This window comes from Oncorhynchus keta, unplaced genomic scaffold (assembly GCF_023373465.1).
Source record: "Oncorhynchus keta strain PuntledgeMale-10-30-2019 unplaced genomic scaffold, Oket_V2 Un_contig_1042_pilon_pilon, whole genome shotgun sequence".
Taxonomy (NCBI): domain Eukaryota; kingdom Metazoa; phylum Chordata; class Actinopteri; order Salmoniformes; family Salmonidae; genus Oncorhynchus; species Oncorhynchus keta.
The window spans coordinates 1-126152 of NW_026277098.1; the positions used below are offsets into that span (position 1 = coordinate 1).

Below are 126152 nucleotides of genomic sequence, written 5' to 3' on the forward strand. Positions count from 1 at the left end.
AAACACTTTTAGGGTGATTTTAACCACTTCCGGTTGGTCCAGGAAGCTTAGAATCAACACAGGTAGACCTCATAGTGGCCTGATGGACTGTTACCGAAGACAGGTTCATATGGTATTCATAACCCATATAGACTTCAGGTTGAATTTAGGGTGCAGGCAATGTATTCATTCCTATGGGAGAGAAGTCAATGCAAACTCTTTGAGTAAACACTTACTTTTAACTATTAAGGGTTAATGCCACACAGTCAAGGTTGAGCCTTGCGCGGATCGGGAGGACCTTGGAATGTACCTGAGGTCGAATTGTGCCCTACTCACTCTAACAGTTCTCTCACTGTCACCCAAAAGCAAATGACATTGAGGCCAGCCTTCATTTTGGGCCTACTTTTCTAATGGTCGCTGCGCTTAGACAGAGCGAGCTACAGTCCAGCGGGATATCTCGTTGAACTCGGCACGGCCTAGGGATTATGGTAATGCCATTGTCTCCTCTCTGTGTCTTTAAGCACCGCACTTTGTCACTCCATCCTTGCTGTGTGTGTGTTTCTGTGTGTGTGTGTGAGAGAGAGCTTTTCTTTGACATCTGTTGGGAGGAATGACTGACTTACAGTTTATGGGGTTGCCTAATCACACATATGAAGTTTTGAAAAGATCTGACCTTTTTAACCCTTGGAAACTGCCACTGTGACACCATTTAAGGCACTTCCGGTTGGCACAGGAAGCTATAAATAAAGTCATATCCTGATTGGTGTATTACTTTACAGAATCCTGAGTTTTAAGTCTTTACGTTAAGAACTGAGTTATTTACAGAGGGTTTAGTGAGTGTGTGTTATTTCAGAAAATCATAGAAAATCACAGAAATCTCGCAGAGCTCCGCAGCACACTTTAAAAAGATTTGTAAGAACACCCGCAACTGGATCTGTAACCGTTGAAAAAAACACCTATCCGTGAACATCACCAATCTGTCATCGTACGATTTCTCTTAAATTACGATAGATAAATGGCTGGTTCTTTTTTTATTGACACCGGAGGCTCCTTGACTTTGACGTGAAGTGGAAAAATAATTTCTCTATTTTCATTTTGGACCTTTAATCCCAGAGAAATGGCCATAACTCAAAAACCGTTGAGGCCTAGACGCCATCTTGTTCGGGGCCAACTGCCCATTATGCCAAACCTACGCTCACCAAGTTTTGGCTTCAAAATATTTTCAGTTTTGGAGATAAGGCCACGTCGTGATTCGTGATGTTTTGTCCAATAGCAATATGATTGCTTATGCCCTCTTGTGGGATTTTCCGGCTGCGAAAAAAAATGACCAAAATTTGATTATTTTATAAAACGGACACCGAATGTCCGAGAAAGTTAGTGTATTGTCATGGTATGAGACAACATAAATAATACAATTTCAGGAAAGTAAAAAGAAATGATATTATCCATGTGTTATCACATTAACATCATCAAAAATCTTTCAGAATGTACCTGTTTTCAGTATAGAATGACATGTATACAGATTATATTACAACTCTTTGTGTTTTGTCTTAATGACTGTTCTTTAGTAAATAGGAAACTCAACAGTGTGTTAGTCCGAGAAACATTTACTAGATAGTTGTTTTATGTTTGTGAAACCTTGAAATGAACACAATGAGAAGTGATTTTGTAACAACAGTTTTGAATGGGTAATTGTATCAAATATATATCATTGTATGTTTTAATTAGCGCTCATATAAACTTTTTTCATCACTGCCTTGTAAACCCATTCTTGTAAGTTGGAGCTACTGTACATGATTGTCTGGGGCTGCTGTACAGATTTGAGCACTTGCCAAGATGTTGACATTTCTGGGTATGTCTCACCTGTAACATAATAATAATAAAGATTGTGATGATAATAATAATATTGTTATATTATTTTTATAATAATACAAATCTGTCAATCAACCATATGTATTTCTTAAAAGCCCTTTTTTGCATCAGCAGTAGTCACAAAGCATTTTAGAGATACCCAGTCTAGAAATCTAAGACCCATCAATGCATATGTCAAAGCACAGTTTTACATTATAAAGGAAACCTTTTATAAACAATGGCAACACTGCCATGGTGATCTGAGCCTTGCTGTTGGAAAATGAAGTTAGTATCCGACTTTCGGTTGTCGCAGATGCACCTCTCCTGACTTTACTTCTTGACTTTGGTCTACAGTCAGTTGCTTTAGCCTTACCACTCAAACGAGCCCTACTGTATGTTTGCCTCTGAAAAATTAAAGACTCAGATCATCAAAAGCATAACATGAGTGTTTATTAATTGGTGTCTGTCTGAAATCAGAATTTGTCTAAGATGTTGCACTTTGTGCAAATGAAACTGTTATCCATCTAATGTTGCTATGCTGAATGAAACACACGGTTTTAAAGAAGGCATGTGTAAAATAATGGTGCCTAACTGCTCATTCTAATCTCAAATGAGCCAAGTGAATTTTGTACAAGCAATAATTTAAACCGATCAATGAAGTGCTAAGACAAAATGTGTTTCCTACTTTAGAGCAGGGGTGTCAAACTCATTCCATGGAGGGCCTAGTGTCTGTAGGTTTTTGTTTTTTCCTTTCATTTAAGACCAAGACAACTACTGTAGGTGAGGGGAGTAATTAGTGGACTTAATTCAGCCATCAAGTACAAGGAAGGAGTGGAAATCCGCAAACACTCGGCCATCCGTGTAATGAGTTTGACACGTGCTTTAGAGTAAGGGCTGTCAAACCTGTCAGGATCTCAATTAGAGAATCAACCAGACCTGAGTAAATTTCTGCATTCCAAATCAACCCCTAGCTCCTACACCTACCACTTAGTCACTTATGGGCATTTGAAATGATCAGATAGGGTAAAGCAATATGTTAATTGCTTCACCTTGCCTTCTGATAGGCTGGATGCAATTGTGGCCATATTGCTTATCCCTATTAAATCCTTGTGTTTAGATCAAGGTGTAGGATTTAGGGGTCAATTTGGAAATAGAAATTGAATGTAGTTCAGTGGCTGACAGCTGTCCTTAATTAGCCAACGACATTAGAAGGGTCTGGGATTCCTTTAAAAGGAGCAACCAAACATCTGGCAAATATAGTAAAGGGATATTCTGGTAGGACGTATGCCTACCATTAGTTCTGAATACTGGTGAGGTTTTGAGGGCAAAATGGCTGTGATGATTGGAATCGCTTTCAGGTATGTTTTTAAGTATTGATTTAGTTTGTTTCCCTTGTCCTTCAGGTGTTACAGGTAGCTATGTTTATAACATACATTCTTTTTCCTGAAGAGTTTCTTGGCTTTGTTGCCTGCTAATTGGAGGGATAACGTGTTCTACATCAGAAGGTGAGTTCATTTCAAATAACAGCTACGCAGTTCCATAACCTTCAAAGGCTGGCATTTTACAGTTTATATTTTTTACCTAGGTGATTGGTCTCCTTCACTGGATTCTAATGCAGCATGGCTCTATGCAGGATCACTTCAGTCTCTAGGATATGGCAATTATAAGTCTCCAAAATCTCAACTGCAAGCGCAACAGAAACATCCGGCCGCCATCCTGCGGAAGGAACTGGCCCCCATGTCCCAGCAACCTCAGCAAGTGTGGCATCCAGCTCACATGCTGCAGCAGAAGCAACCGCCCGCCGTGCCCCAGCAAGTGTGGCATCAAGCTCACATGCTGACGCATAAGCAACCGACCGCCGTGCCCCAGCAAGTGTGGCATCAAGCTCACATGCTGACGCATAAGCCACCGACCGCCGTGCCCCAGCAAGTGTGGCATCCAGCTCAAATGCCCCTGCAGCAGAAGGAACCGACCGCCGAGCCCCAGCAGGTTTGGCATCCCGCTCAAATGCCCCTGCAGCAGAAGCAACCGACCGCCGTGCCCCAGCACGTGTGGCATCCAGCTCAAATGCCCCTGCAGCAGAAGCAACCGACCGCCGTGCCCCAGCAAGTGTGGCATCCTACTCAAATGCAGCAGAAGCAACCGACCCTGCCCCAGCAAGTGTGGAAGCAACCGACCGCCGTGCCCCAGCAAGTGTGGCATCCAGCTCAAATGCCCCTGCAGCAGAAGCAAACCGCCATGCCCCAGCTAGTATGGAATCCATTTCAAATGCTGCAAAAGAAACCGACCGCCGTGCAAGTGTGGCATCCTGCTCAAAGCAAGTGTGCCCCAATCCAGTGTGGCATCTAACCACTGCAGAAGCAACCGACCGCCATGCCCCAGCAAGTGTGGCATCCAGCTCAAATGCTGCAGAAGCAACCGACCGCCGTGCCCAGCAAGTGTGGCATCCAGCTCAAATGCTGCAGAAGCAACCGACCGCCATGCCCCAGCAAGTGTGGCATCCATTTCAAATGCTGCAGAAGCAACCCGACCGCCGTGCCCCAGCAAGTGTGGCATCCTGCTCAAATGCACTGCAGAAGCAACCGACCGCCGTGCCCCAGCAAGTGTGGCATCCTGCTCAAAGCCCCTGCTCAAATGCAACAGCAAGTGTGGAATCCATTTCACACACTGCAGAAGCATGACCCCAGCTAGTGTGGAATCCATTTCACACTGCAGAAGCAACCGACCGCCGTGCCCCAGCAAGTGTGGCATCCTGCTCTAATGCCCCTGCAGCAGAAGCAACCGACCGCCGTGCCCCAGCAAGTGTGGCATCCTACTCAAATGCCCCTGCAGCAGAAGCAACCGACCGCCGTGCCTCAGCAAGTGTGGAATCCATTTCACACACTGCAGAAGCAACCGACCGCCGTGCCTCAGCAAGTGTGGAATCCATTTCACACACTGCAGAAGCAACCGACCGCCGTGCCCCAGCAAGTGTGGCATCCAGCTCAAATGCCCCAGAAGCAACCGACCGCCGTGCCCCAGCAAGTGTGGCATCCTGCTCAAATGCCCTGCAGCAGAAGCAACCGACCGCCGTGCCCCAGCAAGTGTGGCATCCTGCTCAAATGCCCCTGGCAACCGACCGCCGTGCCCCAGCAAGTGTGGCATCCTGCTCAAATGCCCCTGCCCCAAGTGTGGCATCCTGTTCTAATTCCCCTGCAGAAGCAACCGACCGCCATGCCCCAGCAAAAGTGGAATCCATTTCACACACTGCAGAAGCAACCGACCGCCGTGCCCCAGCAAGTGTGGCATCCTACTCTAATGCCCCTGCAGCAGAAGCAACCGACCGCCGTGCCCCAGCAAGTGTGGAATCCATTTCACACACTGCAGAAGCAACCGACCGCCGTGCCCCAGCAAGTGTGGCATCCAGCTCAAATGCCCCAGAAGCAACCGACCGCCGTGCCCCAGCAAGTGTGGCATCCTGCTCTAATGCCCCTGCAGCAGAAGCAACCGACCACCGTGCCCCAGCAAGGGTGGCATCCTGCTCTAATGCCCCTGCAGCAGAAGCAAATGACCGCCGTGCCCCAGCTGGGGTGGCATCCTGCTCAGTTTCCCCAGCAGAAGCAACTAGCCACTATGCCTCTACTGCAGAAGGAACCAACTACCATAACCCAGCAACCTCAGCAGGTGTGGCATCCAGCTCAAATGTCCAAGAATCGAACATCCACTGAACTTCAGCAGCAGAAGCAACCATCCACCACGCCCCAGCAAGCGTGGCATCCAGCTCAAATTCCCCTGCATCAGAAGCAACCGGCCCCTGAACCTCAGCAGAAGGAACTGACCGCCATGCCCCAGCAAATGTGGTATCGAGCTAAAATGCTCCAACAGGAGAATCGTCTGGCCTCCATTGTCCAGCAGCCTCCGCTCGTGTGGCATCCGTCTCAATTTCCCCAGCAGCAGAAGGAACTGGCCGTCGAGCCCCAGCAGCAGAAGGAACTGGCCGAGCCCCAGCAGCAGAAGGAACCCCGAGCCCCAGCAGAAGGAACTGGCCGTCGAGCCCCAGCAGCAGAAGGAACTGGCCGTCGAGCCCCAGCAGCAGAAGGAACTGCCCCAGCAGCAGAAGGAACTCGAGCCCCAGCAGCAGAAGGAACTGGCCGTCGAGCCCCAGCAGCAGAAGGAACTGGCCGTCGAGCCCCAGCAGCAGAAGGAACTGGCCGTCGAGCGCAAATGGCCCAGCAGCAACCCAACGCCATTCCTCAGCAATTTTGGCATGTAGGCCAAATTTCCCAGCAGCAACTGGCCCCAAATTCTCAGCAGAAGCACTACGAAAGCACTGAAGATGGTGCCTCTGGTAGTTCTCAGGCCAGCATTGTTGAACAGTCGGGTGTCATCCCAATCTCTTCCTACAGTTTCAAATCGCACTACAAGAATGGCAGAACTGGAGTCTCCCAAATAAGATACGCTCCTAGGGAAGCAATGCCTGTTGACAGTGGAAATGCTCCCAAGGACGGTTATGTTAGCATTGGTGCACCAAACATATATCCAACACGAGTGAAGGATTCTGCAAGGTAATGGTTCACTTTAACCTGCTCTGAACTTTGCTTTCTGAATTTGAAGGCCTTTGTACCAACCATATATCTATCAACAGGGAAATATAATGGATTCATCCTCTAGAAGCTCTAATGGTGAGTATTGTTTTTGACATTGGTTACTTAACATTCTGTGTTGCTGACACTGTTTGCATTTCTTTCTGCTTTTTAGACCAGGAAGATGCTGGTGTTCTTGCTACTCTAGTGTGATGGAATCAATAAACAATTTGACTTTAAAAAAATGCCTTGTCTCTTTTGAAATGTTTCATGTCCATTGCTTGCTAATTGAGAACAGGTGGTGTGCAGTCCGTAAAAAGACTACTGTTCAGTTAATTCTTTGGTGTTCTCATCTTTTACCTTTGCTACTGATTCAAAATAAAAGCATGGGTCTACATAAGAGCATTTGTGATGGGGTTGAGTTGTCAGACATTCCTCATATGTTCATACTTTAGATGTAGGCATGCATTGTATACATTGAGACTGTCAGACAAATCCCTGATTAAGAGATCTGGGGAAGTGTACTAAAATGTCTGAAGCATTGAAGGGCCCTAAGAACACAGTGGCCTCCATCGTTTATTAAATGTAAGGGAATACCCCCCTGAAATGGACAAAAATGAATGGGAAGTCATTGGCATTGGACAAACCATATACACTGTGTCCAATACCACCGTTGATTTGCGCGAAGTTGATTGCAAATGCTATATGGCAAATGCCAGGTGTAACACTTTGAAAATCCAACAGGTGGCAAACGCGCTCCACTGTGGTTATTCATATTGCAAATGCAACCCAAGTCAACATTCAAAAGCAAAATTTGGATAAAATGATTTTTTGTCAAACTTATCACCCCTTAAAGTGCTTTCTGGACTGTTTTTTGAAATTCTTTCGATTGTTATGTCAATTACACATGAATATACTTTTGTCAAATTAACACTTTCATTTTTTAAACTTTCGCATAAGGCATATGTGTTGTCCATTTGCAATAAGATTTCATAGGAAGTCAAAAGTCACTCTTTTTGGAGCCAAATGCCATAAGAAATTTGACATCAAATTTTTCATCATGTCCATTAGGTGATGTTTTTACACTATAGAATCATATTGCAAGTGCACGTGCATTTGCAATATGTTTCAATGTGCATTTACCATATGAAATTTGACATGCTCAAAAATGCAAAATTGACTGGTCTGATGAACACAGGATGGCCGAGCAGTGATAGTTGTACATTTCCATCACTCGTTGTGTTGATTTCATCTCCGTTAGGTGATGTTTTTTCACTATAGAATCATATTGCAAAGTGCACGTGCATTTGCAATATGTTTCAATGTGCATTTACCATATGAAATTTGACATGCTCAAAAATGCAAAATTGACTGGTCTGATGAACACAGGATGGCCGAGCAGTGATAGTTGTACATTTCCATCACTCGTTGTGTTGATTTCATCATCTCCGTTAGGTGATGTTTTTCACTATAGAATCATATTGTAAGTGCACGTGCATTTGCAATATGTTTCAATGTGCATTTACCATATGAAATTTGACATGCTCAAAAATGCAAAATTGACTGGTCTGATGAACACAGGATGGCCGAGCAGTGATAGTTGTACATTTCCATCACTCGTTGTGTTGATTTCATCATCTCCGTTAGGTGATGTTTTTCACTATAGAATCATATTGTAAGTGCACGTGCATTTGCAATATGTTTCAATGTGCATTTACCATATGAAATTTGACATGCTCAAAAATGCAAAATTGACTGGTCTGATGAACACAGGATGGCCGAGCAGTGATAGTTGTACATTTCCATCACTCGTTGTGTTGATTTCATCATCTCCGTTAGGTGATGTATTTTTTCACTATAGAATCATATTGTAAGTGCACGTGCATTTGCAATATGTTTCAATGTGCATTTACCATATGAAATTTGACATGCTCAAAAATGCAAAATTGACTGGTCTGATGAACACAGGATGGCCGAGCAGTGATAGTTGTACATTTCCATCACTCGTTGTGTTGATTTCATCATGAACATTAGGTGATGTTTTTCACTATAGAATCATATTGTAAGTGCACGTGCATTTGCAATATGTTTCAATGTGCATTTACCATATGAAATTTGACATGCTCAAAAATGCAAAATTGACTGGTCTGATGAACACAGGATGGCCGAGCAGTGATAGTTGTACATTTCCATCACTCGTTGTGTTGATTTCATCATCTCCGTTAGGTGATGTTTTTTCACTATAGAATCATATTGTAAGTGCACGTGCATTTGCAATATGTTTCAATGTGCATTTACCATATGAAATTTGACATGCTCAAAAATGCAAAATTGACTGGTCTGATGAACACAGGATGGCCGAGCAGTGATAGTTGTACATTTCCATCACTCGTTGTGTTGATTTCATCATCTCCGTTAGGTGATGTTTTTTCACTATAGAATCATATTGTAAGTGCACGTGCATTTGCAATATGTTTCAATGTGCATTTACCATATGAAATTTGACATGCTCAAAAATGCAAAATTGACTGGTCTGATGAACACAGGATGGCCGAGCAGTGATAGTTGTACATTTCCATCACTCGTTGTGTTGATTTCATCATGAACATTAGGTGATGTTTTTTCACTATAGAATCATATTGTAAGTGCACGTGCATTTGCAATATGTTTCAATGTGCATTTACCATATGAAATTTGACATGCTCAAAAATGCAAAATTGACTGGTCTGATGAACACAGGATGGCCGAGCAGTGATAGTTGTACATTTCCATCACTCGTTGTGTTGATTTCATCATCTCCGTTAGGTGATGTTTTTTCACTATAGAATCATATTGTAAGTGCACGTGCATTTGCAATATGTTTCAATGTGCATTTACCATATGAAATTTGACATGCTCAAAAATGCAAAATTGACTGGTCTGATGAACACAGGATGGCCGAGCAGTGATAGTTGTACATTTCCATCACTCGTTGTGTTGATTTCATCATGAACATTAGGTGATGTTTTTTCACTATAGAATCATATTGTAAGTGCACGTGCATTTGCAATATGTTTCAATGTGCATTTACCATATGAAATTTGACATGCTCAAAAATGCAAAATTGACTGGTCTGATGAACACAGGATGGCCGAGCAGTGAGAGTTGTACCTTTCCATCACTCGTTGTGTTGATTTCATCATGTCCATTTGTTTATGTTTTCTCACTTTTGCAAAGTCACTGTGCATTTGCAATATGGTTCAATGGGCAGGTACCATCACGAATTTGTCATGCTATAAAAATCCTGCAGGAATGTGAAATTGACTGGCCTGATGAACACAGGATGGCCGGGCAGTGATAGTTGTACATTTCCATCACTCGTTGTGTTGATTTCATCATGTCCATTAGGTGATGTTTTTTCACTATAGAATCATATTGTAAGTGCACGTGCATTTGCAATATGTTTCAATGTGCATTTACCATATGAAATTTGACATGCTCAAAAATGCTAAATTGACTGGTCTGATGAACACAGGATGGCCGAGCAGTGATAGTTGTACATTTCCATCACTCGTTGTGTTGATTTCATCATCTCCGTTAGGTGATGTTTTTTCACTATAGAATCATATTGTGCAAAAGTGGCACGATGCATTTGCATTTCCATCATGTTTCAATGTGTGATGTTTTTTACTATAGAATCATATGAAATTTGACATGCTACCAAAAATGCAAAATTGACTGGTCTGATGAACACAGGATGGCCGAGCAGTGAGAGTTGTACCTTTCCATCACTCGTTGTGTTGATTTCATCATGTCCATTTGTTTATGTTTTCTCACTTTTGCAAAGTCACTGTGCATTTGCAATATGGTTCAATGGGCAGGTACCATCACGAATTTGTCATGCTATAAAAATCCTGCAGGAATGTGAAATTGACTGGCCCGATGAACTCGGGATGGCTGGGCAGTGATTCTGGTTCATCTCAATGGCTCGTTAGGGTTGATTTCAGAATGTCACTTTTGGTGATGGTACCTCACCGTTTAAACATATTGCTAATGTACAAAAGTCAACTAGCAAGTCAGTGTCCACCAGTCAATTAGATGTCATTCTGACACCAAACTGATACAAATTGACACTAAACCCACTTTTTCCAACCTGTTTAGTAGCCAACTATCACACACTTCAGAGCTGGCCCAAAATTCACAACGCCTTTGGTTCAAACCATAAAAAAAACATAAAACATGTAGTTACGTTCTAGCTGCGGGTCCATTTCTTATGTTACATGTAGGCCTAGCTGAGGCGACCCCGAATGCTAAGTTTCGGCTCGATCGGTCATTTGGTGTCCGAGCAAAACCCTAATTGGTGCTGAAAATCCACTTTTTTCCATGACTTGCTACGGGGTCCTTGAATGAGCTATCGGACAGAAACGTTGGGGTCTGTCTATATGGGCCGAGACGGTCGCAATGCACCTAGTCTTGTGTCTCTGAGACATTTCTAAATGTCGCCATTTTCGTAATGGTCAAAATGAATTGAAGTCATTGCAAATGTACGAAGCTGTTTCTCGGTCGAGAACCGTCTAGAGCCACGTAACTCACCACGCACTATCGACCTGAGGTCTAGAACAGGATTCTAAAGTTTCAGAACTCTAGGTCTGACGGTTCTTTTTAGCTCGAACAAAGCTATCTACTGGAGGCACTGTCTGTCTCTACAAACCCCAATACGTCCCTCCTTCCAAGTTGTGTGTCTGTGTGATTTAGTTTTGCTTTGAGATTATATGGGAAAAATGACTGATTTACAGTTCATTGGGGGTTGTCTAATCACACATATGAAGTTTTGGGCAGATCTGACTTTTTTAACCCTTCGAAACAGCCCCTGAGACACCAATTATGGCACTTCCGGTTGGCACAGGAAGCTATAAGTCAACACATATCCTCACTGGGGTATGCTTTTACAGAATCCTGAGTTTTAAGTCTTTATGTTAAGAACTGACTGATTTACACAGGGTTGAATGCACTATCAAACTGCAGGCAGGGTATGGATATACACTTTTAGGGTGATTTTAACCACTTCCGGTTGGTCCAGGAAGCTTAGAATCGACACAGGTAGACCTCATAGTGTCCTGATGGACTGTCATCGAAGACAGGTTCATAAGGCATTCTTAACCCACATAGGCCTCAGGTTGAATTTAGAGGAGCAGGCAATGTATTCCTATGGGGAGAGATGTCATTGTAATCTGTGAGATCAAAAAACCCTGTTTTACTGTTAAGGGTTAATGCCACACGGTCAAGGTTAGGCTTGCGTGGATCGGGAGGACCTTAGGAATGTACCTGAGGTCAAATTGTGCTTCTCACCCTAACGGTTCTCTCTCTGTCACCCAAAAGCAAATGACGTTGTGGGGCAGGCTTCATTTTGGGCCTACTTTTCTAATGGTCGCTGCGCTTAGACCGAGCGAGCTACGGTCAAGCGGGATATGTCGTTGAACTCGGCACGGCCTAGAGATTATGTTTATGCCATTGCCTGCTCTCTGTGTCTTTGAGAACAGCACTTTATCACTCCATCCTTGCTGTGTGTGCGTGTGAGAGCTTTTCTTTGACATCTGCTGGGATAAATGACTGATTTACAGTTTAGGAGGGTTACCTAGTCACACATATGAAGTTTTGGAGAGATGTAACTTTTCTAACCCTTCAAAACACACAGTGTGACCCAATTAAAGGCACTTCCGGTTGGCACAGGAAGCTATAAGTAAACACATGTCTTGATTGACATAGAAACTTACAGAATCCTGAGTTTTAAGTCTTTAAGTTAAGAATTGACTGATCTACGATCTACACAGGGTTGAATGTAGTCATTTTCACCTTTGAAGGTTATGTACATCAAAACACCTTTTGGGTCAATTTAACCACTTCCGGTTGCTCCAGGAAGGTTAGAATCGACACAGGTAGACCTCATAGTGGTCTGATGGACTGTCATAGAAGACGGGTTCATAAGGCATTCATAACCCACATAGGCTTCAGGTTGAATTTAGAGGTGCAGGCTATGTATTCCTATGGGGAGAGAAGTCAATGCAAACTGTTTGAAGTAAACACCTTCTTTTAACTGTTAAGAGTTAATGCCACACGGTCAAGGTTAGGCTTGCACGGATCGGGAGGACCTTAGGAACATACCTGAGGTCGAATTGTGCTTCTCACCCTAACGGTTCTCTCACTGTCACCCAAAAGCAAATGACATTGAGGGCCAGGCTTCATTTTGGTTCTGCTTTTTTCAAGGTCACTGCACTCAGAGCGAGCTACGGTCAAGCGGGGCGTCTCGTTGAACTCGGCACAGTCTGGAGACTATGGTGATGCCATTTTTTGTGTTGATTTCAGAATGCCATTTTGGTGATGGTCCCTCTCCTTTTTAAACATATTGCTAATGTACAAAAGTCAACTAGCAAGTCAGTGTCCATCAGTCAATTAGATGTCATTCTGACACTAAACTGATACCAATTGACACCAAACCCACTTTTTCCAACTCATTTAGAAGCCAACTATCACATATGTCAGGGCAGACCCATAATTCACAGCGCCTTTAGTTTAAAACATAATAAAAACGTAAAACACATAGTTACATTCTAGCTGCGGGTCCAGGTCAGACATTATGTGAAGGCCTATGTGAGGCGATCCCGAATCCCGAGTTTCGGCTCGATAGGTCCTTTGGTGCCCGAGTAAAACCCTAATTGGTGCTGAAAATCCACTTTTTTCCATGCCTTGCTATGGGGTCCTTGAATGAGCTATCGGACAGAAACGTTGGGGTCCGTCTCTATGGGCAGAGCCGGTTTCAATGCACCTAGTCTTGTTTCTCTGAGACTTTTCTAAATGTCGTCATTTTCGTAATGGTCAAAATGATTTGAAGTCATTGCAAATGTATGAGGCTGTTTCTCGGTCCGAGAACCTTCTAGAGCCACCTAACTCACCACGCACTATCGACCTGAGGTCTAGAACAGGTTTCTAAAGTTTCGGAACTCTAGGTCTGACGGTTATTTTTTAGCTCGACCAAAGCTAACTATTGGAGGCACTGTCAGTCTCTACGCACCCCAATACGTCCCTCCTTCCAAGTTGTGTGTCTGTGCGATTTAGTTTTCCTTTGAAATTTTATGGGAAAAATGACTGATTTACAGTTCATGGGGGTTGCCTAATCACATATATGAAGTTTTGGAAATATCTGACTTTTTTAACCCCTCGAAACAGCCCAAGAGACACCAATTATGGCACTTCCGGTTGGCACAGGAAGTTATAAGTCAACACATATCCTCACTGGGGTATGCTTTTACAGAATCCTGAGTTTTAAGTCCTTACGTTAAGAATTGACTGATTTAAACAGGGTTGAATGCACTATGTCTATCAAACTGCAGGCAGGGTATGGATAAACACTTTTAGGGTGATTTTAACCACTTCCGGTTGGTCCAGGAAGCTTAGAATCAACACAGGTAGACCTCATAGTGGCCTGATGGACTGTTACCGAAGACAGGTTCATATGGTATTCATAACCCATATAGACTTCAGGTTGAATTTAGGGGTGCAGGCAATGTATTCATTCCTATGGGGAGAGAAGTCAATGCAAACTCTTTGAAGTAAACACTTACTTTTAACTATTAAGGGTTAATGCCACACAGTCAAGGTTAGGCTTGCGCGGATCGGGAGGACCTTAGGAATGTACCTGAGGTCGAATTGTGCTTCTCACTCTAACAGTTCTCTCACTGTCACCCAAAAGCAAATGACATTGAGGGCCAGCCTTCATTTTGGGCCTACTTTTCTAATGGTCGCTGCGCTTAGACCGAGCGAGCTACGGTCAAGCGGGATATCTCGTTGAACTCGGCACGGCCTAGGGATTATGGTAATGCCATTGTCTCCTCTCTGTGTCTTTAAGCACCGCACTTTGTCACTCCATCCTTGCTGTGTGTGTGTTTCTGTGTGTGTGTGTGAGAGAGAGCTTTTCTTTGACATCTGTTGGGAGGAATGACTGACTTACAGTTTATGGGGGTTGCCTAATCACACATATGAAGTTTTGAAAAGATCTGACCTTTTTAACCCTTGGAAACTGCCACTGTGACACCATTTAAGGCACTTCCGGTTGGCACAGGAAGCTATAAATAAATTCATATCCTGATTGGTGTATTACTTTACAGAATCCTGAGTTTTAAGTCTTTACGTTAAGAACTGAGTTATTTACAGAGGGTTTAGTGAGTGTGTGTTATTTCAGAAAATCATAGAAAATCACAGAAATCTCGCAGAGCTCCGCAGCACACTTTAAAAAGATTTGTAAGAACACCCCGCAACTGGATCTGTAACCGTTGAAAAAAAAACACCTATCCGTGAACATCACCAATCTGTCATCGTACGATTTCTCTTAAATGACGATAGATAAATGGCTGGTTCTTTTTTATTGACACCGGAGGCTCCTTGACTTTGACGTGAAGTGGAAAAATAATTTCTCTATTTTCATTTTGGACCTTTAATCCCAGAGAAATGGCCATAACTCAAAAACCGTTGAGGCCTAGACGCCATCTTGTTCGGGGCCAACTGCCCATTATGCCAAACCTACGCTCACCAAGTTTTGGCTTCAAAATATTTTCAGTTTTGGAGATAAGGCCACGTCGTGATTCGTGATGTTTTGTCCAATAGCAATATGATTGCTTATGCCCTCTTGTGGGATTTTCCGGCACAGCGAAAAAATGACCAAAATTTGATTATTTTATAAAACGGACACCGAATGTCCGAGAAAGTTAGTGTATTGTCATGGTATGAGACAACATAAATAATACAATTTCAGGAAAGTAAAAAAGAAATGATATTATCCTAAAATGAGGTGAATAAAGAATGTGTTATCACATTAACATCATCAAAAATCTTTCAGAATGTACCTGTTTTCAGTATAGAATGACATGTATACAGATTATATTACAACTCTTTGTGTTTTGTCTTAATGACTGTTCTTTAGTAAATAGGAAACTCAACAGTGTGTTAGTCCGAGAAACATTTACTAGATAGTTGTTTTATGTTTGTGAAACCTTGAAATGAACACAATGAGAAGTGATTTTGTAACAACAGTTTTGAATGGGTAATTGTATCAAATATATATCATTGTATGTTTTAATTAGCGCTCATATAAACTTTTTTCATCACTGCCTTGTAAACCCATTCTTGTAAGTTGGAGCTACTGTACATGATTGTCTGGGGCTGCTGTACAGATTTGAGCACTTGCCAAGATGTTGACATTTCTGGGTATGTCTCACCTGTAACATAATAATAATAAAGATTGTGATGATAATAATAATATTGTTATATTATTTTTATAATAATACAAATCTGTCAATCAACCATATGTATTTCTTAAAAGCCCTTTTTTGCATCAGCAGTAGTCACAAAGCATTTTAGAGATACCCAGTCTAGAAATCTAAGACCCATCAATGCATATGTCAAAGCACAGTTTTACATTATAAAGGAAACCTTTTATAAACAATGGCAACACTGCCATGGTGATCTGAGCCTTGCTGTTGGAAAATGAAGTTAGTATCCGACTTTCGGTTGTCGCAGATGCACCTCTCCTGACTTTACTTCTTGACTTTGGTCTACAGTCAGTTGCTTTAGCCTTACCACTCAAACGAGCCCTACTGTATGTTTGCCTCTGAAAAATTAAAGACTCAGATCATCAAAAGCATAACATGAGTGTTTATTAATTGGTGTCTGTCTGAAATCAGAATTTGTCTAAGATGTTGCACTTTGTGCAAATGAAACTGTTATCCATCTAATGTTGCTATGCTGAATGAAACACACGGTTTTAAAGAAGGCATGTGTAAAATAATGGTGCCTAACTGCTCATTCAGCCTCTAATCTCAAATGAGCCAAGTGAATTTTGTACAAGCAATAATTTAAACCGATCAATGAAGTGCTAAGACAAAATGTGTTTCCTACTTTAGAGCAGGGGTGTCAAACTCATTCCATGGAGGGCCTAGTGTCTGTAGGTTTTTTTTTTTCCTTTCATTTAAGACCAAGACAACTACTGTAGGTGAGGGGAGTAATTAGTGGACTTAATTCAGCCATCAAGTACAAGGAAGGAGTGGAAATCCGCAAACACTCGGCCATCCGTGTAATGAGTTTGACACGTGCTTTAGAGTAAGGGCTGTCAAACCTGTCAGGATCTCAATTAGAGAATCAACCAGACCTGAGTAAATTTCTGCATTCCAAATCAACCCCTAGCTCCTACACCTACCACTTAGTCACTTATGGGTATTTGAAATGATCAGATAGGGTAAAGCAATATGTTAATTGCTTCACCTTGCCTTCTGATAGGCTGGATGCAATTGTGGCCATATTGCTTATCCCTATTAAATCCTTGTGTTTAGATCAAGGTGTAGGATTTAGGGGTCAATTTGGAAATAGAAATTGAATGTAGTTCAGTGGCTGACAGCTGTCCTTAATTAGCCAACGACATTAGAAGGGTCTGGGATTCCTTTAAAAGGAGCAACCAAACATCTGGCAAATATAGTAAAAGGGATATTCTGGTAGGACGTATGCCTACCATTAGTTCTGAATACTGGTGAGGTTTTGAGGGCAAAATGGCTGTGATGATTGGAATCGCTTTCAGGTATGTTTTTAAGTATTGATTTAGTTTGTTTCCCTTGTCCTTCAGGTGTTACAGGTAGCTATGTTTATAACATACATTCTTTTTCCTGAAGAGTTTCTTGGCTTTGTTGCCTGCTAATTGGAGGGATAACGTGTTCTACATCAGAAGGTGAGTTCATTTCAAATAACAGCTACGCAGTTCCATAACCTTCAAAGGCTGGCATTTTACAGTTTATATTTTTTACCTAGGTGATTGGTCTCCTTCACTGGATTCTAATGCAGCATGGCTCTATGCAGGATCACTTCAGTCTCTAGGATATGGCAATTATAAGTCTCCAAAATCTCAACTGCAAGCGCAACAGAAACATCCGGCCGCCATCCTGCGGAAGGAACTGGCCCCCATGTCCCAGCAACCTCAGCAAGTGTGGCATCCAGCTCACATGCTGCAGCAGAAGCAACCGCCCGCCGTGCCCCAGCAAGTGTGGCATCAAGCTCACATGCTGACGCATAAGCAACCGACCGCCGTGCCCCAGCAAGTGTGGCATCAAGCTCACATGCTGACGCATAAGCAACCGACCGCCGTGCCCCAGCAAGTGTGGCATCCAGCTCAAATGCCCCTGCAGCAGAAGGAACCGACCACCGAGCCTCAGCAAGTTTGGCATGCTCTAATGCCCCTGCGCAAACAACCACCGTGCCCCAGCAAGTGTGGCATCCAGCTCAAATGCCCCTGCAGCAGAAGAAACCGACCGCCGTGCCCCAGCAAGTTTGGCATCCCGCTCAAATGCCCAGAAGCAATCACTGCCGTGCCCCAGCAAGTGTGGCCTAATCCTGCAGAAGCAACCGACCGCTATGCCCCAGCAAGTGTGGCATCCATCAAATGCTGCAAAAGAAACACACTGCAGCAAAGCTCAAAACCAGAAGCAACCGACCGTGCCCCAGCAAGTGTGGCATCCAGCTCAAATGCACCAGAAGCAACCGACTGCCATGCCCCAGCTAGTGTGGAATCCATTTCACACACTGCAGAAGCAACCGACCGCCGTGCCCCAGCAAGTGTGGCATCCAGCTCAAATGCACCAGAAGCAACCGACTGCCATGCCCCAGCTAGTATGGAATCCATTTCACAAACTGCAGAAGCAACCGACCGCCGTGCCCCAGCAAGTGTGGCATCCTGCTCTAATGCCCCTGCAGCAGAAGCAACCGACCGCCGTGCCCCAGCAAGTGTGGCATCCTACTCAAATGCCCCTGCAGCAGAAGCAACCGACCGCCGTGCCCCAGCAAGTGTGGCATCCATTTCACACACTGCAGAAGCAACCGACCGCCGTGCCCAGCAAGTGTGGAATCCATTTCACACACTGCAGAAGCAACCGACCGCCGTGCCCCAGCAAGTGTGGAATCCATTTCACACACTGCAGAAGCAACCGACCACCGTGCCCCAGCAAGTGTGGCATCCTGCTCTAATACCCCTGCAGCAGAAGCAACCGACCGCCGTGCCCCAGCAAGTGTGGAATCCATTTCACACACTGCAGAAGCAACCGACCACCGTGCCCCAGCAAGTGTGGCATCCTGCTCAAATGCCCCTGCAGCAGAAGCAACTGACCGCCGTGCCCCAGCAAGTGTGGCATCCTGCTCAAATGCCCCTGCAGCAGAAGCAACCGACCGCCGTGCCCCAGCAAGTGTGGCATCCTGCTCTAATGCCCCTGCAGCAGAAGCAACCGACCGCCGTGCCCCAGCAAGTGTGGAATCCATTTCACACACTGCAGAAGCAACCGACCGCCGTGCCCCAGCAAGTGTGGCATCCAGCTCAAATGCCCCAGAAGCAACCGACCGCCGTGCCCCAGCAAGTGTGGCATCCTGCTCTAATGCCCCTGCAGCAGAAGCAACCGACCACCGTGCCCCAGCAACTGTGGCATCCTGCTCTAATGCCCCTGCTGCAGAAGCAACCGACCGCCGTGCCCCAGCAAAAGTGGAATCCATTTCACACACTGCAGAAGCAACCGACCGCCGTGCCCCAGCAAGTGTGGCATCCTACTCTAATGCCCCTGCAGCAGAAGCAACCGACCGCCGTGCCCCAGCAAGTGTGGAATCCATTTCACACACTGCAGAAGCAACCGACCGCCGTGCCCCAGCAAGTGTGGCATCCAGCTCAAATGCCCCAGAAGCAACCGACCGCCGTGCCCCAGCAAGTGTGGCATCCTGCTCTAATGCCCCTGCAGCAGAAGCAACCGACCACCGTGCCCCAGCAAGTGTGGCATCCTGCTCTAATGCCCCTGCAGCAGAAGCAAACGACCGCCGTGCCCCAGCTGGGGTGGCATCCTGCTCAGTTTCCCCAGCAGAAGCAACTAGCCACTATGCCTCTACTGCAGAAGGAACCAACCACCATAACCCAGCAACCTCAGCAGGTGTGGCATCCAGCTCAAATGTCCAAGAATCGAACATCCACTGAACTTCAGCAGCAGAAGCAACCATCCACCACGCCCCAGCAAGCGTGGCATCCAGCTCAAATTCCCCTGCATCAGAAGCAACCGGCCCCTGAACCTCAGCAGAAGGAACTGACCGCCATGCCCCAGCAAATGTGGTATCGAGCTAAAATGCTCCAACAGGAGAATCATCTGGCCTCCATTGTCCAGCAGCCTCCGCTCGTGTGGCATCCGTCTCAATTTCCCCAGCAGCAGAAGGAACTGGCCGTCGAGCCCCAGCAGCAGAAGGAACTGGCCGTCGAGCCCCAGCAGCAGAAGGAACTGGCCGTCGAGCCCCAGCAGCAGAAGGAACCCCAGCCCCAGCAGCAGAAGGAACTGGCCGTCGAGCCCCAGCAGCAGAAGGAACTGGCCGTCGAGCCCCAGCAGCAGAAGGAACTGGCCGTCGAGCCCCAGCAGCAGAAGGAACTGGCCGTCGAGCCCCAGCAGCAGAAGGAACTGGCCGTCGAGCCCCAGCAGCAGAAGGAACTGGCCGTCGAGCCCCAGCAAGTGAGGTATCCAGCGCAAATGGCCCAGCAGCAACCCAACGCCATTCCTCAGCAATTTTGGCATGTAGGCCAAATTTCCCAGCAGCAACTGGCCCCAAATTCTCAGCAGAAGCACTACGAAAGCACTGAAGATGGTGCCTCTGGTAGTTCTCAGGCCAGCATTGTTGAACAGTCGGGTGTCATCCCAATCTCTTCCTACAGTTTCAAATCGCACTACAAGAATGGCAGAACTGGAGTCTCCCAAATAAGATACGCTCCTAGGGAAGCAATGCCTGTTGACAGTGGAAATGCTCCCAAGGATGGTTATGTTAGCATTGGTGCACCAAACATATATCCAACACGAGTGAAGGATTCTGCAAGGTAATGGTTCACTTTAACCTGCTCTGAACTTTGCTTTCTGAATTTGAAGGCCTTTGTACCAACCATATATCTATCAACAGGGAAATATAATGGATTCATCCTCTAGAAGCTCTAATGGTGAGTATTGTTTTTGACATTGGTTACTTAACATTCTGTGTTGCTGACACTGTTTGCATTTCTTTCTGCTTTTTAGACCAGGAAGATGCTGGTGTTCTTGCTACTCTAGTGTGATGGAATCAATAAACAATTTGACTTTAAAAAATGCCTTGTCTCTTTTGAAATGTTTCATGTCCATTGCTTGCTAATTGAGAACAGGTGGTGTGCAGTCCGTAAAAAAGACTACTGTTCAGTTAATTCTTTGGTGTTCTCATCTTTTACCTTTGCTACTGATTCAAAATAAAAGCATGGGTCTACATAAGAGCATTTGTGATGGGGTTGAGTTGTCAGACATTCCTCATATGTTCATACTTTAGATGTAGGCATGCATTGTATACATTGAGACTGTCAGACAAATCCCTGATTAAGAGATCTGGGGAAGTGTACTAAAATGTCTGAAGCATTGAAGGGCCCTAAGAACACAGTGGCCTCCATCGTTTATTAAATGTAAGGGAATACCCCCCTGAAATGGACAAAAATGAATGGGAAGTCATTGGCATTGGACAAACCATATACACTGTGTCCAATACCACCGTTGATTTGCGCGAAGTTGATTGCAAATGCCAGGTGTAACACTTTGAAAATCCAACAGGTGGCAAACGCGCTCCACTGTGGTTTTTCATATTGCAAATGCAACCCAAGTCAACATTCAAAAGCAAAATTTGGATAAAATGATTTTTTTGTTTAACTTATCACCCCTTCAAGTGCTTGCTGGACTGTTTTTTGAAATTCTTTCGATTGTTATGTCAATTACACATGTTTAAGAACTGTGAATATACTTTTGTCAAATTAACACTTTCATTTTTTAAACTTTCGCATAAGGCATATGTGTTGTCCATTTGCAATAGGATTTCATAGGAAGTAAAAAGTCACTCTTTTTGGAGCCAAATGCCATAAGAAATTTGATCATGCATTAGGTGATGTTTTTCTATAGAAAAAATACTGCAGAAATGCAAAATTTACTGGCCTGATGAACACAGGATGGCCATGCAGTGATAGAAAGGAATTACCATCACTCGTGTTTTCATCATGTCCATTTGTTTTTTTCACTATAGAATCTTTTGCAAAGTCACTGTGCATTTGCAATATGGTTCAACGGGCATTTACCATCATGAATTTGTCATGCTATAAAAATCCTGCAGGAGTGTGAAATTGACTGGTCTGATGAACACGGGAGGATGGCCGAGCAGTGATTTCAGGATGTCACCTGTAAACATTTCAAATGGACATCATCCATCTCGTTGTGTTGATTTCATCATGCCTTCTATTCAAACCATAAAAATTAGGTGATGTTTTTCACTATAGAATCATATTGTAAGTGCACGTGATTTGCAATATGTTTCAAGTTTTACCATATCATTTGACATGCTGAAAATGCAAAATTGACTGGTCTTTGAAATCAGGATTTTTTTCCAGTGATATACATTTCCATCACTGAGTATCGGATTTCATCATCGTTAGGTGATGTTTTTTCACTATAGAATCATATTGTAAGTGCACGTGTCTTTGCTGTTTCTGGGCATTTACCATATGAAATTTGACATGCTGATGCAAAAATGCAAAATTGACTGGCTGATGAACACAGGATGTTTCCGAGCAAGATAGCCACGGTACATTTCCATCACTCGTTTGTTGATTTCAGATCTTGGTTAGGTCTGACGGTTTTTTTCACTCGAACATAGAATCATATCTGTAAGTGCACGTGTCCCTCCTTCCAAATCAATTTATTTGTCACATACACATGGTTATATGTTTGCGAATGTGCTTGTGCTTCTAGTTCCCACAATGCAGTTACCATAGAAATTTGACATGCTCAAAAATGCAAAATTGACTGGTCTGATGAACACAGTAAACCTTCATGGCCGAGCAGTGATAGTTGTACATTTACAGAGCCATCAAGTTGTGATTGATTTCATCAGAATATTAGGAGATGTTTTTCACTATAAATCATATTAAAGTGCAGTGCATTTGCAATATGTTTCAATGTGCATTTATATAGAGTATGAAATACGTTGCATGAGCTGAAAAATGCAAAATTGACTTGTCATGAACACAGGATGGTTAAAGTGGCAGTGATAGTTGTCATTTCCATCAATTCATTATTAAAGTTGATTGAGTCATCATCTCCGTTAGCAGATGTTTTTGGTATAGCATATTGTAAGTGCTGATGTGCTTGCAGATATGTTTCAAATGCAGCTTTACCATATGAAACTGACATGCTCAAAAATGCAAAATTGACTGGTCTGATGAACACAGTGATGGGTTGCAGTGATAGTTGTACCATCATATGAATGTGTTGATGGTCATCCTGGAGCACATTAGGTGATGTTTTTCACTCACTACCCTCTAGAATCATATTGTGTGCACGTGCATTTGCATATGATGTGCATTTACCATATGAAATTGTAAACATGCTCAAAAATGCATTACTGGTCTGAAAGGATGCCGAGCAGTGATACAGTTGTATTACATCCCGCCAGGCAGTGCTCTGTTGATTTCATCATGTCCAGTTTGTTTATGTTTTCTCACTTTTGCAATTTCTTGTGCATTTGATGGTTCAAGTACCATCACGAATTTGTCTGCATAAAAATGCAGGAATGTGAAATTGGACAGTTTGGTGATGTGATATGAACACAGGATGTGTCTGTGTGCAGTTTAGTTTTGCTTTACATTTCCATCACTGTTCATGTGGGGATTTCATCATATGTCCATTAGGTGATTTTTCACTTAGAATCATATTGTAAGTGCAGCATTTGATATGTTTCAATGCATTTACCATTGAAATTTGACATGCTCACATAAAAATGCTTTTACAAATTGAGTCTGGTCTGATGAACACAGGATGGCCGAGCAGTGATAGTTGTACATTTCCATCACTCGTTGTGTTGATTTCATCATCTCCGTTAGGTGATGTTTTTTCACTATAGAATCATATTGTAAGTGCACGTAGGCCTCATTTGCAATATGTTTCAATGTGCATTTACCATATGAAACCCTGTTTTTGACATGCTCAAAATGCAAAATTGACTGGTCTGATGAACACAGGATGTACCTGAGCAGTGATAGTTGTACATTTCCATCACTCTCTGTGTTGATTTCAAATCTCCGTTTGGTGATGTTTTTTCACTATAGAATCATATTGTAAGTGCACGTGCGCTTTGCAATATGTTTCAATGTGCATTTACCATATGAAATTTGAGATTCAAATGTTTATGCAAAATTGACTGGTCTGATGAACTGTGTCTTTGGCCGAGCAGTTAGTTGTACATTTCCATCACTGCTGTGTTGATTTCATCATGAACATTAGGTGATTTTTTCACTATAGAATCATAAATGCACGTGCATTTGCAGGATATGTTTAAGTCATTTACCATATGAAATTTGACATGCTCAAAAACCCTGCAAAATTGACTGGTCTGATGAACACAGGATGGTTGAGCAGTGAAGCTATACATTTAAACACATGTCTTGATTGACATGTTGATTTCACAGAATCCTGAGTTTTAAGTCTTTATAGAATCATATTGTAACTGACTGATTTGCATAGGTTTGAATGTAGTGCATTTACCTATGAAGGTTATGACATCAAAAACCTTTTGCATTTAACCACTTCCGGTTGCTCCAGGGTCTAGAATGACACAGGTAGACCTCATAGTGGTCTGATGGACTGTCATAGAAGACGGGTTCATAAGGCATTCATAACCCACATAGGATTTCAGGTTGAATTTAGAGGTGATGTTTTTTCCTATGGGGAATCATATTGTCAAGTGCAAACTGCATTTGCAATAAACACCTGCTTTTACCTGTTAAAGTTAATGCTCAAAATGCAAAATTGACTGGTCTGATGAACACAGGATCGAGCAGGAGGACCTTAGGATCATACCTGAGGATTTCATCATGTCCATTTGTTTATGTTCTTCTCTGTTTTCTCACTTTTGCAAAGTCACTGTGCATTTGCAAATGGTTCATTGGGCAGGTACCATCACGAATTTGTCATGCTTAGGTCAAAATCCTGCAGGAATGTGAAATTGACGGGGCCCGATGAACTCGGGACTGGGTCAGTGATTCTGGTTCATCTCAATGGCTTTTGTGTTGATTTCAGAATGCCATTTTGGTGATGGTCCCTCTCCGTTTAAACATATTGCTAATGTACAAAAGTCAACTAGCAAGTCAGTGTCCATCAGTCAATTAGATGTCATTCTGACACCAAACTGATACAAATTGACACCAAACCCACTTTTTCCAACTCTGTTTAGTAGCCAACTATCACACTTCAGAGCTGGCCCAAAATTCACAACGCCTTTTGTTCAAACATAAAAACATAAAACATGTAGTTACGTTCTAGCTGCGGGTCCATTTCTTATGTTACATGTAGGCCTAGCTGAGGCGATCCCGAATGCTAAGTTTCGGCTCGAAGGTCATTTGGTGTCCGAGCAAAACCCTAATTGGTGCTGAAAATCCACTTTTTTTCCATGACTTGCTACAGGGGTCCTTGAATGAGCTATCGGACAGAAACGTTGGGGTCTGTCTCTATGGGCCGAGACGGTTCAATGCACCTAGTCTTGTGTCTCTGAGACATTTCTAAATGTCGCCATTTTCGTAATGGTCAAAATGATTTGAAGTCATTGCAAATGTATGAGGCTGTTTCTCGGTCCGAGAACCGTCTAGAGCCACGTAACTCACCACGCACTATCGACCTGAGGTCTAGAACAGGTTTCTAAAGTTTCAGAACTCTAGGTCTGACGGTTCTTTTTAGCTCGAACAAAGCTATCTACTGGAGGCACTGTCTGTCTCTACAAACCCCAATACGTCCCTCCTTCCAAGTTGTGTGTCTGTGTGATTTAGTTTTCCTTTGAAATTTTATGGGAAAAATGACTGATTTACAGTTCATGGGGGTTGCCTAATCACACATATGAAGTTTTGGAAAGATCTGACTTTTTTAACCCCTCGAAACAGCCCTGAGACACCAATTATGGCACTTCCGGTTGTCACAGGAAGCTATAAGTCAACACATATCCTCACTGGGCTATGCTTTTACAGAATCCTGAGTTTTAAGTCCTTACGTTAAGAATTGACTGATTTAAACAGGGTTGAATGCACTATGTCTATCAAACTGCAGGCAGGTAATGGAAAAACACTTTTAGGGTGATTTTAACCACTTCCGGTTGGTCCAGGAAGCTTAGAATCAACACAGGTAGACCTCATACTGGCCTGATGGACTGTTACCAAAGACAGGTTCATACGGCATTCATAACCCATATAGACTTCAGGTTGAATTTAGGGGTAAAGGCAATGTATTCCTATGGGGAGAGAAGTCAATGCAAACTCTTTGAAGTAAACACTTACTTTTAACTATTAAGGGTTAATGCCACACGGTCAAGGTTAGGCTTGCGTGGATCGGGAGGACCTTAGGAATGTACCTGAGGTCAAATTGTGCTTCTCACCCTAACGGTTCTCTCTCTGTCACCCAAAAGCAAATGACGTTGTGGGGCAGGCTTCATTTTGGGCCTACTTTTCTAATGGTCGCTGCGCTTAGACCGAGCGAGCTACGGTCAAGCGGGATATGTCGTTGAACTCGGCACGGCCTAGAGATTATGTTTATGCCATTGCCTGCTCTCTGTGTCTTTGAGAACAGCACTTTATCACTCCATCCTTGCTGTGTGTGCGTGTGAGAGCTTTTCTTTGACATCTGCTGGGATAAATGACTGATTTACAGTTTAGGAGGGTTACCTAGTCACACATATGAAGTTTTGGAAAGATGTAACTTTTTAACCCTTCAAAACACACAGTGTGACCCAATTAAAGGCACTTCCGGTTGGCACAGGAAGCTATAAGTAAACACATGTCTTGATTGACATAGAAACTTACAGAATCCTGAGTTTTAAGTCTTTAAGTTAAGAATTGACTGATCTACGATCTACACAGGGTTGAATGTAGTCATTTTCACCTTTGAAGGTTATGTACATCAAAACACCTTTTGGGTCAATTTAACCACTTCCGGTTGCTCCAGGAAGGTTAGAATCGACACAGGTAGACCTCATAGTGGTCTGATGGACTGTCATAGAAGACGGGTTCATAAGGCATTCATAACCCACATAGGCTTCAGGTTGAATTTAGAGGTGCAGGCTATGTATTCCTATGGGGAGAGAAGTCAATGCAAACTGTTTGAAGTAAACACCTTCTTTTAACTGTTAAGAGTTAATGCCACACGGTCAAGGTTAGGCTTGCACGGATCGGGAGGACCTTAGGAACGTACCTGAGGTCGAATTGTGCTTCTCACCCTAACGGTTCTCTCACTGTCACCCAAAAGCAAATGACATTGAGGGCCAGGCTTCATTTTGGTTCTGCTTTTTTCAAGGTCACTGCACTCAGAGCGAGCTACGGTCAAGCGGGGCGTCTCGTTGAACTCGGCACAGTCTGGAGACTATGGTGATGCCATTTTTTGTGTTGATTTCAGAATGCCATTTTGGTGATGGTCCCTCTCCTTTTTAAACATATTGCTAATGTACAAAAGTCAACTAGCAAGTCAGTGTCCATCAGTCAATTAGATGTCATTCTGACACTAAACTGATACCAATTGACACCAAACCCACTTTTTCCAACTCATTTAGAAGCCAACTATCACACATCATTTTGGGCCTACTTTTCTAATGGTCGCTGCGCTTAGACCGAGCGAGCTACGGTCAAGCGGGATATCTCGTTGAACTCGGCAAGGCCTAGGGATTATGGTAATGCCATTGTCTCCTCTCTGTGTCTTTAAGCACCGCACTTTGTCACTCCATCCTTGCTGTGTGTGTGTTTCTGTGTGTGTGTGTGAGAGAGAGCTTTTCTTTGACATCTGTTGGGAGGAATGACTGACTTACAGTTTATGGGGGTTGCCTAATCACACATATGAAGTTTTGAAAAGATCTGACCTTTTTAACCCTTGGAAACTGCCACTGTGACACCATTTAAGGCACTTCCGGTTGGCACAGGAAGCTATAAATAAATTCATATCCTGATTGGTGTATTACTTTACAGAATCCTGAGTTTTAAGTCTTTACGTTAAGAACTGAGTTATTTACAGAGGGTTTAGTGAGTGTGTGTTATTTCAGAAAATCATAGAAAATCACAGAAATCTCGCAGAGCTCCGCAGCACACTTTAAAAAGATTCGTAAGAACACCCCGCAACTGGATCTGTAACCTTTGAAAAAAAAACACCTATCCGTGAACATCACCAATCTGTCATCGTACGATTTCTCTTAAATGACGATAGATAAATGGCTGGTTCTTTTTCTATTGACACCGGAGGCTCCTTGACTTTGACGTGAAGTGGAAAAATAATTTCTCTATTTTCATTTTGGACCTTTAATCCCAGAGAAATGGCCATAACTCAAAAAACGTTGAGGCCTAGACGCCATCTTGTTCGGGGCCAACTGCCCATTATGCCAAACCTACGCTCACCAAGTTTTGGCTTCAAAATATTTTCAGTTTTGGAGATAAGGCCACGTCGTGATTCGTGATGTTTTGTCCAATAGCAATATGATTGCTTATGCCCTCTTGTGGGATTTTCCGGCACAGCGAAAAAATGACCAAAATTTGATTATTTTATAAAACGGACACCGAATGTCCGAGAAAGTTAGTGTATTGTCATGGTATGAGACAACATAAATAATACAATTTCAGGAAAGTAAAAAAGAAATGATATTATCCATTAACATCATCAAAAATCTTTCAGAATGTACCTGTTTTCAGTATAGAATGACATGTATACAGATTATATTACAACTCTTTGTGTTTTGTCTTAATGACTGTTCTTTAGTAAATAGGAAACTCAACAGTGTGTTAGTCCGAGAAACATTTACTAGATAGTTGTTTTATGTTTGTGAAACCTTGAAATGAACACAATGAGAAGTGATTTTGTAACAACAGTTTTGAATGGGTAATTGTATCAAATATATATCATTGTATGTTTTAATTAGCGCTCATATAAACTTTTTCATCACTGCCTTGTAAACCCATTCTTGTAAGTTGGAGCTACTGTACATGATTGTCTGGGGCTGCTGTACAGATTTGAGCACTTGCCAAGATGTTGACATTTCTGGGTATGTCTCACCTGTAACATAATAATAATAAAGATTGTGATGATAATAATAATATTGTTATATTATTTTTATAATAATACAAATCTGTCAATCAACCATATGTATTTCTTAAAAGCCCTTTTTGCATCAGCAGTAGTCACAAAGCATTTTAGAGATACCCAGTCTAGAAATCTAAGACCCATCAATGCATATGTCAAAGCACAGTTTTACATTATAAAGGAAACCTTTTATAAACAATGGCAACACTGCCATGGTGATCTGAGCCTTGCTGTTGGAAAATGAAGTTAGTATCCGACTTTCGGTTGTCGCAGATGCACCTCTCCTGACTTTACTTCTTGACTTTGGTCTACAGTCAGTTGCTTTAGCCTTACCACTCAAACGAGCCCTACTGTATGTTTGCCTCTGAAAAATTAAAGACTCAGATCATCAAAAGCATAACATGAGTGTTTATTAATTGGTGTCTGTCTGAAATCAGAATTTGTCTAAGATGTTGCACTTTGTGCAAATGAAACTGTTATCCATCTAATGTTGCTATGCTGAATGAAACACACGGTTTTAAAGAAGGCATGTGTAAAATAATGGTGCCTAACTGCTCATTCAGCCTCTAATCTCAAATGAGCCAAGTGAATTTTGTACAAGCAATAATTTAAACCGATCAATGAAGTGCTAAGACAAAATGTGTTTCCTACTTTAGAGCAGGGGTGTCAAACTCATTCCATGGAGGGACTAGTGTCTGTAGGTTTTTGTTTTTTCCTTTCATTTAAGACCAAGACAACTACTGTAGGTGAGGGGAGTAATTAGTGGACTTAATTCAGCCATCAAGTACAAGGAAGGAGTGGAAATCCGCAAACACTCGGCCATCCGTGTAATGAGTTTGACACGTGCTTTAGAGTAAGGGCTGTCAAACCTGTCAGGATCTCAATTAGAGAATCAACCAGACCTGAGTAAATTTCTGCATTCCAAATCAACCCCTAGCTCCTACACCTACCACTTAGTCACTTATGGGTATTTGAAATGATCAGATAGGGTAAAGCAATATGTTAATTGCTTCACCTTGCCTTCTGATAGGCTGGATGCAATTGTGGCCATATTGCTTATCCCTATTAAATCCTTGTGTTTAGATCAAGGTGTAGGATTTAGGGGTCAATTTGGAAATAGAAATTGAATGTAGTTCAGTGGCTGACAGCTGTCCTTAATTAGCCAACGACATTAGAAGGGTCTGGGATTCCTTTAAAAGGAGCAACCAAACATCTGGCAAATATAGTAAAGGGATATTCTGGTAGGACGTATGCCTACCATTAGTTCTGAATACTGGTGAGGTTTTGAGGGCAAAATGGCTGTGATGATTGGAATCGCTTTCAGGTATGTTTTTAAGTATTGATTTAGTTTGTTTCCCTTGTCCTTCAGGTGTTACAGGTAGCTATGTTTATAACATACATTCTTTTTCCTGAAGAGTTTCTTGGCTTTGTTGCCTGCTAATTGGAGGGATAACGTGTTCTACATCAGAAGGTGAGTTCATTTCAAATAACAGCTACGCAGTTCCATAACCTTCAAAGGCTGGCATTTTACAGTTTATATTTTTTACCTAGGTGATTGGTCTCCTTCACTGGATTCTAATGCAGCATGGCTCTATGCAGGATCACTTCAGTCTCTAGGATATGGCAATTATAAGTCTCCAAAATCTCAACTGCAAGCGCAACAGAAACATCCGGCCGCCATCCTGCGGAAGGAACTGGCCCCCATGTCCCAGCAACCTCAGCAAGTGTGGCATCCAGCTCACATGCTGCAGCAGAAGCAACCGCCCGCCGTGCCCCAGCAAGTGTGGCATCAAGCTCACATGCTGACGCATAAGCAACCGACCGCCGTGCCCCAGCAAGTGTGGCATCAAGCTCACATGCTGACGCATAAGCAACCGACCGCCGTGCCCCAGCAAGTGTGGCATCCAGCTCAAATGCCCCTGCAGCAGAAGGAACCGACCACCGAGCCTCAGCAAGTTTGGCATCCCGCTCTAATGCCCCTGCCAACAACCACTGTGCCCCAGCAAGTGTGGCATCCTAATCAAATGCTGCAAAAGAAACCGACCGCCGTGCCCCAGCAAGTGTGGCATCCTGCTCAAATGCACCAGAAGCAACCGACTGCCATGCCCCAGCAAGTGTGGAATCCATTTCACACACTGCAGAAGCAACCGACCGCCGTGCCCCAGCAAGTGTGGCATCCAGCTCAAATGCATCAGAAGCAACCGACTGCCATGCCCCAGCTAGTATGGAATCCATTTCACAAACTGCAGAACCTGACCGCCGTGCCCCAGCAAGTGTGGCATCCTGCTCAAATGCCCCTGCAGCAGAAGCAACCGACCGCCGTGCCCCAGCAAGTGTGGCATCCAGCTCAAATGCCCCTGCAGCAGAAGCAACCGACTGCCGTGCCCCAGCAAGTGTGGAATCCATGCTGCAGCAACACTGCCCCAGCAAGTGTGGCAACCGACCGCCGTGCCCCAGCAAGTGTGGCATCCAGCTCAAATGCCCCAGAAGCAACCGACCGCGTGCCCCAGCAAGTGTGGCATCCAGCTCAGAATGCACCACCGTGCCCCAGCAAAGCAACCTGACAGAAGCCATGCCCCAGCAAGTGTGGAATCCATTTCACACACTGCAGAAGCAACCGACCACCGTGCCCCAGCAAGTGTGGCATCCTGCTCAAATGCCCCTGCAGCAGAAGCAACCGACCGCCGTGCCCCAGCAAGTGTGGCATCCTGCTCAAATGCCCCTGCAGCAGAAGCAACCGACCGCCGTGCCCCAGCAAGTGTGGAATCCATTTCACACACTGCAGAAGCAACCGACCGCCGTGCCCCAGCAAGTGTGGCATCCAGCTCAAATGCCCCAGAAGCAACCGACCGCCGTGCCCCAGCAAGTGTGGCATCCTGCTCTAATGCCCCTGCAGCAGAAGCAACCGACCGCCGTGCCCCAGCAAGTGTGGAATCCATTTCACACACTGCAGAAGCAACCGACCGCCGTGCCCCAGCAAGTGTGGCATCCTGCTCAAATGCCCCTGCAGCAGAAGCAACCGACCGCCGTGCCCCAGCAAGTGTGGCATCCTACTCTAATGCCCCTGCAGCAGAAGCAACCGACCGCCGTGCCCCAGCAAGTGTGGAATCCATTTCACACACTGCAGAAGCAACCGACCGCCGTGCCCCAGCAAGTGTGGCATCCAGCTCAAATGCCCCAGAAGCAACCGACCGCCGTGCCCCAGCAAGTGTGGCATCCTGCTCTAATGCCCCTGCAGCAGAAGCAACCGACCACCGTGCCCCAGCAAGTGTGGCATCCTGCTCTAATGCCCCTGCAGCAGAAGCAACCGACCGCCGTGCCCCAGCAAAAGTGGCATCCTGCTCAGTTTCCCCAGCAGAAGCAACTAGCCACTATGCCTCTACTGCAGAAGGAACCAACCACCATAACCCAGCAACCTCAGCAGGTGTGGCATCCAGCTCAAATGTCCAAGAATCGAACATCCACTGACTTCAGCAGCAGAAGCAACCATCCACCACGCCCCAGCAAGCGTGGCATCCAGCTCAAATTCCCCTGCATCAGAAGCAACCGTGCCCCTGAACCTCAGCAGAAGGAACTGACCGCCATGCCCCAGCAAATGTGGTATCGAGCTAAAATGCTCCAACTTCAGGAGAATCATCTGGCCTCCATTGTCCAGCAGCCTCCGCTCGTGTGGCATCCGTCTCAATTTCCCCAGCAGCAGAAGGAACTGGCCGCGAGCCCCAAAGCAGCAGAAGGAACTGGCCGCTCGTGTGGCAGCCCAGCAGCAGAAGGAACTGGCCGTCGAGCCCCAGCAGCAGAAGGAACTGGCCGTCGAGCCCCAGCAGCAGAAGGAACTGGCCGTCGAGCCCCAGCAGCAGAAGGAACTGGCCGTCGAGCCCCAGCAGCAGAAGGAACTGGCCGTCGAGCCCCAGCAGCAGAAGGAACTGGCCGTCGAGCCCCAGCAGCAGAAGGAACTGGCCGTCGAGCCCCAGCAGCAGAAGGAACTGGCCGTCGAGCCCCAGCAGCAGAAGGAACTGGCCGTCGAGCCCCAGCAGCAGAAGGAACTGGCCGTCGAGCCCCAGCAAGTGAGGTATCCAGCGCAAATGGCCCAGCAGCAACCCAACGCCATTCCTCAGCAATTTTGGCATGTAGGCCAAATTTCCCAGCAGCAACTGGCCCCAAATTCTCAGCAGAAGCACTACGAAAGCACTGAAGATGGTGCCTCTGGTAGTTCTCAGGCCAGCATTGTTGAACAGTCGGGTGTCATCCCAATCTCTTCCTACAGTTTCAAATCGCACTACAAGAATGGCAGAACTGGAGTCTCCCAAATAAGATACGCTCCTAGGGAAGCAATGCCTGTTGACAGTGGCAATGCTCCCAAGGACGGTTATGTTAGCATTGGTGCACCAAACATATATCCAACACGAGTTAAGGATTCTGCAAGGTAATGGTTCACTTTAACCTGCTCTGAACTTTGCTTTCTGAATTTGAAGGCCTTTGTACCAACCATATATCTATCAACAGGGAAATATAATGGATTCATCCTCTAGAAGCTCTAATGGTGAGTATTGTTTTTGACATTGGTTACTTAACATTCTGTGTTGCTGACACTGTTTGCATTTCTTTCTGCTTTTTAGACCAGGAAGATGCTGGTGTTGCTACTCTAGTGTGATGGAATCAATAAACAATTTGACTTTAAAAAATGCCTTGTCTCTTTTGAAATGTTTCATGTCCATTGCTTGCTAATTGAGAACAGGTGGTGTGCAGTCCGTAAAAAGACTACTGTTCAGTTAATTCTTTGGTGTTCTCATCTTTTACCTTTGCTACTGATTCAAAATAAAAGCATGGGTCTACATAAGAGCATTTGTGATGGGGGTGAGTTGTCAGACATTCCTCATATGTTCATACTTTAGATGTAGGCATGCATTGTATACATTGAGACTGTCAGACAAATCCCTGATTAAGAGATCTGGGGAAGTGTACTAAAATGTCTGAAGCATTGAAGGGCCCTTAGAACACAGTGGCCTCCATCGTTTATTAAATGTAAGGGAATACCCCCCTGAAATGGACAAAAATGAATGGGAAGTCATTGGCATTGGACAAACCATATACACTGTGTCCAATACCACCGTTGATTTGCGCGAAGTTGATTGCAAATGCCAGGTGTAACACTTTGAAAATCCAACAGGTGGCAAACGCGCTCCACTGTGGTTTTTCATATTGCAAATGCAACCCAAGTCAACATTCAAAAGCAAAATTTGGATAAAATGATTTTTTTGTTTAACTTATCACCCCTTCAAGTGCTTGCTGGACTGTTTTTTGAAATTCTTTCGATTGTTATGTCAATTACACATGTTTAAGAACTGTGAATATACTTTTGTCAAATTAACACTTTCATTTTTTAAACTTTCGCATAAGGCATATGTGTTGTCCATTTGCAATAGGATTTCATAGGAAGTAAAAAGTCACTCTTTTTGGAGCCAAATGCCATAAGAAATTTGACATGCTCAAAAATACTGCAGAAATGCAAAATTTACTGGCCTGATGAACACAGGATGGCCATGCAGTGATAGAAAGGAACTACTATCACTCGTGTTTTCATTATGTCCATTTGTTTGTTTTCTCTCTTTTGCAAAGTCACTGTGCATTTGCAATATGGTTCAACGGGCATTTACCATCACGAATTTGTCATGCTATAAAAATCCTGCAGGAGTGTGAAATTGACTGGCCCGATGAACTCGGGATGGCTGACCAGTGGTTCTGGTTCGTCTCAATCTCTCGTTAGGGTTGATTTCAGGATGTCACCTCGATGTTTAAACACTTTGCAAATGGACAAGATTCACCATCCATCAGTCAATTAGATATCATTCTGACACAACTGACACCAAACCCACTTTTTCCAACTCATTTAGTAGCCAACTATCACATACTACAGAGATGGCCCAAAATTCACAACGCCTTCTATTCAAACCATAAAAATAAAATAAAACACGTTACCCTCTAGCTGCGTGTCCATTTCTGATGTTATGTGTAGGCCTAGCTGAGGCAACCCCGAATCCCAAGTTTTGGCTAGATGGGCCAGATATTTGTTCCATTTTTTTTCCACTTGATGGGGTCCATGTGCATTTACCATAAGACCCTAATTTGCTGAAAATCCATTTTTTCCATGACTTGATACGGGGTCCATGAGTGAGCTATCGGACAGGAACGTTGGGGTCCGTCTATATGGGCCGAGACAGTCGCAATGCACCTAGTCTTGCGACTCTGGGACATTTCTAAATGTCGTCGTTTTCGTGATGCAAAAATGAATTGAAGTCATTGCAAATGTACGAGGCTGTTTCTCGGCCCGAGAACTTCTAGAGCCACGAAACCACCTTTAGCCATTTGGTTCTAAAGTTTTGGGCACTACCTAACTCGGTGTCTTTTTTTAAAAATCCTATTGACTGGTCCCTGAACTCGGGATTTAGAACAGTGTTTCTAAAGTCTCAATGAACGTTAGGGTTGATTTAATGTCACTTTGGTGTGCTTCTTTTTGTTTAAACACTTTGAACAAAGCTAACTATTGCAACTGTCTGTCTCTACGCAGTCAATTAGATATGTCATTCTTCCAAACAAATACAAATTTGTCACATAAACCCACATATGGTTAGCAATGTTTAGTAGCCAAAGGATGCAGTTACAGAGATAGGCCCAAAATTCACAACTATCTAACTCATTCCAAAACTAGATTATACACAATAAAAAAAATATGTAATAACATATATGAATAAGTGATGGTACTAGCTGCAAGGTCAGTAGATGGTATGTTACATTATACATATGAGATGAATGTAAGTTTAAAGTGGCTAGTTGATAAAGGTCAGTTTGTATTGGCAGCAACTCAATGCAGCTGTTTAAAATCCATTTTATCCATGACTTATATGGGGTCCATGAATGATATCGGACATGAAAATGTTGGTTTGATGTTATATAAGGTAGCATTGGTTAAATGCACCTAGTCTTGATATATCTTTATGATCATTCCTGTAAATCCCATTTAAAGTGGATGGAGTTGAGTCGGTGATGTCATTGCAAATCACTACCCTCGAGAGCTGTTTGTGGGCGGAGCAGTTGTGATAGAGTTACGTGGCTGTTTAACAGTCTGATGACCTGAGATAGAACAGGTTTCTAAAGTTTCAGAACTCTAGGTCTGACAGCTTTGATGCATACAAAGCTATCTTTGCAGCCACTGTCTGTGTCTCTACAGGAACAAACGTCCCTCCTTCCAAGCAAATGTGTCAGGTGATTTAGTTTGCTTTTTGAGGATTTTATGGGAAAAATGACTGATTTACAGTTCATTGGGGGTTGTCTTAATCACACATATGAAGTTACCAACAGATCTGACTTTTTTAACCCCAAAACAGCCCCTGAGACACCAATTTGGCACTTGTAAACAGGAAGCTATAATGTACAACAGTCATATCCTCACTGGGCAATGCTTTTACAGAATCCTGAGTTTTAAGTTAGATTATGTTAACTAAACTGATACCATTTGACAGGGTTGAATGCACTATGTTTCAAACTGCAGGCAGGGTATGAGATATACATTTTAGGGTGATTTTAACCACTTCCGGTTGGTCCAGGAAGCATAGAATAAACACAGGTAGACCTCATAGTTACATGATGGCGGGTCCAGGTCAGGTTCATAAGGCATTCTTAACCCACATAGGCCGATCAGGTTGAATTTAGGGGTAGCAGTAAAACCCTAACAATGTATTCCTAATGGGGAGAGATGTCATTGCTGAAAATCCACTTTGTTTTACTGTTAAGGGTTAATGCCACACGGTCAAGGTTAGGCTTCCGTGGATGGGAGGAGCCTTAGGAATGTACCTGAGGTCTTGTTTCTCTGAGACCCTAACGGTTCTCTCTCTGTCAAAATGCAAATGACGTTGTGGTGAGGCTTTTTTGGGCCTACTTTTAGAGGTCCTGCGCTTAGACCACTGCGACCTGAGGTCTAGAACGGGATATGTCTAAAGTTGAACTGGAGGTCTAGAGATTTGTTTATGCCATTATTGCTCTCTGTGTCTTTGAGAACAGCACTTTATCCTCCATCCAAGCTGTGTGTCTGTGTGATTTAGTTTTCTTTGACATTTATGGGAAAAATGACTGATTTACAGTTCATGGGGGTTGCCTAATCACACATATGAAGTTTTGGAAAGATCTGACTTTTTTAACCCTTCAAAACAGCCCAGTGTGACACCAATTATGGCACTTCCGGTTGGCACAGGAAGCTATAAGTAAACACATGTCCTCATTGACATGAAACTTACAGAATCCTGAGTTTTAAGTCTTTAAGTTAAGAATGACTGACTGATTTACACAGGGTTGAATGTAGTCATTTTCAAACTGAAGGTTATGGATAAACACTTTTAGGGTCATTTTAACCACTTCCGGTTGGTCCAGGAAGTTAGAATCGACACAGGTAGACCTCATAGTGGTCTGATGGACTGTCATAGAAGACAGGTTCATAAGGCATTCATAACCCACATAGGCTTCAGGTTGAATTTAGAGGTGCAGGCAATGTATTCCTATGGGGAGAGAAGTCAATGCAAACTGTTTGAAGTAAACACCTTCTTTTAACTGTTAAGGGTTAATGCCACACGGTCAAGGTTAGGCTTGCACGGATCGGGAGGACCTTAGGAACGTACCTGAGGTCGAATTGTGCTTCTCACCCTAACGGTTCTCTCTCACTGTCACCCAAAAGCAAATGACATTGAGGGCCAGGCTTCATTTTGGTTCTGCTTTTTCAAGGTCACTGCACTCAGAGCAGAGCTTCAAGCGGGGCGTCTCGTTGAACTCGGCACAGTCTGGAGACTATGGTGATGCCATTTTTTGTGTTGATTTCAGAATGCCATTTTGGTGATGGTCCCTCTCCTTTTTAAACATATTGCTAATGTACAAAAGTCAACTAGCAAGTCAGTGTCCATCAGTCAATTAGATGTCATTCTGACACTAAACTGATACCAATTGACACCAAACCCAACTTTTTCCAACTCATTTAGAAGTCAATCATTTTGGGCCTACTTTTCTAATGGTCGCTGCGCTTAGACCGAGCGAGCTACGGTCAAGCGGGATATCTCGTTGAACTCGGCAAGGCCTAGGGATTATGGTAATGCCATTGTCTCCTCTCTGTGTCTTTAAGCACCGCACTTTGTCACTCCATCCTTGCTGTGTGTGTGTTTCTGTGTGTGTGTGTGTGAGAGAGAGCTTTTCTTTGACATCTGTTGGGAGGAATGACTGACTTACAGTTTATGGGGGTTGCCTAATCACACATATGAAGTTTTGAAAAGATCTGACCTTTTTAACCCTTGGAAACTGCCACTGTGACACCATTTAAGGCACTTCCGGTTGGCACAGGAAGCTATAAATAAATTCATATCCTGATTGGGGTATTACTTTACAGAATCCTGAGTTTTAAGTCTTTACGTTAAGAACTGAGTTATTTACAGAGGGTTTAGTGAGTGTGTGTTATTTCAGAAAATCATAGAAAATCACAGAAATCTCGCAGAGCTCCGCAGCACACTTTAAAAAGATTTGTAAGAACACCCCGCAACTGGATCTGTAACCGTTGAAAAAAAAACACCTATCCGTGAACATCACCAATCTGTCATCGTACGATTTCTCTTAAATGACGATAGATAAATGGCTGGTTCTTTTTTTATTGACACCGGAGGCTCCTTGACTTTGACGTGAAGTGGAAAAATAATTTCTCTATTTTCATTTTGGACCTTTAATCCCAGAGAAATGGCCATAACTCAAAAACCGTTGAGGCCTAGACGCCATCTTGTTCGGGGCCAACTGCCCATTATGCCAAACCTACGCTCACCAAGTTTTGGCTTCAAAATATTTTCAGTTTTGGAGATAAGGCCACGTCGTGATTCGTGATGTTTTGTCCAATAGCAATATGATTGCTTATGCCCTCTTGTGGGATTTTCCGGCACAGCGAAAAAATGACCAAAATTTGATTATTTTATAAAACGGACACCGAATGTCCGAGAAAGTTAGTGTATTGTCATGGTATGAGACAACATAAATAATACAATTTCAGGAAAGTAAAAAAAAGATATTATCCTAAAATGAATATTATCCATTAACATCATCAAAAATCTTTCAGAATGTACCTGTTTTCAGTATAGAATGACATGTTTACAGATTATATTACAACTCTTTGTGTTTTGTCTTAATGACTGTTCTTTAGTAAATAGGAAACTCAACAGTGTGTTAGTCCGAGAAACATTTACTAGATAGTTGTTTTATGTTTGTGAAACCTTGAAATGAACACAATGAGAAGTGATTTTGTAACAACAGTTTTGAATGGGTAATTGTATCAAATATATATCATTGTATGTTTTAATTAGCGCTCATATAAACTTTTTTCATCACTGCCTTGTAAACCCATTCTTGTAAGTTGGAGCTACTGTACATGATTGTCTGGGGCTGCTGTACAGATTTGAGCACTTGCCAAGATGTTGACATTTCTGGGTATGTCTCACCTGTAACATAATAATAATAAAGATTGTGATGATAATAATAATATTGTTATATTATTTTTATAATAATACAAATCTGTCAATCAACCATATGTATTTCTTAAAAGCCCTTTTTTGCATCAGCAGTAGTCACAAAGCATTTTAGAGATACCCAGTCTAGAAATCTAAGACCCATCAATGCATATGTCAAAGCACAGTTTTACATTATAAAGGAAACCTTTTATAAACAATGGCAACACTGCCATGGTGATCTGAGCCTTGCTGTTGGAAAATGAAGTTAGTATCCGACTTTCGGTTGTCGCAGATGCACCTCTCCTGACTTTACTTCTTGACTTTGGTCTACAGTCAGTTGCTTTAGCCTTACCACTCAAACGAGCCCTACTGTATGTTTGCCTCTGAAAAATTAAAGACTCAGATCATCAAAAGCATAACATGAGTGTTTATTAATTGGTGTCTGTCTGAAATCAGAATTTGTCTAAGATGTTGCACTTTGTGCAAATGAAACTGTTATCCATCTAATGTTGCTATGCTGAATGAAACACACGGTTTTAAAGAAGGCATGTGTAAAATAATGGTGCCTAACTGCTCATTCAGCCTCTAATCTCAAATGAGCCAAGTGAATTTTGTACAAGCAATAATTTAAACCGATCAATGAAGTGCTAAGACAAAATGTGTTTCCTACTTTAGAGCAGGGGTGTCAAACTCATTCCATGGAGGGACTAGTGTCTGTAGGTTTTTGTTTTTTCCTTTCATTTAAGACCAAGACAACTACTGTAGGTGAGGGGAGTAATTAGTGGACTTAATTCAGCCATCAAGTACAAGGAAGGAGTGGAAATCCGCAAACACTCGGCCATCCGTGTAATGAGTTTGACACGTGCTTTAGAGTAAGGGCTGTCAAACCTGTCAGGATCTCAATTAGAGAATCAACCAGACCTGAGTAAATTTCTGCATTCCAAATCAACCCCTAGCTCCTACACCTACCACTTAGTCACTTATGGGCATTTGAAATGATCAGATAGGGTAAAGCAATATGTTAATTGCTTCACCTTGCCTTCTGATAGGCTGGATGCAATTGTGGCCATATTGCTTATCCCTATTAAATCCTTGTGTTTAGATCAAGGTGTAGGATTTAGGGGTCAATTTGGAAATAGAAATTGAATGTAGTTCAGTGGCTGACAGCTGTCCTTAATTAGCCAACGACATTAGAAGGGTCTGGGATTCCTTTAAAAGGAGCAACCAAACATCTGGCAAATATAGTAAAAGGGATATTCTGGTAGGACGTATGCCTACCATTAGTTCTGAATACTGGTGAGGTTTTGAGGGCAAAATGGCTGTGATGATTGGAATCGCTTTCAGGTATGTTTTTAAGTATTGATTTAGTTTGTTTCCCTTGTCCTTCAGGTGTTACAGGTAGCTATGTTTATAACATACATTCTTTTTCCTGAAGAGTTTCTTGGCTTTGTTGCCTGCTAATTGGAGGGATAACGTGTTCTACATCAGAAGGTGAGTTCATTTCAAATAACAGCTACGCAGTTCCATAACCTTCAAAGGCTGGCATTTTACAGTTTATATTTTTTACCTAGGTGATTGGTCTCCTTCACTGGATTCTAATGCAGCATGGCTCTATGCAGGATCACTTCAGTCTCTAGGATATGGCAATTATAAGTCTCCAAAATCTCAACTGCAAGCGCAACAGAAACATCCGGCCGCCATCCTGCGGAAGGAACTGGCCCCCATGTCCCAGCAACCTCAGCAAGTGTGGCATCCAGCTCACATGCTGCAGCAGAAGCAACCGCCCGCCGTGCCCCAGCAAGTGTGGCATCAAGCTCACATGCTGACGCATAAGCAACCGACCGCCGTGCCCCAGCAAGTGTGGCATCAAGCTCACATGCTGACGCATAAGCAACCGACCGCCGTGCCCCAGCAAGTGTGGCATCCAGCTCAAATGCCCCTGCAGCAGAAGGAACCGACCGCCGAGCCTCAGCAAGTTTGGCATCCAGCTCAAATGCCCCTGCTGCAAAAGAAACCACCGCCGTGCCCCAGCAAGTGTGGCATCCTGCTCAAATGCAGAAAATGCGTGCCCCAGCACGTGTGGCATCCAGCTCAAATGCCCCTGCAGCAGAAGCAACCGACCGCCGTGCCCCAGCAAGTGTGGCATCCAGCTCAAATGCTACAGAAGCAAATGACTGCCGTGCCCCAGCAAGTGTGGCATCCTAATCAAATGCTGCAGAAGCAACCGACCGCCATGCCCCAGCAAGTATGGCATCCTAATCAAATGCTGCAAAAGAAACCGACCGCCGTTCCCCAGCAAGTGTGGCATCCAGCTCAAATGCACCAGAAGCAACCGACTGCCATGCCCCAGCAAGTGTGGCATCCAGCTCAAATGCAGCAGAAGCAAATGCCATGCCCCAGCTGGAATCCATTTCACACACTGCAGAAGCAACCGACCGCCGTGCCCCAGCAAGTGTGGCATCCTGCTCAAATGCCCCTGCAGCAGAAGCAACCGACCGCCGTGCCCCAGCAAGTGTGGCATCCTGCTCAAATGCCCCTGCAGCAGAAGCAACCGACCGCCGTGCCCCAGCAAGTGTGGCATCCATTGCCCCTGCAGCAGAAGCAACCGACGTGCCCCAGCAAGTGTGGAATCCATTTCACACACTGCAGAAGCAACCGACCGCCGTGCCCCAGCAAGTGTGGCATCCAGCTCAAATGCCCCAGAAGCAACCGACCGCCGTGCCCCAGCAAGTGTGGCATCCTGCTCTAATACCCCTGCAGCAGAAGCAACCGACCGCCGTGCCCCAGCAAGTGTGGAATCCATTTCACACACTGCAGAAGCAACCGACCGCCGTGCCCCAGCAAGTGTGGCATCCTGCTCAAATACCCCTGCAGCAGAAGCAACCCTGCAGCAGAAGCAACCGACCGCCGTGCCCCAGCAAGTGTGGCATCCTGCTCTAATGCCCCTGCAGCAGAAGCAACCGACCGCCGTGCCCCAGCAAGTGTGGAATCCATTTCACACACTGCAGAAGCAACCGACCGCCGTGCCCCAGCAAGTGTGGCATCCAGCTCAAATGCCCCAGAAGCAACCGACCGCCGTGCCCCAGCAAGTGTGGCATCCTGCTCTAATGCCCCTGCAGCAGAAGCAACCGACCACCGTGCCCCAGCAAGTGTGGCATCCTGCTCTAATGCCCCTGCAGCAGAAGCAACCGACCGCCGTGCCCCAGCTGGTGTGGCATCCTGCTCAGTTTCCCCAGCAGAAGCAACTAGCCACTATGCCTCACTGCAGAAGGAACCAACCACCATAACCCAGCAACCTCAGCAGGTGTGGCATCCAGCTCAAATGTCCAAGAATCGAACATCCACTGAACTTCAGCAGCAGAAGCAACCATCCACCACGCCCCAGCAAGTGTGGCATCCAGCTCAAATGCCCCTGCATCAGAAGCAACCGACCCCTGAACCTCAGCAGAAGGAATCCGCCATGCCCCAGCAAATGTGGTATCGAGCTAAAATGCTCCAAAAGGAGAATCATCTGGCCTCCATTGTCCAGCAGCCTCAGCAGGTGTGGCATCAGCTCAAATTTCCCCAGCAGCAGAAGGAATCCACTGAACTTCAGCAGCAGAAGGAACCATCCACCAGCCCCAGCAGCAGAAGGAACTGCATCAGAAGCGAGCCCCAGCAGCAGAAGGAACTGACCGCCATGCCCCAGCAAATGTGGTATCGAGCTAAAATGCCCAAAAGGAGAATCAGCCTCCATTGAAGGAACTGGCCGTCCAGCAGCAGAAGGAACTTCGAGCCCCAGCAGCAGAAGGAACTGGCCGTCGAGCCCCAGCAGCAGAAGGAACTGGCCGTCGAGCCCCAGCAGCAGAAGGAACTGGCCGTCGAGCCCCAGCAGCAGAAGGAACTGGCCGTCGAGCCCCAGCAGCAGAAGGAACTGGCCGTCGAGCCCCAGCAGCAGAAGGAACTGGCCGTCGAGCCCCAGCAGCAGAAGGAACTGGCCGTCGAGCCCCAGCAGCAGAAGGAACTGGCCGTCGAGCCCCAGCAAGTGAGGTATCCAGCGCAAATGGCCCAGCAGCAACCCAACGCCATTCCTCAGCAATTTTGGCATGTAGGCCAAATTTCCCAGCAGCAACTGGCCCCAAATTCTCAGCAGAAGCACTACGAAAGCACTGAAGATGGTGGCTCTGGTAGTTCTCAGGCCAGCATTGTTGAACAGTCGGGTGTCATCCCAATCTCTTCCTACAGTTTCAAATCGCACTACAAGAATGGCAGAACTGGAGTCTCCCAAATAAGATACGCTCCTAGGGAAGCAATGCCTGTTGACAGTGGAAATGCTCCCAAGGACGGTTATGTTAGCATTGGTGCACCAAACATATATCCAACACGAGTTAAGGATTCTGCAAGGTAATGGTTCACTTTAACCTGCTCTGAACTTTGCTTTCTGAATTTGAAGGCCTTTGTACCAACCATATATCTATCAACAGGGAAATATAATGGATTCATCCTCTAGAAGCTCTAATGGTGAGTATTGTTTTTGACATTGGTTACTTAACATTCTGTGTTGCTGACACTTTGCATTTCTTTCTGCTTTTTAGACCAGGAAGATGCTGGTGTTCTTGCTACTCTAGTGTGATGGAATCAATAAACAATTTGACTTTAAAAAATGCCTTGTCTCTTTTGAAATGTTTCATGTCCATTGCTTGCTAATTGAGAACAGGTGGTGTGCAGTCCGTAAAAAAGACTACTGTTCAGTTAATTCTTTGGTGTTCTCATCTTTTACCTTTGCTACTGATTCAAAATAAAAGCATGGGTCTACATAAGAGCATTTGTGATGGGGGTGAGTTGTCAGACATTCCTCATATGTTCATACTTTAGATGTAGGCATGCATTGTATACATTGAGACTGTCAGACAAATCCCTGATTAAGAGATCTGGGGAAGTGTACTAAAATGTCTGAAGCATTGAAGGGCCCTTAGAACACAGTGGCCTCCATCGTTTATTAAATGTAAGGGAATACCCCCCTGAAATGGACAAAAATGAATGGGAAGTCATTGGCATTGGACAAACCATATACACTGTGTCCAATACCACCGTTGATTTGCGCGAAGTTGATTGCAAATGCCAGGTGTAACACTTTGAAAATCCAACAGGTGGCAAACGCGCTCCACTGTGGTTTTTCATATTGCAAATGCAACCCAAGTCAACATTCAAAAGCAAAATTTGGATAAAATGATTTTTTTGTTTAACTTATCACCCCTTCAAGTGCTTGCTGGACTGTTTTTTGAAATTCTTTCGATTGTTATGTCAATTACACATGTTTAAGAACTGTGAATATACTTTTGTCAAATTAACACTTTCATTTTTAAACTTTCGCATAAGGCATATGTGTTGTCCATTTGCAATAGGATTTCATAGGAAGTAAAAAGTCACTCTTTTTGGAGCCAAATGCCATAAGAAATTTGACATGCTCAAAAATACTGCAGAAATGCAAAATTTACTGGCCTGATGAACACAGGATGGCCATGCAGTGATAGAAAGGAACTACTATCAGTGTTTTCACTCTTTTGCAAAGTCACTGTGCATTTGCAATATGGTTCAACGGGCATTTACCATCACGAATTTGTCATGCTATAAAAATCCTGCAGGAGTGTGAAATTGACTGGCCCGATGAACTCAGGATGGCTGACCAGTGGTTCTGGTTCGTCTCAATCTCTCGTTAGGGTTGATTTCAGGATGTCACCTGATGTTTAAACACTTTGCAAATGGACAAGATTCACCATCCATCAGTCAATTAGATATCATTCTGACACACTGACACCAAAACTTTTTCCAACTCATTTAGTAGCCAACTATCACAATACAGAGATGCCCAAAATTCATAAAAATAAACATCTGATGAACACTACAGAGATTCAAAATTAAATGCCTTCTATTCGAACCATAAAAATAAAATAAAACACGTTACCCTCAAGCTGCGTGTCCATTTCTGATGTTATGTGTAGGCCTAGCTGAGGCAACCCCGAATCCCAAGTTTTGGCTAGATGGGCCATTTGGTGTCCGAGCAAGACCCTAATTGGTGCTGAAAATCCATTTTTTTCCATGACTTGATACGGGGTCCATGAGTGAGCTATCGGACAGGAACGTTGGGGTCCGTCTATATGGGCCGAGACAGTCGCAATGCACCTAGTCTTAAACTCTGGGACATTTCTAAATGTCGTCGTTTTCGTGATGCAAAAATGAATTGAAGTCATTGCAAATTGAGGCTGTTTCTCGGCCCGAGAACCTCTAGAGCCATGGAACTCACCACGCACTATTGACCTGAGGTTTAGAACAGGTTTCTAAAGTTTTGGAACTCTAGGTCTGACGGTTCTTTTTAGCTCGAACAAAGCTAACTATTGCAGATTTCAAACGTCCCTCCTTCCAAATCAAACAAATTTTATTTGTCACATACACATGGTTAGCAGATGTTAATGCGAGTGTAGCGAAATGCTTGTGCTTCTAGTTCCCACAATGCAGTAATAACCAACAAGTAATCTAACTAACAATTCCAAAACTACTGTCTTATAACAGTGTAAGGGGATAAAGAATATGTACATAAAGATCAACAAGTAATCTAACTAACAATTCCAAAACTACTGTCTTATCCATCAGTCAATTGTCATTCTACATAAAGATATATGAATGAGTGATGGTAAACCCAGCATTTTCAAATACAGTAGATGGTAGCCATACAGTACATACATATGAGATGAGATGTAAACAAAGTGGCATTTAAAGTGCCTAGTGATTCTATTCAAACCATGCAGTAAATATAAACATAAAACATTATGAGATGAATAATGTGGGTTTGTCCATTTTATATGTTAGCATTGTTAAAGGGCTAGCTGATATATTTTACATCATTTCCCATCAATTCCCATTATTTGGCTAGAGTTGAGTCAGGTCATTTGGTGTCCGAGCAGCAGCCCTAATGTTAGTGGTGCTGAAAATGGCCTTGAGATAGAAGCTGTTTTCCATGACTTCTACGGGGTCCCAGCTTTGATGCATCTGTACAGGAACGTTGGGCCTTCTGTCTGATATGGGTGAGACAGGCAATGCACCGGGTCTTGTTGTCCTCTGATGATCATTTCTAAATCGGGTGGCATTGTCCTGGAGGGCAAAATGTTTGCCCCGGTGAGTCATTGCAAATCAATTCCCATTATTAAAGTGGCTAGTGTACGAGAGCTGTTTCTGGGCGGAGAAGTTGTGATACAGCCCGCCAGGCTCACCATTGTGCATCTGTTGACCTGAGGTTTAGAACAGGTTTCTAAAGTTTCAGAACCTGAGGTCTGAGCGGTTCTTTTAGCCTCTTCAAAGCTATCTACCAATTCAGTTTGTCTGTGATCTCTACGAGGAACTTAAAACTTCCCTCCTTCCAAATCAAAGTTGTGTGTCTGTGTGATTTAGTTTTGGTTTGAGATTTTATGGGAAAAATGACTGATTTACAGTTCATTGGGGGTTGTCTAATCACACATATGAAGTTTTGGGCAGATCTGACTTTTTTAACTCGAAACAGCCCCTGAGAACCACTGTCTTTATGGCACTTCCGGTTGGCACAGGAAGCATAAGTCAACACATATCCTCACTGGGGTATGCTTTTACAGAATCCTGAGTTTTAAGTCTTTATGTTAAGAACTGACTGATTTACACAGGGTTGAATGCACTATCAAACTGCAGGCAGGTATGGATATACACACTTTTAGGGTGATTTTAACCACTTCCGGTACATCCAGGAAGCTTAGAATTAACACAGGTAGACCTCATAGTGTCCTGATGGACTGTCAATAAGACAGGTTCATAAGGCATTATAAACATAGCATTCAGGTTGAATTTAGTGGAGCAGGCAATGTATTCCTATGGGGAGAGATGTCATTCAAATCTTTGAGATCAAAAACCCTGTTTTACTGTTAAGGGTTAATGCCACACGGTCAAGGTTAGTGCTTGCTGTGGATCGGGAGGACCTTAGATAGAATGTACCTGAGGTCAGCTTTGATGCACCTGTCTCACCTAACGGTTCTCTCTCTGTCACCCAAAAGCAAATGACGTTGTGGGGCAGGCTTCATTTTGGGCCTACTTTTCTATGGTCCTGCGCTTAGACCTAAGCGAGCTACGGTCAAGCGGGATATGTCGTTGAACTGGCAGGCCTAGAGATTATGTTTATGCCATTGCCTGCTCTCTGTGTCTTTGAGAACAGCACTTTATCACTCCATCCTTGCTGTGTGTGCGTGTGAGAGCTTTTCTTTGACATCTGCTGGGATAAATGACTGATTTACAGTTTAGAGGGTTACCTAGTCACACATATGAAGTTTTGGAGAGATGTAACTTTTTTAACCCTTCAAAACACACAGTGTGACCCAATTAAAGGCACTTCCGGTTGGCACAGGAAGCTATAAGTAAACACATGTCTTGATTGACATAGAAACTTACAGAATCCTGAGTTTTAAGTCTTTAAGTTAAGAATTGACTGACTACGATCTACACAGGGTTGAATGTAGTCATTTTCACCTTTGAAGGTTATGTACATCAAAACACTTTTGGGTCAATTTAACCACTTCCGGTTGCTCCAGGAAGGTTAGAATCGACACAGGTAGACCTCATAGAAACAGCCCCTGATGGACTGTCATAGAAGACGGGTTCATAAGGCATTCATAACCCACATAGGCTTCAGGTTGAATTTAGAGGTGCAGGCTATGTATTCCTATGGGGAGAGAAGTCAATGCAAACTGTTTGAAGTAAACACCTTCTTTTAACTGTTAAGAGTTAATGCCACACGGTCAAGGTTAGGCTTGCACGGATCGGGAGGACCTTAGGAATGTACCTGAGGTCGAATTGTGCTTCTCACCCTAACGGTTCTCTCACTGTCACCCAAAAGCAAATGACATTGAGGGCCAGGCTTCATTTTGGTTCTGCTTTTTTCAAGGAGCTACGGTCATTTAGAGGGCAGGTTGAATCGGCACAGTCTGGAGACTATGGTGATGCCATTTTTGTGTTGATTTCAGAATGCCATTTTGGTGATGGTCCCTCTCCTTTTTAAACATATTGCTAATGTACAAAAGTCAACTAGCAAGTCAGTGTCCATCAGTCAATTAGATGTCATTCTGACACTAAACTGATACCAATTGACACCAAACCCACTTTTTCCAACTCATTTACGAAGCCAACTATTCATTTTGGGCCTACTTTTCTAATGGTCGCTGCGCTTAGACCGAGCGAGCTACGGTCAAGCGGGATATCTCGTTGAACTCGGCACGGCCTAGGGATTATGGTAATGCCATTGTCTCCTCTCTGTGTCTTTAAGCACCGCACTTTGTCACTCCATCCTTGCTGTGTGTGTGTTTCTGTGAGAGAGAGCTTTTTTTGACATCTGTTGGGAGGAATGACTGATTTACAGTTTAGGGGGTTGCCTAATCACACATATGAAGTTTTGAAAAGATCTGACCTTTTTAACCCTTGAAACTGCCACTGTGACACCATTTAAGGCACTTCCGGTTGGCACAGGAAGCTATAAATAAATTCATATCCTGATTGGGGTATTACTTTACAGAATCCTGAGTTTTAAGTCTTTACGTTAAGAACTGAGTTATTTACAGAGGGTTTAGTGAGTGTGTGTTATTTCAGAAAATCATAGAAAATCACAGAAATCTCGCAGAGCTCCGCAGCACACTTTAAAAAGATTTGTAAGAACACCCTGCAACTGGATCTGTATCTGTTGAAAAAAAAACACCTATCTTTGAACATCACCAATCTGTCATCGTACGATTTCTCTTAAATGACGATAGATAAATGGCTGGTTCTTTTTTATTGACACCGGAGGCTCCTTGACTTTGACGTGAAGTGGAAAAATTATTTCTCTATTTTCATTTTGGACCTTTAATCCCAGAGAAATGGCCATAACTCAAAAACCGTTGAGGCCTAGACGCCATCTTGTTCGGGGCCAACTGCCCATTATGCCAAACCTACGCTCACCAAGTTTTGGCTTCAAAATATTTTCAGTTTTGGAGATAAGGCCACGTCGTGATTCGTGATGTTTTGTCCAATAGCAATATGATTGCTTATGCCCTCTTGTGGGATTTTCCGGCACAGCGAAAAAATGACCAAAATTTGATTATTTTATAAAACGGACACCGAATGTCCGAGAAAGTTAGTGTATTGTCATGGTATGAGACAACATAAATAATACAATTTCAGGAAAGTAAAAAAGAAATGATATTATCCATTAACATCATCAAAAATCTTTCAGAATGTACCTGTTTTCAGTATAGAATGACATGTATACAGATTATATTACAACTCTTTGTGTTTTGTCTTAATGACTGTTCTTTAGTAAATAGGAAACTCAACAGTGTGTTAGTCCGAGAAACATTTACTAGATAGTTGTTTTATGTTTGTGAAACCTTGAAATGAACACAATGAGAAGTGATTTTGTAACAACAGTTTTGAATGGGTAATTGTATCAAATATATATCATTGTATGTTTTAATTAGCGCTCATATAAACTTTTTCATCACTGCCTTGTAAACCCATTCTTGTAAGTTGGAGCTACTGTACATGATTGTCTGGGGCTGCTGTACAGATTTGAGCACTTGCCAAGATGTTGACATTTCTGGGTATGTCTCACCTGTAACATAATAATAATAAAGATTGTGATGATAATAATAATATTGTTATATTATTTTTATAATAATACAAATCTGTCAATCAACCATATGTATTTCTTAAAAGCCCTTTTTTGCATCAGCAGTAGTCACAAAGCATTTTAGAGATACCCAGTCTAGAAATCTAAGACCCATCAATGCATATGTCAAAGCACAGTTTTACATTATAAAGGAAACCTTTTATAAACAATGGCAACACTGCCATGGTGATCTGAGCCTTGCTGTTGGAAAATGAAGTTAGTATCCGACTTTCGGTTGTCGCAGATGCACCTCTCCTGACTTTACTTCTTGACTTTGGTCTACAGTCAGTTGCTTTAGCCTTACCACTCAAACGAGCCCTACTGTATGTTTGCCTCTGAAAAATTAAAGACTCAGATCATCAAAAGCATAACATGAGTGTTTATTAATTGGTGTCTGTCTGAAATCAGAATTTGTCTAAGATGTTGCACTTTGTGCAAATGAAACTGTTATCCATCTAATGTTGCTATGCTGAATGAAACACACGGTTTTAAAGAAGGCATGTGTAAAATAATGGTGCCTAACTGCTCATTCAGCCTCTAATCTCAAATGAGCCAAGTGAATTTTGTACAAGCAATAATTTAAACCGATCAATGAAGTGCTAAGACAAAATGTGTTTCCTACTTTAGAGCAGGGGTGTCAAACTCATTCCATGGAGGGCCTAGTGTCTGTAGGTTTTTGTTTTTTCCTTTCATTTAAGACCAAGACAACTACTGTTGTGAGGGGAGTAATTAGTGGACTTAATTCAGCCATCAAGTACAAGGAAGGAGTGGAAATCCGCAAACACTCGGCCCTCCGTGTAATGAGTTTGACACGTGCTTTAGAGTAAGGGCTGTCAAACCTGTCAGGATCTCAATTAGAGAATCAACCAGACCTGAGTAAATTTCTGCATTCCAAATCAACCCCTAGCTCCTACACCTACCACTTAGTCACTTATGGGCATTTGAAATGATCAGATAGGGTAAAGCAATATGTTAATTGCTTCACCTTGCCTTCTGATAGGCTGGATGCAATTGTGGCCATATTGCTTATCCCTATTAAATCCTTGTGTTTAGATCAAGGTGTAGGATTTAGGGGTCAATTTGGAAATAGAAATTGAATGTAGTTCAGTGGCTGACAGCTGTCCTTAATTAGCCAACGACATTAGAAGGGTCTGGGATTCCTTTAAAAGGAGCAACCAAACATCTGGCAAATATAGTAAAAGGGATATTCTGGTAGGACGTATGCCTACCATTAGTTCTGAATACTGGTGAGGTTTTGAGGGCAAAATGGCTGTGATGATTGGAATCGCTTTCAGGTATGTTTTTAAGTATTGATTTAGTTTGTTTCCCTTGTCCTTCAGGTGTTACAGGTAGCTATGTTTATAACATACATTCTTTTTCCTGAAGAGTTTCTTGGCTTTGTTGCCTGCTAATTGGAGGGATAACGTGTTCTACATCAGAAGGTGAGTTCATTTCAAATAACAGCTACGCAGTTCCATAACCTTCAAAGGCTGGCATTTTACAGTTTATATTTTTTACCTAGGTGATTGGTCTCCTTCACTGGATTCTAATGCAGCATGGCTCTATGCAGGATCACTTCAGTCTCTAGGATATGGCAATTATAAGTCTCCAAAATCTCAACTGCAAGCGCAACAGAAACATCCGGCCGCCATCCTGCGGAAGGAACTGGCCCCCATGTCCCAGCAACCTCAGCAAGTGTGGCATCCAGCTCACATGCTGCAGCAGAAGCAACCGCCCGCCGTGCCCCAGCAAGTGTGGCATCAAGCTCACATGCTGACGCATAAGCAACCGCCCGCCATGCCCCAGCAAGTGTGGCATCAAGCTCACATGCTGACGCATAAGCAACCGACCGCCGTGCCCCAGCAAGTGTGGCATCAAGCTCAAATGCCCCTGCAGCAGAAGGAACCGACCGCCGTGCCCCAGCAAGTGTGGCATCCAGCTCAAATGCCCCTGCAGCAGAAGGAACCGACCGCCGAGCCCCAGCAGGTTTGGCATCCCGCTCAAATGCCCCTGCAGCAGAAGCAACCGACCGCCGTGCCCCAGCACGTGTGGCATCCAGCTCAAATGCCCCTGCAGCAGAAGCAACCGACCGCCGTGCCCCAGCAAGTGTGGCTTCCAGCTCAAATGCCACAGAAGCAAATGACTGCCGTGCCCCAGCAAGTGTGGCATCTTAATCAAATGCTGCAGAAGCAACCGACCGCCATGCCCCAGCAAGTATGGCATCCTAATCAAATGCTGCAAAAGAAACCAACCGCCGTGCCCCAGCAAGTGTGGCATCCTGCTCAAATGCACCAGAAGCAACCGACTGCCATGCCCCAGCAAGTGTGGCATCCAGCTCAAATGCAACAGAAGCAACCGACTGCCATGCCCCAGCTAGTATGGAATCCATTTCACACACTGCAGAAGCAACCGACCGCCGTGCCCCAGCAAGTGTGGCATCCTGCTCTAATTCCCCTGCAGCAGAAGCAACCAACCGCCGTGCCCCAGCAAGTGTGGCATCCTACTCAAATGCCCCTGCAGCAGAAGCAACCGACCGCCGTGCCTCAGCAAGTGTGGAATCCATTTCACACACTGCAGAAGCAACCGACTGCCGTGCCCCAGCAAGTGTGGCATCCAGCTCAAATGCCCCAGAAGCAACCGACCGCCGTGCCCCAGCAAGTGTGGCATCCTGCTCTAATACTCCTGCAGCAGAAGCAACCGACCGCCGTGCCCCAGCAAGTGTGGCATCCATGCTCTAATACCCCTGCAGCAGAAGCAACCGACCGCCGTGCCCCAGCAAGTGTGGAATCCATTTCACACACTGCAGAAGCAACCGACCACCGTGCCCCAGCAAGTGTGGCATCCTGCTCTAATACCCCTGCAGCAGAAGCAACCGACCGCCGTGCCCCAGCAAGTGTGGAATCCATTTCACACACTGCAGAAGCAACCGACCGCCGTGCCCCAGCAAGTGTGGCATCCTGCTCAAATGCCCCTGCAGCAGAAGCAACCGACCGCCGTGCCCCAGCAAGTGTGGCATCCTGCTCTAATGCCCCTGCAGCAGAAGCAACCGACCGCCGTGCCCCAGCAAGTGTGGCATCCTGCTCTAATGCCCCTGCAGCAGAAGCAAACGACCGCCGTGCCCCAGCTGGGGTGGCATCCTGCTCAGTTTCCCCAGCAGAAGCAACTAGCCACTATGCCTCTACTGCAGAAGGAACCAACCACCATAACCCAGCAACCTCAGCAGGTGTGGCATCCAGCTCAAATGTCCAAGAATCGAACATCCACTGAACTTCAGCAGCAGAAGCAACCATCCACCACGCCCCAGCAAGCGTGGCATCCAGCTCAAATTCCCCTGCATCAGAAGCAACCGGCCCCTGAACCTCAGCAGAAGGAACTGACCGCCATGCCCCAGCAAATGTGGTATCGAGCTAAAATGCTCCAACAGGAGAATCATCTGGCCTCCATTGTCCAGCAGCCTCCGCTCGTGTGGCATCCGTCTCAATTTCCCCAGCAGCAGAAGGAACTGGCCGTCGAGCCCCAGCAGCAGAAGGAACTGGCCGTCGAGCCCCAGCAGCAGAAGGAACTGGCCGTCGAGCCCCAGCAGCAGAAGGAACTGGCCGTCGAGCCCCAGCAGCAGAAGGAACTGGCCGTCGAGCCCCAGCAGCAGAAGGAACTGGCCGTCGAGCCCCAGCAGCAGAAGGAACTGGCCGTCGAGCCCCAGCAAGTGAGGTATCCAGCGCAAATGGCCCAGCAGCAACCCAACGCCATTCCTCAGCAATTTTGGCATGTAGGCCAAATTTCCCAGCAGCAACTGGCCCCAAATTCTCAGCAGAAGCACTACGAAAGCACTGAAGATGGTGCCTCTGGTAGTTCTCAGGCCAGCATTGTTGAACAGTCGGGTGTCATCCCAATCTCTTCCTACAGTTTCAAATCGCACTACAAGAATGGCAGAACTGGAGTCTCCCAAATAAGATACGCTCCTAGGGAAGCAATGCCTGTTGACAGTGGAAATGCTCCCAAGGATGGTTATGTTAGCATTGGTGCACCAAACATATATCCAACACGAGTGAAGGATTCTGCAAGGTAATGGTTCACTTTAACCTGCTCTGAACTTTGCTTTCTGAATTTGAAGGCCTTTGTACCAACCATATATCTATCAACAGGGAAATATAATGGATTCATCCTCTAGAAGCTCTAATGGTGAGTATTGTTTTTGACATTGGTTACTTAACATTCTGTGTTGCTGACACTGTTTGCATTTCTTTCTGCTTTTAGACCAGGAAGATGCTGGTGTTCTTGCTACTCTAGTGTGATGGAATCAATAAACAATTTGACTTTAAAAATGCCTTGTCTCTTTTGAAATGTTTCATGTCCATTGCTTGCTAATTGAGAACAGGTGGTGTGCAGTCCGTAAAAAAGACTACTGTTCAGTTAATTCTTTGGTGTTCTCATCTTTTACCTTTGCTACTGATTCAAAATAAAAGCATGGGTCTACATAAGAGCATTTGTGATGGGGTTGAGTTGTCAGACATTCCTCATATGTTCATACTTTAGATGTAGGCATGCATTGTATACATTGAGACTGTCAGACAAATCCCTGATTAAGAGATCTGGGGAAGTGTACTAAAATGTCTGAAGCATTGAAGGGCCCTAAGAACACAGTGGCCTCCATCGTTTATTAAATGTAAGGGAATACCCCCCTGAAATGGACAAAAATGAATGGGAAGTCATTGGCATTGGACAAACCATATACACTGTGTCCAATACCACCGTTGATTTGCGCGAAGTTGATTGCAAATGCTATATGGCAAATGCCAGGTGTAACACTTTGAAAATCCAACAGGTGGCAAACGCGCTCCACTGTGGTTATTCATATTGCAAATGCAACCCAAGTCAACATTCAAAAGCAAAATTTGGATAAAATGATTTTTTGTCAAACTTATCACCCCTTAAAGTGCTTTCTGGACTGTTTTTTGAAATTCTTTCGATTGTTATGTCAATTACACATGAATATACTTTTGTCAAATTAACACTTTCATTTTTTAAACTTTCGCATAAGGCATATGTGTTGTCCATTTGCAATAAGATTTCATAGGAAGTCAAAAGTCACTCTTTTTGGAGCCAAATGCCATAAGAAATTTGACATGCTCAAAAATACTGCAGAAATGCAAAATTTACTGGCCTGATGAACACAGGATGGAATGCAGTGATTGAAAGGAACTACTATTTTGTGTTTTCATTATGTCCATTTGAAATTTTCATCTCTTTTGCAAAGTCACTGTGCATTTGCAAGGATGGTTCAAGCAGGCATTTATTTCCATCACTGCGTTGTGTTGATTTCATCATAGGTTGTTTTTCACTATAGAATCAAATAAGTGCACGTGCATTTGCAATATGTTTCAATGGCATTTACCATATGAAATTTGACATGCTCAAAAATGCTGACTGGTCTGATGAACACAGGATGGCCGAGCAGTGATAGTTGTACATTTCATCACTCGTTAGGTGTTGATTTCATCATCTCCGTTAGGTGATGTTTAAACACTTTAGAATCATACAAGTTCACCATTTGCAATATGTTTCATGTCAATTAGATATGAAATTTGACACAAAAATGCAAAATTGACTTTTTCACAGGACTCATTTAGTTGCCAACATATCACATCACTACAGAGTGTTGCCCAAATTTCATCATCTCCGTTAGGTCTATTCAAACCATAAAAATAAAATAAAACACGCATTTACCCTCTAGTTTCAATGTCCATTTCATATGAAATTTGACATGCTCAAAAATGCAAAATTGACTGGTCTGATGAACACAGGATGGCCGAGCAGTGATAGTTGTACATTTCCATCACTCGTTGTGTTGATTTCATCAGAACATTAGGTGATGTTTTTTCACTATAGAATCATATTGTAAGTGCACGTGCATTTGCAATATGTTTCAATGTGCATTTACCATATGAAATTTGACATGCTCAAAAATGCAAAATTGACTGGTCTGAAAACACAGGATGTTTTCCAGTGATAGTTTACATTTCCATCACTCGTTGTGTTGATTTCATCATCTCCGTTAGCTGATGTTTTTTCACTATAGAATCATATTGTAAGTGCACGTGCATTTGCAATATGTTTCAATGTGCATTTACCATATGAAATTTGACATGCTCAAAAATGCAAAATTGACTGGTCTTGAACACACTCTGGGAGCAGTGATAGTTGTACATTTCCATCACTCGTTGTTTGATTTCATCATCTCCGTTAGGTGATTTTTCACTATAGAAGTCATATTGCAAGTGCACGTGCATTTGCAATATGTTTCAATGTGCATTTACCATATGAAATTTGACATGCTCAAAAATGCTAAATTGACTGGTCTGATGAACACAGGATTTCGAGCAGTGATAGTTGTACATTTCCATCACTCGTTGTGTTGATTTCATCATCTCCGTTAGGTGATGTTTTTCACTATAGAATCATATTGTAAGTGCACGTGCATTTGCAATATGTTTCATGTGCATTTACCATATGAAATTTACATGTCAAAAATGCAAATTGACTGGTCTGTGAACACAGGATGGCGAGCAGTGATAGTTGTACATTTCCATCATGCGTTGTGTTGATTTCATCATCTCCGTTAGGTGATGTTTTTTCACGTATAGCATATTGTAAGTGCACGTGCATTTGCAATGTTTCAACTGCATTTACCATATGAAATTTGACATGCTCAAAAATGCAAAATTGACTGGTCTGATATACACAGGATTTCCGAGCAGTGATAGTTGTACATTAAAGTGGATGTTGATTTCATCATGAACATTAGGTGATGTTTTTCACTATAGAATCATATTGTAAGTGCACGTGCATTTGCAACATGTTTCAATGTGCATTTACCATATGAAATTTGACATGCTCAAAAATGCAAAATTGACTGGTCTGATGAACACAGGATGGCCGAGCAGTGAGAGTTGTACCTTTCCATCACTCGTTGGATTTCATCATGTCCATTTGTTTATGTTTTCTCACTTTTGCAAAGTCACTGTGCATTTGCAAATGGTTCATTGGGCAGGTACCATCATTTGTCATGCTATAAAAATCCTGCAGGAATGTAAATTGACTGGCCCGAGTTCGGGATGTCTGGGCAGTGATTCTGGTTCATCTCAATGGCTTTTGGGTTGATTTCAGAATGTCACTTTTGGTGATGGTACCTCACCGTTTAAACATATTGCTAATGTACAAAAGTCAACTAGCAAGTCAGTGTCCAGCCCCAGTCAATTAGATGTCATTCTGACACCAAACTGATACAAATTGACACTAAACCCACTTTTTCCAACCTGTTTAGTAGCCAACTATCACACACTTCAGAGCTGGCCCAAAATTCACAACGCCTTTGGTTCAAACCATAAAAAACATAAAACATGTAGTTACGTTCTAGCTGCGGGTCCATTTCTTATGTTACATGTAGGCCTAGCTGAGGCGTCCCGAATGCTAAGTTTCGGCTCGATCGGTCATTTGGTGTCCGAGCAAAACCCTAATTGGTGCTGAAAATCCACTTTTTTCCATGACTTGCTCTGGGGTCCTTGAATGAGCTATCGGACAGAAACGTTGGGGTCTGTCTATATGGGAGAGACGGTTTCAATGCACCTAGTCTTGTGTCTCTGAGACATTTCTAAATGTCGCCATTTTCGTAATGGTCAAAATGAATTGAAGTCATTGCAAATGTATGAGGCTGTTTCTCGGTCCGAGAACCGTCTAGAGCCACGTAACTCACCACGCACTATCGACCTGAGGTCTAGAACAGGATTCTAAAGTTTCAGAACTCTAGGTCTGATTTTTAGCTCGAACAAAGCTATCTATTGAGGCACTGTCTGTCTCTACAAACCCCAATACGTCCCTCCTTCCAAGTTGTGTGTCTGTGTGATTTAGTTTTCCTTTGAAATTTTATGGGAAAAATGACTGATTTACAGTTCATGGGGGTTGCCTAATCACACATATGAAGTTTTGGACAGATCTGACTTTTTAACCCTTCGAAACAGCCCCTGAGACACCAATTAAGGCACTTCCGGTTGGCACAGGAAGCTATAAGTCAACACATATCCTCACTGGGGTATGCTTTACAGAATCCTGAGTTTTAAGTCTTTACGTTAAGAATTGACTGATTTACACAGGGTTGAATGCACTATGTCTATCAAACTGCAGGCAGGGTATGGATAAACACTTTTAGGGTGATTTTAACCACTTCCGGTTGGTCCAGGAAGCTTAGAATCGACACAGGTAGACCTCATAGTGGCCTGATGGACTGTACCAAAGACAGGTTCATAAGGCATTCATAACCCACATAGGCTTCAGGTTGAATTTAGAGGTAAGCAGGCAATGTATTCCTATGGGGAGAGAAGTCATTGCAAATGTTTGAGATCAAAACACCCTGTTTAACTATTAAGGGTTAATGCCACACGGTCAAGGCTAGGCTTGCACAGATCGGGATGACCTTAGGAACGTACCTGAGGTCGAATTGTGCTTCTCACCCTAACGGTTCTCTCACTGTCACCCAAAGGCAAATGACGTTGTGGGGCAGGCTTCATTTTGGGCCTACTTTTCTAATGGTCGCTGCGCTTAGACCGAGCGAGCTACGGTCAAGCGGGATATCTCGTTGAACTCGGCACGGCCTAGGGATTATGGTAATGCCATTGCCTCCTCTCTGTGTCTTTAAGCACCGCACTTTGTCACTCCATCCTTGCTGTGTGTGTGTCTGTGAGAGCTTTTTTTTTTACATCTGTTGGGAGAAATGACTGATTTACAGTTCAGGAGGGTTACCTAGTCACATATGAAGTTTTAAAAAGATGTGACTTTTTTAACCCCTCAAAACAGACAGTGTGACCCAATTAAAGGCACTTCCGGTTGGCACAGGAAGCTATAGGTAAACACATGTCTTGACTGAGGTAGCCTCTTACAGAATCCTGAGTTTTAAGTCTTTAAGTTAATTGACTGATCTACACAGGTTTGAATGCAGTCATTTTCACATTTGCAGGTTATGTACATCAAAATATCTTTTGGGTGAATTTAACCACTTCTGGTTGCTCCAGGAAGCTTAGAATCGACACAGGTAGACCTCATAGTAGCCTGATGGATTGGCATTGAAGACAGGTTCATAAGGCATTATTAACCCACATAGGCTCCAGGTTGAATTTAGGGGAGCAGGCAATGTATTCCTATGGGGAGAGATGTCATTGTAATCTGTGAGATCATAAAACCCTGTTTTACCGTTAAGGGTTAATGCCACACGGTCGAGGTTAGGCTTGCACAGATCGGGAGGACCTTAGGAACAATCCTGTGGTCAGACCTAGAGTTCCGAAACTTTAGAAACCTGTTCTAAACCTCAGGTCAATAGTGCGTGGTGAGTTCCGTGGCTCTAGAAGGTTCTCGGGCCGAGAAACAGCCTCGTACATTTGCAATGACTTCAATTCATTTTTGCATCACGAAAACGACGACATTTAGAAATGTCCCAGAGTCGCAAGACTAGGTGCATTGCGACTGTCTCGGCCCATATAGACGGACCCCAACGTTCCTGTCCGATAGCTCACTCATGGACCCCGTATCAAGTCATGGAAAAAAATGGATTTTCAGCACCAATTAGGGTCTTGCTCGGACACCAAATGGCCCATCTAGCCAAAACTTGGGATTCGGGGTTGCCTCAGCTAGGCCTACACATAACATCAGAAATGGACACGCAGCTAGAGGGTAACGTGTTTTATTTTATTTTTATGGTTTGAATAGAAGGCATTGTGAATTTTGGGCCATCTCTGTAGTATGTGATAGTTGGCTACTAAATGAGTTGGAAAAAGTGGGTTTGGTGTCAGTTGTGTCAGAATGATATCTAATTGACTGATGGATGGTGAATCTTGTCCATTTGCAAAGTGTTTAAACATTGAGGTACGATCACCAAAGTGACATCCTGAAATCAACCCTAACGAGCGATTGAGACGAACCAGAACCACTGGTCAGCCATCCCGAGTTCATCGGGCCAGTCAATTTCACACTCCTGCAGGATTTTTATAGCATGACAAATTCGTGATGGTAAATGCCCATTGAACCATATTGCAAATGACAGTGACTTTGCAAAAGAGAGAAAACAAACAAATGGACATAATGAAAACACGAGTGATAGTAGTTCCTTTCTATCACTGCATGGCCATCCTGTGTTCATCAGGCCAGTAAATCTTGCATTTCTGCAGTATTTGAGCATGTCAAATTTCTTATGGCATTTGGCTCCAAAAAGAGTGACTTTTGACTTCCTATGAAATCCTATTGCAAATGGACAACACATATGCCTTATTCGAAAGTTTAAAAAATGAGTGTTAATTTGACAAAAGTATATTCACAGTTCTTAAACATGTGTAATTGACATAACAATCGAAATAATTTCAAAAAAGTCCAGAAAGCACTTTAAGGGGTGATAAGTTTGACAAAAAAATCATTTTATCAAAATTTTGCTTTTGAATGTTGACTTGGGCTGCATTTGCAATATGAAAAACCACAGTGGAGCGCGTTTGCCACCTGTTGGATTTTCAAAGTGTTACACCTGGCATTTGCCATATGGCATTTGCAATCAACTTCGCGCAAATCAACGGTGGTATTGGACACAGTGTATATGGTTTGTCCAATGCCAATGACATCCCATTCATTTTTGTCCATTTCAGGGGGGTATTCCCTTACATTTAATAAACGATGGAGGCCACTGTGTTCTAAGGGCCCTTCAATGCTTCAGACATTTTAGTACACTTCCCCAGATCTCTTAATCAGGGATTTGTCTGACAGTCTCAATGTATACAATGCATGCCTACATCTAAAGTATGAACATGAGGAATGTCGGACAACTCACCCCATCACAAATGCTCTTATGTAGGTAGACCCATGCTTATTTTGAATCAGTAGCAAAGGTAAAAGATGAGAACACCAAAGAATTAACTGAACAGTAGTCTTTTTTACTACGGACTGCACACCACCCGTTCTCAATTAGCAAGCAATGGACATGAAACATTTCAAAAGAGACAAGGCATTTTTTAAAGTCAAATTGTTTATTGATTCCATCACACTAGAGTAGCAAGAACACCTGCAACTTCCTGGTCTAAAAAGCAGAAAGAAATGCAAACAGTGTCAGCAACACAGAATGTTATGTAACCAATGTCAAAAACAATACTCACCATTAGAGCTTCTAGAGGATGAATCCATTATATTTCCCTGTTGATAGATATATGGTTGGTACAAAGGCCTTCAAATTCAGAAAGCAAAGTTCAGAGCAGGTTAAAGTGAACCATTACCTTGCAGAATCCTTCACTCGTGTTGGATATATGTTTGGTGCACCAATGCTAACATAACCGTCCTTGGGAGCATTTCCACTGTCAACAGGCATTGCTTCCCTAGGAGCGCATCTTATTTGGGAGACTCCAGTTCTGCCATTCTTGTAGTGCGATTTGAAACTGTAGGAAGAGATTGGGATGACACCCGACTGTTCAACAATGCTGGCCTGAGAACTACCAGAGGCACCATCTTCAGTGCTTTCGTAGTGCTTCTGCTGAGAATTTGGGGCGAGTTGCTGCTGGGAAATTTGGCCTACATGCCAAAATTGCTGAGGAATGGCGTTGGGTTGCTGCTGGGCCATTTGCGCTGGATACCTCACTTGCTGGGGCTCGACGGCCAGTTCCTGCTGCTGGGGCTCGACGGCCAGTTCCTTCTGCTGCTGGGGCTCGACGGCCAGTTCCTTCTGCTGCTGGGGCTCGACGGCCAGTTCCTTCTGCTGCTGGGGCTCGACGGCCAGTTCCTTCTGCTGCTGGGGCTCGACGGCCAGTTCCTTCTGCTGCTGGGGCTCGACGGCCAGTTCCTTCTGCTGTTGGGGAAATTGAGACGGATGCCACGCTTGCTGGGGCGTGGTGGATGGTTGCTTCTGCTGCTGAAGTTCAGTGGATGTTCGATTCTTGGACATTTGAGCTGGATGCCACACCTGCTGAGGTTGCTGGGTTATGGTGGTTGGTTCCTTCTGCAGTAGAGGCATAGTGGCTAGTTGCTTCTGCTGGGGAAACTGAGCAGGATGCCACCCCAGCTGGGGCACGGCGGTCGTTTGCTTCTGCTGCAGGGGCATAAGAGCAGGATGCCACACTCGCTGGGGCACGGCGGTCGGTTGCTTCTGATGCAGGGGCATTTGAGCAGGATGCCACACTTGCTGGGGCACGGCGGTCGGTTGCTTCTGCTGCAGGGACATTTGAGCAGGATGCCACACTTGCTGGGGCACGGCGGTCGGTTGCTTCTGCTGCAGGGGCATTTGAGCAGGATGCCACACTTGCTGGGGCACGGCGGTCGGTTGCTTCTGCTGCAGGGGCATTAGAGTAGGATGCCACACTTGCTGGGGCACGGCGGTCGGTTGCTTCTGCAGTGTGTGAAATGGATTCCACTTTTGCTGGGGCACGGCGGTCGGTTGCTTCTGCTGCAGGGGCATTTGAGCAGGATGCCTCACTTGCTGGGGCACGGCGGTCGGTTGCTTCTGCTGCAGGGGCATTTGAGCAGGATGCCACACTTGCTGGGGCACGGCGGTCGGTTGCTTCTGCTGCAGGGGTTTGTGCAAATGGCCACACTTGCTGGGGCACGGCGGTTGGTTGCTTCTGCTGCAGGGCATTTGAGCAGGATGCCACACTTGCTGAGGCACGGCGGTCGGTTGCTTCTGCAGTGTGTGAAATGGATTCCACACTTGCTGGGGCACGGCGGTCGGTTGCTTCTGCTGCAGGGGCATTTGAGTAGGATGCCACACTTGCTGGGGCACGGCGGTCGGTTGCTTCTGGGGCATTTGAGCTGGATGCCACACTTGCTGGGGCATTCTGCAGTGTGTGAAATGGATTCCACACTTGCTGAGGCACGGCGGTCGGTTGCTTCTGCAGTGTGTGAAATGGATTCCACACTTGCTGAGGCACGGCGGTCGGTTGCTTCTGCAGTGTGTGAAATGGATTCCACACTTGCTGAGGCATTGCAGTCGGTTGCTTCTGTTGCAGGGGCATTTGAGTAGGAGGCCACACTTGCTGGGGCACGGCGGTTGGTTGCTTCTGCTGCAGGGGCATTTGAGTAGGATGCCACACTTGCTGGGGCACGGCGGTCGGTTGCTTCTGCAGTGTGTGAAATTGATTCCACACTTGCTGGGGCATGGCAGTCGGTTGCTTCTGGTGCATTTGAGCAGGATGCCACACTTGCTGGGGCACGGCGGTCGGTTTCTTTTGCAGCATTTGACTAGGATGCCACACTTGCTGGGGCACAGTGGTTGTTGGCAGGGGCATTAGAGCGGGATGCCAAACTTGCTGGGGCTCAGTGGTCGGTTCCTTCTGCTGCAGGGGCATTTGAGCTGGATGCCACACTTGCTGGGGCACGGCGGTCGGTTGCTTATGCGTCAGCATGTGAGCTTGATGCCACACTTGCTGGGGCACGGCGGTCGGTTGCTTATGCGTCAGCATGTGAGCTTGATGCCACACTTGCTGGGGCACGGCGGTCGGTTGCTTATGCGTCAGCATGTGAGCTTGATGCCACACTTGCTGGGGCACGGCAGTCGGTTGCTTATGCGTCAGCATGTGAGCTTGATGCCACACTTGCTGAGGTTGCTGGGACATGGGGGCCAGTTCCTTCCGCAGGATGGCGGACGGATGTTTCTGTTGCGCTTGCAGTTGAGATTTTGGAGACTTATAATTGCCATACCCTAGAGACTGAAGTGATCCTGCATAGAGCCATGCTGCTTTAGAATCCAGTGAAGGAGACCAGTCACCTAGGTAAAAAATATAAACTGTAAAATGCCAGCCTTGAAGGTTATGGAACTGCGTAGCTGTTATTTGAAATGAACTCACCTTCTGATGTAGAACACGTTATCCCTCCAATTAGCAGGCAACAAAGCCAAGAAACTCTTCAGGAAAAAGAATTTATGTTATAAACATAGCTACCTGTAACACCTGAAGGACAAGGGAAACAAACTAAATCAATACTTAAAAACATACCTGAAAGCGATTCCAATCATCACAGCCATTTTGCCCTCAAAACCTCACCAGTATTCAGAACTAATGGTAGGCATACGTCCTACCAGAATATCCCTTTACTATATTTGCCAGATGTTTGGTTGCTCCTTTTAAAGGAATCCCAGACCCTTCTAATGTCGTTGGCTAATTAAGGACAGCTGTCAGCCACTGAACTACATTCAATTTCTATTTCCAAATTGACCCCTAAATCCTACACCTTGATCTAAACACAAGGATTTAATAGAGATAAGCAATATGGCCACAATTGCATCCAGCCTATCAGAAGGCAAGGTGAAGCAATTAACATATTGCTTTGCCCTATCTGATCATTTCAAATGCCCATAAGTGACTAAGTGGTAGGTGTAGGAGCTAGGGGTTGATTTGGAATGCAGAAATTTACTCAGGTCTGGTTGATTCTCTAATTGAGATCCTGACAGGTTTGACAGCCCTTACTCTAAAGCACGTGTCAAACTCATTACACGGAAGGCCGAGTGTTTGCGGATTTTCACTCCTTCCTTGTACTTGATGGCTGAATTAAGTCCACTAATTACTCCCCTCACCTACAGTAGTTGTCTTGGTCTTAAATGAAAGGAAAAAACAAAAACCTACAGACACTAGGCCCTCCATGGAATGAGTTTGACACCCCTGCTCTAAAGTAGGAAACACATTTTGTTTTGGCACTTCATTGATCGGTTTAAATTATTGCTTGTACAAAATTCACTTGGTTCATTTGAAGATTAGAGGCTGAATGAGCAGTTAGGCACCATTATTTTACACATGCCTTCTTTAAAACCGTGTGTTTCATTCAGCATAGCAACATTAAATGGATTACAGTTTCATTTGCACAAAGTGCCAACATCTTAGGCAAATTCTGATTTCAGACAGACACCAATTAAACACTCACGTTATGCTTTTGATGATCTGAGTCTTTAATTTTTCAGAGGCAAACATACAGTAGGGCTCGTTTGAGTGGTAAGGCTAAAGCAACTGACTGTAGACCAAAGTCAAGAAGTAAAGTCAGGAGAGGTGCATCTGCGACAACCGAAAGTCTGATACTAACTTCATTTTCCAACAGCAAGGCTCAGATCACCATGGCAGTGTTGCCATTGTTTATAAAAGGTTTCCTTTATAATGTAAAAACAAAAACATGTCTCTAACACCCACTCACAGACTGAAATCATTTGTGTGTACATTATAAAATCAATAAATGAGAGCCTCAATCACATCATTCATTTATGCACTGTAGGCTACACGTGAATTTTAGCAAGTTGGTTCCTGTTTCAGTCATGTTTTTGGTGACATTTGCATGGGTCAAACAAAAACCCTAATGATTGGTTGACAATAGAGCCGCCCACAATGCAGGTGGTGGATGCAGGAGGAAGTTGGTGAAGAGCAACTGCAGAAACTTGGAGTCAAATCTTCATGACCTTTGATCACATGATTTTTGTCAAGTTCATGCAGTCGACATATAGACCCACTTCAGAAATGTTTTAGCCTAGGATGCAACACACTTTGAAAAGAGGTGACCAACAATTGTCACCGACTTGACAACGGTGATCCCTTAGAAGGTGCCCACTATCTCCATAAAATGTCTCCCTCATGTGGATGAAATAAAACACAAGACAACAACCCATCACATCATCCTCTCATCGTCTACCCTCTTTTGTGGACACTTTTTTCCAATGTTGTCTCAACTTTAATTGCAGTACACATCCACAAACACAGACACTCAAATGCAGCTGTTTAGATACTGTAGCTATGTATATATCTCCAGCCCTTTCAAACTTAACATCTGCCAAATAGTGGTTTCCCTATTCCGTCTGATGTTTCCGCTTGGCACTCCATCCCTACTAATTATCCTTGATTCCAAGTCTTAGCCTTGAAAATTCCCATCCACTTTTTAAGGAATTTATTTGGATCAACCGTTCAACTTGTCTTTCTCTTTGGAGTGTGTTGTTTTCTTCTCCTGTTTCTTTCAGCACAGCAGGCAGACAATCTGTTCTTTTTTCTGGTCTATTATATTCGCCCCACGTGATCCAATCCTTCTTTACTTTATTGTACGGCCCTTAATGTCTAGAAATCTGCACTAACTCCCTGCTTCCACTGCTGTACGCTTGCCAACAGTGACTGGCTCTTTCATGTACAGTTGATGTCGGAAGTTTACGTACACTTAGTCATTAAAACTTGTTTTTCAACCACCACAAATTTAGGACATCTACTTTGTGCCATAAGTCATTTTTCCAACAATTGTTTACAGACAGATTATTTCACTTATAATTCATTGTATCACAATTCCAGTGGGTCAGAAGTTTACATACACTAAGTTGACTGTGCCTTTAAACAGCTTGGAAAGTTCCAGAAAATGATGTCATGGCATTAGAAGCTTCTGATGGGCTAATTGACATAATTTGATTCAATTGATTCAATTGAAGGTGTACCGGTGGATGTATTTCAAGGCCTACCTTCAAACTCAGTGCCTCTTTGCTTTACATCATGGGAAAATCAAAAGAAATCAGCCAAGACCTCCAGAAGTCTAGTTCATCCTTGGGAGCAATTTCCAAACACCTGAAGGTACCGCGTTCATCTGTACAAACAATTGTACGCAAGTATAAACACCATGGGACGACACAGCCGTCATACCGCTCAGGGAGGAGATGCGTTCTGTCTCCTAGAGATGAACGTACTTTGGTGCGAAAAGTGCAAATAAATCCCAGAACAACAGCAAGGTTGTGAAGAAGCTGGAGGAAACAGGTACCAAAGTATCTATATCCACAGTAAAAACGAGTCCTATATCAACATAACCTGAAAGGCCGCTCAGCAAGGAATAAGCCACTGCTCCAAAACCGCCATAAAAAAGCCAGACTACGGTTTGCAACTGCACATGGTGACAAAGATCGTACTTTTTGGAGAAATGTCCTCTGGTCTGATGAAACAAAAATAGAACTGTTTGGCCATAATGTCCATCGTCATGTTTAGAGGAAAAAGAGGGAGGCTTGCAAGCCGGAGAACACCATCCCAACCATGAAGCATGGGGGTGGCAGCATCATGTTGTGGGGGTGCTTTTCTGCAGGAGGGACTGGTGCACAACACAAAATAGATGGCATCATGAAGACGGAAGATTATGTGGATATATTGAAGCAACATCTCAAGACATCAGTCAGGAAGTTAAAGCTTTGTCGCAAATGGGTCTTCCAAATGGACAATGACCCCAAGCATACTTCCAAAGTTGTGGCAAAATGGCTTGAGGACAACAAAGTCAAGGTATTGGAGTGGCCATCACAAAGCCCTGACCTCAATCCTATAGAACATTTGTGGGCAGAACTGAAAAAGCACGTGCGAGCAAGGAGGCCTACAAACCTGACTCAGTTACACCAGCTCTGTCAGAAGGAATGGGCCAAAATTCACCCAACTTATTGTGGGAAGCTTGTGGAAGGCTACCTGAAACATTTGACCCAAGTTAAACAATTTAAATGCAATGCTACCAAATACTAATTGAGTGTATGTAAACTTCTGACCCACTGGGAATCAGATGAAAGAAATAAAAGCTGAAATAAATCATTTTCTCTACTATTATTCTGACATTTCACATTCTTAAAATAAAGTGGTGATCCTAACTGATCTAAAACAGGGATTTTTTACTAGGATTAAATGTCAGGAATTGTGGAAAACTGATTTTAAATGTATTTGGCTAAGGTGTATGTAAACTTCCGACTTCAACTGTATGTAACGTAATCAGATCTGGGTTCAAATACTACAGTGGGAAGTAAAAGTATGTGAACCCTTTGGAATTACCTGGATTTCTGCATAAATTAGTCATAAAATGTTATCTGATCTTCATCTTAGTCACAACAATAAACAAACAGGGTGTGCTTAATTAAACTAATAACACACAAATTATGTATTTGAACACAGGTCTGCACTTAAATGTAGCATTTGCATGAAAATACACAAATGTATTGTAATATTTTGCATCGTATTGTTTCTTGGTGATTGGATTTGGAATCTACAACGGTTATTTTTTCAGAAGACAGATTTCAATTATTCTTTCTCTGTTAGACCCTCCATGCCCTGCCAGTCTTCTGAGGTCAGTTTGTTGTGATTGTAACCATCAGATCAGCGACAACGCTGACAAACTAGGCTAAAATCTCAGTGGTGAGTAGCCACTGAGCTGTGGTCAACTCACAGATGGCAGGCTTTCCCTCACATAAAGACACACTGCACACGCCAGATCGCACACACACAGCCTACACAAGATTCAGGCAGAAAACAATACTGACTCCAAAACAGACACAATAACACAAAGCTAATTATTTACATTCATTTATTTGTTTATTTTACAACTCAGTTTTAGGAACACGTTCTCCTGCCTGCTTCACCTCCTAAAATGATAGAAAAAGTTTTTGAGAAGCAGTATACATACATTAAATGGAGGCCACTCAGTATAATTTATTGCTGCTTTCTACATATTATCAAAGCCACTGAAACGTATACTGCACCATAGATGTGGGTTCAAATAGTATTTGTTTTCTTTCAAATACGTTTTTACCTGCTCTTAATTGAGCTTGCCTGGCACAATGGAACCAATAGAATAGTCCAAGAAGTGCAAACCCTGTCCATCTGGCACTCCAGGTAGGCTCAATCAACCCTCAAAGGCATTTGAAAGAGAACCAATACTATTTTGTTATTTGTTTTGACCTCTGACCTTGAGATTGCCGAGTATGAGTGACTGGCAGAACTTCCGCACACGTTCGGTGGAAATCTCTCCCTCGGGCATGAGCCACTTCATATCTGAGTCGCGGTCGTAAATGCCCACGCGGGGAAGGTCACGTGACGTCAGGCCAAAGTAGCCCAGAGATTTCTCATTGGACTTCACCCCGTGTACCAGCACAAACAGGAACTGTGACAAAAAAAAATTATGGTAATATTCAGTAGAGCACACTGTAGCAAATACGTTTGGAAACAGAAACTAAAACTAAAATTTTATTGGACGAGACCAATGTCAAAAGTAGTGCACTATATATAATATACAGTACATTGAGATTCTGGGACTCAAAACATCTGACTCCATTGATCCAATTTGCAAATTAAATTCAAGATTCAATTAAATAGTTGAATCAAAAGAACCAATTCCAAATAGGGGATTAGGGACATTATCTCAAGATTTGAATCAAATGGCCAATATAACAGAGGTTTTGTTAAGTTGCTCTTTTCAGGTCCAGTTGCTGCTTGCCTGCTCTCACCTTCCCAACAAATTCTGGGGCCAGAGCTCCTAGTCGGTCCTTGAGCACTTCATAGTCACTACTCCCCCTGTTGATGAAGAGCAGGAGGTGCCCCTTCACCTCAGACTGGAACAGACCCACTGCTGTCTGAGAGGAGAGGAGAGTGAGAGAGCTATAAGAAATAGATATCAAAATAGGGATGTGCCAGTACATTAACTGTCTGTAGGTATAGTCTGGTTATATGACTGAACATGAAAGGCTAACAATACAAAGATGTGCTGGCAAGATGTAATCATAACAAGGCTGGTATAACTGTTAATAGGTGCTGTTGTATAGAGTAGTGTGTAAGGTGTAGATGAACAGTGCTGTGGTCAGTGACTACCACTTGGTTGTACTCGGTGATGTAGCGAAGCTCGTTCATGGTGATAAAGCGAGCAAGGCCGTCCGCCTCCACTTTCTTGGTCTCAGAGAGCTGAAGGTTGTCTTGGTGGTTATCTGCCTGAACACACACGCACATAAATCAACATTTTCAGTTGATATTTTCTTGTAAATTTGTTGTCAAAGTAGTTGTAATGAGAGTCAAGCAGGTGATTTCTGATGGACAAAGTGAAAGGTGTGTTGTAGTGGTTTACTTTTCTGAAGATGGAGATCGTGTCAGACATGATGCCGAGTTTGACCCATGCCTCCTTATCGCTGCACAGAGCCACAGGGATATGCTTCACAGTCTTAGCTGCCTCCACAAACTCTTTGTAGCCAAAAGTCTCATCTGAGGGAGTCTGAGAAAGAGAGGGAAAGAGATTGCGAGAGAGAAGGGGGGGCAGCGAGAGGGGGCAGGCAGAGAGGGAGAGAGAATGTTAGAGTCTGATAACACTCACTACAGTGATATACTATAGAAGTCTGTTTTTGAGATTCAAATTGCCAATTAGCCAATTGAAATAATGTGTTGGTCCCCATCTCTCTCTCTCTCTCTCTCTCTCTCTCTCTCTCTCTCTCTCTCTCTCTCTCTCTCTCTCTCTCTCTCTCTCTCTCTCTCTCTCTCTCTCTCTCTCTCTCTCTCTCTCTCTCTCTCTCTCTCTCTCTCTCTCTCTCTCTCTCTCTCTCTCTCTCTCTCTCTCTCTCTCTCTCTCTCTTCTTTCTCTCTCTCTCTCTCTCTCTCTACCCTTCACCCACGCTTTGTTTACACTTGTTTACAGCGACCTCCTCTGTGCCAATTCCTCAGATGCGTCCTCATTTCCTTGTCCTGTGGCCTGCCATCGTCCCCCGCACACTGAGTTTAGCCAAAGGGCTCGGGCCGCCGCTTGACGCTCTTGGACGGCCGCCTACTATCCTCAAGGCAACGCAAGCTAGTCACTTCCTGTGCCAAGTGTGTGGCCAGCCACAGGCTAACAGCAGCTGGGACTGTAGCTACGAACAGTCAACAGGAATGTATGGGTTTTTTTTCTCGTCTCAAATCTGAGTTATGGTTTAATTTGACCTCTGTTATATCTGGCTGGCCGCGTCTGGCCGCACGTTAGTGGTGTAGCATCTAGCCAACGATGATAAAAATCTGCTGTGGTTTTGTACCATCGTGATGTGTCAACCTTACTCAGGCCTACAGTAGGTTACTGTACACGTTACATTTCCCTCCCTCCCCTCCCATCCCATCCTGCCCTTCCCACACTTGTTTCCTGTCTGACCTCAAAGAACCCGATGACGACCACCTCGGAGGCTTCGATGAAGGCCTCGGCTGCAGTGACATCATTCAGGGATGGGAGGGCGCTGTCTGCAGGGAGAGGGAGAGAGGTGGGGGGGGGCTTGATGGAATTTGTTGGACAAGCCCTAACCCAACTACCTACAATAGTTCCATCTCTTTAGAAACACGAAGAGGAAAAATTGATCAATCTGTGGAATGGCTCTCAGAAAGCTAGTCATAGGCTCAATCCCAATGTCAATTTCAGCATACATTTAGAATGAAGCAATGTATTGGGCATATATATTCTAAGGGGTATACTGGTGTGCATATTAGAACATAGAGGTCAAAAAGATGGAAGAGAACATCACACCATTCAGGAAGGAAACAGGAAATAAAGACTAAAAAGATAGACGTCTAAGAAATCTAAAAACATGTACGTGACCAAAGGCAAAGAGATTCTCACCTTCAGCTATGACTGAGGCGGCCAGGAGGGAGAGAATCAGAGAGAGCAGCGGTGCCATAACTTTATCGGCAGGCTGTAGACAACGAAGGGCCTCAGAGAAGTTTGTCGGTTTTTGATTCTATGCAGGGCGGTTGAGTTTTAGGCTGGAGTCTGTGTCCGTCTGTCCATGTGTGTCGTGTCCCTCCTTCTGTCCCTCTGTACCTCAGGGTCTGCCACATGGCCGTTTCCTCGTGCTGCTGATTGGTGCCTGTATGAGAACCTGACAGGTGTTATTGATAGGTTAAGTTCAGCGAGTGTTGGACTACGTGTCACCGTGTCAGTTCATGAGTGTGGCTGGGTGGGTGGGGGGGCATACACACGCGTATGACTAAGAATGTACCTGAGGATACACATGCAACATGTTTTTTTTTTTTATCCCAAGCAGTGAAATCTGTCACATATTTTCAGCCTATACAGACACCTCACTCAACAAGGATGTATATCTCCAGTATAATCCAGATTGTACGGTACATAAATATCTGTAGTATCTAAATGGTCTAGTCAACTTGAAGTGGGCATATATTTTCTTTATCCCTTTTTCCCCTGCTCATTCTGTAATGTCCTGCTGTTCACCTAAAAAAAGACAGCATTATTTTTCTGACAGAGCAATGCCACTTTATAGGAATTTGATTTGTATGCATGCGTGCATGCCGTTGGATGTGGGCCTCCCTCCTGTGGTGACTTGGCCACATTGCACTCTGAATCAGCAGGGTGTGTATACCTACCGGTGGCACTAGTCTGGCTATATTGGTGGCACGTAACAGGCAGCTGTTTGGTCTGACTGACCCTAGAGAATTAGCCAACCAGCTATTTTAGTGTCCAACGGACACGCAACAAACCAAACCTTTATGTAACATGTTTATCTTTGGAAGATGTATTAATGAAGCAGGAGAAGTATTTTAGATTGTTGAATATGTAGTGTGATAAAAATAAAAAAATAAAACGTTTCAATTAAAAGCAATTTGAGGATTCCAGGAGGAAATGTGTGCTGAAAATTAGAGTATTTGTTTAAGGTGTATATATTTTCTATATTATAGAGTCTGAGTACACAAACTACCCAAAGTACAGTACACTACGTGCCATTTAAAATGAACCAATGAGCGGCTTAAAGGATACTCCGTTCAAAAATGATCTTTGGTATTTTTTACATTAATCCACTGTTGAACTAACTTGCAAAACACATCCTCATGATGATGTGGCAAGTTACAATTATCTTTTTGAAAGTCCTATGTCTTGAATACTTGATCACTGACATTCAAAGCCTTTTGGGACTAATGAAAAAAAGACCAACATTTCGTTTTTGCAGAGATTATTCCATTAAAATGAAAGCAGTTCCCTCATTTGAAAAAGAAATTGCCCTCTAATACCAGCGTCATCTGTGTCACAGTCCTGCTAGATGTTTCATAAACAGCTTGTAACCAGCTTAAGACTTGTCATAGCGAGGGCAATTTGCCAGGTGTGGACTGTCCTCAATCTAAAGGGAATTCTCCTTGGTTAGCGCAACCCACGGTCCCTGGGACATCCCTACCCCTTACCGTAACCTTCCTTAACCATAACCATAACCATTTTTTATGTCAACTTCAGTGGGGTAGGGATATACCGAAGATATAGATATGATTTTATGATCTTTTTTACTTGTTTATAATATTGTAAAACAATTAAACATGTACTCTAAAAAACAACAAATATATCAATATGTAGAGTACCAGTCAAAAGTTTAGATACACCCACTCATTCAAGGGCTTTTTTTTTTTTACTATTTTGTACATTGTAGAATAATAGCGAAGGCATCAAAACTATGAAATAACACTTATGGAATCATGTAGTAACCAACAAAAAAAAAAGTGTTAAACAAAACAAACTCAACATCAAGTCTCTATGGTAAGGTATCATTGTTGTTCCTGAAAATAGAAATGGGAGTTCATTTCATATTATCCACGACTGTAGCGTGTGTTGCTTGCCACATTCCAAGTGCTTCATGTCCCTCTTACATACTGTAACTTCCTGTATCTACACTCCAGTATAGTAAACATGTAGGTATAATCTGTTGGTTGTGCAATACCTTGCAATGTCAACTGAATGATGAAGGTTGATGACATCAAGTATCGTGATATGTGTCATTGTTGGCTTAGCTCTCTTTGACAATGTTAACTTGGAAATGTATAGCAAAAGATCCCTCAACATGGTCTAGTTACATTTCATATCGGGTTTCAAGCAGGCCCTTTTTTTTTTCATCCTCTCTCCAATCAATATAGGAGAAAGTTACGTACACAGATCCCATGTGGGGCTCCCGATTGGCACAGCGGTCTAAGGTACTGCATCTCACTGCTAGAGGCATCACTATAGACCCTGGTTCGATTCCAGGCTGTATCACAACCGGCTGTGATTAGGAGTCCCATAGGGCGGTGTACAGTTGGCCCACCGTCGTTAGGGTTTGGCCGGGGTAGGCCGTCATTGTAAATAAGAATTTGTTCTTAACTGACTTGCCTAGTTAAATTAAAAAGTAAATACATGTGAATCTACTGTATGTTGGCCTGTACGTGTATATTATTAACAGAGTATTAGTGACAGCGCCATATTAAGCCAATAAGGCTTCTTCTTAAGACCTAAACTCACGAGAGCCTCAAAACGTATGTTGTGTCACAGCATCACTCATGTCCTCAGACGGTCTCCACTCTCTTTGGCATATATATCCCTGTATGATCTCAAATGTATGTACAGCATCTATATCTATCTATGTATCCATAGCTGCACAATCTCATATGTATGCACAGTATCTATATGTATCTATGTTTACAATTGGCTCATTCATCCCCCTCCTCTCCCCTGTAACTATTCCCGAGGCCGTTGCTGTAAATGAGAACGTGTTCTCAGTCAACTTACCTGGTAAAATAACGGATACATTCAAATTGAAAAAAAATCTATGTATCCATAGCTGCATGATATCCTTCCCCCAACTGTGTTGACCTCGAACTTCAATTCATCAGCGTTTTGTTCAGAGTTAACACACTCATTGTTCAATGTTTCTGAGAAACTCTATTCCACTTGGCTGATCTCCTCCTCTCTTATTCCCACTTTTTCACTCCTCCCTTTGCCTCTGATGTTATTTCACAGTCTAGTGAATCAAAATGTTTCCTTCCACTACAGTCCCAGAGTAATCTCTAGATTATGGAAACAAATGATTTGTTAAAGAGACTAAGTACATGTAAGGCCTTTGCTGTAAACTGGCCCGGGTGTTTTAAAACATGCTATAAAATCTTAACACTGAAATACTGCCAGAAACATTTGGAATGAGAGGAGGAAAACGAGAGAGTTGGAGTGGAGGAAAGACAGAGACAAATGAAAGTTCAATTTCGTGCATCTTCTGATTTTCTTGTCTGAGAGAGAAAGATGAGAAAAGTGAAAGCTGATTCATGGTAACTGAGTTTGAATTTATAAACACCTGTAATCTGAGAAAGAGATGATGACTGGACAGATAGATGGGTGGGTGACGAAAGAGGCACACGTGAGAGCATTAATATGGCCTTATCACTGATACTCTGAGAGAGTTAATAATACACACAGGCTCGGGTGTTCAGTCCCAAGATAGGTTAAGAATCTCAACAGGCAGAGATGAATCCAGAAGGTGATGATGGGTAAACACACCTGACAACAGCCAGGTATAACATGAGAGGATGGTAATGGGGAAACACACCTGACAACAGCCAGGTATAACATGAGATGATGGTGATGGGTAAACACACCTGACAACAGCCAGGTATAACATGAGATGATGATGATGGGTAAACACACCTGACAACAGCCAGGTATAACATGAGATGATGATGATGATGGGTAAACACACCTGACAACAGCCAGGTATAACATGAGATGATGGTGATGGCACATCCGCGTATTTATATTTTTTAAGCTCTCTACTTGTCAGTTCCAAACAGGACATTATTTGTATTGTTACCTTAACATGGAAGATAGAATTCAAAGCAAGCAGTGCATTGGAATGACATTCAGATGAACTGGAATGGCATTCACGCTCATGGGATGGGTGGCCAAAAATAACTAACTTAAAGCCACACCCCCAATAAGCCACGAATATGACCACATTGAGGCATATATCACTGTGCTTCTATGGCAGTAAGCACCATGCCACTGCAAACAAGACAGTTCATAATCCAGTGCCTTTATCACAGTCGACACACCTATACTTTAGCTTTCATTTACTTTAAGAATGCAACATTTTCATCTCTCCCTCATGGCAAAATGTGTAGAATAATTTATTAGCCCTATGTGTGAAGTACAAGCAGCATAATACCATGCGTCCCACTGCTGACTTGCCTCTGAAGCTCAGCAGGGTCAGTCCAGGGCCCGATTTCCCGATAGCATTGGAACTTAGGCTTACCTACCTCTTTTTTTCCTGCAATGGCCGAAGATGTAACATACGTTTCCCAAAACACCACATAGAGAGAGCGTTCATAATACCTTTTAATCAATACGAATACTTGAACAAAAAAAACAACAAAACGACAAACGAACAGTTCTGCAAGGTGCAATACACAAAACAGAAAACAACTACCCACAACCCATAGTGGGAAAATAGGCTGCCTAAGTATGATTCTCAATCAGAGACAACGATTGACAGCTGCCTCTGATTGGGAACCATACCAGGCCAAACACCTAGAAATATAACACACAGAACAAAACATAGAATGTCCACCCCAACTCACGCCCTCACCAAACTAAAATAGAGCCATAAAAAATAAACTAAGGTCAGGACGTGACAGTCAGTCCCTAGATGGGAGACCAGATGCCGATGGAAGTGGTGTTGGAGGGCCAGTAGGGGACCTCTTCCCTCTGGTCTTAGGAGATTCCAATGCCCCAGGGCTGTGAAGGGGACATTGTCCTGAGTAGACTGCAGTCTTTCGGATGGGACATTAAATGGGTGTCCTGACTGTCTGTTGTCATTAAAAAATACCATGGCACTTATCGTAAGAGTAGGGGTGTTAACCCTGGTGCGGTACCCTGGCCAAATTCCCAACCTGGCACCTTTCAATCATGACCACCTAATCATCCCCCTGTTTCCTAATTGGCATATATCACTCCTCACCTCTCCACCATGATAGGTGATGTGTGTTGAGCGTTCTGGCACAAAATAGTTGCCGTACACATTGGTGGTGGAAGAGGTGAGTTTCCCCCCTTGCTATGTACAGCGCTTTGAGGAGTGAGCATCTACTGTCGGTGGATCCAAGGCGCTATATAAACGCAATCAATCATTATTATTATTACTGTTATTATTACAAGTTACAATGAGTATACAATACAACAAAAACAATGTTCCTTGGATCTTATCCATTGATGATGTAAATTCAATTGTGATGAAGGTTAATTTTACACTCAGTAACTTGTATAAATAGCTTTTTAAACTCAACTTACTGTCATTACTGCGGTTCCCTGGTGTTGTCTCTGAAGTCATCACAGTTTGTTTGAGGTAAAAGCTGATCTGTAGATTACAAAGCCTCACTGTCTTCTGAGTTATTAACCGGCGAAGACAAATGTACATCCCAAATGCTACCCTATTCCCTACATAGTACATTACTTACTTTCAGACCACCGGGTTCTATTCAAAAGGAAGGCACTACGTAGGGAATAGGGTGTCGTTTGGGACTCAAGCAGAGCCTACCAGAAGAAAGACAAGGGAAAGGGGGATATCAAATGGAGGCAGCCAATCTTGGCTCAGGATTACTGGTCACGATGGCAACACCCATCCGTAGCACATGCTCCAGCAGGTGTATCTCACTGATCATCCCTAAAGCCAACACCTCATTTGGCCGCCTTTCTTTACAGTACTCTGCTGCCTGTGACTGGAACGAATTGCAAAAATCGCTGAAGTTGGAGACTTTTATCTCCCTCACCAACTTCAAACATCTGCTATCTGAGCAGCTAACCGATCGCTGCAGCTGTACATAATCTATTGGTAAATAGCCCACCCATTTTCACCTACCTCATCCCCATACTGTTTTTATTTATTTACTTTTCTGCTCTTCTGCATACCAATATCTCTACCTGTACATGACCATCTGATCATTTATCACTCCAGTGTTAATCTGCAAAATTGTAATTATTCGCCTACCTCCTCATGCCTTTTGCACACAATGTATATAGACTCACCCTTTTTTTCTACTGTGTTATTGACTTGTTAATTGTTTACTCCAGGTGTAACTCTGTGTTGTCTGTTCACACTGCTATGCTTTATCTTGGCCAGGTCACAGTTGCAAATGAGAACTTGTTCTCAACTAGCCTACCTGGTTAAATAAAGGTGAAATAAAAAAAATAAAAAATAATAAATTACGAAGGAGGGAGGAGCAGGGAATAAAGCCACGTTAGGGCAAGAGTTAAATCTGTCTAAATGTTCTCCCTCCCTTCTGTACTGAACACCATTGGTGTTGGCAGACTCACTCCACGCCCATGTGGTACAGATGTTTACCTTTACAGAGTTGACCTTGTATCTTTATTGACCTTTTATTTCAGTATTTGCACTGTCTCTATGCACACTCTCAGGGCCCTACACACTCTCCCTACACACTCGCACACACTGTCACTCGCACGCACGCACACACGCACACACACACACACACACACACACACACACACACACACACACACACACACACACGCTCACTCCATTATTTGCTCACTCACACATAATATGCACATACATTTATACTGACTCTACATACCCACTCACATACAAGCTGCTGCTACTCTGTTGATCTCATATCCTGTTGCCTCGTCACCTTACCCATATACATATCTACCTCCATCACTCCAGTATCCCTGCATATGTAAATATGGTATTGGAATTGAGTTCTAAATATTTGCTGTATATACAGTACCAGTTAAAAGTTTGGACACACCTACTCATTCAAGGGTTTTTCTTTATTTGTACTATTTTCTACATTGTAGAATAATAGTGACGACATCAAAACTATGAAATAGCAAATATGGAATGATGTAGTAACCAAACAAGTGTTATATATATATATTTTATATTTGAGTTTCTTCAAAGTAGCCACCTTTGCCTTGATGGCAGCTTTGCACACTCTTGGCATTCTCTCAACTAGCTTCATGAGGTAGTCACATGGAATACATTTAAATTAACAGGTGTGCCTTGTTAAAAGTTCATATGTGGAATTTATTTCCTTCTTAATGCGTTTGAGACAATCAGTTGTGTTGTGATAAGGTAGGGGTGGTATAGAGAAGATAGCCCTATTTGAAGTCCATATTATGAACTGCTCAAATAAGCGAAGAGAAAGACAATCCATCATTACTTTAAGATATGAAGGTCAGTCAATGTGGAACATTTCAAGAACTGAAAGTTTCTTCAAGTGCAGTCGCAAAAACAATCAAGAGCAATGATGAAACTGGCTCTCATGAGGACCGCCACGGGAAAGGAAGACCCAGAGTTACCTCTGCTGCAGAGAATAAGTTCATTAGATTTACCAGACTCAGAAATTGCAGCCCAAATAAATGCTTCACAGAGTTCAAGTAACAGACACATCTCAACATCAACTGTTCAGAGGAGACTGCATGAATCAGGCCTTCATGGTCGAATTGCTGCAAAGAAACCACTACTAAAGGACATCAATAATAAGAAGAGACTTGCTTGGACCAAGAAACACAAGCAATGGACATTAGACCGGTGGAAATATGTCCTTTGGTCTGATGAGTCCAAATTTGTGATTTTTGGTTCCAACCGCTGCGTCTTTGTGAGACGCAGAGTAGGTGAACAGATTATCTCCACATGTGTGGTTCCCACCATGAAGCATGGAGGAGGAGGAGGAGGTGGGATGGTGCTTCGCTGGTGACACTGTCTGTGATTTATTTAGAATTCAAGGCACACTTAACCAGCATGGCTACCACCGCATTCGGCAGCGATACGCCATCCCATCTGGTTTGGCTTAGTGGAACTATCATTTGTTGTTTCAACAGGACAATGGCCCAACACACCTCCAGGCTGTGTAAGGGCTATTTGACCAAGAAGAAGAGTGATGGAATGCTTACTTAGTGTTTTTCGTATTTCTTATTCTTATTACTATTATTTTTTTGTAATATATTGTTATTGATTATTGCATTGTTGGGCTTTGAGTTTGCAAGAAAGACATTTCAATGTACTTGTGCATGTAACATTAAAACTTGAAGTTGTAAAGTCTGCTCCCAACTCTCACCCTCAAACGCGTAGATCCCCTGAACACAGCTTACTTTCCAGACCACTTTCCGGCTCACACTCTCAAACACCTAGATCCCCTGAATGCAGCTCACTCTCTAGATCCCAATCACCTGAATTCTAATCACCTGTTCACACACCTGTGTGTCATTATCACACACTATGTAGTTCAGTTCTTTGCACCCCATCACTGTGAGGTATTGTTGGTTTTGTGACATGTCTTTTGGAGCGCTGTTTCCTGTGAGTTACTCCTCCAGTGTATGATAGCTTTTGCCTGCCTTACTAACGACACCTTTTGCCTATTCCCTTCCTGATCTCCTGAACTACGTTACTTGCCTTTTCCCTGCCTGTACTGTTGCCCTTTTGGACCCCCTGTGTATGACCTTCTGCCTACCCCTGGACCCAGCTACCAGCCTCCTCCTGTGGTCATTTGCAATAAACACCTGCTGCGCTCTGCGCTTGAAACCAGCTCTCTGTCTTCCCTCGTGTTCAGATGTAGGACCTTAATATGAGCCAGTTCGCTACAGCAGGATTACAATCCTGCAGCAACAGGAAATGTGAATTATTATGTGGATTATAATTTATGGACATTTTTGTATGGGTTGATGGAATTTTCAAAAGGGAAAAAAGTCTGAAATGTCAAAGTGGATTTTTTTGTATTTATTCCCTACATTGCAGGAAAGTTCTAATTACGATCCTTCATCTGTAAAACTAGTCCCAAGAACCAGGGAGTCATTGATTTCCACAACAAAGGCGCCAGTCTATATGGAGATTGTGCAGACAATATTATGTAAGACATTTGAAGACACCCTTCAATGAATAAATGACATTGAGTTGCTATGGGCAGGTTGCTGAGAATGTATCTGTTTTGTTACATTGGATTACAACAACGACGGCAAGAACAAGTAAAGACCATAAACAAACTGACCCAACACAAAGTTGGTTGTCTAACACATATACAGTGCATTCGGAAAGTATTCAGACCCCTGGACCTTTTCCATATTTTGTTACGTTACAGCCTTATTCTAAAATGGATTAAATCATTTTTTTCATTAATCTACACACAATACCCCACAATAACAAACAAAAACAGGTTTTTAGACATTTTTGCTAATTTATATGTATATTGTTTACTGAAATATCACATTTCATAAGTATTCAGACCCTTTACTCAGGACTTTGTTGAAGCACCTTCAGCAGCAATTACAGCCTCAAGTCTTCTTGGGTATGATGCTACAAGCTTGGCACATCTGTAAGCTCTGTCAGGTTGGACGGGGAGTGTCGCTGCACAGCTATTTTCAGGTCTCTCCAGAGATGTTTCATCGGGTTCAAGTACAGGCTCTGGCTTGGCCACTCAAGGACATTCATAGACTTGTCCTGAAGCTACTCCTGTGTTGTCTTGGCTGTGTTCTTAGGGTCGTTGTCCTGTTGGAAGGTGAACCTTCGGCCCAGTCGGAGGTCCCGAGCGCTCTGGATCAGGTTTTCATCAAGAATCTCTCTGTACTTTGCTCCATTCATCTTTCCCTTGATCCTGACTAGTCTCCCAGTCACTGCTGCTGAAAAACATACCCACAGCATGATGCTTCCACCACCATGCTTTATGGTAGGGATGGTGCCAGCTTTCCTCCAGGCGTGATGCTTGGCATTCAGTCTTGGTTTCATCAGACCAGAGAATCTTGTTTCTCATGGCCTGAGAGTCCTTTAGGGACCTTTTGGCAAAATCCAAGCGGACTGCCATGTGCATTTTACTGAGGAGTGGCTTCCATCTGGCCACTACCATAAAGGCCTGATTTGTGGAGTACTGCAGAGATGGTTGTCCTTCTGGAAGGTTCTTTCATCTCCACAGAGAAACTCTGGAGCTTTGTCAGAGTGACCATCAGGTTCTTGGTCACCTCCCTGACCAAGGCCTTTCTCCCCCGATTTCTCAGTTTGGCCGGGTGGCCAGCGCTAGAAAGAGTCTTGGTGGTTCCAAACTTCTTCCATTTAAGAATGATGGAAGCCACTTTGTTCTTGGGGACCTTCAATAAGGCAGACATGTTTTGGTACCCTTCCCCAGATCAATCCTGCCTCGGAGCTCAACAGATAATTCCTTCGACCTAATGGCTTGGTTTTTACTCTGACATGCATGTCAACTGTGGGACCTTATATAGACAGGTGTGTGCCTTTCCAAATCATGTCCAATCAATTGAATTTATCACAGGTTGACTCCAATCAAGTTGTATAAACATCTCAAGGATGATCAATGGAAACAGGATGCACCTGAGCTCAATTTCTAGTCTCATAGCAAAGGGTCTGAATACTTATGTAAATAAGGTTAAAAAAAAACCTGTTTTCGTCATTATGGGGTACTGTGTGTAGATTGATGAGGAAAAATAATTTAATCCATTTTAGAATAAGGCTGTAAAGTAACAAAATGTGGAAAAGGTGAAGGGGTCTGAATACTTTCTGAATGCATTGTGTTAAGAGAGAGAATGGAATAAATAACATTGGATGATTTCTTTGTTTAACTTCAGAAGACACCCTCTGAAACCATTAATTCAGCTGAAGATGGTGGGAACATTGAACAAAAATATCTGAATTTCAACTTAGGTTTCCCATGAAAAATGATTTGAATTTGAAAACAAATCACCAAAAAGTGGAGAGTTGTATAAGCTTGATGAAATGTCCCACACAAACATTCTCCTCCCAGTCCTCGTCTAGGCCTACGTTTGTCTTTTGCTAATGAAGGACACTCAGCATAAGTGGAATAGCTCTCTAATTGTTCCTAATGGGTTCTTAGAAGTTTATTACAAGTATGGCAGAAGTAGAATGACACTCCTAAACTCCATCCAAAACACATAATACAACAAGGACTATGTTCACTGGACAGCTGGGTTAGGTTCAATTCATGGGTCAATTCATAGTAAAGCCCACGCAAACCCAGATCCTTAGTATGATTTGCCCATCATTTTAACATTTACACCCAGATTTCCTTAGCGTTTAACCAGTTATTTTCAAAAGGGTAATTCAACATTAAGGAATAAACAAAAAGGTCAAATTAAGTTGTAATAAATTAGAAAACACGAATGGCTCTATTCAATCCGTATCATGGCAGTGCAGCATTACAGCGTGAATGAACTTAGCGGGGACTGCATTCACAGTAAAATCTGAATATGTCAGCTCAATCGGAAATTACTTTTGCATTTCTATCACACAGTCTGTAACACTTCAGTGAGACAGATTGAATAGAACCCATGTGTAAATCCTACATAAAGTTTATTTTAGCTTTGTTTTTTGGTTGCAAACACTTAGTTAAACTGGGCCTTAATAAGACTACAAAAGCTCTTCTCTTAGTATCTCTGCAGTTAACACAATTAGCCCTTGCAACAACTACAGACCACTGATACACTACCCTCTCACCCCGACTAAAACAGTCCCTCTCTCCCTATAAATACCAACCTGAAGCTTACTTTACATCAGGGTTACCAATGTGTGTTTACACAAGAGCCTACAATTGCCAATACATTGTACACTGCTGTACATACTCAAAGTGGCCGGTGCCATGTGTAAGCCTATTACAGGGCCTTAACTCTGCAGGCACGTAGCCCACAGTGGAGATATATATATATATATATATATATATATATATATACACTGCATCCAAAATGGCACCCTTTTTATTACCCATAGGGATCTGGTCAAAAGTAGTGCACAATGTAGGGAATAGGGTGCCATTTGGGACTCGCTATATGCTCTGGATGTTATGTCAGGCCAGCTAGTAGCATGGGACGGGCTGGTGGCCAGTAAACACCCAATAGGATACCACAGTACACACGGTCACACGGCGAGTGACAGCGCAAAGGTCAGAGGGGATTAGGTCAGAGGTGTATAAAAGGGGAGGACAGTCAGAGAGGAGGAAGAGAGATACAGCAGGATCTCAGTAGGATCAACCCAACTCCGGAGAGCTGTTCACTACAGACTGCAGACAGGTAGGATGAAACTGCAGCGTCCCGTTATGCTCAGCTCTGAGCATTAGTTACCTTTATTGCATGCCCTGTAAGGGTCATTTGGCGTCAATGCCTTAGACATTTGCAGAAAACATTTTAAAGTGCAGAGAATTCGCTGGAAATATTGTACTGTTTCCATGGAGTTGTCTTGTTGAGATTGTGCTCTATTGCTGATGGTCATTGACTGGTTAGTGTTCAATGCACTTGCTTTAGTGCTGGCTTTGGAGAAGGACTCTTGTACACTTCACAGGAGGTTGGTGTCACCTTAATTGGGGAGGACGGGCTCATAGTTGGAACGGAATAAATGGAATATCAAACACATGGTTCTCATTCCCGTCACTCCATTCCAGCCATTATTATGAGCTGTCCTCCCCTCAGCAGCCTCCTGTGGTAGACTTGTGTGCTGTAGACTTGAGACAGCTCACACAACTGACTCTTGAGGATGAGAGCAGAGAAGGATAACAGACAATGGACTTGTTGAGTGGTTGTAGTCTAATAGAGAGGCTGGAGCTTTTCATTCAACACTAGGAGGAGACCAGTGGACATATAGGCAATACCAGGACACTAGGAGGAGACCAGTGGACATATAGGCAATACCAGGACACTAGGAGGAGACCAGTGGAGGCAATACCAGGACACTAGGAGGAGACCAGTGGACATATAGGCAATACCAGGACACTTCAGCAGACAAATAGACAATACCAGGACACTAGGAGGGAGACCAGTGGACACTACCAGGACACTAGGAGGAGACCAGTGGACATATAGGCAATACCAGGACACTAGGAGGAGACCAGTGGACATATAGGCAATACCAGGACACTACCAGGAGGAGACCAGTGGACATATAGGCAATACCAGGACACTAGGAGGACCAGTGGACAAATAGCAATACCAGGACACTAGGAGGAGACCAGTGGACATATAGGCAATACCAGGACACTAGGAGGAGACCAGTGGACATATAGGCAATACCAGGACACTAGGAGGAGACCAGTGGACATATAGGCAATACCAGGACACTAGGAGGAGACCAGTGGACATATAGGCAATACCAGGACACTAGGAGGAGACCAGTGGACATATAGGCAATACCAGGACACTAGGAGGAGACCAGTGGACATATAGGCAATACCAGGACACTAGGAGGAGACCAGTGGACATATAGGCAATACCAGGACACTAGGAGGAGACCAGTGGACATATAGGCAATACCAGGACACTAGGAGGAGACCAGTGGACATACCAGGACACTAGGAGGAGACCAGTGGACATATAGGCAATACCAGGACACTAGGAGGAGACCAGTGGACATATAGGCAATACCAGGACACTAGGAGGAGACCAGTGGACATATAGGCAATACCAGGACACTAGGAGGTCAGCAGATACCAGGAGACCAGGACACTGGACCAGTGGACATATAGGCAATACCAGGACACTAGGAGGAGACCAGTGGACATATAGGCAATACCAGGACACTAGGAGGAGACCAGTGGACATATAGGCAATACCAGGACACTAGGAGGAGACCAGTGGACATATAGGCAATACCAGGACACTAGGAGGAGACCAGTGGACACAGGACACTAGGAGGAGACCAGTGGACATATAGGCAATACCAGGACACTAGGAGGAGACCAGTGGAGGCAATACCAGGACACTAGGAGGAGACCAGTGGACATATAGGCAATACCAGGACACTAGGAGGAGACCAGTGGACATATAGGCAATACCAGGACACTAGGAGGAGACCAGTGGACATATAGGCACATAGGAGGAGACCAGTGGACACTACCAGGACACTAGGAGGAGACCAGTGGACATATAGGCAATACCAGGACACTAGGAGGAGACCAGTGGACATATAGGCAATACCAGGACACTAGGAGGAGACCAGTGGACATATAGGCAATACCAGGACACTAGGAGGAGACCAGTGGACACTACCAGGACACTAGGAGGAGACCAGTGGACATATAGGCAATACCAGGACACTAGGAGGAGACCAGTGGACACTAGGGAGGAGACCAGTGGACATATAGGCAATACCAGGACACTAGGAGGAGACCAGTGGACATATAGGCAATACCAGGACACTAGGAGGAGACCAGTGGACATATAGGCAATACCAGGACACTAGGAGGAGACCAGTGGACATATAGGCAATACCAGGACACTAGGAGGAGACCAGCAGACAAATTGGCAATACCAGGACACTACAGAATGAACACATGCAGATCAGTAGAGCAGCTGTGGAATGTGATGTAGGAGAGATGTTGATTGGCTGTTGACTTGACAACAGAATGTCATTCACCTGTACAGGATGCATGTCTAGAGTGGTGGAATAAAACGTGTTTGGGTGCAGAGTATTGCTTGCATGGACAACGAACTCTCAAAAGCATCTGTGTGCAATGTATTCTACTGTAGAAATATACATTGTGTAGAGTGCAGTTGAAATGGAAGACTGGGATAGGCTACTACTGGTTTCAAAGGTCTCAAAGAACCTTCTAGTTCCACAATGTTCTGGTTGAAGTGACCTCATCTGAACTACAGATTGTAACGCTAACGAGTAGCTTTGGTACTATTTTCGCCTTGGTTAGTACAGTATAGGTTGGTGCCAAATCTAATCTGGTATTATTGGATCAACATAGACCGCTCAGGTGTATTTTAGAGGGATTATCACTCTTGGAGTGCGACGGGATAGAGAGAGGGAGGGGTTGGTAATAATTAGGTATTAGGGAAAGGGGTTTGGATAAAGACAGATTGAGGATGAGACCGATGGAGTTAAAGAAACCGATAATCTACTCCTGATTGATATCTTGCTGGGATTTACTACTGTTATTCAGTTACGTATTTCCCAGCTACCTCTTTCCTCCCTCTCGCTCTCGGTAACCAACAGAAATGGCAGACGTTGCAACTGCCGCTGAAAAGAAGGCCCCCCCTAAATTCAAGCAGAGGACTACCCGTACCTTCAAGAGCAAGGCCCCCAAGCCTGGCCAGAAGGGGTGAGTTGGAAACTCCCTTAGAACACACAAATATAACTACTACTACAACAATGAAAACGAATTGCGCATACGCCTTCTGACATAACAAGCATCCATCTTTACATATCAAATGCAACTCCTTTTATACCGTACCAACACACACTTCAATACATCTTTCTCTCTAACTCAACTTTACCACCACAACCCTCGTCTGCTGTGTCTCTATCCCTTTAGCTCATGGAACTTCTCCCTCTCTCCTCTCCCACCAGATTCGGTGACGACATCCCCGGCATGGAGGGTCTCGGCACAGACATCACAGTGGTCTGCCCATGGGAAGCTTTCGGTGACATGGAACTCAGTGACCTGGCGAAATATGGAATTGTTTAGACGCCCTACCCCTCCTTCCCTCCCCTCGACCACCCCCTTCACTTCTCTTTCCTTCACTCCCCCTCTCTGGACTCTGTTTTGTTATGCCATCTTGTACAAGGCGCTTCCACTTTGACATCAGCTCGGTGTTTAAGAGCCGGGCGTACTCGGGTGCACTACCGACCCTGAGAGAAATGGTGAAGTCACACACACAGTGATACTTGGGAAATATGCACAAACCAGCTTTAAACTGAAGACACATAATACCAAAGCTCATCCTGCCACTGTCCTCCTGTAGAAATCTCACGTAAACAACCAGCTAAGCAATGTCCGAACAACTGATGTCAAATGGCACTCAAGTTATATGAATAAGACATGTAATGTATAATAGTGATGTGCATTCGCTTTCTGCGGTCTGGTAGGTTAAATAAATGGTCATGTCAGTGAAGCTTACTTCGACACTACTACTACAGTTTCACTGGTGCACTTCCTGAGAGAGAAGCTGGACTAAATTTACAATGTTATTAAAGAGGGTTTGATTAAGCGTTGTTCACATCTCAACCATAGTTGGTCTCCTCCCGCCTGACTTTTTTCTCAACCTGCACCCACTCTCATTGAAAGCACTTTTTATATACAGAAATATATATTTATGTACAAAATAAAATCAATCCATCTTTTTTTTTACAGTGAATTTCAAATGTCTGTGTAATTTGACTGTTCATTTGAGAGCCGATCACTCTTGCAATGTGTCAATCACATATGAACCCTCTTGAATTATATGAAGAATAACCAATTGAAAAACAGCTACTTCTCCTGGTACTTTGGCAATACTTCATCAGAAGCAATCAATTAAAATGTACATTTATCTTGTTCTGAAAGAGCTGCAAAACCTGGACCCGTACAAATCAGCTGGGCTTGACAATCTGGACCCTCTATTTCTGAAACTATCCGCCGCCATTGTCGCAACCCCTATTACCAGCCTGTTCAACCTCTCTTTCATATCGTCTGAGATCCCCAAGGATTGGAAAGCTGCTGCAGTCATCCCCCTCTTCAAAGGGGGAGACACCCTGGACCCAAACTGTTACAGACCTATATCCATCCTGCCCTGCCTATCTAAGGTCTTCGAAAGCCAAGTCAACAAACAGGTCACTGACCATCTCGAATCCCACCGTACCTTCTCCGCTGTGCAATCTGGTTTCCGAGCCGGTCACGGGTGCACCTCAGCCACACTCAAGGTACTAAACGATATCATAACCGCCATCGATAAAAGACAGTACTGTGCAGCAGTCTTCATCGACCTTGCCAAGGCGTTCGACTCGGTCAATCACCATATTCTTATCGGCAGACTCAGTAGCCTCGGTTTTTCAGATGACTGCCTTGCCTGGTTCACCAATTACTTTGCAGACAGAGTTCAGTGTGTCAAATCGGAGAGCATGCTGTCCGGTCCTCTGGAAGTCTCTATTGGGGGTGCCACAAGGTTCAATCCTCGGGCCGACTCTTTTTTCTGTATATATCAATGATGTTGCTCTTGCTGCGGGCGATTCCCTGATCCACCTCTATGCAGACGACACCATTCTATATACTTCCGGCCCGTCCTTGGACACTGTGCTATCTAACCTCCAAACGAGCTTCAATGCCATACAACACTCCTTCCGTGGCCTCCAACTGCTCTTAAACGCTAGTAAAACCAAATGCATGCTTTTCAACCGTTCGCTGCCTGCACCCGCACGCCTGACCAGCATCACCACCCTGGATGGTTCCAACCTTGAATATGTGGACATCTATAAGTACCTAGGTGTCTGGCTAGACTGTAAACTCTCCTTCCAAATATCTCCAATCGAAAATCAAATCAAGAGTCGGCTTTCTATTCCGCAACAAAGCCTCCTTCACTCACGCCGCCAAACTTACCCTAGTAAAACTGACTATCCTTCCGATCCTCGACTTCGGCGATGTCATCTACAAAATTGCTTCCAACACTCTACTCAGCTCTAGTCGGCTGGCCCTCGCTACATATTCATCACCAGACCCACTGGCTCCAGGTCATCTACAAGTCCATGCTAGGTAAAGCTCCGCCTTATCTCAGTTCACTGGTCACGATGGCAACACCCATCCGTAGCACGCGCTCCAGCAGGTGTATCTCACTGATCATCCCTAAAGCCAACACCTCATTTGGCCGCCTTTCGTTCCAGTTCTCTGCTGCCTGTGACTGGAACGAATTGCAAAAATCGCTGAAGTTGGAGACTTTTATCTCCCTCACCAACTTCAAACATCTGCTATCTGAGCAGCTAACTGATCGCTGCAGCTGTACAGTCTATCGGCAAATAGCCCACCCATTTTTACCTACCTCATCCCCATACTGTTTTTATTTATTTACTTTTCTGCTCTTTTTCACACCAATATCTCTACCTGTACATGACCATCTGATCATTTATCACTCCAGTGTTAATCTGCAAAATTGTAATTATTCGCCTACCTCCTCATGCCTTTTGCACACAATGTATATAGACTCCCCTTTTTTTCTTCCTATTGTGTTACTGACTTGTTAATTGTTTACTCCATGTGTAACTCTGTGTTGTCTGCTCACACTGCTATGCTTGATCTTGGCCAGGTCGCAGTTGCAAATGAGAACTTGTTCAACTAGCCTACCTGGTTAAATAAAGGTGAAATAAAAAAATAAAACAAAAAATCCTCAATAACACAAAATACAACCACCAACGACTCACAGACATTATTAAAACACAGGACAACATAAGAAATTGCTCTGTCCCCTCCTGTACTCCCTGTTCACTCATGACTGCATGGCCAGGCACAATGCCAACATCATCATTAAGTTTGCTGCTGACACAACAGTGGTAGGCCTGATCACAGACAACGATGAGACAGCCTATAGGGAGGTCAGAAACCTGGCCGTGTGGTGCCAGGATAACAACCTCTCCCTCAACGTGATCAAGGCAAAGAAGATGATTGTGGACTAGAGGAAAAGGAGTACCAGCATTCCCCAATTCTCATCGACAGGGCTGTAGTGGAATAGGTTGAGATCTTCAAGTTCATTGGTGTCCACATCACCAACAAACTATGATGGTCCAAACACACCAAGACAGTCGTGAAGAGGGCACGACAAAGCCGACTCCCCCTCAGGAGACTGAAAGGCATGGGTCCTCAGATCCTCTAAAGGTTCTACAGTTGCAACGTCGACAGAATCCTGACTGGTTGCATCATTGCCTGGTATAGCAACTGCTCGGCCTCCGACCGCAAGGAACTACAGAGGGTAGTGCGTACGGCCCAGTACATCACTGGGGCCAAGCTTCCTGCCATCCAAGACCTCTATACCAGGCGGTGTCAGAGGAAGGCCCAAAAAATTGTTAAGACTCCAGCCACACTAGTCATAGACTGTTCTCTCTGCTACCGCACAGCAAGCGGTCCCAGAGCACCAAGTCTAGGTCCAAGAGGCTTCTTAAGAGCTTCTACCTCCAAGCCATAAGACTCCTGAACAGCTAATCAAATGGCGACCCAGACTATTTGCACCCCCCCCCCTCTTTTACGCTGCTGCTACTGTTTATTATCTATGCATAGTCACTTTAACTCCACCTACATGCATATATTACCTCAATTAACTGGTGCCCCCGCACATTGACTCTGTACCCCTACCCCCTGTATATAGCCTGTTATTTTACTGCTTCTCTTTAATTTTTCGTTACTTTTATTTTTTACTGAACACTTATTGTTCTTAAAACTGCATTGTTGGTTAAGAGCTTGTAAGTATTTCACTGTAAGGTCGACACCTGTTGTATTCGGCGCATGTGACATAACATTTCATTTCATTTGAAATTGGACACCAAAATAACAACATGAAAGTCACAAACCACAACAAAATATTTTATATAAAAGATTTTATATGGACATTCACTAACAAAATAGCATAATGGCAGCCAATGGATAAACATGACAGAGGGGAAGAGATTCAAAAAAGGACAGTCACTTCCATTTGAAACCTATAGTGATTAAAAATAACCACCTCACTGTATAATATAATACAAGGAGCCTACTCCATGGCTCTGTTCCAATATCCACAGAAGTATACTACTTAGTATGAAGCACTGTATCAAGGTATGCATTCAAAGTAATATGCTGGTATGGAAATTAGAACGTTGCCATTGTGTTCTTGCCTCGTTGTGGTGGCCATTTTGTTTTGCCCATCACTGGGCCTGAGTCTTTGACAAACAGCACTGTGCTCTTCTTTGCTACACTAGCATACTAAGCATAAAAAAGGGCTAGCTGCCTAACATTCTCAATGGGGTTTAGTGATAAAAGATGACTACTGCAACCGAATGCTGTTGGAGTCTGATCTCAAAAGACAGAAAAATCATGCAAAACATTTAGGTCAGGGGTCTCAAACTCTACTTCCTGGAGAACGACATCATGCTAGTTGCCCATGTTGATTGTTTCAATAGGTTGTCAATCATTTATCCACTTTGCTCTGCGTTTCTCAATTTGGTAACCAAAGAAATAGGGCATAAATAACTATCTTTGGCTGTATCTTTTCAGTTATTCATATTTCAGTCCACTTTTGCAATACATGATAATAAAGTCAAATGACCAGAGAAGAGTTTGACCCCTGTTGAAGTCTTAGATTAAGTTCACACAGAGAAGAGTGGTACACACAGCCAGAAAACCAAAAATAAAATGAAAAATAGAGCAAACATTTCAAAATAAACAATGACTGCAGCATTTTGAAATATTGTTTCATAGTAATTAGTTCATGCCCCACATAACATTTTCTTTGTAAAACTGCTTTGAAACATTTACCATTGTACAAACCAAACGATAACACTTACAACCTGTTGTATACGGTACTTGGATCATTCAAAGCCGCATGGCTTTTAACCAAGACAGCACACGACCGCTACGCTCTTCACATCCGTTTTAAACCTCAACCGACTCATTTCAGCACTGAAATGTGAGGAGTCTAGGTTACTTCACCAGGTCAGAAGAAGTGCTTGTCAGGCCACCATTCATTCCAGCGTATTCTTGTCTACTGTAAACTTTGGACTTGGAATAAATTGTGAGGCCCGAACATTTCAGCCTTCCCTATTTTTTGGAAGGAAAAATACTCAATCCAATGCTTGCCAACCACCCCATCACCCTATTTCAGTCTGGACCAAAAAGTCCTGTTTCTTCCATTGAGAAAATTAGTTTGGTAGTTTCGTTTTACATGCTTTCCCGTTTTGTTCGCGCCATAGATATAGAACACTAGATAGGCTGATGTCATAGTGGCATACCTCTATGGTTCCCTCCCTCTTTGAACTACCAAAGAATCCATTCCCCTCTGCCCTAGAAAACAACACAAGAGGGAAAAAAATATCAGATTTCAACTAATCTTGAAATGAAAATGTCACCTTACTTTAGGAGGAACAACAACATTTACCAATAGAAAAAATATAACAAGAGCTAATGCAACAAATAAAAAGACCGCACTTATAATCATAACCACAAGAACGATAATATATTTATCATACACATGACTAAAAGTGTGCTTTTCTACAAATCTTTGGAACAAAAAAAAAGAGGCAAAAACAACCACATTTGGAAATAGAGTATAAGGATATAGAAATATGCACAATAGTATGGTATTTTGCATTAAATATTTTTCATATTGATGGTGTCCCTCTTTCAACGCCTGTTGACAGAATCTCACTATCTATTACCAACGTAGCTATTCTCAGGAAGACTGTACTTGATGTTTACCTGCTCTTCTAAAAGACAGAACAGGTTAGGGAAATCAATCATATAGCCAAATAATACATCCCTATCATACCTTTTCAAAGAAATATAACTGAAGAAGTTTATTCTAGGACACTAGGTTCTGGTTGTTTCAATGATATCAGTGATATATGTCTCAGCCTAACATTCACAATGCAATAAAAAGCCAGCCGGTACCTCTATAGTAGTGATGAAATATTATATAGTTCTGAGTGATGTGTATAGTGTGAAGTATTGTGAGAATATGATGTTGTGCACTGGAAGTTCAGTTTGGTATAATATTGTGTTATGTAGAGGGGACGTGTAGTGTTGCCCACTGTAGTGAATGACACAGATATTATCTACACTGTTGTAGACACCCCTGGACCTCGTTTCTAGGGAAGTGGAAAATGTGTGTGGAGGTGTGCTCAGAGAACCACTGAAACTAACAATATTAACGCATTAAAGACAACGCTATAAATCAGCAATAATAATAATAATAATTTGGTAACTTTTTTTCTCTCTAACTAAATTTATTTGCATAATTGTAACAATTCAATTTTTAAAGGTTCCCCATTTTCACGGACTAAGAAAACTTTGAGGTAAGGAACAGCTATGATAATCCTTTTACTGCTCAGTTTGAAGTGAGTCATTTCTAATAGTGTTAAAAAAAACATCAGTCCATCCACTCTCTCTCTCTCTCTCTCTCTCTCTCTGCAATGATGTCATTTCCTCTCTCATACTCCTTCACCCCACAAGAGGAAACATGGAGTCACATCCTCCATTTTGTTTGCAAATTGTCTTTCTGTTCCAAAATGCTTTTGGTGCTCGGTTGCTGTGGTTTCTCGCTCATTCAGGCTCCACAGACCTGCAGACACTGGCAGTCACAGTTCTGTCTTCCAATAACTAGGCTCCGCCTCCATTCTTGATGTATGAGTTGTGTATAGTACATGCCACATTACACCTTGGCTGTTATACGTGTGGTAGGGGGTTTGTCTCAGTGTTCAGTTAACGGTCCAGACACCAGTTACATGATAGGCTCTGGAGGTACGCTAGCTGGGGGCGACCATTCTGTGTCTTGTGCTGCTGAGAGTGTCGAGAGGGAGAAACAGGGGGACTATAATACAGCCGTGCAATGGAAACAAGCGGCCATTTGTTTCAAATACACTTTTTTTTTCAATTTTCTTTTCTTTGTCAAGGCTTTCTACCAGTCTTTAAAATGGCATTCCTATTTTTGTTTGAAGCGATAAAAGAGTGGACAGCAGGAGATTTTGAAATATAAATGTTTCCATGGTAGGCGACAAACTTGCGTCAACGTGTTGCAATCTCCATCCTGGACAGCAGAGGGAGCTCTTTTATAGATTGTTCAAAACAGGATGAAAGAGCTCCTGGGAAATGTGGTTATCTTTAGTAGGGCGCAAATCTACTGTAGCCTCCCCTGTACAGTGTGGCCTGGTAGAGACAGAGGAGAGGAGGTAAGATGGCAGTTAGTGGGTTAGTGAATGGCTAGAGCTTTACCATAGAAGTAGAATTACTAGAATGGACAATATAATTCTATGCTCTTTTCTTTGTTGTGGATAGTAATGTAAATAGACAGGCGTTCTTACCATAGCTCCTACACCGTAGGCTGCAGCTGTGGCAGGGTTTAGTGCAGCGTGGTAAGGGTCTGTCGTGTACACCCGTCCGTAGCTGGACACCAGAGATTAGTACATTACAAACCCGCAGCTGTGCAACCAAACATGTTCCAGAATAGAAAGTGAAGTAGGCCCACTGCTTTTAATTTGAATGTTGATATATAATATATGTTACCTATATATAGTCATAGTACGGTGTGCTACTGCTTTATTTTGTGTAATATCTTGTGTCTATCACTCACCCATCACTGTAGGCAGCTGCTGCGGCAGCCGCTGCTCCTGCAGGACCAGCTACCGCAGTCGGCTGAGCGTAGCGATACGCAGCATAGCCACCCTATAGGAGGAAGGGACAGACAGACAGCGAGAACACGGTTGTTAGTCAATTGTTATCAACTCCCTCACACAATACCCCAGGAATGAATGAGAGTGAAGCTATGTTCCTTTATAACGGCAGAAAAAGGAGCGAGACTAACACAAGCAGCAACAACAGGTCACCTGGTGCAACATGGCATTCAGAGAATGTAGCAGAGGCCTTTTCCCCGCGTCGGTCTCCCTCCATGACCAACAAAAAAAACACTAGGGCCTCGGTTTGTGGCAAAGATATAGGCCCTGCATCAAGTGTGCCGCAGCTTTTCTACATTCAATTCATCTGATAATTGATGTCTTGTTGGAGGTGGGGGGAGAGACAAAGACAGGAGAAAGTGTGCATAACCTCAGGTGTGAAATCTCCTCCTTCCCATCAAAAACACAGCGTTAAAGAAAGGGGGGTGAATAAACAGGTGATCAGGATCATTATTCCTTTAATAGGGAAAAACGAATGATGGACACACAGAAGACGGCCAGCCAATACAATTAAGGGGGAGGGGACATACACACTCGCATGGTCACAACCACCCACTGACGCCGGACAGCATGCACCCCAAACTCAAAACAGAGGAGACTGTCTTCCTTGGCAACACACCACTGCATTCTAACCTACAGATCAGTTCAGGACCAAGTCCCTGTATTCAGTAACACACACATCTGCTGGGGTGGGGGGGGGGGGGGGAGAGGAGAATGGGGAAGAGGAAGGGAGAGGGGTATAAGTGTGCCTGCATGCCAACATTGATTCAGTTAGCATGCCACAGGTGGAACAGATATAGGGAGATACCAGGAAGGGGTCAGAACGACTCATTAAGATGAAGATCCATGTCCCTGAGAGTCTGTGGACCTGTGTTGATCCTCAGATCTTTAAGCTACTGAGCCTCAACTTTCAGAAACCATGTCAGCCATTACTGGCAAAGTGTACCTCTCATTTTGGCTATACTTCATATCTAAGGGTGGCCGTTATAAAGACTGCATAAGAATCATGGCAAAATCCTAGTTTGTTTTCATCTGTGTATATGATTTATTGTACTATTTTTATTTTATTTTTTAAACTGAACAAAACTTTAAAATGTCCATCATGTTATGTCTAATTCCTTTAGAAGGTAATATTGTCATTCGTGTTATAACGATTCCCTTTCTCCCCCGTTCTGCAACTCCACCCATGTCAGAATCCAGTGAGTTAGTAATAGAAATAGAAATAAAAAGAGGCATTTCAATCTGGGATGGTCAATAAAACACCAGTAGCAGTCAGTCAGTCAGTGGAACGCAGAGTAATAGGATGGATGCACACTGGCTGATCACACAGTGACGTGATGATGGGACCCTACCTGGGGCAATCTGCCACTAATGTCCTGAAACACTATTCTACAGAGAGAACAGAGAACAGCTATGGTCAACCTGGTACCACACACACAATCACAGTCCACACGCAGGCAAACGATGCATAGAGCAGTCTATTCATGAATGTATAGAACTATGAGGACGTGTAGTATAGATCCTGGAAGATTCGACATTGCACATGGCATGCACCACTTCATATAGCAATATGATTCATCAAGAACAAAGTGTGTGTAACAGCTATTATTGATCTGCCTAATTAAAATAATTAAATTAATAAAACGATTTTTAAAAATGTGTGTTAAGGGGGCCTCCCGGGTGGCGCAGTGGTCTAGCTGTGCCACCAGAGACTCTGGGTTCGCGCCCAGGCTCTGTCGCAGGCGGCCGCGACCGGGAGGTCCATGGGGCGACGCACAATTGGCCTAGCGTCGTCCTGGTTAGGGAGAGTTTGGTCGGTAGGGATATCCTTGTCTCATCGCGCACTAGCGACTCCTGTGGCGGACCGGGCTCAGTGCACGCTAACCAGGTCGCCAGGTGCACAGTGTTTCCTCCGACACATTGGTGGGGCTGGCTTCCGGGTTGAATGTGCGCTGTGTTAAGAAGTAGTTGTGTTGTGTTTCGGAGGACGCGTGGCTTTCGACCTTCGTCTCTCCCGAGCCCGTACGGCAGTTGTAGTTCTGTGTATTTGGTCCATGCACACACGCTCACACACTCCGACGGAGGGAGGGGAAAGGAGAGAATGAGAGCGAAGGAGAGAGGTATACTTACATAGAGGTCTGCTGCACCGTAAAACCCTTCCTGATACATCACACTGAGAGAGAGGAGGAGAGGAGAGGAAAGACCAGAAAGAGAGCGATGGATAGAAGAGAAGTGATGAATGGTGATTGAGGAGTGGAAGGAAATACAAGTTGTGAGGAGGAGCAGAATAAAGAAGAGGGTGTAAAAGAGAGGAGAGAAAAGGGCCGGGTGATTAATATACACACACACGTGCAACATGCGAGATAAAATACCACTTCTCTTGTTTGGCCAAACGTAGCCCTTACAAGTCATATTGGAGTGATTGTGACCACTGCGCAGTAGGCCGCAATATTATCTCATGTTCAGACAAAGAAATGGTATTTCAGTGCAGCACCAAACTAACGCAATTAAGTGTATTTGTTATATCACACCATGCAGTAAACGTGTGTGTGTGTTTTATTGAGTAACACTTACCCTGGGTATGTAGGTATAGCTTGCTGGGGTAGGGCTGCCCTGACAGCACTGTAGACCGGCCGGCCACGACCCCGGAGGTGGGCGCCCCTAAAGGTCGCTGCCGCTGTGGCAGCCGCCGCAGGGTACGGGAAGCCAGGGACTGAGAGAGACAGGCCAGAGAAATCAGAGAGAGGCAAAAAAGAACAAAGAGTTAGTCTACACAAAAGAACAGTCTACAGAAAATAAACAAATAGTCTACAGAAAATAAACGGTCTACAGAAAATAACAAACAGCCTACAGAAAATAACAAACAAACAGTCTACAGAAAATAACAAACAAACAGTCTACAGAAAATAACAAACAGTCTACAGAAAATAACAAACAGTCTACAGAAAATAACAAACAGTCTACAGAAAATAACAAACAAACAGTCTACAGAAAATAACAAACAGTCTACAGAAAATAACAAACAGTCTAAAGAAAATAACAAACAAACAGTCTACAGAAAATAACAAACAAACAGTCTACAGAAAATAACAAACAAACAGTCTACAGAAAATAACAAACAAACAGTCTACAGAAAATAACAAACAAAGTCTACAGAAAATGGAAACAGGCTATTTTAATTATGATGGAGATCCATTGTGGGGTGAAGTGTCCTAATATAAAGGAATACATATGGGCTAAAGCTAGTCATATCAACATCTCACCAATCTCCTATTCTGATGAAATGAGGACTAAAGCTAACAATGTTAGCATCTCACCTATATTGATGAAATGAGGACTAAAGCTAACAATGTTAGCATCTCACCTACACTGATGAAATGAGGACATACAGTGCCTTCGGAAAGTATTCAGACCCCTTGACTTTTTCCACATTTTTTTTTACATTACAGCCTTATTCTAAAATTGATTAAATGTTTTTTTCTCCCGCATCAATTTACACACAATACCCAATAATGACAAAGCAAAAACAGGTTTATTTGCTGAAATATGACATTTACATAAGTATTCAGACCCTTTATTCAGTACTTTGCTGAAGCACCTTTGGCAGTGATTACAGCATCAAGTCTTCTTGGGTACGACGCCACAAGCTTGGCATACATGTATTTGGGGAGTGTTTCCTATTCTTCTCTGCAGATGCTCTCAAGCTCTGTCAGGTTGGATGGGGAGCGTTGCTGCACAGCCATTTTCAGGTCTCTCCAGAGATGTTCGATCGGGCCCAAGTCCGGGCTCTGGCTGAGTCACTCAAGGACATTCAGAGACTTGTCCCAAAGCCTATCCTGCTTTGTCTTGGCTGTGTGCTTAGGGTTGTTGTCCTGTTGGAAGGTGAACCTTCGTCGCTAGTCCGAGGTCCAGAGCGCTCTGGAGCAAGTTTTAATCAAGGATCTCTCTGTACTTTGCTCCGTTCATCTTTCCCTCGATCCAATCTAGTCTGCCAGTCCCTGCTGCTGACAAACATCCCCACAGCATGATGCCACCACCATGCTTCACCGTAGGGATGGTGCCAGGTTTCCTCTAGACATGATGTTTGGCATTCAGGCCAAAGAGTTCGATCTTGGTTTCATCAGACCAGAGAATCTTGTTTTTCAGGGTCTGAGAGTCTTTAGGTACCTTTTGGCAAACTCCAAGCGAGCTGTCATGTGCCTTTTACTGAGGAGTGGATTCTGTCTGGCCACTCTACCATAAAGGCCTGATTGGTAAAGTGCTGCAGAGATGGTTGTCCTTCTGGAAGGTTCTCCCATCTCCACAGAGGAACTCTGGAGCTCTGTCAGAGTGACCATCGGGTTCTTGGTCACCTCCATGACCAAGGCCTTTCTCCCCCGATAGCTCAGTTTGGCCGGGCGGCCAGCCCGGTGGTTCAAACTTCTTCCTGTTAAAAATTACGGAGGCCACTGTGTTCTTGGAGACATTCAATGCTGCAAACATTTTTTCGTACCCTTCCCAGTCGACAAAATCCTGTCTCGGAGCTCTACGGACAATTGCGTTGACCTCATAGTTTGGTTTTTGCTCCGTCATGCACGGTCATCTGTGGGACCTTATACAGACAGGTGTGTGCCTTTCCAAATTATGTCCAATCAATTGAAATTGCCACAGGTGGACTCCAATCAAGTTGTAGAAACATCTAAGATGATCAATGGAAACAGCATGCACCGCAGCTCAATTTTGAGTCTCATAGCAAAGGGTCTGAATACGTATTTTATTTTTAATACATTTGAAATGAAGACTTAAGCTAACAATGTTAGCATCTCCTAACATCAGCTGTGTTGATGAAATTAGTCTAACAATGTTAGCATCTCACCTGTATAGAGCTCTGGACTGTACATGGCTCCAACCATTGGACTCAACTTCCACCCGGCTGTAGGGGAGTTGGCATTTAATAGCCCTAATGTACATTTCACAAAAAAGAGGATAAGAAATATGAGTAACACTCAACATCTATATCTCAACAAGTTAAACATACTTTCCAATTACACCTATGTAATCACATGCAACCACATTGCTACTAATGTGTTGGTCATATTCAGCAGTTATAACCAGCAATATTATCTTTACCATAAGGTAGAGCGGCGAGCCCCTCTCCTCCATTAGAATATGGGGTGACCATTTTCTTATTGGTCATCACCCTGGCTGTGGCGTTGTTGACCTGGGTGTAAGAGAGAGGTCAGAGGTCAAGACAAAACGACAAGGGGTCACACCGGACCTGAGGGACAAACACCCTTGCCTGCTCCATGCACAAACAACATGGGCTCCTCCTGTATACCCAAACCCATAGAAATAGAATGAATAGAACATGCGTGGAACCGCTAACCCTGGAAAACTGACCGTTAAACTCAAAGGTACACTCACAATATCTGCCTGGTACTGTGAAGTAATAATTTCCATGATAGGGTAGACTGTTCATTCAAATAAATAGTGATGTGGCTCATGCAATGGAATGTACTCTATTTTTTGTAATGTCAGTTTTTTTAAATCACAGCACAGATTGATGGGTACACTTCCTGCTTTTACTTACTGCTTTGGTCTTATGGGCATACGCGCAATGGCCGACAGACCACCCATTATGCCATCACTGACTTGAATGGGGACACCCGTTCTATTCATTCTATTTCTATGCCCGACCCACACAGTACAGGCACCAACATAACCATCAGTACTTCCAGAACAAATAGGCCCTAGATATTTGAAATATGAGTGCGTCAATACACTTAGAAATGGCTATGACTAACTCAGATAACTCAGATTATTAATACATATGTAACTAACGCAAATAAATAGAGATTAGTAAAAAACTGTGTTTGTACTTGTCAACATTTATCTGCTACTGTGAGTCGTATGAATTGAAAAAGTGACAGTAGTGTCTACGCTTGGATAAGAGGTTCATTTTGCTGATGTAAAGTGATAATGGTAATTGATTCATATATGCATTCTTTTGAAGGATAAAAAACGAGGAATTTGTGAGTATTCACAATAATTTAACCATTGACACACACACACAGACTGAACAAAAATATAAAAACATTTCAGAGTAAGGCATTCAAAAGAAATCCAAGACCATTCCAGGCATTGCTACCTTTAACAAGAGGGAAAAGAGAAGGTGAAGTAAGCTTTGATGCAAAACGTTTCATCACTTGAACAGGTCACACACAGATTACACGCAGCCAGTCAAATCAAGAGCGCATCACATGACCAGAAGGTGAGCCAAACCAGCCAATCAGCAAGCATCAGATGCAGTATATATAGACCAATCAAAACATTCTGGCAGCGCTCCCAATCAAGTCACACACATCATACAGAGAGAGAGAGAGAAGGGGGGAGAAGAGAGCGGGATGCAGGAAGAATAGCCAGTCCACATTAAAAGACATGGGAACACATAAATGATGGGAGGTAAAGAGAGAGTGAGAGAGAAAGAAAGAAATGCAAAAAAATGTTTTTCTCATGAACAAAAAACAAAACAAATACCAAGATGCGGAAGAAACTAATCAAAACAAAATAAAAAACGTCTAACCATTTGCCTACATATATGATCCAATACATGAGCTGGAATAAAGAGGGATGAGACAGAGGGATGAGACAGAGGGATGAGACAGAGGGATGAGACAGAGAGGGATGAGACAGAGAGGGATGAGACAGAGAGGGATGAGACAGAGAGGGATGAGACAGAGAGGGATGAGACAGAGAGGGATGAGACAGAGAGGGATGAGACAGAGAGGGATGAGACAGAGAGGGATGAGACAGAGAGGGATGAGACAGAGAGGGATGAGACAGAGAGGGATGAGACAGAGAGGGATGAGACAGAGAGGGATGAGACAGAGAGGGATGAGACAGAGAGGGATGAGACAGAGAGGGATGAGACAGAGAGGGATGAGACAGAGAGGGATGAGACAGAATAAAGAGATAGAAGATGGGGGTGCAAATGTCATTCCTCAAAAAACCAAATCAAACCATGACCGTGAAACACTGTCAGGCATTGCAATTCAGTGTCGCACGACAAATAACTAGAAGCAGACACCAATATAACACACCATCCAAAACCAAACCATTGCTCAACATTTTTAAAAAGAAACTCCTCGTGAACATAATCAAAGTCCGGGCAGATAATCCAATTAAATATACTATCCTATTGAGAGTCAGATGTGATACTGATGGTGGTTTCAAGATGATCTTCTCTCTCGTGGTGGTCTCCATTGGCAACTAGTTTGAAAATATTTTATATACTCGATATCAGTTGCATATCCTTAGCTTGTACAAAGTGTCATTTAACCTTAGTTTTAATGTGAAGAATAGACTACGTTGCCCTTCTACATGGACAACTACAGCCAGCGCACAAAACCTACCGTCTCGTTGCCAAGACTGACTTCTACCACAACGCGTTCATGCTTTATCATGCCAATCCACTACTAGTGTACCAAACAAAATGCTGTTGAAGCAAAGCAATCTACCGTTTGGTATTCACTAAAGAAAGGTAGCTAATACATAACATAGAGATGACAGTGGCACTATATGATACAGACGACAAGAGATAGTCAACCATGCAGGAAGTCAATAGCTCTAGAATTAATGTTTGAATGCAGTTAGAGTGGTGAATGGAATTAATGCATAAAGTGGTAGTCAGTTGCGCTTGCAGATGCGTTTTATATCAGCTTATCTTAATGTTACAGAAAGAGTCTGGAAGGCCATGCGGTCCAAATGCCATTGTTTTTTCTAATCAGCATTTTATTCGCCAGCTCTACAATCAATCACAGGATTAGCCAATCAGATCCTTTCGATCAAACCCTGCCGGGTCACGGACACTTTAATTGTATTTTTTTTGTGTGTAGGGTGCACTTTATCTTTATTTGGCGGATAGGGGGGGGGGGTCATTCAAAAATGATGCCATGTGTACACAACTTACCATTGCTGGGGAAACGGTGTGAGGACACGCGAGCGGTTACCGTGGAGACTGACAACAACACAGAAATCATCAGGGGGAATAGAGAAAATATAATAAGAAATTAACCAAAACAAAAACAACCAATGAGGTGATGAAAAGCAACCACCCCCACCCTGAGGTACACAGAGGAAGTGATGTCATGAAGTGATGTCACAGGTGATTGGTCACCTTTTGACACAAAGCTGACCTCTATTGATGTAACTACTACAAATACCCAATACATATGAGCAGATACAGCCATACACATATGGGAGACAGAGGGGGACAGTTGAGGGATCAATCTAGAAGCCTATGGGTCAGGGAGAAGTCACTGAACTTTTCAACACAACCAGTGTTGGGGGTAACGCCTTGTAAATGAACGTGCTACAGTAATAATAATACTTTTTGTGGTAACGAGTAATATATCAGAGTTACTGTTCAAATTATAATAATAATATTACAGTTATCATTCCCTTCCTATTACACTTATTGATCCAAATTAATGTGTGAGATTATTATTCCCTCTGTTGGCGCTATTTATATACATATATAAAAAAAATTATGTCCTCTCACCAAGTTCCTGTTTATGCATGCACACACTACTACTGACTGCTTAAGTGAGGACGATGGGAAAATGGCAGAAGCGTCTAAAACACTTGTTTTCCCAGCGTGGAAGTACTCCCATTACTTTAATTTGGTAGGACAAGATGACAAGAATAACATAGTAAAATGTCAACTCTGCCCAGGTGAGAAGAGAAACACCTGACCCTGCTGCTGAAGATGACTGTAGGCCTACCTCATCTTAATGGTTCAAGAGGACAGGCTGTGACCCAGGGAGAGCTGAACCAGCTTGTAGCTGGGTATGTAGTAGAGGAAATGTTGCCCTTATCCTCAGTAGACATTATGTCTGTCATTACTCGGCTAATTGTGTTGGTGCATAGGCCGACGTAGGGTAATGTTGACATTGTTTACATTGAGTGAGAAAGCGCAGCGTTTTGGGGTGTAACACAAAAGTAATAAAGAGTAGTGTAACTAATTACTTTCCCCAGGGAGTAATAAGTAAAGTAATTCATTAATGTTGAAAGAAGTAATATATAATATAACTTTTTTTGTAAAAAAAACAAACATAACAAAATACTCTATTGGAGTACACTTAAAAGGGAGAATGGACAGACGGAGAGAGGGGTATATCGACTAGGCTTGGGCAGTATAGCATTTATACCGTATACTAGGGTACTTGGAAAAAGCCACGGGATGTTTTTTTCCAATACTCTCAAAATGATTTATTTGAAGTTTCTCAATAATTTTGAATATTTGTAGTAACTTTTTTAAGTTAATACCTGCAGTCAACTTGTGCAATACATTCAGCGTTAAAGCAGATTGGGTTCTTCATTTCACCGCTCTTACGTTCTGAAGTTTACCGCAGTTCCCCAGAACAGTTGAGCCAGTCAAGTGTTTGTTTGTAAATGGCAGAAGTGTGGACTTGAGTCACATGACTTGGAGTCACAAATATGATGACTTGCAACTCGACTTTGACTTCAACACCAATGACTCGTGTCTTGACTTGGACTTGAGCCTTATGACTCGACCTCGCTTGATGCCCAAATATAAAAAATAATGATATTTAAAAAAAATAATAATGTGCAGCGCATCAATTCTTCATTTAACGGATTACAGTTTGAATCGGACAGCAGCCAATCAAATTGTGCCAGCTGAGAAAAATTTGTGCATGGCAGTGCAGAGGAATGTCGCCGGGTGAATTCAGATGGAGCCCTTGGAAAGATGATACCCAAAATTATTATTTTCAGTTATAAAGACGACGCTGTATCAACAAAAACCGGATTGCAACTTGCAAAACATGCAGGAAGAAAATTAGACGGAGGCGTAACAATTTCCAACTTTGTTCGACATTTGAAGCTGTACAAAGAACGTAAGTCGTGGCTAATAGAGCCAACAGCTATATATTTTATTACTTTACTAGTGTATCATGTAGGCAACGTAATGTTAAATCAATGAGCCTCCACACAGTCAGTCAGTTCAGGAATGTGATCACTGCACCCAAGATTGAGCTACAACTGCCTGATGATCCTAAAACAAGGTTGGGCAATTATGTACAAACCTACAGTGCCCGATAGCGATCCTCGATAGTCGATCACTATTGGGGGGAGGGGGGGGGGGGCTACCCATGTATTTCCGTGGAAATATAACGTTTATTTGGAAAGTAATACATATAGTTATTTTTAAAAGCATTCATGATTTGCGTAAATGTAATATACTAACTATTACTCTTGTTAAAAATATGAAATGGTATTACATTTGGTGAAGAGCACATTAGGACTTGTTTAGGACTCGAAACTCAAAGTTAAAGACTTGAGACTTGACGGTCTTGACTTGAGACTTGACTCGGACTTGCCTGTCTCGACTTGGGAGTTGGGCGACAATGACTTGGTCCCACCTCTGGCAAATGCACAACAGGAGACAGCGGGAGCTGGTGAGACCATTGCGTTGTAAATCTATCGGCCGGTCACTGTTGTGCGCCGCACGAGGCGATGAAGTTACACTCATACAATTCACTACGAAATGTTTGCCATCAGATATCTTATCCCGGCTTTCTGCCGTGTGTGAGAAGTCAAAGGGGTCTTAGTTATCTGCCATGTTCCCCCTGTGCTTCCTTACTAGCAGGTTTTTTCCTCCTCCGTTCTTCTCACCTCTGCTGGATGTACACATGCTGGATCTTCATTCAGAAAAGCATGCATCACAACTTTGTTCATTTGCACAATTTCTCTCAGTCACCTTCGCTTGTACAAGTCCAGACGCAACGAAAATGACATTCGGTAGCTATTAGCTATGATTGTATAACTTTATGAGCAGGATTTCCCGGTCTTTGCAAATAGTTTGTTGTTAGCATTCTAGTAATAGATGCCCAACGGGCTTTTTATTTTGGTTTTTAGTGCCCCTTGTGGGCTATGCCGGTAATACCGTAAAATCCTGGGATGGCAGGTAGGACGGTATGAAAATCTGGATACCGCCCAAGCCTAATATGGACAGGTGTTGAGGGTCACAAACAAACACAGGTTGATATAAGGAGAGAGAGACAAACAAGGATAGACAGACCGACCGGCATGAAGATAGAGAAAGAGATGGAGCAGAACAGAACAGGGGGGGAAAGAGGGAGGAAGACAGCCGTATCATCGTCACTCGTCACTCTCTCCATCGCTCTCGCTCTCCCTCCCCCTCTTCCCCCGTATTTCTCTCTCTCACCCGCACATTTAGACACACATCCACACAGCAGAGGAGTGCATAATGGTTGAGAGCATGCAGAAGAGCTCAAAATAAAGCATGGATCTAAAACCAAGAGCCAAAGCGATGGCAGAGCATGAGGCGTTGTCCTTCCGACATCTTCCAAGTCATGCTGACAAAGAAGACCAGAGGCATCGCAGCAGAACTCGTCCCCATTACACCAGGTATTACTCTTGGGAAAGGGGGATGCAAGTGAGGGTGAGGTGTGGGTTGCCTTTATTTAATGAGTGACATATAGACCCCAAAAATCACCAGTGAATCTATAAGCAGCAGATCAAACACTTCACCACCACACTCCCTCAGGGCAGAGTCTCATACCAACACCTGCCAACACCTAATGCATGCAGCAATGTCACCATACAGCAATGTCACCATACAGCAATGTCATCATACAGCAATGTCACCATACAGCAACGTAATCAAACTACTTCAATACTGGGCACTGACTCACAATCAAGCACACAGGTATCGGAATGTAAGGGAAAGAAAAGGAGGCAATCTTTTATGACGTCACATCACCTGACCGGTCTTCTGAAACACGATTGGTAGCCCATGCAAGAGAATCTCTCACAAACACAAGCAAGCATGGTTGTTTGTCAGAAGAAGAAAGTAAAGGAAGAGAGGAGAGGGAGAACGTCCCCTCTAAAATAGTGAACACCAATAAAGCCCGGATTCTGATGGCGGAAATGATGGTGATGATGGATATAAAGAAGGGGGTGCAGCAGAGAAAACAAGACACGCCCTCTCGCATGCCGTGTCATAAGCAGCATCCAGAGGCACAGTGTGTAAAGGTGTCACGTGAAAACACTGTTCCCAGACCATTTTGTTGCCAAACCACCCAGCATGCTTTGCAATCCAGGCAGACCCATAAAGCTGAAGATCAAAACGTGCAAATGGACAGTGCGCGAAACAGGAAGTGATGTAAAACCAAGACATCGTGCGCATCGATCTTTCTGTGAGGCACCACCGCACCATGCTGGAAGGGGGTTATTATAACACTAAACACAAACAGACTCCCCGAAACCATTTGAGACAGTTCAACTGGAGATGGAGGAGCATACTAAGCCAACCGGACATAATTTCACTGCTGAACATGGGACAAAGACGAAAAACAAAATGGCCACCGTTCTTGGAGGGTAAATTACCTCAACCTTGCGTCCTTCCACCAGAGTTCCGTGGAGAGCAGCTCTGGCCTTCTCAGCGTCTGCGCTCGTCTCAAACGTCACAAAGCCAAAACCCTAGAGAGGAAATGGGGTTGAGGATGGAAACAGAAGGGGATGGAGCGGGAAACCAGAGGGTTGGAATATAAGAGAAGGATAAGGGATATGAAGAAATGTGCGTAAGCTATGTCCACTCTGTGCAGAGTATTATGTCATGTAACTTAAAATGAACAGGTTTGGTAGGTTGATGTGTACATGTCATACCTTCGATCCTCTCTCGTTGAATATGATCTCTACGTCGAGGATCTTTCCAAATTGCTGTAAGGAAAAAAAAAAAAGGGGGGCAGCATCAATAAGCATGGCACTGCAAACTACTGCATTGAAAATGAAATACAAAAATTGAACACAAGGCGTCAGTATTGTACCGGACATATAAACTAGCAGAAATCATGCTGAACTTTTTAATGACCAGTTCTATTCCTCTTAGAGCAGAGAATTGAGAGGCACTTTTTCCTGCTCCGTATTTAGGAACCTTTACTAAAACGCTCATTTAAAAGTCCTAAAATGGATGTAGCAATCACAGATTGCTCCTTTAAATCACTAACTAATCTAGAATGTCAGGTTTGTGGATGGGGAAAAAGGACAATATTCCTAGTCTTGTACCCCAAACATCTGCCGGAGGTCAGGGTCTCTGAAGCGGAAGGGAATGTTGGAGACGTGGAGGCGTTTGGGGGTCCCCTTCTCTGAGTCGTCACCTACGGAACCCCCGCTAACACCTCCTGTACACACCAACTGGGTATCAATCTGTGACGACACATCTGACTGCTGTGAGAAAGAAAGAGTGAAAGAAATAGGAAGAAAGAGTGAGAGAGGCAGACAGACAGAGAAAGAAAGAGGCATAGACACAGCGAGAAAGTGGGGATTTAATAGACACTTACTCCCTCATTCACAGCGTGAAACAAACTCGCTGGTAAAACAAAAAACAAACTCACGTGCGTGGTTAAGCTGTTCGGGACACTTGTCGGGGTGTTAAGGCCTGCCTGTCCGGCCTCCACCGACCCCTGGATGGCCCCTGCGGCGTACAGACTGGCCCCGTACTCCAGGGCCAAGCCGTTCTGGGGGGGTGGAGGGGGAGGAGGGGGGAAGGCGGAGAAGGATGGGGGGACGAGACCCTCTTGACCACCTCCTGCATCCTGAGAGCCCTGAGGGTGAGAGAGAGAGAGAGAGAGAGAGAGAGAGAGAGAGAGACAGACAGAGAGAGACAGGGAGAGAGAGACAGACAGGAGAGACAGACAGGAGAGAGAGAGACAGAGAGAGAGAGAGAGAGAGAGAGAGAGAGAGAGAGAGAGAGAGAGAGAGAGAAAAGGAAGAGAGAGGTGAGTGGTCTTAAGTAACTGGCTGGCTATACTCCACCGTATTCCTTTACCGACAGAGAGCCGGAGAGAGAGCCTGAGAGAACATCACTAGGGGTAAGACCACTTTCCCAAGAGGTTCGGTTTAAAAGGCTTACAGGCACGGATATTATATTTCCATCCCCCCGGTGTGTGTGTGCTGTTGTCCATTAAATATTCACTACAGGCCCATCTATTATTGAGGGGGTCAGCAGCTTCCACACAGTGAAGCAGCACAATAGATGCCGACGCCCACACACAGACACAAACAGATAGACACATACACACCTCAACACACTAACTATGACACGCAAACGCCCACAAGCCTAAACATTCAAAGGCTGACTGTTGGATAACGGCTGTGCTATAATCTAATGCCCACAACTACCCGAAATACTCTCTCACACACACACACACACACACACACAACAGTGCATTCCTTGCTTACTGGCAGAGGGGCATCGCTACCCTAAATGGAAATGGTGAGAGTGCTGAAAGAGATGACGGAGAGACAAGAGAGGAAAGGGGGATGGGATATGGTGAAGGAAAGGACAGGAGAGACAAGAGGAGAGGAAAGGGGGATGGGATATGGAGAGGGAAAGGACAGGAGAGGTGAAGACTGACAGAAAAGTCCTGCTACTGATCCATGAAATACTAGATTCAACGTGTTTCATTCATTTACTATATCAGACTGCTAGAAACGGGTTTGGCCTAGATTGTTGACAACATAACTATATACAGTGGGGAGAACAAGTATTTGATACACTGCCGATTTTGCAGGTTTTCCTACTAACAAAGCTTGTAGAGGTCTGTAATTTTTATCATAGGTACACTTCAACTGTGAGAGACGAAATCTAAAACAAAAATCCAGAAAATCACATTGTATGATTACCTGTATTAACTGCACCTGTTTGAACTCATTACCTGTATAAAAGACACCTGTCCACACACTCAATCAAACAGACTACAACCTATCCACAATGGCCAAGACCAGAGAGCTGTGTAAGGACATCAGGGGAAAAATTGTAGACCTGCACAAGGCTGGGATTGGCTACAGGACAATAGGCAAGCAGCTTGGCGAGTAGACAACAACTGGTGGCGCAATTATTAGAAAATGGAAGAAGTTCAAGATGACAGTCAATCACCCTCGGTCTGGTGGTCCATGCAAGATCTCACCTCGTGGGGCATCAATGATCATGAGGAATGTGAGGGATCAGCCCAGAACTACATGGCAGGACCTGGTCAATGACCTGAAGAGAGCTGGGACCACAGTCTCAAAGAAAACCATTAGTAACACACTACGCCGTCATGGATTAAAATCATGCAGCGCACGCAAGGTCCCCCTGCTCAAGCCAACGCATGTCCAGGCCCGTCTGAAGTTTGCCAATGACCATCTGGATGATCCAGAGGAGGAACGGGAGAAGGTCATGTGGTCTGATGGGACAAAAATAGAGCCTTTTGGTCTAAACTCCACCCGCCGTGTTTGGAGGAAGAAGAAGGATGAGTACAACCCCTGAGAACACCATCCCAACCGTGAAGCATGGAGGTGGAAACATCATTCTTTGGGGATGCTTTTCTGCAAAGGGGACAGGATGACTGCACCGTATTGAGGGGAGGATGGATGGGGCCATGTATCGCGAGATCTTGGCCAACAATCTCCTTCCCTCAGTAAGAGCATTGAAGATGGGTCGTGGCTGGGTCTTCCAGCATGACAACGACCCGAAACACACAGCAAGGGCAACTAAGGAGTGGCTCCGTAAGAAGCATCTCAATGTCATGGAGTGGCCTACCCAGTCTCCAGACCTGAACCCAATAGAAAATCTTTGGAGGGAGCTGAAAGTCCGTATTGCCCAGCGACAGCCCCGAAACCTGAAGGATCTGGAGAAGGTCTGTAAGGAGGAGTGGGCCAAAATCCCTGCTGCAGTGTGTGCAAACATGGTCAAGAACTACAGGAAACGTATGATCTCTGTAATTGCAAACAAAGGTTTCTGTACCAAATATTAAGTTCTGCTTTTCTGATGTATCAAATTCTTATATCATGCAATAAAATGCAAATTAATTACTTAAAAATCATACAATGTGATTTCTGGATTATTTATTTTTTGATTCTGTCTCTCAGTTGAAGTGTACCTTTAATAAAAAATTACAGACCTCCACGTGCTTTGTAAGTAGGAAAACCTGCAAAATCGGCAGTGTATCAAATACTTGTTCTCCCCACTGTATAGTCTCCAAATGTTTATTGAAAATAAATACATCTGCACAATGAGCTCTTGTTGTCTCTCAAATACATTGTTAGTTGTAGGTTAGCTAGCTAGCAAATGTTTTGCCATATTAGCATTCACATGAAATGAGTCAAAACGAGACATGATATCACAGCTGTGGTCCCATGTGGCGCAGGGTTGTGGGTTCGATTCCCACGGGGGACCAGTACGAAAATGTATGCGCCCACTACTGTAAGTCGCTCTCGATAAGAGCGTCTGCTGAATGACTTCAATGTCAAATCAATAACAAGGAAACTATCAGAATGTCAGCGTCTTGTCATTGTTGCTAGCTAGCTGACAATTTATGTGACGTTGTCTATAGATAATGACAAGCATCAGTTGATAGAGCAATAATGCTGTGTTATCTAAAACACAACATCTGTGTGTGTGATGGGGTGAAGCATTTCCCTGCTGTGTGGTACAATACATCCAGAGTCCCTGAGGGAGTGTTAGGACAGAGTGTGTGTGTGCCATCTGTTTAAGCTCCTGACCTTTCGCTGCCTTGCACCTGTGACAAGCTGGGGACGCTGGGCAAGCCTGGGTCATTTTGATTCTTACAGAACAGAAAAAGAAAGAAAACAGGGCAAAACCCCCAAGCCCCTTTCCCACTGTACATGTTTCTAACCGTGGGTTGTTCTATGTAGACTTGGAAAAAGCCTTGACGCTAAAATATTGGCAAATATTTCAAATACTTCATAAGGTGTATGCACCAATTTGTAAGTCGCTCTGGATAAGAGCGTCTGCTAAATGACTTAAATGTAAATGTAAATGTAAATAATATCCCATTCTATTCCCTTGCTTTGTTTTTCAATTCTGCCAAACCGAAACACAGAAAAATGGAGCAACCTTGAGTCTTCCATTTTAGCTGAACGACTGCGTGACCTTTCAAAGAGAATATTCATGTTCTATTTTCCACACAGGCCTGATACTGCACACCATGGGTATCTCCCAAATGGAGCCCTGTTCCCTGTATAGTGCACTTATTTTGACCAGAGTCCTGTGGGCATCAACTAGAATGGTCTCCTGGTCTGTCAGGATCGCCTTGTTATGTGATTTAGACTAAGTTGCTTTGTCATTCTCTCTGGGTAAGAGCATCTGCTGAATACATACATAGATTGCGTAACAAAGAGAGGGATGGCTGAGAGAGGGATGGATGGAGAAAGAGCAGGACAGGGAGAAGGGGAGATATTGTCACTCTGATGTGGGGTGTCCTGTAGACAGATGTGGCACGCATCTTGTCAGCACACACTTGTAAACGTGCGTGTGTGTCCCTGGTTGTGTAAGCTTATGCCGTCAGTTCAGCGGAGCCTGTGATTCAGAGGCAGTAGCTGCAGCTGACTTACTTTCGGGTCAGTTAGCGCCGGCTAGCTAGTGTGTTTGAGGAGCCTGGCATGTCAGAAAATGCACTCCTCTGCCCTGTCTGACTGCAGCAGTGTCACTGTGTGCGCGTGTGTAGATAACCGCGGCTAACCAGGCCAGATCTAGGCCTTTCGACATGAATAATGACTTATCAGGGACCTCTTTGTCTAATGGGTGTATGGCATAAGTCTACAGCCTAATTCTAAAGCACTGGAGTGTATGAAGAATGGGGGAAGGTGGCATTCATTGGACACTTACTGAACTGTAGATGATGCATGAATTGAAAGGTGCAGTTCTGTTGTCAGTACATTAGACACGAAGCTTAACAGTACACAATTCAGAATACTATTTATTAAATTCTTGGCACGTTTACCAGCCATCTATACATTCCTAACATAAAGAACTGTAGAAGAAACCCTTCCTTTCCTTCCTTGTTAAATAATTCCATCCTCCTAAGCCGCCCCCTCTCCCCATCACTCTCCTCCCTCCCACTCGCTCTCCTCCTGCTGCTGCTGTTCTCCCTGTCCTCCCCCTCAACTCCACCCTTCTTTTTTTTAACGCTTCATTAAATCCAGACGGGACCCTTGCATCCACCCCCCCCAGTCAACCTCGCTGCCAGGCAGCCTCATAGCAACAGAACATTAGCTCGCCCCGTAAACTCCTCCCACTCCACATCTCCTTATAGGGTAACATGTCTGCTTGTCATGAAGCCCCTCTCACTCCACCCCAACATCCATTTCCTTGTAGGGTCTTATGCATGCTCCAGATTATCACGTGCACACCACGTTCTCTGTCATCTCTCCTGTATTGTTTCTGGTATTAATGGTCTGTTAGGCTCCGGTGCAACTCTTTATGAAAGGTACACATTCAAGACAGACATGGTTGACAATATCTGTCGGTCAATATTGCTTTACCGTACCGCTTGTCAACCATGCAACTACGCACGCAGCCCCAGACAAACAAACAAACACACACACACAGGTGAACACACAAACAGGAGTCTATTGACACTACATATGTCGTTCCTCCTCTTCTAACACATTGTCAGTGACCATGGAACTAGTTCGTCTTGTTCAGAGGACACGGAGAGCTCAATACCAATCTGACTCTGGCTTTCCCATGGCCAACGTGTTCATGTGTGTACATAAGCTAGTGCCTAGATGACCGTTGTACTGTCAATCACACCGTGCACTGAGCAGTTGGAGCAAGGCTTGTTGGGATTCCACATCCTGCCCTCCTTTGGTTAGTGCATCATTAGTTTTCAGAAGCATATCAGTTTAGCGCTGCCATAGAGTGGACACAAATGAACATTCAAAATGGACCTCGGCAAAGACGCCTTCCACAGTCCCAATAGTAGAACGGTTTTGCAGTGTTAACTGGACCCATTATTATTACATTTGAAGCACGGCTCAGGACATTGTGTATGCTTCATGCCCGTGTGGGCATGTAAAAAGTTGTTACACTTCCTAGTGACACTTCACGCCTACCTCGATCAATGAATGGTCATCATAGCAACAAAACCAATAGCCCATTTTGAAGAAAGGGGGCAGAATCATAAATCACCGTAGTGTAGGCCTTTGAAGAATGTCAAGAGCTTTTGACCTCCATAGTGTGTGTGTGTGGGGGGGTGCCAGGTAGGCGTCTCTCCCATGCCTTAGGGCACACGCTTGGGTGGGGCTCTGCAAATACTTCTCTATTTCTCCAACCCTCTCGCTTTCTCTCAGTGCTAGGCTATCCCTATTAGCACAATTAACTATGTTTTAAAGGAACACCTTAAAACAGAAGCTATAATTTACAGTGCCAGTGCTTCTCCACAAAGAAACAAAAAAATCCCCCCTTTCAAGTGAAATGCAACTTTGGATCCACAGAACTGCATTGTCAGCGATTCAGCATTCTATTAAGTCACGCAACAAACTAGCTTTGTCCAGTGAGCTATCCATCTCACTGTCTAGATTGTATATCTACACCCATCTACCTCCCTTATCCATTTCTCTATCAGTCCATCTGTGTATAATCTATCCTTTAGGAACAACTATGACTTTTATGGGCCTTCCTGCAAAGACAAAAGGTGGGCCGTCTGTCACCTTTCATTTCAATATACAGTCTCCTGTTTCCCCTCTCTCCGTCCCATCCCCCTCTTTCTGGGGCTCTTAAAGGAAAACATTGAGATAACAGCTGCTAGGGCCCCAGGGAGAGGCACAGGGAAAAGAGGTCAAATAGTAAAGGGAGCAGGATTCAAAAGGTACTGCTGAAAGAAGTGTACAGGCCAACGCATGTATGCAGGCAGAGCACTAACCAGGGTAGTCAGTCAGACACTGGTGGAACACATGGTGGGACCACTGTGTCATCCCTCAAATATAATGATATGACGATAGTCTGACACACGGGAGTCTCGACCTTCAACAAAGCGTGTGTGAGTGAGAGAGCGTCTCTCAGAGAGATAAGAGAGTGGGGGGTATTGGTTGAGAAAAAAAGAGAAAGCAAAACAGAGAGAGAGAGACAGACAGAAAGAGAGACCGGCAGAGAGTGAGACAGAGCGAGAGAGAGACAACTGTTCTTGGGGCACCTGTCCCTTTCGCTCAGAGCATAGAGGGATACGTATACAGACAGCTGCAGAATTTCTTTACCCCCATTTGCTCTCCTCCCCCTATTCCCTCTCCTCCCTCCTATTCCCTCTCTCCTCCTCCCTCCTATACGCAAACATGTCTTGAGGCTTACTCAGATCCCGAGGACAGTGCAGGCTAGAGGCCTGTACTTACACGGTCATCCTAAACAAATCCTATATGCTTATTCTCACACGTACACATCCCTTTCCCCGTTCTCCAGATTTGCAGGAACAAATATTCCCGTCCATATGTGCTGCGTATAAACAGAAATGCTACGACGCATGAATTGAGTAGCCAGAGTACAAATGTGGCCAGCGAACGTATCTGTGAGCACTAGAGGCCCAGGGCAAGAGAACAGATGCCATGACAATACGGTACAGCAAAGCTCACACAGCATATTATAATACAGATTCTATCTTCAAAGGCTCCCATCTCTGTCCCTCTCCTAGTGCAGCGCAGTATTCCAGTGTTGATTTGCTATTTACCGACGCTTCTGACTGATGATTGGGTGGAAAGCCATGCATGAAATGGCCTCACTAGCACACCGCTCAAGTAAAAAAGGGTCAAACACAACGCTTGGCATTTGCGCGGAATTAAGAATCGCTGCAGCTAAAGAACCGGCAAACCTAGTTTGTCATTTAATTGTTGTTCCTTTATAAAACAGCAACCGAAACACAGTAGAATAAGCCTTGCAGAAGGGATTTCAAGATCGGAACTCACCGACAACACGGAAGGATAGTACAGTCCCATCATCGTATTCATGCAAAAACTTGAAATGTCCGTTTATCCTCGCTCTCCTTTCCTCCTCTCTATCCGAGTACGTGTCCCCTCTCCAGCTCACTCTCCCGTCTATCTGTCGCTCTTCACAGATTCAAAATCTCCCTCCTCTTCCCTCGCTTGCTCCGTATACCATGCCAATCCCCCCTCCCCACCTCCTCCACTCTCTCTGTCCCTGTCACTCTCCCTCGCTCACTTTCTCTCTATTGTGCTTTCCTTTCCCTCAACCCCCAGCCTTCCGTTTTCTCTGTCGTGCCGTTGCCTGTTCACTGCTCATCCCTCTCTCTCTCACCCAGATAGCCTGATGCTCCCCAGCCACACATCCTCCTCCCCTCCCTACGCCGCCTCCTTTCCCTTGCTGTCACACCTGCAAACTTTCCCCCTCCCCTACTTCTCTCTCTCCCTCCGTGTCGCAGTATTTCCCTCCCCCTGTTCTCTCCATGTAGGTGAGTTAAACTGGGGCTGCTCGCACCACTGGGAGACTGAAGAGAGAACAGAAGCTTTGTTTCCCTCCTTCCTCTCCTTTCTGTTTTTCTCACACTCTCTCATCGTCTCCTGCGTGACACTCTCTGGGCTCTTCCGACGGAAAGTCTTTGATCACCTCGTCTCGTGCTGTCAGTGACAGTTTAGCAGCTCTTCCCCAGGGGGCTTTGTGAGCGACTTCTCATCGTCTCATGTTTTTAACATCTTCGGGCCAACATCCCCTCACGATACCGCCGTGGTCCAAATGGTGTTTTCCTCTATACCGCTTCCTTGAGCAAGACTCGTTTAAGAACAGACAAGTTCTAGGTATTTTCAGTTAAAAGATGCCATTGTTTTCCTTTAGCTGCCATTCCACACTACACAGAGGTATACAGTACGTGGACATGAGGACCGTCCGTATTCTTTTATTTAGCCACAGAACAACAACCAAGGATATAGAGATGTATAGATAGTGGAATGGGAATATCCATTCTAGTAATTCTAATTCCATGCATACATTGTCAGCCGTGTAAAACGTTCATGATGAATGATGTCACACGGCATCCGTAGTGCGAGGGAGCGGGGGATAAAGAGGGAGGGATGAGGGGATTATGGAAAGAGCATGATCTGAGGATTAACAACACCAACTAAACCACCTAATAACACAATCAGCCTCTTAAAACACACCCAGGTAAACACACTGGACATACGGTACACACACAAACACATAAGGTAGGCCCCTATGTATGGTTTTTATTATCATATGGGCGGTGTTGACTGCAGGGCACACACACACACACACACACACACACACACACTTTGTATCTCAGTTAGTAGTGTTTCCACTAGGATTTATTTAGGCAGCGGAGGCAAATACTTTATATCTGGTTCAAGTTTACGTCGAAAAAGACCAAATTATTTAAAAATAAAACTATTCGTAAGTTTACACACACTTAGGTTGGAGTCATTAAAACTCGTTTTTCAACCACTCCATAAATGTCTTGTTAACAAACTATAGTTTTGGCAAGTCAGTTAGGATATCTACTTTGTGCATGACAAGTAATTTTTCCAACAACTGTTTATAGACAGATTATTTCACTTCATCACAATTCCAGTGGGTCAGATGTTTACATACACTAAGTTGACTGTGCCTTTAAACAGCTTGGAAAATCCCAGAAAATGATGTCATGGCTTTAGAAGATTCTGATGGGCTAATTGACCACATTTGAGTCAATTGGGGGTGTACCTGTGGATGAATTTCAAGGCCTACCTTCCAACCCAGTGCCTCTTCGCTTGACATCATGGGAAAATCTAAAAAAATCAGCCAAGACCTCAGAAGAAAAATTGTAGACCTCCACAAGTGTGGTTCATCCTTGGGAGCAATTTCCAAATGCCTGAAGGTACCACATTCATCTGTACAAACAATAGTACGCAAGTATAAACACCATGGGACCACGCAGCCATCATACCGCTCAGGAAGGAGACACGTTCTGTATCCTAGAGATGAACGTGCTTTGGTGTGAAAAGTGCAAATCAATCCCAGAACAGCAAAAGACCTTATGAAGATGCTGGAGGAAGCAGGTAAAAAAGTATCTATATCCACAGTAAAACGAGTCCTATATCGACATAACCTGAAATGCTGCTCAGTAAGGAATAAGCCACTGCTCCAAAACCACCATAAAAAAAGCCAGACTACAGTTTGCAACTGCACATGGGGACAAAGATCATACTTTTTGGAGAAAAGTCCTCTGGTCTGATGAAACGAATATAGAAATGTTTGACCATAATGACCATCGTATGTTTGGAGGAAAAAGGGAGGCTTGCAAGCCGAAGAACACCATCCCAACCGTGAAGCACGGGGTGGCAGCATCATGTTGTAGGGGTGCTTTGCTGCAGGAGGGACTGGTGCACTTCACAAAATAGATGGCTTCATGAGGGAGAAAAATAATGTGGATATATTGAAGCAACATCTCAAGACATCAGTCAGGAAATTAAAGCTTGGTCGGAAATGGGTCTTCCAAATGGACAATGACCCCAAGCATACTTCCAAAGTTGTGGCAAAATAGCTTAAGGACAACGAAGTCAAGGTATTGGAGTGGCCATCACAAAGCCCTGACCTCAATCCTATAGAGAATTTGTGGGCAGAACTGAAAAAGCATGCGCGAGTAAGGAGGCCTACAAACCTGACTCAGTTACACCAGCTCTGTCAGGAGGAATGGGCCCAAATTCACCCAATTTATTGTGTGAAGCTTGTGGAAGGCTCCCTGAAACATTTGACCCAAGTTAAACAATTTAAAGGCAATGCTACCAAATACTAACTGAGTGTATGTAAACTTCTGATCCACTGGGAATCAGATGAAAGAAATAAAAGCTGAAATAAATCACTCTCTCTAGTATTATTCTGACATGTCACATTCTTAAAATAAAGTGGTGATCCTAACAGGCCAAAAACATAATCTTTACTAGGATTAAATGTCAGGAATGGTGAAAAACTGAGTTTAAATGTATTTGGCTAAGGTGTATGTAAATTCCGACTTCAACTGTACATATATATATATATACATATGTGTGTGTGTACACACACACACACACACACACACACACACACACACACACACACACACACACACACACACACACACACACACACACACATATACAGGCAAAACGCTGTAGTATATACTCAAAACATTAAGTTTTAGAACAGTAAGGGAGAAATTGAAGCTACTGGCAGGACAGCTCGACTACATCATCCATGCCATATCTATGTGCTTATCTTGATATTGAATTTAAATTCCTACCATATTTCTTGGTTATCCAAGGGCAAACAGGAAATAAAAATAAACCTAGAGAGCAACCATATGCCTAATGTAAAGCCATATTTACAAAGCGTAAACTTATATAGAGAAGGTTATTCGAATGCATTCAGTTGTACAACTGATGAGGTGTCCCCCTTTCCCTTACATGAAGTTGCCAGGCTCCCAAATCAAAAAAGGATCTGAATCCACATCACCACCTTGTGGTTTGAAGAGCTTAGAAAATAACTTAAATATGTCGTTGCCCATATATGGAAGAGCACAATGGAGGACATAAGATAATGAACATATATCATACAATATGCAAATGTCTCACATGTATGCAATTATGTTAAAACTGTAGTCTTACCTGACTGTGGGTTGGGTATCCATGGTAACCAAGGGTCAGGGGGTCATTGTTCTGAAAGAGAAGAGAGCAGACATTTAAAAACAAGAAAAATGTATTTAGTTTGTCTCGCCGAAAAATGGTCACCAACTACACAAAGGTCACCAATTATTATAATTTTTACATCAACGTTTGACCCGTTTGTGTCCGTTTTAAGTTGTATAATCTTCACTCCTTTATTCGCTCTTTCCAGCCAATCATCCCTCTCTCCTCACCAGTATATTCCATGTTCCAGCTAATTGATGCATTAATGGCCACACTAATCAAATTAATTCTGCCTGTGCCTCACACACTCCTCTAGCTAGCTCCCCCACTCAATGTCCTGGTGTGTCCTCTTCCGCTCTCTTCTCACGCCAGTAGAGCTATTGTGTGTTAGTTAGGAGAGATAAGAGGACAGGGGGAGAGAGAGAAAGAACGAGGGAGAAGGAGGGGGAGAGACTCATCGTAGCGCTTAAATCAGAAATAGGTCACAAGTGTCATGGAGTATACTGCCTCCCTCACATCATCTGCCCTGATGCAACCCACTGTCAGATTCCTCTCATTTATTTGCTCCGTTATAACTGGTGAGGGCAGTGTTGCAAGAGAAAGAGAGAAAATGGAAAGAGAGATGTAGGCTACCTACCAAATATTTGGTGAGTAATTACCTAGTGTCCTCATTAAGCTCTCCTCTTCCCCCATTGTGCTATCAGTTAATGTTAGGTTACCCGATGTTAACTAAGCTGCGACTGCCTGTTATAAAACATATACTTGTAACACACTTTATTCACACACACATAACACCATGTACTGGCATTTATGCAGTGTTCTATCAAAATACGCCATGTGCTGGTTTTACAGCAATTACTATACGCTCGGTTTGAGGGGAATAAAATATATAGGCTTGGCTGTGTCTGTGTATCGCTACATCAAAACCATCTCTCATTTCTGTTTTCCTCCTCCCTCCAGCCCTCCCCCTCATCTCCCTTTCATCTGGAACCAAAGTCCCTCGCCTGTGTTGTCCCCGGAGGGAACACTTTGCTACGCGCGCATCACAGCTTGAGCCCTCACAATGAGCGCTGTAGCCATCTACCTCAAGCCACAGGCCACGTTACACAAAACACTCCATCGTAATACTTATGGAATTCAAAAGTAGAAAGTAGAGAGAAGAGTTGCTATGCTCGTTCACTGCCGTTTGAGTAAGTGTCCTGGAGAGCCAAAAATGTACTTAGAGAACAGACTTTTGAGGCAACAGTAAATTATTAATTGCCTTTTAGAAGCCTGACTAACATGAATAAAGTATAAACATCTATTTGAAACGGAGGGTAAATTCCCCGAACTGTGTTGTAGTCATGAAGGCAGACGTGCAATAACACTAGTCAAATCCAGACATTTCTTAAGGGGCCCCGCAAAATCTGACAATTATGTTGAAAGATCTAAGGGAGAAGGGCCGGGGTGAGACGGTAAAAACACATCGTGAATAAATATTTCTGGAATTGCTCGAAAAAAGGAGGGTGATCGAGGAGAATGGAGGGATGAAAAGGAGGGAGGAGTAGAAAGTGAGGGAGGAACCCAGGCTAGACGAATAGAGAGAAGTAGGAATAGGGTTAAAAAAAACACCTCAAAGGATACCAGGCCCCCGTCCCAAATAGCACCCTATTCCATAATAGGGAATGCCGTGCTGTTTTACACATTAAAGTCACAAAAGTCCTTATCGTTAATCTCATCTAGTTCTTATCATTAATCTCATCTAGTTCTTATCATTAATCTCATCTAGTTCAGTCATAACAATAAAAGCTCTAACCTGAATGGGTTTATCCGAACCGTACACTTATGAAGCTGCCATTTCATATTCTTACCCTGCAGCTGCATAGCCCTTTGAAAACCTCCTTCATATTTCACGTTGGCTGTGATCCAAAATGCATATGGGTTAGAATTAGAATAAGAACCGCAAATCGAGATTTTGGAGATGTCGAGGTTGTCGGATCAATTTGATTCCGTATGCAGAGCTCCCTGCGTCTGTCACGCAGCGTACGACCCGGGTCCCTAACCTAATGGGGACACGCCTGGGGTGACAGCGGCCAGGATGAATGACTGGACTACAACATTAATGTAGGTGGAGGAGCACAGAGCAGCAGACCCGGGTTTAAAGATATTTGACATCTTTCAAATGCTTTGTGCCTTTGCTCTAGTCAAGCCCGGAGAGCCAGATGGGCCAGGTTGACACATTTGGGGCTATTCAATTGGTCCATTAAAGTCAGGCAAGCTCTATCAAGCAGAGATGAAATGGTTTGGAAATTGAAATGATTTTGAATAGTGTTTGAACCCAGGTCAGCAGAGTAGTGAGCAGCAGCACTCAGATGTACTTTTATTTCAGTCCGCCCGACCGAAATAGAATGAAACGTCAGCAAGAAAAATGTTCTCCTCTCCTGCTGTGAGTTTGAGAATATTTATTTCGTTTTGGTCCCATTTCTCTCCGAGAGGGTGATGACGGTCTCCTCCACCAAAGTTCACTGACTCAACCCCAAGTTGTTTATTTTGGGTTCTGTGTAACAGGTGTTCATTTGTTATCTGTGTATTACAGGTCGACATGGTCTTGATAAACTGATCTAGAATCAGATTTTCCTGCCCCAGTTCTAGCATCAACCATCAGCAGGAACAGTTCAAACTGATCCAAGAGCTGCACGTACAGGCAACATCCACTAAAACCAGTTAAAGCCCCTCTAAAAGCATAGGACTATAAGTGTAGGTATTCTGTGTCAAGGGACAAGAATGGGAAGTATAGAGCGCTAGAATATGATTGGATCCTCTGGCTGGCTGTGAGGCTTAGAATGTAAGGGCTCTGTGGTTAAAATAGAGTCACATCCTCTTTGAGTGGCTCATGCCTTCTTGGCCCTCAAGTTCTTTGGGAAAAATTGAATCAATTTTGATGTGGTTTCAAATTGGAGTCGACTCCGTAAGAAAGTGATCCTGTATCAAATGATGAGTGAATAACCAGGTGGCCTGTGAAATGAAAGAATCCCCACTACACACACACCCTGTGGTCCATGTTTACAAGGGATTACCACAATCCTGTGAACTGGTGATGTGAGTGAGAAACTTGGACCATTGGAAGTAACTGAACTCCTGTTCACGTTGACATGCACACACACACACACACCTTGCCCTTCTCAACCCATACCTCTGTTTTGGGTCCTTTTTCACCTCCATCAAGCCCTATCCCACCCCCACGGAGTCCCCCTCTCCCCTCCCTCCATCTGTTGACTTCAAGACATCTTGTTACTTTCTCCTGATTGCTCTCTCCCTCTCTCTCTCTTTTTCCCCCTCCTTCAGTTTGTCCTCTGCTTTTATTCAGCTTCTCCTCTAAACAGAAATAGCCCATTAATTTGTCCATTTGACAAAGACAGAAGGCATAAGTAGAAGTAGCATTTGCATACTTGGATGGTTTCTTAAAAGGCTGCAGATGCTAGATGGAGTCACTCTAGTAGATTAGCTGTAATGTGTGGGGGTAGCACAACTGGTGTGTGTGTGTATTTATGAGAGTATTTTGGGACGTTGTGTGTGTTTAGATTATAGCAAAGCTGTTATCCAGAGAGCATGTGTGTATGTGCGTGTCTGAATGTGAGCGAGAGTGTGCATATATGTTTGTGTATTAGTGTTTGTCTGAGTGGACATGTTCCGTTCAGACAGCTCTCCTTTTCCCTCCTCCCCCCTCTCCTCTTCCCTCCTCCTTAAGGAAATTAAGCGCATGACTCTGCTTATGTATGACTTACTGTCTTTGTTCTTGTCTGCATCCCAAATGGCACCTTATATAGTGCACTGCTCTGACCAGGGCCATAGGCACTTTGTAGGGACTAGGTACCAATAGTCAAAAGTAGAGCACTTATGTAAGGAAATAAGGTCCCATTTGAGAGACACACATTAACTTCAATAGTGTCTATTAGAGGTCGACCGAGTATGATTTTTTCAACGCCGGTACCGATTATTGGAGGACCAAAAAAAGCCGATACCGATTAATCAGCCGATTCTTTTACATTTATTTGTAATAATGACAATTACAACAATACTGAATTAACACTTACTTAAACTTAATATACTACATCAATAAAATCAATTTAGCCTCAAATAAATAATGAAACATGTTCAATTTGGTTTAAATAATGCAAAAACAAAGTATTGGAGAAGAAAGTAAAAGTGCAATATGTGCCATGTAAGAAAGCTAACGTTTAAGTTCCTTATGAGCACATATGAAAGCTGGTGGTTCATTTTAACATGAGTCTTCAATATTCCCAGGTAAGAAGTTTTAGGTTGTAGTTATTATAGGAATTATAGGACTATTTCTCTCTATACCATTTGTATTTCATTAACCTTTGACCTTGGATGTTCTTATAGGCACTTTAGTATTGCCAGTGTAACAGTATAGCTTCCGTCCCTCTCCTCGCTCCTCCCTGGACTCCAACCAGGAACACATCGACAACAGCCAACTTCGAAGCAGCGTTACCCATGCAGAGCAAGGGGAACAACCACTCCAAGTCTCAGAGCGGGTGACGTTTGAAACGCTATTAGCGCGCACCCCGCTAACTAGTTAGCCATTTCACATCGGTTACACCAGCCCAATCTCGGGAGTTGATAGGCTTGAAGTCATAAACAACGCAATGCTTGACGCACAACGAAGAGCTGCTGGCAAAACACACAAAAGTGCTGTTTGAATGAACGCTTACGAGCCTGCTGGTGCCTACCACCGCTCAGTCAGGCTGCTCTATCAAATCATAGACTTAATTACAATATAACACACAGAAATATGAGCCTTAGGTCATTAATATGGTCGAATACGGAAACTATCATATCGAAAACAAGATGTTTATTATTTCAGTGAAATACGGAACCGTTCTGTATTTTATCTAACGGGTGGCATCGATAAGTCTAAATATGCACGACCTTCAATGTTCAAATCCCCGAGCTGACAAGATACAAAATCTGTCGTTCTGCCCCTGAACAGGCAGTTAACCCACTGTTCCTAGGCCGTCATTGAAAATAAGAATTTGTTCTTAACTGACTTGCCTAGTAAAATAAAGGTAAAATAAATGTAAAAAAATAAAAATTATTACGCACTGACTATGCATGCAATGAATGCAAGAGAAGTGACACAATTTCACCTGGTTAATATTGCCTGCTAACCTGGATTTATTTTAGCTAAATATGCAGGTTTAAAAATATCTACTTCTGTGCATTGATTTTAAGAAAGACATTGATGTTTATGGTTAGGTACACATTGGAGCAACGACAGTCCTTTTTCATACGCACCGCATCGATTATATTTAACGCAGGACACGCTAGATAAACTAGTAATATCATTAACCATGTGTAGTTAACTAGTGATTATGATTGATTGTTTTTTCTAAGATAAGTTTAATGCTAGCTAGCAACTTACCCTGGCTTACTGCATTTGCGTAACAGGCAGGCTCCCTGTGGAGTGCAATGTAATCAGGTGGTTAGAGCGTTGGACTAGTTAACTGTAAGGTTGCAAGATTGAATCCCCGAGCTGACAAGGTAAAAATATGTCATTCTGCCCCTGAACAAGGCAGTTAACCCACCGTTCCTAGGCCGTCATTGAAAATAAGAATGTGTTCTTAACCGACTTGCCTAGTTAAATAAAGGTATTAAAAAAAATAAAAAAAAATATGAAAACTTGAAATCGGTCTTAATTAATCGGCCATTCCGATTAATCGGCGACCTGGAGTGTCTATGACAAAGTGGGCAATGGCTGACGGTCCTCTGTGCTGGTGGAAAAGGATGGCTTATCACCAGAGGTCATGACGTGGTGTGACGAGCAGCGTGCCAAACATTCTGTGAAAACACTCAGTAGAGGGAAGACAATGTGAGAGGGAGAGAGAGAAAGAAAGCGGAAATGTTGAGAGAAGGAGAATGGGATGAGTGAGACGTGTCCAGTTACTTGACTACTTAAAAAGGAATAACCTCACATATAGCACAACACTTTCCATGATTCATCCTACCCATGGGGGAGAGGCCGGGAGGGGGTGAGGCCGGGAAGGGGAAAGATGCCCATGGGGGAGAGGCCGGGAGGGGGTGAGGCCGGGAAGGGGATGGAGACCGGGAGGGGTGAGGCCGGGAAGGGGAGAGACCGGGAGGGGGAGAGACCGGGAGGGGGTGAGGCCGGGAAGGGGAAAGATGCCCATGGGGGGGGGAGAGGCCGGGAGGGGGTGAGGCTGGAAAGGGGTTGAGGCCGGAAAGGGGATGAGGCCGGGAAGGGGAAAGATACCCATGGGGGAGAGGCCGGAAAGGGGATGAGGCCGGGAAGGGGAAAGATACCCATGGGGGAGAGGCTGAGAGGGGGAAAGATGTTAGATTTGGAGAAATGCAAGCATGCATTAATGAAGTAATTTCTTGGAAAGCTTAGCACCACTCTCGTTTAAGGAAGGAGCGTTTAATATCTCTTAACCTACTTTCATCTGAAATATTAATGGAGGCATCAGGTCAGGGGAATAAGAACACAGCACCGGTACCACGTATTCACTAAGTGGAAAATTTTTAACAGTACTCAATCTAATGTCGTAACAATGTATGATAGTGTGTAAGCCTATTTGATTACAATAGACAATAGGAATTTAAAGCAATGTCAATAAATGTACATCACCAGCTTTTGTAGCCAAAATATGATACTAAGCTCTACCGCCTGCATTACGCAGTGTGTGTGTGATTAATCCTCCCCCTGTAGATAGGGATCAGTGTGGTTCTAATGCCCCCTCCTGAACGAGCGGTGATCCCGTTAGCCTAGCGAAAAAAAGCCTCTTTACTGATGGTGATAGGGCAAATCTGCTCCCTACTACCAGGGAAGGGTGGAAGAGGATCTACCAGACCAGGGAGGGGTGGAAGAGGATCTACCAGACCAGGGATGGGTAGAGGAGATTCTACCAGGGAGGGGTAGAGGAGATTCTACCAGGGATGGGTAGAGGAGATTCTACCAGGGAGGGGTAGAGGAGATTCTACCAGGGAGGGGTAGAGGAGATTCTACCAGGGAGGGGTAGAGGAGATTCTACCAGGGAGGGGTAGAGGAGATTCTACCAGGGAGGGGTAGAGGAGATTCTACCAGGGAGGGGTAGAGGAGATTCTACCAGGGAGGGGTAGAGGAGATTCTACCAGGGAGGGGTGGGTCTTTGACCAATCAGCAGACATTCAATACCTTTTTAGGAGCCAAGGGACCATTGA

At 43.7% G+C, this 126152-nt stretch overlaps 5 protein-coding genes and 1 long non-coding RNA gene across 46 annotated transcripts; 3 read left to right on the forward strand and 3 right to left on the reverse strand.

Moving 5' to 3' along the window:
* Positions 1–3090: 3090 nt before the first annotated feature.
* Positions 3091–54105, forward strand: LOC127916976 (daxx-like protein). 34 transcript variants are annotated; one of them, XM_052500410.1, is made up of 8 exons: positions 4519–4824; positions 18326–19624; positions 19844–19933; positions 32365–32634; positions 42875–43114; positions 53307–53845; positions 53926–53962; positions 54038–54105. In XM_052500410.1, exons 1-7 carry the CDS (start codon positions 4591–4593, stop codon positions 53933–53935), a joined length of 2682 nt encoding a protein of 893 aa, XP_052356370.1. In that variant the 5' UTR covers positions 4519–4590; the 3' UTR covers positions 53936–53962; positions 54038–54105. The 34 variants fall into 34 exon arrangements, with proteins under 34 accessions (XP_052356359.1, XP_052356366.1, XP_052356365.1 ...); XM_052500413.1 differs by having other exon boundaries at positions 32395–32634; XM_052500412.1 differs by having other exon boundaries at positions 19874–19933.
* On the forward strand, positions 6029–6637 carry LOC127916977 (uncharacterized). The gene is made up of 3 exons (XR_008096802.1): positions 6029–6374; positions 6455–6491; positions 6568–6637. It is a non-coding gene; the product is annotated as an uncharacterized LOC127916977 (long non-coding RNA).
* A 6713-nt stretch (positions 54106–60818) lies between the features above and the next one.
* Positions 60819–63945, reverse strand: LOC118371760 (involucrin-like). Its single transcript, XM_052500437.1, has 6 exons — positions 63784–63945; positions 63637–63692; positions 62620–63557; positions 61081–62531; positions 60964–61000; positions 60819–60887 (listed from the first exon to the last, which is right to left on the reverse strand). Exons 1-5 carry the CDS (start codon positions 63810–63812, stop codon positions 60991–60993), a joined length of 2484 nt encoding a protein of 827 aa, XP_052356397.1. The 5' UTR covers positions 63813–63945; the 3' UTR covers positions 60819–60887; positions 60964–60990.
* Positions 63946–68105: 4160 nt separating this feature from the next.
* On the reverse strand, positions 68106–71376 carry LOC118371756 (endoplasmic reticulum resident protein 27-like). Its single transcript, XM_035757327.2, has 7 exons — positions 71156–71376; positions 70697–70782; positions 69653–69796; positions 69403–69519; positions 69042–69167; positions 68504–68698; positions 68106–68180 (listed from the first exon to the last, which is right to left on the reverse strand). Exons 1-7 carry the CDS (start codon positions 71211–71213, stop codon positions 68136–68138), a joined length of 771 nt encoding a protein of 256 aa, XP_035613220.1. The 5' UTR covers positions 71214–71376; the 3' UTR covers positions 68106–68135.
* Positions 71377–83290: 11914 nt separating this feature from the next.
* LOC118371763 (retinal cone rhodopsin-sensitive cGMP 3',5'-cyclic phosphodiesterase subunit gamma-like) lies at positions 83291–87299 on the forward strand. 2 transcript variants are annotated; one of them, XM_035757353.2, is made up of 3 exons: positions 83291–83380; positions 86248–86406; positions 86655–87299. In XM_035757353.2, the coding sequence occupies exons 2-3, from the start codon at positions 86303–86305 to the stop codon at positions 86770–86772; spliced, it is 222 nt and encodes a 73-aa protein (XP_035613246.1). In that variant the 5' UTR covers positions 83291–83380; positions 86248–86302; the 3' UTR covers positions 86773–87299. The 2 variants fall into 2 exon arrangements, with proteins under 2 accessions (XP_035613246.1, XP_035613245.1); XM_035757352.2 differs by having other exon boundaries at positions 83313–83380; positions 86301–86406.
* Positions 87300–90624: 3325 nt separating this feature from the next.
* LOC118371758 (RNA binding protein fox-1 homolog 2-like) lies at positions 90625–118963 on the reverse strand. 7 transcript variants are annotated; one of them, XM_052500436.1, is made up of 12 exons: positions 118914–118963; positions 107885–108094; positions 107556–107717; positions 107157–107210; positions 106878–106970; positions 99576–99666; positions 99322–99405; positions 97041–97179; positions 96597–96639; positions 94367–94458; positions 94098–94179; positions 90625–93942 (listed from the first exon to the last, which is right to left on the reverse strand). In XM_052500436.1, exons 3-12 carry the CDS (start codon positions 107562–107564, stop codon positions 93898–93900), a joined length of 732 nt encoding a protein of 243 aa, XP_052356396.1. In that variant the 5' UTR covers positions 107565–107717; positions 107885–108094; positions 118914–118963; the 3' UTR covers positions 90625–93897. The 7 variants fall into 7 exon arrangements, 5 of the variants coding, with proteins under 5 accessions (XP_052356396.1, XP_052356393.1, XP_052356394.1 ...); XM_052500433.1 differs by lacking the exon at positions 118914–118963 and adding an exon at positions 115230–115570 and having other exon boundaries at positions 107556–107714; XM_052500434.1 differs by lacking the exons at positions 96597–96639; positions 118914–118963 and adding exons at positions 95819–95855; positions 115230–115567.
* Between the last annotated feature and the right edge of the window lie 7189 nt (positions 118964–126152).

What these genes read in the sequence shown, in the direction of transcription:
- LOC118371760 (XM_052500437.1), bottom strand. Translation starts at nt 63,812, where the DNA reads ATGGCTGTGATGATTGGAATCGCTTTCAG. An exon ending in AACGTGTTCTACATCAGAAG is followed by an intron (nt 63,558 to 63,636) that starts GTGAGTTCATTT and finishes TTTTTTACCTAG; the next exon opens with GTGACTGGTCTCCTTCACTG. An exon ending in ACACACTGCAGAATGCCCCA is followed by an intron (nt 62,532 to 62,619) that starts GCAAGTGTGGCA and finishes ATGCCCCTGCAG; the next exon opens with CAGAAGCAACCGACCGCCGT.
- LOC118371758 (XM_052500431.1), bottom strand. Translation starts at nt 115,271, where the DNA reads ATGAATACGATGATGGGACTGTACTATCCTTCCGTGTTGTCG. An exon ending in TCAACGAGAGAGGATCGAAG is followed by an intron (nt 106,971 to 107,156) that starts GTATGACATGTA and finishes TTTCCTCTCTAG; the next exon opens with GGTTTTGGCTTTGTGACGTT. An exon ending in CAGTCCAGAGCTCTATACAG is followed by an intron (nt 97,180 to 99,321) that starts GTGAGATGCTAA and finishes TGTCTCTCTCAG; the next exon opens with TCCCTGGCTTCCCGTACCCT.
- LOC118371756 (XM_035757327.2), bottom strand. Translation starts at nt 71,213, where the DNA reads ATGGCACCGCTGCTCTCTCTGATTCTCTCCCTCCTGGCCGCCTCAGTC. An exon ending in CGCCTCAGTCATAGCTGAAG is followed by an intron (nt 70,783 to 71,155) that starts GTGAGAATCTCT and finishes CTCTCCCTGCAG; the next exon opens with ACAGCGCCCTCCCATCCCTG. An exon ending in CCCCAGAATTTGTTGGGAAG is followed by an intron (nt 68,699 to 69,041) that starts GTGAGAGCAGGC and finishes TTTTTGTCACAG; the next exon opens with TTCCTGTTTGTGCTGGTACA.
- LOC127916976 (XM_052500394.1), top strand. Translation starts at nt 4,591, where the DNA reads ATGCCCCTGCAGCAGAAGCAACCGACCGCCGTGCCCCAGCAAGTGTGG. An exon ending in GGCATCCAGCTCAAATGCCC is followed by an intron (nt 4,825 to 18,325) that starts CAGAAGCAACCG and finishes TTTCACACACTG; the next exon opens with CAGAAGCAACCGACCGCCGT. An exon ending in TGGCCGTCGAGCCCCAGCAA is followed by an intron (nt 43,115 to 53,306) that starts GTGAGGTATCCA and finishes GAGCCCCAGCAG; the next exon opens with CAGAAGGAACTGGCCGTCGA.
- LOC118371763 (XM_035757353.2), top strand. Translation starts at nt 86,303, where the DNA reads ATGGCAGACGTTGCAACTGCCGCTGAAAAGAAGGCCCCCCCTAAATTC. An exon ending in CCCAAGCCTGGCCAGAAGGG is followed by an intron (nt 86,407 to 86,654) that starts GTGAGTTGGAAA and finishes CTCTCCCACCAG; the next exon opens with ATTCGGTGACGACATCCCCG.